Raw genomic sequence first — 144,179 nt, 5'->3', positions numbered from 1 at the left:
ACGTTGTATCAACGCCCAGTCTCTCAGGATCCTAGGCCAGTGGTCTCATCACCTGCTTCGTGGCCCCCACCAGCATCACAAAATTGTACAGGAGAAAGGGGCTGACTATCAACGTCAGGGCTGTCTACCAACTTCATTCTTACCATCCGAAAACTCCATGCAGCTGATTAGTGTTTGCAAATGGCAAAACCCTACATTAGAAGCTACAAAGACACTTCCTTCAAGCCCGCCGTGTCTCGGCGTTTTTGTTACATCTGAGTTCAGTTGCTTAAGTCCTGAGCTGTGTGTGTTCGTACGCACGGGATCTCAGCGTTTGAGATGCTGAGACAAGGAAACTGCAAGTTTAAGGCCAGTCTGGGCTGCTAAGTGAAAACCTGTCTAAGGAGGAAAAAGTTCAAGTTTCTAGAACTATCTGTCCCTGACACACTTGACTTGCTACAGGTCTACCAGGATAGTTCTTCTTTGCTAATCTAGATCCCTCATGCCTCCTCCCAACCTCTGTTCTTTAAGTAAGCCTGCCACAGCCCCCATTACTGCGTATGCCCAGTTTAGAAAGCTTGGGTGTCAGTGTTGCTGTTGTCATCATTGTTGTTGTTATTTGGGTTTTTTTTTTTCCTGTTGGCTTTCTCAGCTGTGGTCTAAGGCACAGGGGCAGAAACCAGAAACCTTACATTTAATACCTATGTGTGGCATTGTATTGATCAGTGTTGGATAATACTTTTTTAAACCAATAGTTTTTAAGTTTTATTTTGATTACATGTATTTACTATATGTTGGGAGGGGGAGAACACAAGCATGTCAGGACAACTTGCAGGAATCAACTCTCTTCTTATGCCATGTGGGCCGTATAGACCTCTGCCTGCTGGTCCATCTGGATAACCGAGGGTGTTTTTAAAAATCTCCAAGCTCAATAAAGAGAACAGTTAGAAGAGCTATACAGCAGACTTTTGTTAGTCGGTGTTTCTAGATTGCTCCTGTTCATAAACAGAGCAAAGTAAAGAAGAGATAAGCAAAGAACATCAATCTGGAATCAAAAGACTATATCCTACATCTATGCCGTTCAGAAATATGGCTTCGTTACTGGAGTTGTGGTTATTTTCAGTTCTGGGAATTGAATCTGTGCATATCAGTGAGCACTGAAGCTCTGAGTTATAGTACCAGCCCTGGATATGGGTCTTAGTGTGTGTTTTCCCTCTTGTTAGGTAGATGACAAGACTCTTGGTATTATTAGAATTGCAAACTATCTTTCTGGTGCAAATTACAAAGTCTCCCCTTTTTCTGACTAAGAGCAAGGAATATACTGGCTAGAAGCAGGTTTCGTAAGAGTTGCATACCAATCAATACACAGATGGTCCTGTATGATACCTCTCCACCTACCAAAATCATGACTTGCACCACCTAAAATGCAGGTACTATGTCAAATTTCTTACTACCCAGTTCTAAATAAAAGGAAGCCTACCTTTAGTAAAGAGAAAGTGGACATAATACATCTTTTTCATATGTCTTTATCTTTTCATAATAGCCAATTTGTCTAACATTACCTCACTGCCATCCATCCTCTCCCAACAGTGAAGCAGAAATTTTTATCATTACCAATGGGAATAGAACTCCAGCAAGCAAAGTTTGTGCAGACACGGTAATGAAGCACAGTGGTCCCCGCTACCCCAGTGACTTCTAATAGAGAATAGCGATATGAACGCGTCAGAGAGACATGCTACAGCGGGGTTGACTATTACCTTATCAGGAATAGGACACAGAAAATCAGTGACCATCTTTTCTTTGTTTTATTCCCTCTGGGTTCCTTTAAGCATGACTCATTCACGCTCAGTTCAAGATGAGACACATAGTAGCCTCAGGGAGCTAGTTAGAGAGCCAACTGAGGATCCTGGATCCTCCTCATCCACCCCGGTTTAACCAGGCACTACTACATTTAGGTATCGTTTTACCCATCACTGCAACGAGGATTTGTGTATCTTAGATTGCAACCGCTGCAAACAAGAAAAGAAGACATTTGGTGTGACACCAATACCATATTTTGCCTGCATCCACTAGAGGACTGAAGATTTCTGCATTTAGGGTGTCCTGCTTTGCTTGTTTGGTTGGCTGGCTATATTTTGTTGTTGCCATTGTTGTCATCCTTCCTCCTCCTCCTCCCCCTCATTCATCTTCTTCGTCAACTGTCTTAGTTAGGGTTTTACTGCTGTGAACAGAGACTATGACAAAGGCAACCCTTATAAAGACAACATTTAATTGGGGCTGGCTTACAGGTTCAGAAGTTCAATCCATTATCATCAGGGCTGAAACATGGCAGCATCCAGGCAGGCATTGTGCAAGAGGAGATAGAGTTCTACATCTTCATCTGAAGGTGACTTGCCAAAAACTGGCTTCCAGGCAGCTAGGAGTAGGGTCTTAAAGCCTACACCCACAGCGACACTCGTACTCCAACAAGGCTACACCTCCTAATAGTGACGCTCCCTGGCCCAAGCATATACAAACCATCACATCTACTTGACACAAATTAGAGTTATCTGGGGAGAGGAACTTCGAATGGGAAAAAAATGTCCCCATCATATTGGGGGCCTGTAGGCAAGTTTGTAGGGAATTTTCTTGATTTGGTTGATGTGGTGTCACCCCTGGAAAAGTGATCCTGGATTGTGTAAGGAAGCAAATTAAAAACACTAGAAGAAGGGAGTAAGCATTAGTCTTTCAAGGCGTCAGCATCAATTCTCAAGTCCAGATTCCTGCCTTAAGTTTCTGCCGTGACTTCCCTTAGTGATGGAGTGTTTACCTGGAAGTGGAAGCTAAATAAACCCTCCCCCCACCACGCTGCCTGCAGTTGTGATTTTATCACAGGAATAGAAACGTAACTAAGAAATAGGGTATTTACCTCTTTCCATATGACTGCAAATGGGGTGATCTTAATATTGTCTACATCTTCACCCAGGGCCTTACTCCTCAAAAGAAATTTAAGTAGCAATATGTGCGTGGTTTCATGCGTTCTATATAAGAGACTTTCAGTGTGCCTTTCTGCACAGAGGATGGGTCAATTCATGGAACTACTGATTTGCAGGAGTTTAGACATATGTATCAATTATTTTCTCCTTGGAAAGCAACAGGTTCACACTGGAGTGGGAAGGGGTGTGAAAGCTGACAGACACAGGAAGCTCCCACCTCCCAGGAAACTTTAGAGAGGACATGGACAGACAGTAAGGCTAATAAATAATGCGGGGGGGGGGGTGTTCAGAATCTAAGTATCTGGCATTGCAATGGCTGAAATGGCACCAAATTTGGAACTTTACATGCTAGCAATACTCCTAAAGTATTTTTTTATTCTTCAAGAGTAAAACATACTTGCCAAGGATTAAAAACAGAAATATTTAACTTGGGAAAGATTGTATTCTTTTTGCTATTCCCTACATAGACATACTAAGGTCTATTTTCAAATTTAGTTTGGTTTTGATATCGATGATGTCTTAGTTAGCAAGAAAAAAAACTAGCCCACAGACAGAAGGCCAAGAGAAGCCCACTGAGGTGAAACCATGATCCCTCTTACCATCAGATACCAGGATCCTGCAGCAAGTCTTGGGGGAACAAGGACCTGCTTATCCAAAAGAATTATCAAAGCCATGTCCCTGATATCTCTCAGTACCTTAGATCCTAGATGAGCCATGTCTGTGGTCCTACCACAGAGACCTATGAACAACTGTTGATCTTCACTAAACAGCAGGAGGCCTTGCTGGGAGAGGTGAGGCATTAGAAAAAGCCACTTGGAATGCTGGGAATCCTCAGGTGCACCTCAGCCTGATTACAAATCTTGACTTCAGTCCTAGCTCTGAAAGATACCAGATACAGAGGGAGAGAGGGGGGACAAAACTGAGAAAAACACTTAGTTTCTGCCATTCTGGAGATAAAGAATGAGACATGTAACAGATGGGGTGGTGTGGGGCAAAGGGTTTAATAAGCTTCACTATTGGATTAGGTATTCATTTGATTTAAGCTGGCCCGTGTGGGGGCAGAAACAGAAGGAGACCACGCTCCTCTGACTCCTCGTGCTACAGGGTGCACAGCACTATCATGTGGACAAAACTGATGGAGCCTTACGTGCACATGCTGGGGAAAGAAGCACTCAGCTGTGAGGGCTGTGACTGCACCAGACACAAAGTCAGGGCCAAAGAAAGAACAGCTCAACGACAGTACAAATGTGATATTGCAAAGTTTAAAAAAGATCCTGGCCTACCAAAGAAACAATCAGAGAGTAAAGAGACAGCTGATAAAACGGAAGATGACCCCTGCCAATATTCATTTGACAGTGGAGTCATATCTAAAATATATAAAGAATTAAACAATGAACAAAAGAGTAAATAATATACTCAACAAACAGAATGGAAAATGAATGAATGCTTTTTCAAATGAGGTATAAACGGCCAATAAATACAAAAAGGAAGTCCAACATCCATAACCACCAGGGAAATGCAAATCAAAATGACACTGCAATTCCATTTTTTCCTTTACTGAAAATAGGTTTTTTTTTCCTCATATAATATATCCAGATTAGGGTTCCCCTCCCTCTACTCTCCCCAGTTCTTCCCCAACTCCCCTCCTACCCAGATCCATCTGCTTCCTCTCCCTTTCTCTCATTAAAAAGCAAACGTGCTTCAAAGGGATAATAATACAATATAATAAAATAAAATAATAAAACAAAAACTAAAACATCCGAATAGGACAAAACAAATAGTAGGAAAAGAGCCCAAGAAAAGGCACAAGAAAGAGATAAGGCACAGAGACCCATTCCTTTGCACACTCAGGAACCCTACCAAAGCACTAAGCTGGAAGCCATACTATATACACAAAGAACCTACAGGGCTAAAAAGGGGGAAAATGTAAAATGTAAATAAAAAGCGTTAAAAGTGCTAACAGGTTCCACTGAGTTTGTTTTCGGTTACATCAACTGCTGTGCAAGCTGCCTCCTCCCCTTAAGAGTCGTTTGTTTCCCCAGAGAGGCTCCCTTGGAGGAAAGCAAATCTTCACTGCAGGTCAGTATCGATTGGACAGAGCTTCTGTGTTAGGGATGGAGGCACGAGTTCACTTCTGCTGTCGGCTCTAGGGCCCCATCTGGTGCAGGTCTGTGCAGACCTGTGCTTGCTGCTTCAGTGTCTGTGAGCTCCTTTGAGCATTCTTCATGCTGATTTAGAGGCCTTGATTTCATGGTGTACTCTCTTCCCTCTGACTCTTGCATTCACCTCCTCTTCTTCAGGGTTTCTGAGCCCTGGCGGAGGGATTTGATGGAAATGTCTCGTTTAAGACTGAGTGTCCCAAGTGTTCTTGCGTGTTGTCTGGCTGTAGGTCTGATATAGGTTTAATCTATAACCATATGTCCAGATATGCCTGATAGACTCACGACTTGGAATCAGCATTAGTAAGGGGCACTCCTCCCCTTACTAAAGCATGTCAATTTGGATGGCGTGTTATACCTTTCCATAGGTGTAACCGTCACCTACTATCTGATTAGGGCAAATGCAATTGAACACCTGTACTTTTCCATTACTCCTTACGCTCAGGTCACCTTTTCTTTCTGTTCTCTTTTCCATCTCTGTTTCCCATGTCTCCCTAATTTCCTCTACCCGTATTTCCCCCATAAGGGCCTTTCTCTGTCTCTCAGGGAAAAGAATGCAAATCAACTTTCAAGTCATTCAGAGTCTCAGAGGGAAAGACTTCCAAGACCGCCATTCCTGGACCGCCATTCCTGGCACCAGCACTGTTTGACATCTTACAGCGTATGACTTCATCTAGCACACTATTAAGCTGACAGAGGGGCCACTCTCCTTTCCAAGTTACCGAAGGCCCCTCCTAAGAATGATAGCAAAGAGAACAAAGAACTCCCCATCCTGCTACAAATGAATTAGTAACAGGTAACTTGAGTGAAGCTTCTGCATGCAGGCAAGGAGATGGAGTACCAGCTCGAAGAGCCTTTCCTACCTGCCAGAAAGAAGAGGCTAACGTGCTTACGGAAGCAGTCGGATCTAGTCTCCAGACTTTTATCTGTTTCCATTTATTTACCTCAGAGTTTACAGCAGCAGGATTCAAGGACAAATTCTCTGTTGCTCATGGCAAATCATCATTCACTCCAGGAAGCCAAAATAAAAGAAAACAGGGAGCAAGAAATGAATGGTAGTAAGAACCAAATGCATTACCAAGCTAGGATGTTTTACATTATATTTTTTACGTAAAATGTTTAACTTTTCTCCCAGAACAGGAGTAGTACTTTGTCTGGTTTGTAACTTAACCCTCTGGCTTCATTGCTAATAAGGAAATTAATTGTAGCCCTGTGATTTCTTCCTTCATAAAAGCAAGAGACTCTAGTCACATCAGATGCAGAACCAACTGGGAATCTTAAGAAGATAATTCAACTGCATATGGTAGAACTCTGATGACACGGACTGAAACCCTCCTCTGACTATTCCTTTGTAGCCTTCAACAAACCTCTTAGAGCTTCAGGCTCCTGTCTGTGGAGACAGGGGTTCCTTTGCTATGGCGCCTCCAATCACTGGTTCTCTTCATGTAGGGTCATTCGGTCAAGAAATTGTTCTTCCTTCCATCTTCTTCCACCAGGAAAGACGGTTCATTCCCATCTCCTGTACCCCGTACTAGCCATGGTCTAACGCCTCGGAGATGGTTAATCTTGGTTGTCAACTTGATGGAATTCAGACTCACCCTAGAAACAAACCTCTTGACATGTGAGTGAGGGATTAACTCCCCTACCCAGCAACTCCACCCTCCCCACCAAATGAATGCAAAAAGAGAAGGAAGCTAAGTGCCTGCTCAGTGACTCACTGCATTGAGGTTGGGTTGCCATGGCTTCCACACCACGATGGATTGAACCCTCAGACTGGGGACCAAAATAAACCCTTCCTGACGTAGCTGGTTTTACTGGGTGTTTTGTCCTAACAGCATAATAGACTAATAAAATCTATGCTGGAAGCAGCTGAGATCTAGATGCACACTCTTGCTCCTTCCATTTTGCCTTGAATCAGATATGCTGCATGACATATATTCTTAATGGTGGCTTCTATAATGATTTTTGCTTATAGCTCACAGATATCCCTTGGCTATGAGCTCTCATCACAGATACCTCAGACAAAAGAATCCATTTTAAACTATAAAACAGAGCATGAATACCAAACTTATCATAATTGAACACTCCGTGTCTACCACTGAGAAGCTAATTATCCACACTTCATGGTTCTTCTGAGGTAGCATGTGGATCCAACCTATACCTTCAGCCTCAGGGGATTCAATCATTTCAATCCCTGCTCCTCCTTGGCCAGAAACAACACATCATTCCACTTGCCTAGAAAGATACCAATATTCCCTGACTTGCCACCAAAATTCACTGACTCAAATCTGACTCCAAGACATGGCTGTTCATTTAAAAGAGACTTAAGAAACTCATATGTCTGTCTTTCATTAGTAAGGGAAGATCTTCTTCAGAGACCCTTAAACCTGATCTACAAATGGTGGTCACAATTTGTTCATCGTTAATACTCTGCTCTTGTAAGATGAAAATCTTCTTACATGATCAGTGGTATGTTAAATACCACTTTGAGATTTTTTTTGAAAGTTTTCATAAAAGTCCCATCCCCACTGGCCAACTCATGGGATTGCCTACACCATAAAAAAAAAAAAAAGTGCATAAAAAAACACAGTGTGTTATCAGAGCGCTGTTTCTCCCTGTGGGAGAAAGGATGCCTCAGGAAGGAGTCAACTGCAGAAGCTTTCTGAATGATAGTTAAGGATTGTTGTGAGCAGTTGATAAAATGATAGAGATTTTTAAAAAGGAAGAAATGATTAAAAAGAGAAAGAAGTAGAAACACTGTGAGTGGGATGAAAATGAAACAATGTAATTCTCCAGGCTCTGGATTTTCATCATGAAAACCTTATTTTCTGGTGGATCTCAAGTCCTTTTCTATCTACAACACCAGAGTCCACCTATAAACTTCCCTACACTACTCTCAAATGCAGCAGACATACAAACACACCCCTGTTCCCTTCCTCTTCTGTGTAACTCCTGCATTCCCCATGGTACCAATATCATTCATATACCTGTGTTTAATGTCTGCAATCTGGGTAGAAATGGTGCCTCAGACTCAGGCAATTTGGTAAATTCCATGATGTCCAACAGAGAAGTTCATCAAAAGCCTCCCTGCTTCTAAACCTAAAATCCTAACAGGTGAACTCATCAGCCTCAACCCTCAGGCATAAGACAAATTCCTCATGGTGTCTGAATCTTATTACCTGCATGATCAATTTGGGAACAGTGTTATCAAAAGGGGGCTTCTGTAGAAAAAGAGGATTGACTGACAGCCAAATCTATTCAAGGAAAGTTTGAAAGTATCACTACTAAAAATGGTTCCTTTATGACTTAGCTAAACAAGGAGGCTTACACTTTACCTGTCAGCTCCATATTGTATTATGAAAGAAGCCCAGCCTCTGATGTTTCTTCTAGCAACCAACAGAACGGCATGTCTTGGTACCAGGCCCTCACCTTCTCTTCAGCCAACCCACTGAGATCCCCAGTACAGGACTCAACAGCATCCTCTCTGTAAAGATGTCAAAGAGGATGCTAACAACATGACTGTCTTACTGGAGATGTGGGCAAACCTGGAAAGAGACTGTAGATGTGTTCTAGTAGGACTACCCCAGTTTTAGTACAGGTTGGATTTCAGATCCCATACATAATACACAGCCACAGATTGCCCCACCCTTCTGTCAGAGGCTATAAATAACCTAGACTATAGACTGTCTGTCCCCAAAGCAGTCCTCACTTGGCCTTCTGTGTTGGGACATTAATCAATACCAGACAAGGCAAGAAGAGAGGGTATTAGGAAGAACAAAGATGGAGAGAACCCAGTGTCCTTGGCAAGACTCACATTACTATGCTCACAACATCCTGTCTTCTTTACAGACAGGACAGCTCCTGAGATCCAACAAACTCCTATCACCAGTTTCAATCACCACCATCTATCTCTTAAAGGAAAAATCAAGAACAACTTGGGCTTGTTTGCCCTGGTTTTATTGTGAAATCCAACAGTGACATGGGCAGAACAATAAAGTCATCACTAAAGATATCAAAATGAATAAGGAAAAACTCTCAAATCGGGATAGATGATTCCTAAAAGAAGAATGGGGCCATACCCTGAAAACCCAGAGAGACAAGAGGAAACTCCACAGTCCTGACATCAAGATTACTACATCCTGACCCTAAGCAAGGTATTCACAAATGCAGGATCTAAATATATAACCTATCACAAAGGGCATGGGTCCTACCACCTTTGTATCAGGCACTGAGAGAGCTGAGCCTTCTGGGAATTGGGATACAGACCACCACTGCAAGAAGAGTAAGGGAAGAGTGTGGGGAAGGGGAGTATCTCTCAAAGCAGAAAGAAAAGAGCTGGAGAGTAGGTCAGCACTGAAGAGTACTGGCTGCTATTCCAAAGGACCCCAGTTCAGTCCCTAGCACTCAAGTGGTGGCTCACAACCATATGTAACTCTGGTTCCAGAGGATTCAACGCCTTCTGCTGGCATCTGGAGGCACTGCACATAACATAGTGCAGATATACACACAGACAGAACATTCATACACTTAAAGTAAAAAAAAAATTAAATCTCAAAAAAATAAAAATTAATGGAAATAACAGTCCAAAAATAACGTTTGTATTTGTAGGACTCTTACAAAGATAAATGAAGGAGTAAACGTGTCCTTTGAAAAGTAAAACAAAAACAAATGCAATTTAAGAACTAGAAAACTTCATAGATAAGAAAGAACGCACGCATAGGCCAATTCATCTTTCATCCTTGATCCAAGAAGATGTAATTGTGACCCACAATTAGCCAAGGTGCTGAGGATAAGATACGTAAGAATTGCAGGTCCTAAAGGGATCTCATACACCTCAACCCCGTCCTGAGGCTCAGGGATGATTGTTGAAGAGGGGGCAGAAAAACTGTAAGAGCCAGAAATAGTGGGTAGCTACGAGGAAACTCATTATGATCTGGATACATCAGGGCAGCCGCACAGATGGACTCAAAGCAGATGCAAGAGTGTGTACAAGACCTGTGCAGGCCCAAGCCAGAGCAAAGTCCAACAAGGACAGAAGAGGTGGGCACACTCCCACCCCAAGCCAGGGAGTTATTGACAACCTACAGATGCTGGGATAGAAAGATGGTTTTCTCTATGAGTGTAGTCTCTAGTACAGACAGCACAATTTTATCTTTAAGGATTTTTTAAGGTGGGTAGAGAACGGGGTGATCAAAATCCTTAAAGATTTAATTTTTGGAAAAAAAAAAAAAGAGTTTACCTCCAGCTACACACACTCAAAAAAGTGTTGAAAACCGCTAAGAACAAGCAAACATAAAAGCCAGTTCGGTGACATGAAAAATATATTGAGAAGTTTCAAAATACATCCAATCAATCCTATAAAAATAGAGTTAATGGAAAAGAAACAATACTTGAAGGGGGCTTAGGTAATAATTTTAAGAACTGGAAAAACATGAGTTCAAAATTTGAAGACACATCCTGGTGAAGAATCAATAAAAATAAATCCATAAACACAGTGTGGTTAAACTACGGAGCATTGTAAAAGCTACTAGATAGAAAAGACAGATTCAGCCAAGGAAAAGACTTAGGCTAACAATAGATTTAACATTAGTAACAATCGATTTTAAGAGAAAGTGTCGCAATATTGCCCCCGTACTTAGAGGAAAATTTAGCCACGAGAATTCCATACTGTCCTCCCTACTTAACTGATGGGTGAACCTGCCACAGATTCTCATTTGGGGAAAAAATATGGAGAGCATCCTTCACAATGGTGTTAGTGAGGCCGAAGTCTAGGTACTTGGCTTTAGGAACAAAGGCTTCAGGGGGGGAAAAAAAAGCACAGAAAATACATAATGTGTTTATTTCACATTCATAACAATTTTATGAGTTTCTTTAGTTAGAAGAAAGCCACATGCTACTATAATAAAGATACATGGTATATTTCTTCTGGGAAAAGAGGAAGGAAGTGATTCTTTTCTTACCTGTGAAAGAAGAGATGTATTAAATAAACATAGGCTTACAGAACTTTCAATACACAACTAAATATGTTAGAACTGTAAGGGCAGCTACTAAAATGAGACAATGTGAATGTATGTTCCAAGTCAACAGAGAGAATACAAAGAAATGGGAGAGGATCAGGCCCACAGAAGACGGGAGTGGAGAAAAGGGACAGGAAGAGCAAGGAGGCAGGGAGGAGGATGACAGGAGACAGTGGGACTGCTGTGGTGGACGAAGCTCCATGTCTTCCAAAGATTTCTTCCAGTCACTGAGGAAGTGCTGCTAGGATGTGGCTGCAGGACTGTGTCCCAGACTCATCCTGCATGCAGGACAATGAGACCAGGTCTCATCAGAGAGAACGTGAGCAAAAAGTGTATAAACACAAAAGAACATACCTCTCTCAGCACCTCGTGGAACGTTCTCCAAAATGACCACGTACTCAGACACAAAGCAAGTCTCGAAAGATAAACTGAAAATTTTTGATAAATAGAAAACTGAAATAACACCCCGCATCCGATCTGACCACAGATAAAGCAGGATCAACAACAGAGACAACAAAAGCTTATGAACTGCGGATCCCGGCCCGCAGCAGCTCTCTGCTCCCAAACCCCGTGGGAGAGAGACCTCACCGCCTGGTCAGGTGGGCACTCCTGAGGCTGCAGAGCGGAAGAGACCACCAACACTGCCCACCCCTGCCCACATCCCTGGCCCAAGAGGAAACTGTATAAGGCCTCTGGGTTCCCGTAGGGGAGGGCACAGGAGCGGCAGGACCCCTGCGCCTGAAACACCGCCGGAACCTGAAGGAAACAGACCGGATAAACAGTTCTCTGCACCCAAATCCCATGGGAGGGAGAGCTAAACCTTCAGAGAGGCAGACACGCCTGGGAAACCAGAAGAGACGGCACTCTGCACACATCTCTGACGCCAGAGGAAAACACCCCACGAGCAAACTTGAGCCTCGGGACCACAGGTAAGACCAACTTTTCTGCTGCAAGTGACCTGCCTGGTGAACTCCAGACACAGGCCCACAGGAATAGCTGAAGACCTGTAGATAGGAAAAACTACACGCCCGAAAGCAGAACACTCTGTCCCCATAATTGGCTGAAAGAAAACAGGAAAACAGGTCTACAGCACTCCTGACACACAGGCTTATAGGACAGTCTAGCCACTGTCAGAAATAGCAGAACAAAGTAACACTAGAGATAATCTGATGGCGAGAGGCAAGCGCAGGAATCCAAGCAACACAAACCAAGACTACATGGCATCATCGGAGCCCAATTCTCCCACCAAAGAAAACACGGAATATCCAAACACACCAGAAAATCAAGATCTAGTTTCAAAATCATATTTGATCATGACGCTGGAGGACTTCAAGAAAGACATGAAGAACTCCCTTAGAGAACAAGTAGAAGCCTACAGAGAGGAATCGAAAAAATCCCTGAAAGAATTCCAGGAAAACACAATCAAACAGTTGAAGGAATTAAAAATGGAAATAGAAGCAATCAAGAAAGAACACATGGAAACAACCCTGGATATAGAAAACCAAAAGAAGAGACAAGGAGCTGTAGATACAAGCTTCACCAACAGAATACAAGAGATGGAAGAGAGAATCTCAGGAGCAGAAGATTCCATAGAAATCATTGACTCAACTGTCAAAGATAATGTAAAGCGGAAAAGGCTACTGGTCCAAAACATACAGGAAATCCAGGACTCAATGAGAAGATCAAACCTAAGGATAATAGGCATAGAAGAGAGTGAAGACTCCCAGCTCAAAGGACCAGTAAATATCTTCAACAAAATCATAGAAGAAAACTTCCCTAACCTAAAAAAAGAGATACCCATAGACATACAAGAAGCCTACAGAACTCCAAATAGATTGGACCAGAAAAGAAACACCTCCCGTCACATAATTGTCAAAACACCAAACGCACAAAATAAAGAAAGAATATTAAAAGCAGTAAGGGAAAAAGGTCAAGTAACATATAAAGGGAGACCTATCAGAATCACACCAGACTTCTCGCCAGAAACTATGAAGGCCAGAAGATCCTGGACTGATGTTATACAGACCCTAAGAGAACACAAATGCCAGCCCAGGTTACTGTATCCAGCAAAACTCTCAATTAACATTGATGGAGAAACCAAGATATTCCATGACAAAACCAAATTTACACAATATCTTTCCACAAATCCAGCACTACAAAGGATAATAAATGGTAAAGCCCAACATAAGGAGGCAAGCTATACCCTAGAAGAAGCAAGAAACTAATCGTCTTGGCAACAAAACAAAGAGAATGAAAGCACACAAACATAACCTCACATCCAAATATGAATATAACGGGAAGCAATAATCACTATTCCTTAATATCTCTCAATATCAATGGCCTCAACTCCCCAATAAAAAGACATAGATTAACAAACTGGATACACAACGAGGACCCTGCATTCTGCTGCCTACAGGAAACACACCTCAGAGACAAAGACAGACACTACCTCAGAGTGAAAGGCTGGAAAACAACTTTCCAAGCAAATGGTCAGAAGAAGCAAGCTGGAGTAGCCATTCTAATATCAAATAAAATCAATTTCCAACTAAAAGTCATCAAAAAAGATAAGGAAGGACACTTCATATTCATCAAAGGAAAAATCCACCAAGATGAACTGTCAATCCTAAATCTCTATGCCCCAAATACAAGGGCACCTACATACGTAAAAGAAACCTTACTAAAGCTCAAAGCACACATTGCACCTCACACAATAATAGTGGGAGATTTCAACACACCACTCTCATCAATGGACAGATCATGGAAACAGAAATTAAACAGAGACGTAGACAGACTAAGAGAAGTCATGAGCCAAATGGACTTAACAGATATTTATAGAACATTCTATCCTAAAGCAAAAGGATGTACCTTCTTCTCAGCTCCTCATGGTACTTTCTCCAAAATTGACCTTATAATTGGTCAAAAAACGGGCCTCAACAGGTACAGAAAGATAGAAATAATCCCATGCATGCTATCAGACCACCACGGCCTGAAACTGGTCTTCAATAACAATAAGGGAAGAATGCCCACATATACATGGAAATTGAACAATGCTCTACTCAGTGATAACCTGGTCAAGGAAGAAATAAAGAAAGAAATTAAAGACTTTTTAGAATTTAATGAAAATGAAGGTACAACATACCCAAACTTATGGGACACAATGAAAGCTGTGCTAAGAGGAAAACTCACAGCGCTGAGTGCCTGCAGAAAGAAACAGGAGAGAATATGTCAGCAGCTTGACAGCACACCTAAAAGCTCTATAGAAGCAAATACACCCAGGAGGAGTAGAAGGCAGGAAATAATCAAACTCAGAGCGGAAATCAACCAAGTAGAAACAAAAAGGACCATAGAAAGAATCAACAGAACCAAAAGTTGGTTCTTTGAGAAAATCAACAAGAGAGATAAACCCTTAGCCAGACTAACGAGAGGACACAGAGAGTGTGTCCAAATTAACAAAATCAGAAATGAAAAGGGAGACATAACTACAGATTCAGAGGAAATTCAAAAAATCATCAGATCTTACTATAAAAGCCTATATTCAACAAAACTTGAAAATCTTCAGGAAATGGACAATTTCCTAGACAGATACCAGGTACCGAAGTTAAATCAGGAACAGATAAACCAGTTAAACAACCCCATAACTCCTAAGGAAATAGAAGCAGTCATTAAAGGTCTCCCAACCAAAAAGAGCCCAGGTCCAGACGGGTTTAGTGCAGAATTCTATCAGACCTTCATAGAAGACCTCATACCAATACTATCCAAACTATTCCACAAAATTGAAACAGATGGATCACTACCGAATACCTTCTATGAAGCCACAATTACTCTTATACCTAAACCACACAAAGACCCAACAAAGAAAGAGAACTTCAGACCAATTTCCCTTATGAATATCGACGCAAAAATACTCAATAAAATTCTGGCAAACCGAATCCAAGAGCACATCAAAACAATCATCCACCATGATCAAGTAGGCTTCATCCCAGGCATGCAGGGATGGTTTAATATACGGAAAACCATCAACGTGATCCATTATATAAACAAACTGAAAGAACAAAACCACATGATCATTTCATTAGATGCTGAGAAAGCATTTGACAAAATTCAACACCCCTTCATGATAAAAGTCCTGGAAAGAATTGGAATTCAAGGTCCATACCTAAACATAGTAAAAGCCATATACAGCAAACCAGTTGCTAACATTAAACTAAATGGAGAGAAACTTGAAGCAATCCCACTAAAATCAGGGACTAGACAAGGCTGCCCACTCTTTCCCTACTTATTCCATATAGTTCTTGAAGTTCTAGCCAGAGCAATCAGACAACAAAAGGAGGTCAAGGGGATACAGATCGGAAAAGAAGAAGTCAAAATATCACTATTTGCAGATGATATGCTAGTATATTTAAGTGATCCCAAAAGTTCCACCAGAGAACTACTAAAGCTGATAAACAACTTCAGCAAAGTGGCTGGGTATAAAATTAACTCAAATAAATCAGTAGCTTTCCTCTACACAAAAGAGAAACAAGCCGAGAAAGAAATTAGGGAAACGGGCTGGAGAGATGGCTCAGTGGTTAAGAGCACTGACTGTTCTTCCCGAGGTCCTGAGTTCAAATCCCAGCAACCACATGGTGGCTCACAACCATCTGTAATGAGATCTGATGCCCTCTTCTGGTGTGTCTGAAGGCAGCTACAGTGTACTCATATATAATAAATAAATAAAATATTAAAAAAAAAGAAAGAAAGAAATTAGGGAAAGGACACCCTTCATAATAGACCCAAATAATATAAAGTACCTCGGTGTGACTTTAACCAAGCAAGTAAAAGATTTGTACAATAAGAACTTCAAGACTCTGAGGAAAGAAATTGAGGAAGACCTCAGAAGATGGAAAGATCTCCCATGCTCATGGATTGGCAGGATTAATATGGTAAAAATGGCCATTTTAACAAAAGCAATCTACAGATTCAATGCAATCCCCATCAAAATACCAATCCAATTCTTCAAAGAGTTAGACAGAACAATTTGCAAATTCATCTGGAATAACAAAAAACCCAGGATAGCTAAAACTATCCTCAACAATAAAAGGACTTCAGGGGGAATCACTATCCCTGAACTCAAGCAGTATTACAGAGCAATAGTGATAAAAACTGCATGGTATTGGTACAGAGACAGACAGATAGACCAATGGAACAGAATTGAAGACCCAGAAATGAACCCACACACCTATGGGCACTTGATTTTTGACAAAGGAGCCAAAACCATCCAATGGAAAAAAGATAGCATTTTCAGCAAATGGTGCTGGTTCAACTGGAGGGCAACATGTAGAAGAATGCAGATCGATCCATGCTTATCACCCTGTACAAAGCTTAAGTCCAAGTGGATCAAGGACCTCCACATCAAACCAGACACACTCAAACTAATAGAAGAAAAGCTAGGGAAGCATCTGGAACACATGGGCACTGGAAAAAATTTCCTGAACAAAACACCAATGGCTTATGCTCTAAGATCAAGAATCGACAAATGGGATCTCATAAAACTGCAAAGCTTCTGTAAGGCAAAGGACACTGTGGTTAGGACAAAAGAGCAACCAACAGTTTGGGAAAAGATTTTTACCAATCCTTCAACAGATAGAGGCCTTATGTCCAAAATATACAAAGAACTCAAAAGTTAGACCGCAGGGAGACAAATAACCCTATTAAAAAATGGGGTTCAGAGCTAAACAAAGAATTCACAGCTGAGGAATGCCGAATGGCTGAGAAACACCTAAAGAAATGTTCAACATCTTTAGTCATAAGGGAAATGCAAATCAAAACAACCCTGAGATTTCACCTCACACCAGTGAGAATGGCTAAGATCAAAAACTCAGGTGACAGCAGATGCTGGCGAGGATGCGGAGAAAGAGGAACATTCCTCCATTGTTGGTGGGATTGCAGACTGGTACAATCATTCTGGAAATCAGTCTGGAGGTTCCTCAGAAAATTGGACATTGAACTGCCTAAGGATCCAGCTATACCTCTCTTGGGCATATACCCAAAAGATGCCCCAACATATAAAAAAGACACGTGCTCCACTATGTTCATCGAAGCCTTATTTATAATAGCCAGAAGTTGGAAAGAACCCAGATGCCCTTCAACAGAGGAATGGATACAGAAAATGTGGTACATCTACACAATGGAATATTACTCAGCTATCAAAAACAATGACTTTATGAAATTCGTAGGCAAATGGTTGGAACTGGAAAATATCATCTTGAGTGAGGTAACCCAATCACAGAAAAACACACATGGTATGCACTCATTGATAAGTGGCTAGTAGCCCAAATGCTTGAATTACCCTAGATGCACAGAACACATGAAACTCAAGATGGATGATCAGAATGTGAGTGCTTCACTCCTTCTTTAAAAGGGGAACAAGAATACCCTTGGCAGGGAAGAGAGAGGCAAAGATTAAAACAGACACAGAAGGAACACCCATTCAGAGCCTGCCCCACATGTGGCCCATACATATACAGTCATCCAATTAGACAAGAAGGATGAAGCAAAAGAAGTGCAGGCCGACAGGAGCCGGATGTAGATCGCTCCTGAGAGACACAGCCAGAATACTGCAAATACAGAGGCGAATGCCAGCAGCAAACCACTGAACTGAGAATAGGACCCCCGTTGAAGGAATCAGAGAAAGAACTAGAAGAGGTTGAAGGGGCTCGAGACCCCATATGAATAACAATGCCAAGCAACCAGAGCTTCCAGGGACTAAGCCACTACCTAAAGACTATACATGGACTGACCCTGGACTCTGACCCCATAGGTAGCAATGAATATCCTAGTAAGAGCAGCAGTGGAAGGGGAAGCCCTGGGTCCTGCTAAGACTGAACCCCCAGTGAACTAGATTGTTTGGGGGGAGGGCGGCAATGGGGGGAGGATGGGGAGGGGAGCACCCATAAAGAAGGGGAGGGAGGAGGGGATGTTTGCCCGGAAATCGGGAAAGGGAATAACACTCGAAATGTATACAAGAAATACTCAAATTAATAAAAAAAAAAACTTATGAACTTATGGATACTGGACAACTCACTACTGAGTGAAAATGGGGGCAAGATAGAAATTAAGAAAAAATGAAAGACTTCAGGACTTTATAGAAGTGAATGAGAAGGAAGTCATAAACATACTCAAAGAAGGCCCTCTAAATCGACATGACTGATATGATATGCCTATCAACTCGGAAACTAAGGCACCATGCTCAGGGCCTGCATGGTCTGAACCAGTTTGGGTCCTTGAGCTGAAAATAGACTTAAGCCCCCATCCCTAAGCCAGAAACTACCCAACTGAGAACCACTTGCAAATAAAAGTTGAGTTTATTCCAAGGGAGTCTCACTGGAGAAACAAAGGACTCTCAAGGGTAGGCCACACGAGTGGCAGTAGAGAGCCAAGAGAAAATGAACTTCTCACATCTCTGGAGGTTTCTCGTCTCACTATATTGTCAGAACTATTTCTTTTATTTTAATTTTATCTTATTATTTTTAACTTTTATTTTTTATCCTCTCTTTACAGATACTTTGTGTGTGTATATATATATATATGTATATATATATAATGGTTTCTTGTTTAGTTTTTAATGGAATTTCCAACTACATGAACAAGTGAGATTGTTTCTCATTTGTGCCTTCTCTTGGGCTCTTTTCCTTCTATTTGCTTTATCCAATTCTGATGTATTCATTTTTTATCATATCATATGTTATATATTATACTATACTATACTATTACATTATTCTGTCTTAGAAGACTGTATGTTTTCTAATAATGTCTTAGGGTTTTACTGCTGTGAACAGATACCAAGACCAAGGCAACTCTTATAAAGGACATTTAACTGGGGCTGGCTTACAAGTTCAGATGTTCAGTCTATTATCATTATGGTGGGACCAGGGCAACATTGGGCAGGAATGGTGCAGGAGGAGCTGAGAGCTCTACATCTTCATCTTGAGGCTGCTAGGAGAAACCTGACTTCCAGGCAGCTAGGACAAGGGTATTAAAATCCACACCCACAGTGGCACACCTACTCCAACAAGGCCACACCTCTAAATAATGCTATTCCCTGGGCCAAGAATACACATCCATCACATTCCACTCTGGCCCCCATAGGCTTGTTCAAATATATGAATCTATGGGGGCCATACCTAAACAGAGCATAATGCCAAAAACATGTAGTCCAACTTCAAAAGTCCCCATAGTCTGTAGCAGTCTCAACAATGTTAAAAGTCTAAAGTTCAAGGTCTCTTCTAAGATTCATCCAATCACTTAACTGTAATCCCCAAAGCAAGACAGGAAACCAGCTGGGCAAACTCCAAACTCTGCATCTCCAATTCTGGTGTCAAAGTGGTCTTCAGATCTCCAACTCCTTTTTCATATTTGTTGATGGCAACAAAATTCTTTCTCCTGGGATGGTTCCACTCCCCGTTAGCAGCTTTCCTCAGCAGATAGCCACAGCTCTGGCATTTTGAACATCTTGAGGTCTCCAAGGCAACTTCAATGTTACAGCTTCGTGTTTCAATGTCTGGGATCTACACATGATCTTCTGGACTCCTCCAAAGGGCTGGTGTCACTCCTCCAGCTCTGCCCTCTGTAGCTCAGGTTGATCCACCCCACTGCTGCTGCTGTTCTTGGTGATCATCCCATGCCACTGGCATCTCCAATACATTGGGGTCTTCGGCTGCAGCTAGGCGTCATCAATAGCCTCTCATAGGCTCTCTTCTCTCATCAAATCCTTTGCATGACCCCTTCAGTCCTGGGCGTTCCGTTGCAACAGAGGCTGTACCTTCACCAATGGCCTTCCATGACCTCTCACAGCGCCCAGCCTCCACTGCTCTTCATGACCCCTTCATGCCTTCAAAACCAGCACCACCTGGGTGACTCTTACGCATTACCAAGTACAGCTGCAGCATGAGGTACAACCTTGGCTATCTCTGGAACACAGCTTCTTTGTGCTCTCAGAAAACACTTCTCAGAAGATTTCACCTCAGTGATGCTGGTCTCTTCTTAATCCCCACTAATTTCTTAGCTCCAGCTGACCAGCATCAATTATCCTAGTAGTCTCCTTCTCTTCTTGACTCTAAAGCCAGAGCCACATGGCCAAAGCTGCTGAGTTCTGCTGCTTCCTGGGGGACAACATGGCCCCTTGTTCTATTACATTATCACTAGCTTTCGGTTTTCTACCTCCTTCACTGCCTAAGCTTAGCTGTCCTGGAACTTGCTCTGAAGACTGACTTTGAACTTACGCCTGTCTCCTAAGTGCTGGGAATAAAGGTGTGTACTGCCATGCCTTATCCTAAAACTTGCTTTGTCCCAGGCTGACCTTGAACTCAGAGATCTGCTTGCCTCAGTCTCCTGGAATCAAAGGCGTGTACTGCCACACCTGGTCCTAAACTTAGCTGGGTGAAATCTTTGTCTCAAGGTCACCACTCCCTTAATTCAACTTAATATCCTTGAACACAGGATTCGGCTCCATTTCCCTTCCCAGTGTTCCTCACATATTTTATATTTTTCCTTTCTAAGCTTGCTATGCTTGTTCAAAACACTTTTCATGAGACTTAACCAGAGAACAAAGTTTCTGCTGCGCTTTTTTTGAGATTTCCTTTGTCAATGCAGTTAATATAAATATCTTTACCTTAGCCTCAGGTAGACTCTTCAGAGAAGGGAAGAAAGCAGCTACATTCTTCAGCAAAAATATCACAAAAAAGTATCATAGTCTCTAGGCCCCACACTGAGATTCTTTTCCACTGAACCCTCCTGGGCCATGTCTGCACAGTTCAAATCAATCTCAGCAACCAAGCCTTTCATATTCTTACTAGGACAGCCCATCAAGCCCCACTTACAGCAGTTCACTGCTTTTCAAATACAAATCCCCCAAATCCACATTCTTCAAGACAAAAGCCTGGTCAGACCTATCACAGCAATACCCCAGTCTCTGGTACCAACTTCTGTCTTAGTTAGGGCTTTACTGCTGTGAACAGATACCAAGACCAAGGCAACTCTTATAAGGACAGCATTTAATTGGGGCTGTCTTACAGGTTCAGAGGTTCAGTCCATTATCATCATGGTGGGACCGTGGCAGCATCCAGTCAGGCATGGCACAGGCAGAGTTGAGAGCTCTATATGTTTATCTGGAGGCTGCTAGGAGAAATCTGACGTCCAGGCAGCTAAGACAAGGGTATTAAAGGCTAACACAGTGGCACACCTACTCCAACAAGGCCACACTCCAAATAATCCCTGAACCAAGCATATATAAACCATCACAAATAAGATTTAGGAATGGACTTGATCTAGATGGGGGAGGAGGTGGAGGGGATACCATAACCAGGATTATTATATGAGGCAAAAAAGATGATAAAGAATACTTTCAAAACTAGAACAACTTTTGAAATTTCCTACATCCTTATTTTTAAGCATGTGCTGGGCAGTTTTATGTCAATTTGACATAAGCTAGAGTTATCTGAGAGGAGGGAGCTTCATTGAAAAAAAAAATGTCTAAGATGGGGACCTAGGCAAACCTGTGGGGCTTTTTCTTAATTAGAGATTGGTGGGGGAGGGCTCTGTCTATTGTGGGTAATGCCACCCCTGGGCTAGTGGTCCTGCGTTCTATAACAAAACAGGTTGAGCAAGTCATGGTGTGCAAGCCTATAAGCAGCACCCTTCCATGGCCTCTGCCATCAGCTCCTGCCGCCTCATTCCTGCCCTGCTTGAGTTCCTGCCCTCAATGCTTTTGATGATTTTTAAATGAAACTGTGAATGAAGTAAAGCTTTCCTCTCCGAGTTGCTTTTCATCATGATGTTTCATCAGAGATAGTAACCCTAAATAAGACAAAGGGATTGTAGGAGTGTTTTACTTACATACCTTACAAACTGAGAAGAAACCTTAAATTAGGAGAGTTAGAACCTAAATAATTAGAACCATCTTAAATCAATGTATATGGGATCCCTTTAATTTTAGAATATTTCAGTCTAAATTAGTAGCATTGCCTGGATTTAGGAAAGTATTACATATTCACTAAGAGGCAAATAAATACCTTTCTGAAAGATAAAATGCAGATACAAAGCCCCCAAATTGTAAAGATGAAGGATAAACAGACAGGTCCCCAAACTTACCAACTCTGTACCTCATATCTGGTATGAAAGCCCCTTGTTAGTGAGCACAGCATTCCTGTCTGGGTCTAAAGAAGATAAAGTCATAAAAAGATAAGTTTTTCTGGAGGTTTTCACCCAACAGAGACTGTATCTCTAAAAGTAGTTATAGAGTATGGTCAATATACCTTAACACCAAATTCCCAACCACTGCTGTCAAAGGTTAGCACTGAATCATCCGTGGCAAGACAAAGAAACTATAAAATTAACAGAGAGTGTTTAATAAGAAAATGCCATCAAATTTCTATTGTCATTTATAAATGAAGAAAAATGTATCTGAGCTTTAATTAGACCATAAACTGTACTTTCCCAGATTATAAATATACTCAGCTTTGTTAGGAGAGTCTGCTGGGAAACTCAGTGGAAGAACCCCAAACTTATATAAAACCATTTTTTAAATTAAAACCACACCTCTTCTGTGGATTAAAAAGAGGAACATGTATCAGAGATTTTTAGGTAATGTATTAATCAATACAGATATATGATACAGCCAATTCAAAGGAGAACTTTTTAAATTGTGTAGAATAGAGGAATGTTGGGATGGCGGTGCAAATGGAAGCCAAACTGGCTTCCTACCAAGGGTCCAGGTCAGCATCTGGACTCTGGAACAAAGACTACTTTGCACTGCTCATTTACCTACAACTTACATAGTTGTAAGACAGCTTCTGTAGACTCAGACTTAGATATTAGACTCCAGACAATGACCCTTTACGCCCACACATTTTTCATACACCTATCCTTTAAAACAAGACCGAAGGGGGAAATGAGTTTATCCACAGGTTAACTCGTAGCAACTACAAGAAATTTAGGACGTTCATCTGACAGCTTCCCCCATCCCTCTGGCACGTTCAATGAAACACTCACTACGAATTAAGTGCTTACCGTGAGAAAACGCTGTGCACAATAAGGATGTCACAAAGTGTCAAAGCAAGAACACAGCTCTCACCTCAAGGGTAGTAAGAGACATTCTAGAGACAAATATGAGTGGCATGACCTAGAAACCCAGATTCAGGTCACCTCAATTCTCATGTTCCAAAATGCTCATAGTTTTATCGAGTTTTAACACTAACAGATTTTTTTTAAAGCCACAAGTCAAGGCATTTAAAAACCTTTTTTACTTATTTATTTTTTACTTTTGTGTACGTTCACAATATGTGTTGCCACCACATAGTACTGGGAGTTGAACTCAGGTCTTCTGCACGGACCTCAAGTGCTTGGAACTGCTCAGCCATCCCTCTGGACCCTAAAATATCTTTTAAAACACAGATCACTGCGGGGAGATATTCTGTATCATTCTTTGAATGACTAGAGTAGATCAAACCTCTAGACGCTGTCAGAAATTGAGTCCGGGATCTATTGCTAGGCAAGTTTAGAAAGTGTTAATCTAGCATGCTTTCGTTTATGGAGTTAGACGCCAGAAATGAAACAGACTGTACATCTCTTAAAAATAGTACATCTCTTAAAAGCTTATAGTTCTTTCCGAAAGTCCCGCAGGACTGCTGGGTTTGTCCTGAATGTAGCCGTAAAGTGGGAGGGGAGAGGGAAAGGCAGAGGAGTGGTAGAGAATTCAAGATGGGAGGGGGGTTGGGGGTGGGGGGGGATGAGGACAAACGCAAGGTTGACAGTTCAAAGGGAGAACTCCAAGTATTCAAAGAGATCTCCCAGAAACCCAAGTGCTGCTCAGGACGACTAAATCAGGACCTTCACAGGAAGGTTCCTACATTGGTACTTTGTAGGTTGTTGTAATGGTGGCAACCTGGAATCCAGGTTGAGCACCTCAGTCTCCTAGCTTGAGCTCATCCATGTGAGAGGAGATGAAACACGTCACAGATGAGGTGGTTTCAAATGACTCAGCTCTTCCTGCTAAGGAGGATGTAAAGATTTGGGTTGAGTCTCTTCTAAGTGAGAGCAAAATTCCTGAACAGGAAATAACTTGTGATGGATGTTAGATTTTTGTTGTCATTGCTTTTAAAGGTGTCAGATCACAGGATGTTCCTTTTCTGTGACTAAAAAGAACAACAGCAGAGTTGATTTTCTACCAATCAGTGTGTACTATCCTTCTATGTCGGAGGGACAACTCAGAAGTATGTTTGGGAAATGATAGCTTTAACTCTTTTTCCTTGTAACCTACTGAAAACAGTATTGACTTAATGATACTCAGTGGTGGAAAGGAAAGAGAAATGGAGTTGGCCTCGAACACTGATAGGGTCGGCACCAATACTGTTCAGAGGAGCTTAGTCTCAGTTCCCTTTCTCTGAAAAAAAAAACTCATTATAGCTAAAAAGTCGTTGATTTTAAGATGTACTACAGTTTGACAAAATTATCCAATAAGTAGTTTTAAGTAGCTATTTTTGAATAAAACCACAGAATTACTGTTAATGCAAACAAGGGTTATTATGACAATAATATTTACTAACAATAAAGTCCAAATGTTCCAGAATTCAAAAATAAATTTTTCCTTATTAAAAAAAAATCTAATCTGAGGAAATCCTTCAAATAAATATCTCCTAAAGCTAAGTTGTTAACCATGCCTATTAAATTTATCATTCTCACAAAAGCAAATCTTAATTCAAGGCTCGAAAACTTTAAATGATACCTACTTACTGTAAACTGTCCTAAATGACTCTTAGAAGATATAATAAAAAAACTATTTTTCCATAAAAAAAACTGGATGATTACATATACTTTGGGGTAAAAGAACAGGCTTTTTAAAATTAAACTATTAATGTGGGATCTTAAATATATTTCGAGTTCAGCAGAAGAGGAAAGTGTCTTAATATTGCAAATGTGTAGTGTTAAGACATGAACATAACTTATGACAAAAGCATAAGACTGAGTAAACATGTTCAACATGTTCAGTCATGTATGCAGTGTGAACGGGAGGAAAACAGGATGGGAAACAAGAAATAGGAAAACACTATAAGAAAAACAGGAGTCTGTGGAAAAACAAAGGCAGCTAGCTGTGTAACAGAAATAGCAAGTAAGAAGATGTTAAGTTTGAATAATCCTGGTAGATTCACTTAACAGATGGACCTTTCAATAACTGTATAGATTGACTGTGGTGGTGTGAATAAAAATGCCCCCCATAGGTCCATAGAGAGTGGCTTTATTATGAGATGTGGCCTTGTAGGAGAATATATGTCACAGGGGTAGGTTTAGAGGTCTCAGAAGCTCAAGCCAGGCTTACTGGTTCACCGTCTCTTCCTGATGCTTGTGGATCAAGATGTAGAACTCTCAGCTCTTCTCCAGCCCCAAGTCTGCCTGGATGCTGCCATGATTCCCATCATGACAAAAATGGACTAAACCTCTGAAACTGTAAGCCAGCCCCAATTAAAATGTTTTCCTTTATAACAGTTGCAGTGGTCATGGTGTCTCTTCACAGCAATAAAACCCTAAGACACTGACCGGAAACAGAAAATATCCAGACAAGATTCATGCCAAAAGAGGGAGAGGAAGAGAAACTGCTTCTGTGTATCCACTGGATTCTTCAAAATTCTACACTGCAGTCGGACAACAACCCTAGAAACCAGGGCTCAGAACTAGCACTGCAGGGCTCAGAACCATTCCACAGTGAGAGAACAGACACCTTCAGTCTTGCTGAAAGAAGGTGATTTGTGAGGTCAAACTTTGGGAAGCACCTGGTTAAGGAATCCGATGATCCAGAGACTCAGAATCAATGCTCCTTTCTTTATGTCTTTGCCTTCTTTCTCTTAATTCTCTAGCAAGAAGCACAGAAGTTGGCCACCAGAGACTACTCTTACTAACTCATGAACCAAGGGTTAAATACCAGAACGATGTTCATTAGTGTTGTCTAAAACCATTGGGTGGAAGATTTGTAAAAGCTTTATAATGGAGGCGTCAGGGTGCTGACCCCATTAGACTTCATATGTCAATACTGCATTCTCCTGATGAGGTACAATATCAAGTACATGCCCTGCCATCATTATTGCATACAAATTTTTTAGGTCAAAAATCTCAGCCTCTGTGTAACTGCACGTTTTCAAGAAACAGGGCAAATAAGGAAATGGATCAACACAAAGGACCAAATCTGTAACAACACACTATCTAAGACATACCTGAACAAGGTATCTTATTTCTTCAGGAAATCAACAGCCTGAAGAGAAACGAATAATGATCGTTGGAGAATAAAAACCAAAGCATATCGCCATCAAATGTGATATGAGATTAAGTTAACCCTTTATGACAATTTCTAAGATGGCATCTTTGAAATCAGGTAAATTTGAGAGCGAGCTGAGTATTAGGCGATATAAAAAGTAATATTTACTAATAGTGGGGTAATTGGGGATTTTTGTTTGTTTGTTCCCTAGTTTCTGTTTCCAATGTGCCTATCCTGGAACTTTTAGTGGCGAAACCACCTACTCTAGAGCCTTGCAGTGTGAAGCCTACCGGCTCACAGACGTAGGGAGGCTCCACAGCCCGCAGTCCCGGCATGCCATGCAGGAAGAGAGCACAGAACTCACTCCCCTCCCTAGGCCTCTGGAGGAGGAATCTTACCCGACATACACCGGGCTTATTTGCATATCCCCAGAGGTAAACTACAGGGACCCACGGTGCCGCGCGATCCCCACTCAGTAGCGGGGTTTATGAGCCTATTCCCGTGTAAAACCTTTTCTGTAGTTCCTGAATGTATGGGAAAATTAGAACGCGAACATGAAAATCACCCTAAGTTAAATGTTCTGCAAAATTAGGCCCCTATATAGTTAGCGCCTAGAAAGTATGACCGTGCTCGCTTCGGCAGCACATATACTAAAATTGGAACGATACAGAGAAGATTAGCATGGCCCCTGCGCAAGGATGACACGCAAATTCGTGAAGCGTTCCATATTTTGCAATCTCGACTTCTATTTCTCTGCAGTATTAAATAAAGTTCTCCCAATATTGAGACTCTGGTTTTTAATGCTGGCGATATTGTATATATATTTATAAGATGGAGTTGCACAATACTAAACCCGAAGCACCCCGGGAATTCTATTTTTCACTTAGCAGACTCCTGGTTTATGAATTGATTGATGGTTCTTTTTTTTTTTTTTTAATTTACATTGATGAATTTTCCCTCATAGGGAAGCAACGGGAGTGTCGCTAATTCATTCTCTCTCGGCTTGTAGACCCAAGTGTGTGTAACAGCTAAAACACAGCCTGCCGTTAGGATCTGTCTCCCAAGGCGCCTCTCTGCATGTCGCCTCGAAAACACACTGGCCGATGCTGCATTACACAAATCTGATAACAGCAGATTTTAGTTGATGGAAACAAGCACTAGGGGCCAAATACAATAATAAATTAGGGTAGGCATCTAACAGTGACGTGCTGTGTCAACTTGGAGATGCTGCTGTCTGCGCGGGAGAAGTCAAATGTTGATGCTGGTCGGAATTTTGTCAAGAAACCTGTTTGTAAAATGAGCAAAGCTGCACCAAAATATGGAACGCTTCACGAATTTGCGTGTCATCCTTGCGCAGGGGCCATGCTAATCTTCTCTGTATCGTTCCAATTTTAGTATATGTGCTGCCGAAGCGAGCACGACTGGGACTCCTGGCTGCAGATTATATAAGGGCCAATACCTGCTTACGTTTTTTACTTAGGGTGATTTCCATGCACATGTTCCCGAGCTTCCCCGTCCACCCGAGAACAAGAAGTAAGTTTTCTCATAGTAATTGTATAGCTAGGTTTGTGAACCCCGCTGCTGAGCGGGGATCGCTCTGGCAGTGTGGCTCCGTGTGGCTTACCTCTGAGATATGCAAATAAGCGCCCGGTGCACGTCGGGTAAAAGCCCTTCTCTGGAGGCCTGGGAAGCAGAGTTCTCTAAGCAGTCCGCTATCCCGGCGCACTGAGAGGCTCTCCTTTTTTCCGACATCTGTGGGGAGCTTGGGAAATGTGTGGTAGCTAAGTCACCAGGGCCCCGAATCGATCACCTACTACTCCCTCCCACACACACTAAAATATGGAACTTGTTACCTATTCCACTGCGACGTAGGAGCGCAGTGCCTGTAGAAGTGTGCCCAACCCGCCAGGTGATCCCTCCCCAGCACAGACCGGCTCGGTCCCAGAACTATCGGCCCCGTACTCTTGGTGCGTAGCCAAGGCTCGGTGAGCACCTCGAGAGTGTGGGGTGCAGTCTATTACCAGCAGGCGCTGGCGGCGCCTGGACCCGAGGAGTTAGACTGGGCGGCCACGCCCTTCGGTGGCCAGTCGCAGGTAGTGCTATCCCGTGCACATTTTGCGCAGGCGCCGTTAGGTGCAGGACCAGGCTCTGGGACCAGGGGCCGCACCCCTTCACAGGTGCCTGGCAGGCGCTAGCGCGTTGCCTGGTAACCAAACATCCGGAACACAGATGGAAGGGCGGAAGCCCACCTCCTTGGCCTGAGAGGGGAATTTGAGGATTTACAGCGCTCACTTTGGAGTAGACAGCAGAGTCACCCTTGTACTTCCTTTTCTTTTCCTGCATATCAAATGGCGAGTTAGCCCTGTTACAGTACAAATGTGTAAAACCTGCCTACTTGGAGGAAATATTTGTTGTGATTTTAAATAACAGCAAAGCCTTTACTGTTCAAGTCATAGCTCTGTGGGCTGTAAAATGAGGGACGAAGGTCAGAAACTCTGCTAGTTTGGTGTGGTTTCAGTATTTCTCAGAGCGAAGTGAAAAATTAACTTGAGATAGATATTATAGAAGAAAACATAGGAAACTTTTTTTCAATCTTGGGGTGAACAAAGAGTTCTAAGATAGAATACAGAAAGTAGATACTCTGAAAAACTTGTCAAACTGGTCTTTATCATACCGTAAATCCATGTTCAACACAGAGTCAAACTGTACTACAAGCCAAAAACTGAAGGAAATAATCAGAATTCATCACCAGAAATGTATCAAGAATAAATCAAGATGGGGCTGGGAAAAAAAGGCTCAGCAGTTAAGAGCACTGGTTGCTTTTCCAGAGGACCCAGGCTCATTCACAGCAATCACAAGACAGCTCACAGATGGTTATCTGAAACCCCAGTTCCAGGGGATTGACCACCTCTACTGATTTCTGAAGGCACCAGGCACATTGCAGAACACAGACATGCAGGCAAAACACTCATATGTGTAAAATAAAATAAATCTAAAATATGTTAGATAACAAGTAGAGAGATGCTTTTAAATTTCAACATTAAAAATATATCAGAGAATGGGGAAAGGGTTTAGATAAACACCTCACAAAAATATAACAAATGAAAATCAGAATAAAAGAAAAGGTGAAGATGAAAAAAGGTATTAGAAATGCCTCACACGCAAATGGAAACAAATTCAACACCGTTAATCATCAGAAAATTGCTACTGTCCACTGAATATCATTTCACAGTACTAAAATGGCAAAACTAAGACTAAACAAACTCAGGCAACCCTGCAGGGTAGCAGGAGCTCCTAGGTGACACTGTCAGTGGGGGAGAGAGGGGGAGTAGTACATTTTTTAAAAACTGTTTAGCTTTTCCTGTGAAAAGAGTCATGCTAATTATCACCTTGGCATAGTCAGGAGTCACTGGAAGGTGAGCGTCTGATAGTCCTGTGGGGAATTATCTTGATATTAGTTGTGATATATATTGATGTGACACCCATTTTAATTGTGGGTGCAAGCATTCTCTGGGCAAATAGAGAAAAGTGAATGGAGCACTAGCAAACCAGACCTCACCCTCTCCCCTCATTGTGGATGTCATGTGACCAGCTACTTCAAGTTCCTGCCGCCCAGACTTCCTTCTATGATCAACTGTACCTTGGACTGTAAACGTAAATGGCTCTTGAAATTACGTTTGCCAGAGTATTTTATCACAGCAATAAACACACACACACACACACACACACACACACACACACACACACACCCCAAAAAACAAAACTGGGAAGTCTTACAGAGGGAAGCACTTTGGGACTCACCAGTTTATACATACAGGAGAGATTAAGACAAGTGCACAGATTTGTTCGCCTGGGGAAAGCGGGATTGTGACATACTGATCCAATGGAATGCTATCCTTCCATCGGAAGAAGCACGCTGCTGATGTGCACAGAATGAATGTACTTCACGGGTGTGCTGCACACAGGGAGGCAATTGGGAGAGGTTTGCGTCATGAGTCTGTTTACGAAAGTCTTTGCACAGTGCCAGTGAGATGACTCATCGAGTAAAGGTGCTTACTTGCCACTGACCTGACAACCTGAACTCTCTCTGGGACTTTCTCACAAGGTACATGCATTCCCCAAATCCCACATACATACATACATACATACATACATACATACATACATACATACATGCAATTAAGAAAGGTTTAAGGCTCCCAGGACTCAGCGGGGATGACCTTAGCCAAATGCCCAACAGTGGGGAGATGTACCCTGAAGACAACCTCCAATAATTAGTCAGGGCCTCTGTGGAATTATGGGTTCAACAACCCACCTTCAAGATTTTTAACCCAGAATTGTTCCTGTCTAAAAGAAATGCAGGGACATAATGGAGCAGAGACTGAAGGAAAGCCCAACTTAGGATCCATCCCATGATGGCTCCTAACACTGACACTATTACTGATGCTATGTTGTGCTTGCAGAGAGGAGTATAGCATGGCTGTCCTCTGAGAGGCTCTACCAGCAACTGACTGAGACAGATGCAGATACTCACAGTCAAACAGTAGACTGAGGTTGGGGACATCTATGGTGGAAGAGTTAGTGGAAGGATTGAAGGAGCTGAAGGGGATGGCAACCATATAGGAAAAACAAGTGTCAACTAATCTGGAACCCTGGGAGCTCTCAAAGACTAAGCTGTCAGCGAGGGTGCTGAGGGTACCTGGAAGAGAATGGGGGACAAGAGACGAGAAGAAGGATGCCAGGACAAGAGTCTGATCAAGGCAACAATTTTATTTTTTCCCAAGGCTGAATTTATACCATAACAGGGGTAACGGGTGGGGGGGGGGAGTATGAAACATGTCCATAGGCCAAGGACACAGTATTCATGTGGTCAGCTGATGTCAACTGGATGTCAGAAAGGTCACAGGTTTATCATATCTATTAGTGAGCAGGATGTTAGTTTCTCAGAAAGGTTACAGGTCATCACATTGGGCATCTTGATGTCAGATGTGTTTCTCAGCAAGGTCACAACTTTATCATATCATTATTCAGCCTGACCACCAAATTTATATTAGTCTTCTGCAGCTGGCTGGGGATTTTCCATGAACCCAGTCATACTTAACTCTAACCATAATATTAACATCAATAATGGAGGGTTTCAAGGGCATTGCTCCCAACACTAAACCACCAACCAAACAGCATACACTGGCTGGTCTGAGGCCCCTAGCACATATGTAGCCAAGGACTGCCTTGTCTGGCCTCAGTGGGAGAGGATGAGCCTAATCCTATACAGACTTGATGCCCTAGGAAGGAGAGATACTGGGGTGGGGTGAGGGGCACCCTCTCATAGGCAAAGGGAGGGGATGGGGTAGGGGAGTAAAGAACTCTGTCAAGGGGGGAATGGGGGCAACATTTGAGATGTAAATACATAAAATAATTAATAATAATAAATTTTTAAGCTAGTTGTGCTAAAGTCTATGCAGAAGCAAAACTAACATAATTGGAATAGAAGTTGAAATATCAATGGTTAAAGGGAGAAATGGTATCTAGACTACAAGGTATTCTAGGGAAGGGAACTTTCTGATGTAAAGTCCTTCATGTCAGTCAGCACATAGTGTATTCACCTTTCAGAGCATTTCAGCTACATACTTGAAATCTAAATCTGAAAAGAAAAATTGCCACTTACACTGCAGCAATACTAAGCTTAAATAAAGAAAACTATTGGGATTGCCGATGTCTATGACCAAGGGGTTCATTGCGCTAAACAGTAAAACCCTGGTTTCTGGAACTTTATCTGTATCCTTTTGCTACATATGTATTGATTCCTCACAGCTGGTAGACATCATGACTGGGGCAGTTTCAGTCTAGTTGAGTTGAAAACTATGTAACATTGTGATGCTGTTAACTGAATACTTTCCAAGTGATACTATTGTAGTTACAAAGTTCTCAATGTTCTGGCCCCAGTGTAGAGCAATGATCCAGTCCCTCAACCTCTTGCTTCACGGAGTTCTCCTGTGTACAAGAGATAAAATCAATGAGAAAGTATGCAGATGAACAGTAGGTAACTTCAGTTGACTGTTAATACAGTGAGGGTAAAACATTTAGAGAATGAAATATGAGACCATGTTTTACTCATTGCTGAGACCATGTGTGTGAGTCGCATGTGTTTGCATGTCAAATTATCCTCTGCTCAGCTCCCTCGTGAGGACAAAATCAACCTCTTTTAGCCTCATTGTACAGTGAAAATCCCTTTTGAAACATGAAAACACGAAGCCACGTTTCACTTGTGCACACTATTCCCTCACACAGTTTCTTGGAGAGGACAGACGGACAGTTCATCAGCTCATTAAACAACATTTATAAGTGCAGGAGTGTGTGTTTAAAGAGAAGCACCTGGCATGGCACAGAGCCGCTTCCAATTGACTGGAGCTCCCAGTTCTCCTCACAGCTTAAACATCTAAGGAGTTACCTAGTCAAGAACTCAGGAATTTCTATATCTCCAAGCTCAAAGGTCCCTGTAAAATTAAGACAACATACCAATCCCATTTGTCACATCAGGCATAGTACAGGTCAGAAATGTTCGTGCTTTAAAACTCTGGTGAGCTCTTAGGACACCAGAATGGTTTCTGTCATCCAGTTGATCCCACGATCACAATTGTTGAGCATTTATCATTTACTGTTATGACAGTATTGCTGCTTTTAATCTCTTTGCCTATTTTGGTTCTTATCCATAAAGAGACAGAGGATTCAGCTCCTTCAAGTTCTAGCTTTGTTTGACACCAGCAAAAAGCCTGAGAGTAGTAGTGATCTCACTTAGGATCACAACTCTTGTTCAAACTCAGTTTTGTTTTCATTCAAAGCTAGCCACTATGCGCACTTAAACAGGTGAGATTATCCCTGTACTTACAGCTTCTACTGTGAGCTTTGTACTATCCTGAAAAATACTGCTTTCCCTCAGAGAACTCAGGAAGGACAGCTAGTGCACTAATTACCATTAGTCGTTGCCTATTAGGAAGCCGAGACCTGCAGAGGACAAACACGATCTGCCAAATGGCTTACTCATTGTAAGAATGGAATTTAAACCAGGAAATGAGAGTTAACCTTTCTGGGTTCATCATTTAACATCTCCTCTCCAAGCAATCCACAGGGGAGAGAAACCTGTGCAGATGAAAAGCTGTACTTGTGTTCATTTGCCTTAAGGGAACGGTGAGAGTGGTGATGGTAACTCTTGAGAAACCTAGAAACGAGAATGTAAATGAAGGCAAGGAAAGAACAGGAGGCAGCAGCCTCTGCATTCTTGATACTTGGACAGAGCAGAAGCTGGAGGTCAAAAGATTGTTATATAAATACTAATAGTTAATTTTAAAAAAGTGGACAGGGTAAGTTATACAGGCAGAAGAGGAGGAGAAAGAGGACTCTCTGTTCCATATTCTAAAAGACAAGATTAGTTAAGTATCTCCTGGGCTGGAGATCAGGGTCCAAAAGCCTGCCTAGGATGCGGGAGGCCTTGTTTTCAGTCCTCAGTACTACAAACTACAAAGGTAGACAAACAAAACCATCTTTTCTGTAGATTACATGATTCTTAATCTGTAGGGCTGCTAGAAACACAAGCTGGACATATCAGAATTTGAGTCTTCGCTCTGCCGTTAAATGGTGCTATCTAGAGTCCTTTGTACTTGTTCTCTGTGCCTTAAGAATAAACCTCCTTCTGTTATCATAAGATTAAAAGGTAAAATGGCACACTCAGTGTGGCTGGATCACAAAAGATCCTCAAAAATCCTGCTGTTTCATTTTCTCTTCTTCCTGTATGGTTCTTACCACAAAGCGCTTTGTATAACTAGTTACCTGGGTGTGTCTTATCTTTTCCACCCACTAGACCTTGACCTCTGTCATGATGAAGGTGGTAGCTTACTCACGTCTGTTTCCCAGCAAGCACTCAGTATTTTAATAAATAAAGCCATCCCCAATTACCCAGTGATCTCCCTCTTGATGGGGTGGACACTTTTTTTTTTAAGTTGTCTTTCTAGACCATTTGACTAAATCAGTAGCCTTTCTACTTCAGACAGGCAATCTTCTGAGGGTCGACTGGGCTGTTTTCACCATTCGTCTGAGGCTTATTTCTGTCCTGTTTAGCTTATTTCCTGCATGTTCATCCTCTCTCAAGCAGTGAGGCTTTCTTCCTCTCATCACCAGCACACCCATGATCTGCAGTGGCAGGTCCCTAGCATGGCTGTCTCCGTGTGCTATCCAGTCACATGCCACATAACACTTCCAAGAGAGTCCCCACACACAGCAATGGTCCTATAAGATTATAATCTGCCTGGACCAGGAACAGATAGTTGAAGAGAAGACAAGAAAAGGGGGAAAGGGGAAAATTAAAAGTAACCCTAAGATAATTCACAGTTGACAGGGTTAGAAGAAGCTTTAGCAAACTTCAATGAACCCTTTCAAAAGTGAAAATGGGGCTGGCAAGGATGGCCCAGTGGGGAAAGAAGCTTGCTACCAGTCCTAAGTGCTGCCAACCCTGCCCACCTGGGTTTAAACCCCTCACTGGGGGAAGGAAAAGACTAACTCCCACGAGTTGCCAACTGACCTCCGAATGCTTATTCATGAACAACACACACACGCACACATGCACACACGCACACACACACACACACACACATACAAATGAAAATGTAAATTTGTAAAAATGTAGAAAATATGGAGCCAATCCTAAAACTTGTCATTAATAGAACACTCACGTACACTGCCTACTTAGAAACAAACCTAAAATAAAAAGAAATTGGAAAACCTGGAAACCCCACAGAAGACACATGTCTGAGTGGCACCTACTCACAGAATGCCCCAGGAGCTTCCTTCAGGGACTGTTGCAGAAAGAAGATCTTGTTCTCCAGGAAATGACAGCTCCATCTGTGTTACTGCCTGAACCTTCCAATCAGACAAAATGTGAATGTGGAAGCCAGTGATACAGACTATTCCAATCTTACATAAGCCAAGTTTGTGTGTTTGTGTCTTTTTAAAAAAAAATAGGATTTTTAAAATTATAACAGAAAAAAATGTCTAAAGAGTCATGACATAGTCAATGAAAAATATTCTGTACCCAATACCGGATGCGTATGCTTTGGGACGCACTATTTATTTATGTGTATTAATATGCAGATCTGTGTGTTTATATACACACAGTACAAACCTGTGTGCCCCGGCGCCCACAGAGGACACCAGCGACGCACATATTCTAAGCCAAGCATCTTCCAAAAGAGTCCAAAGTTTTTAAAAGTACAATAAAGCTAAAAGTAAAAACAAAAGTTATAAAAGGAGCTTAGAGCAATGGCTGAGCAGTTGAGAGTGTCCTGTCCTTGCAGAGGACCTGAGTTGGGGATCCAACAGCCTCTCCTGGCGACCCCAGGTGCCTGCACTTGTGTACACAGACCCACCCATACACACAAGTAATTTAAATATTTTTAAAATATTTTTTAATTAAAAAAGTAAAAATTGATTTACTGTTGAGGGAAAAATATGATTAAATGTGGTGTAGCCTAGATGATAAAGTTGACATTAGTACACAGTGATAATGTCTTCAACCTTCACATCCATCCTCACCTGCTCAGTGACCCGGGTAGAAAAACTCAGAATCCTACAAAGTCCGTTAATGGAAAGCACCCACCACAGGTAAGATATCCACACGCACAGGTACTTAGCATCGTGTATACGGCTTACCTATGGCGTTCAGAAACAGAGCGTGCAGGGTAGATTTGTAGCACAGTCGGCTGCACACTGTAGCCCAGGTGTTTAGAACTCTGCCCCGTCCAGGTGTACCCGTACGCACACACTACAGTGTGTGGTCACAAAGTCATGATTGTCTTGGTTCTAAAAGAAATCCTTGTTTTGTTGGACAGGTGTGCACAAATGTGTCTTCTATCTAATTCCAATTGACTTTGTACAATCACAAAAACTGTCAGAATCTGTCAGAGTGTAACAAACACACGCTATCTGGTCTAGATATGTGTCTTCACAATGAAATGCTGCAACACATCAGAATCGCGAAAACAAAATACCAATCGAAAGAGGCCAAACAGATATATTTATTTTGTTGAGTAGTCTGTTTTATTTTTGTGAATTCTCAAAAAAGGGGAGAGGTTTTACTCAGGATGGTCATCATCTTTGAAGAAGAAAGATGAAAATTTTCAAGACAGAGAGACTGTGTACACACTCAGTGCTGACGCCTGGGTGCTGTTCACACAGGCACATTCGTTTCTCAATAAAGACACCACATCTCACATGTGTACCCTCACACACGCTGTACTTGAGTAAATGATTCGTTTAAAAAAAAATAACAGCAATATATTTTGTAATAAACACCTCATCTTGGAGCCCTTTTCATCTACATAAACATTTCATATTTTACTTCATTCCCATTTTCAGTAACCTCGCTACTCGTTTTCCTGGCTGGAAGTCTGAGGTTAGAAGCTGAACACTGTTTGTCCCTTGGTTCCCTGAAAATCCTCACAATACTTCACATACAGTAGGCACTCAATAAATACTATGTTGAAATGAAAAAATAGAGTCTATTAAAAAAGCTTTATAAGAAAATTTAAGCAGACATTTCAAAACAATTACTTCTGACTTACCTTATCCTACCAACCTTACTCTCTTTGTCATGTATTTATGATAAATGTGAATATTTATTGAAATAAGTTAAAAAAAAAACTGTGAGAATTCCCGTACTGATGCTCTAGAAAATAATTAATATGGGTATGGGTTATCTGTGTAAAGAAGCCAAAGGCAGCAGTAAGGTAATATTTTAATTATCAACATACAAACTGGCATCCAGCTGCTCTACCAAGGAACAGAGTCTGCTCCTTGGATTAAGTGTCCTCTCTCCTTCAGTCACATACGAGTTTCTGTCCACTCAGAGACTCCTGGGTACATCTGCTTTAGGCTCTTTGTTGAATAAGTGTAGAAGTGTGTTGGGCCCACCTGTCTTTCTCCTGCAGAGACCTGTGAAGAATAGCTTTGGTAACCATAGGCCATGGATAAGGTTAGAAGCTTCTGCAGACAGGAACATATGGATTTTCTCTTAAAACTAACAATGCTAACCAACTGACCAAATAGAGTTTTGTTAAACATTTTACTGATGACAGCTTTTTGTGCGCCAGCCTTCAGAACGCTGCTTCTCCACAGGACTTTGGATCAGAGGCTCTTCTCTGACCTTTCATATAACCCCGAACAAACCCTTTCATAGCTCAGTAAGACTGAGCTGAGACCATCTCTGCAATGTGCTGCCTCTTAAAACTTGAGGGCCTTGAGGACCTGGTCTTCTTTTTAAAAAACAAAACAAAACAAATTCTAGCATATTACCTAGAATAAAGTTAACACTGAAATAAAATTACATATTTGAAAAAAGCAATTAATTATAGACTCAGGCCATCATATTCCTAGTTAAACAAGGCTCTGTGCCTGAAGATGAACTATGAGTACACAGACCTAAATTTGTGGTGAATTAAATTGGGCATCGCGGAAGCAGAAGTCTCAATTTTGCTTTTAGTAATATGAAAATAAGATGCCCCAAGAAATTCTATCAGAGAGAGAGAGGGAGAGAGAGACAGAGACAGAGAGAGAGACAGAGAGACAGAGAGAGAGACAGAGAGACAGAGACAGAGACAGAGACAGACAGACAGACAGACAGACAGCATTATTCTAAAATCTCTGTAAAGAAACAGCTGATAAATGACAAGAAAATCACCTCCACAGAGCTAATGCACACTAGGCATGATAGTAGCATGAGACAGTCTTTGGAAGTCTAGACCTGTTGGTTTTAACTGAGAGCATATGCGAGTTAGGAGGGAAAACCTGGACTGGGAGAGCCAAGTGATATAATATGTGACTGTAAGTTGGGGTTCTAAAGGCACTCTTCTAATTGGAGGATGCACTTAGGGGAAACTCCTGCCATACAGTAGCATGCTGATCTCAGTCTTACTTAGAATAAAGTTGGGAAATTTTTCTCACAAGATGGTGTGTACAGAAAATGCCCACCATAGCATTCTCTCTTCTGGGTGTTTGCAGCCTGGAGACTTCTCTCCTACAGAGACTACTTCTATCAAGGTTAGCTGAGCCTGCCTCCATGATCCAGCTTCTATACCATAAACTGTATGTTCCCCTGTAAGTAACAACCCCAACTTCCTGTTCAACTGTGTGTAGCAAGTAAACAGACCTTCCAGGGTGCTTCATCAAAGAGCCTGGTCCACCTGACCTCAACTCTTCTGTCTTTTCTTCATTCCCGTGCCGCCCCAGCTAGGTCCAGTTCTTGGAGCTGAGCAAGAACTCAACATGATGCTTAAAAGTCAAGGAAAAACCAAAAACAGCAACAGGGACATGCTCAAGGAGTGAAGGAGACACTAAAAAACAATGATCAGAAAAATAGAATCAGAGCTAATATAGAAACAAAAAGTGTAACTAGGATTAAAAAGTCAAAGACCAAACTGAATGTCAGATTACTCATAAAAAAAGAATTTCTAAAATGGAAAATAAAATCATGGAAAACACATATTATAGCATGATGTTATTTAAAATCTGGATGGAGGCAAGACAGAACAAGTGAAAACGTCCACAATGCACTTTTCCCAAATGTAGATATGTTACTCTGCTAAGACTATCACAACAAAACACCAAAGACTTGTGTCTTTTGACAAATTTATTTTTTCTTTGTTCTGCAAATTAGATGGCCAAGATTAGGGTTCTGCCCTAGACTAGTTCGTCTTCTTCTGGCTTGTAGACAAGTGTCTTCTGTCTGTGTCTCCAAACAGCCTTTCCTCTGTCATGTGGAGGGTGGTAGGTGCAGAGACAGTACTCTGGTCTCCTGTGAGGACACTAGACGTACTGAACGATGCCCTTCCATATGTCCTCATTTGCCCTTAATTAACTACCAAAGGTCTGCATCGCCAAATACAGTTGCACTGGGATTAGGGCTTTAACACCTGAATGTTGGTGGGACACAATTCTGTTCATAACAACAGGCAAGGCTAACAGGATGGACCATAGTTAAGGACATAATAACCAAGAACAAGTTCTAGTTAACTTTAAAATTCAAGGCAAAATAAATCAAAAGAAATACAAGCTTAGATTTGTGGCACTGCAATAACAGTATATCAAAGATGAAAGTAAGATTAAGGTCAGATGAAGGGACAGATTATCTACAAAAGAACCACTATTAGACTGATAGCCAACTTGGCACACTTACGTAAAAGACAATGAAATGGTGTCTTATGTCAACTTAAATCTTAAATCAAAAAAAGTGTCACAGATTACATACTAATAGTAGTGTAATAAGTTACTGGACACAGCGCCCAGAATCAGAAACCTTACTTTCCTTCCAGCTTCCAGGGGCAATACACTGAGCAATACATGAATTCTCTATGAACAATATTCCAGCACATTTCAGAGGAGTGATGCCAGAGACTATGATCTCTAAAACTAACTAAATTAGTAAACATACAAAAATAAGGACTTTTCTGTGCCCAAAATATAGTAGAACATTTCTTACAAGACATCAAAACTAATCATTTCAAAATGATTTAAAACAGTCATATTTTATGGAATACCGTAACATGTCAAAGAGAGGCATTGCTTGGTGTTTATTTTTTCCTCTTGCTTTTTTGTTTTAAGACAATTTCTCACTGTTTTCCTGGCTAGCCTTGAACAGGGTTCAAAACAATGCTCCTGCCTCAGTCTTCAGAGAAGCTTGGAACTAAATCTGCCTCCTGACACAGCAGGAAACTCACAACTGTAAAGGAGAAACAGGTGGGTATGACAATAATATCCTGAAATCTCAGCACCACCACACAGAAGGGTGCAGGGTATAGATACAGAGGGAAACTTTGTCTCAAAGGGGGAGAAGGAAAAAAATCAACAAAAGTGGTCAACACTCCACAAAATAAAAAGAAAAAATATATCAATATTTAGAATGTAAAGAAAGGTATCACAGAGCCACAATTAAAAGGATAATAAAAGCACTGAAAAATTTTGTCAATAAACATAAAAACTTTAAAAATGAAAGGAACAATTTAGGGGAAAATATTAGCAATTGAAGCAGATTTATGTGTCACTAGTGTGAGGTAAAGTGGAAAATCATTCAAAATTTTCAGCCACACCAAAAATTTCCTTACCTCAGAAATTTGTTTGAATTACTTTCTGATCAGTCCCAGGTTTCCCACTGAGCATGTAAGGATATGGTGGAACATACAATACCGGCTGAGGATAGGTATCGGATAAAATACCGGATATCGGCCCCTGCCTGGTGGAAAGCTGTACACATCGTGGAATTATATTGGAGTCTTAGGAGAGCACCTCCACTGTTTATTTTATTTGTGCAGAAACTCAGAATTCCAGCCTTGACTCTGGAGTTAGACAGCTTGATCAGAACTCGGGGAATATCAGCTTGTAGGTTCACCTGCTGCTTGCCCAGTGCAGTAGGAATTCATAATATTATGGGGATTTTCACAGGACTCAAGGTTCTAGCCACCTCTCCTCAATCAACACGTCAAATAACAGAAGTGGAAGAGACGGTGTTAGAACATGGGACTCGAAGTCAAAGAAACAAAGACCCCATCATGTGGGTGTCTAAGATCGGATTGCTCATAGATGTGGTAAGCTTAGCTCAAAAAGTCATTGTCATATAATAAAAACTAAGTTCCCGTCTCTGCCCCTTTTCCTTGATGGCGAAGACATGTGGTCATAAAAGAGAACATCCTGCTTTTTAACTGGGTATAGAACATGAAAACAGAAGACAGCGTAGGCATCAGCAGAGAGACAGACTGGCCAGATCCCAAGTAGCTGTCCTAGCAGCAGTATCCTATTCCTGTAGACACACGTCCTATTCCTGTAGACACACGAATACACACTCTTATGAACTGACTGGTTTTATACCTACTTAGTGGGAAATGTAGCTTAAGCAACTACCTATGCTGTGTTACTGTGTGCATGGCATGTGCGAGACTGGGTCACAGTTAGAGTACTTCTTAGTCTGGGTCTTGATCGTATAAAGACGAAGGCTGCTGCTTTATGCAACTTGTGTGAGAGAGTTCCTTCAGTTGTTCTATAACTTGGATGCCTACACTATACACCTCATACATCACCCCAGATAATAAAGGCTTATCCGTGGTCTAGTGTGCAAGCTGCTTTTGAAGGACTCAGAATATGCTATGTAAGAAAAAATACTTACCAAAGCGACACATGGCAGCGTCCTTATCCTCTGATGCACTTCCCAACATTCTACAAACCCTGATTTCTGATGCTTCATGGTGGCGATGCAATCATTTTCAAGGTGAGACACTCGCTAATCTGATGAGCATGTTGGTTAAACGGTCAAACCTCTGGAATTAGATGCCTCATTGGTAAAACAAAGAGGATTTCCATGATTTCTTCTCTCTCCATAATACGACCTCCATACTTCTCTGTTGTGAGCAGCCTTGGTCCTCACAATGGGACAACAGGGATTGGTGCTGGGCAGAGCAACGCGGTGGTTTGAATATGCTTGTCCCCGAGGGAGTGGGACTGTTGGGAGGTGTGGCCTTGTTAGAGGAAGTGTGTCACCGTGGGGATGGGCGTTGAGATCTCCTCTGAGCTGCTTGCAGGACAGTCTTTGGCGTTTGGATCAAGATGGAGGAACTTGGGGCTGGACAGATGGTTCAGTGGTTAAGAGCACTGACTGCTCTTCCAGAGGTCCTGAGTTCAAATCCCAGCAACCACATGGTGGCTCACAACCATCTGCAATGGGATCTGTTGCCTTCTCCTAGTGTGTCTGAAGAGACCTACAGTGTACTCATATGTATTAAATAAATTTTAAAAAATGGAGGAACTCTCAACTCCATGACTGCCTAGACACTGCCTTGCTTCCTGAGTTGAATCTCTGAAACTGTAAGCTACCCCCACTGAAAAGATTGCCTTGGTCATGTCATGGTGTCTGTTCAAAGCAATGGAAACCCTAACTAGATATTCCCAGATCTGCTTCACTAGTTAGTGCTCATCACTCCTTGTTATTCCAGAGAAATCCATGGTTTTCTCATGACAAGGATAATATAAGTTCTGAGTGACTACTGCTCAATACGGGAGAGCGTTGATTTATACATACCATAAAACACCATTGCATGATGATACTCATAAATATACTTGTTTGATTAGAATTATTCTAGACTGGCAAAATGAAAATAAAAGTGTTAGGTGGAAAGATTTGAAATATCTTTTTGCAAGGGATTATGGATGCTAGAAAATGGTAAAAACAAAGATGAAAACCTGCCAAGCCTTTAGTGTGGCTCTTATTAGAAAGAAAGCATATGGTTTAAAGAGAACATGCCTTACGGTTTCTTACAAGATCGAGAATTCATTCTGATGTGCAACAGATCATTGTGATTGATAGAATGGGCTTTTGAACTGTTCTTGTGAGTGTGTTAGTATCCAGAATTTATTGCCTGAGATAGGGTTTCAGCTTCCACCACTGAACAGGCATACTCAGCTCTGGGTATACTCAGAAGGAGCTGCCTTAGCACTTGCTAATGTGAAGTAAACCTAAGGCCAGGTCACTAGGCTTCTCCTGCGTGTTGTTTTGCCTGCCACTGAAGGATGGACGAATTGTGGAATCACACAATGAATGCAGTAATTCTGAATTGAGACAGTTTAAAAAGTTGTTCTGACCAAAAATTTCTACAGTTTCTAATAGAGCCATGTGTAGCTATTGGAATAGTTCTAGGAACAAAACTGTGGTGTTTCATTTTCTTCATTTCTTGCTCTATTATCTTATTTTTGGGGCCTACCCTAGCTTCAATAATACTCCGAGGGTACTTGAACCACGCTCCTGAATCTCGGCCCCACAGCTATCCTTCGTGGAGGTTTATATCCTCCTCGGTCAACACACAAGTCACAGCACTCTCCAAGTATGTATCACAAAGGATTTCTCTATGTTTACTGTGGGCATTAGTGTTTGCCCAACTCATCTCAGGTTCCATAGCTAAGGACTACCCTGCTCAACTCTTGGTTGGATGTTTACCCACTAGAATGACCCACTGTTCTGATTTTCAATGGACTGAAGAGCTTCTTTGGTTGCAAAACATTCAATGCTAAAATCAAAAGCCCAGAATAAATCAAGAAAAGGTTGCTGTATTTTCTTTTAGGTTTCCATGCACTATCATTTCAGAACTTCTTCTTGTGCCTCATTCTGATGTTAAAGGCAATAGAAAATATTAATGATCTACTTTATTACCTAAATATGTATATAGGAAATCATATTTTCTGGGAAAAAACCCTTAGGCTCACATATAAAATATTTGGTCTTAATGGAACATTGGAAATTCAGAGTAAGTGAATAAGTCTGACTCCATAGATATTAGCCTTTTTAAGTGAAAGTCAGACTATTAACCTGAATGAGGTCGCTTCCATCTCTATCTCAGTAACCACCGTGCTCACAAATTCTCATGCCACTTGGATGATTGACAGGTTGGACAGTGATAACTAAATCATACACCCTATTTGCCTCATGTTGATTCTTTCTATAGATATTACTAAATAACAATAAAAACATCTTATATGCATTCCCATATGTTCATGTCTATGCTTCCAACTAGCCCTCCTGATGTTCCAGTCTGCTTTCTTGAGGTCCCTGACTAGCTAGTCAGGCTACTTACTACTGCACTTAAGTTGGTGAATATTGCACACTCAAGCTACTCAAGTGTTCCGTTTCTATGAGCATTCTCCCTTTCCACTTAAAAATTTTTTATTAATTCTTGAAGAATTTCATACGATGTTTTTTTTAAAATCATATTTACTTCCCCCTCTCCAAACCACCCTTTCCACCCTCACCTCCCTATGCACCGAGCTTAGACTTTTCTTCTTCCCCATTCTCCATGAAGTACTGTCGTCATTACACAGCTAGTCTTGTGGGTATACCTAGGAGTGTGGACAACCTACCAGGGGACACATCATTAAAGAAAACAGATCCCTCCTCTCTAGCGGATATCAAATGTCAGTAGTTCCTCAGCAAGTGGTGGGATTCCATGACCACCTCCTATCTCCATGTTAGTATTCTTCTGTCTTGAACTTATTCTTCAACTTATTCTTGTGAATGTTGTCACAGTCACTGAATTCATGTGTCTAGAAAACAATGTTTTCTTGAAATTACCCACTGCCTCTGGCTCTTACCACCCCCTCCTCATGCATCCTTAAAAATCTCTGAGTTGGGGAAGGATATAATAGGTATGTTCCATTTAGGGCTAAGCACTCCAGAGTTTCTTATTCTGTGCATATTGACCAGTTGATGGTCTCTGCTACCTACCATCTACTGCAGAGAAGATTCTATAATGAAGGTTAAAAGATGCATTGCTCTCTGGGTAGAGCAATAACTGAATACAGATAGTTTTAAATAGAAATTTAGCAGAATAATAGTAGTAGGACTTCCCTAGGTCCTATGACCTATCTAGTTACAGGTCCTGTTAACATTGCTACATAAGGGTTTCATCTCATGGAGAAGGCCTTTGATCCACTCAGTAAGTGGCTGGTTACTCCAATAACATTTATACCATTATTGAACTATTCATTACTGTAATTTTTTTTTGAGATTATGATACAATTATAATCAAATCTCCTTTCCCTCTCCTCCCCAAACTCTCCCATATACCTCTTCTTGCTCTTTTAATTTTATGGTCTGCTTTGCTTTGATCATTGTCACATACTTATATGTATATGTGTGTGTGTGTGTGTGTGTGTGTGTGTGTGTGTGTGTGTGTGTTATTTGTAAATATAACCTGTTCAATCCATATAATCCGCTTGTGTGTTTTCAAGGCTGGCTATTTAGTATTGGATAACCAATTGGTATGTCCTTCCCCGGAGAAGACGATTTCTCCTGCTCTCAGCATTCCTCAGCTGCCTATAGGTTTGTTTTGTTTTGTTTTGTTTTGTTTTTTGTTTTGATAGGATTGAGGCTTCATGGTTTTTCTCCCATCCACTTTGGCATATCTGTTGGTGTTGGCATTGTTCAGCTCATGTTTAGGCTGTCATGTTGGTGAGACTTTACTAGGAGACAAAATCTCACAGCAAATTCTGTGATCCTTTGGCACTTACAACCTTTCTACTCCCTCTTTGGCAATATTTTGGGAGTTTTCGGTGTGGGACCGGTTTTGTAAATGTATCCATTGGGACTGGGCTCCACAACTCTGCATTTTAATTGGTTGTGATCTCCATGTGTTACAAAAATCAGTTTCCTTGAGGGAAACATCCATCTGCAGGAGTAGCTAATCCTCAGGCAGGAGGTCGGTTAGAGCTCAAGGGCCTTTGGGGCCAACGCCTGAAGTGTATAGTGTCTTCAGTGCCTTCCACCTCTAGGGAAGATGTAAATAGTTAACAGTATAATTACTTATGCCTCTTCTCAGACATCTGTGCTGTTACTTTACCCTCTTCCCTCCTCCTTATCTCCATCCCTCCTTAATTAGACCCCCTTCTTTCCTAATCAATCCCCAGTCAGATAATTTGTATCCCACTATTCCCCTCCCTATTGTTTTCCTAACCCCTATTCTAGCAATAGTCCCTTTTTACTTCCTGGTTTCTGCTCTTACTTCAAGAAAGCTCACACCTGAAGATTTTGGAGCTAGGATCTGCTAATGAGAGAAACCATGGGACCTTTGTCATTCTGGGTCTGATTAACTTCACTCTAGTTTCATATACTTACCTGCTAAATTCTGATGAGTACTATTCCAGAGTGTATAATGTACAGTATCTTCACTATCCATTCGTCAGTTCAAGTACATTTAGGCCTTTTCCATTTCCTAGCTCTTGAGAATAGAGTAGCAATGAACAAGGCTGAACAAGTATCTGTAGAGTGGGATGCTGCGTAGGATGTGCCAAGGAATGGTGTAATCAGGTCATATGGTATCTTTATTTTTAGCTTTAGAAAAAAATTACGCACACTTATTACCATATTGGCTGTACCAGTTAGCCATCCTACCAACAGTGAAGGATTCCCTTTCTCCCACATCCCATACAGTATTTGTTCTCAGTTGTTCTGTTGATCTGTGCCATTCTGACTTGGGTAAGATAAAACTTCAAAGTTGTTTCGATTTGTATTTCCTTAATTGATATGAACAATGAACATTCTTTTGAAATATCACTTAGCTGTTTTTCTTTTCTTCTCTTGAGAGCTCTCTGTTTAGGTCCTAGGCCCATTTTTCAAAAGGGTCACATTTTATAAAACATTGCTTTTTGAGTTCTTTATATATTTTGGAAATTAATCCTCTGTCAAATGTACAGTTGGTAAAGATTCTCTCCCATTCTATGGGCTTCCTTTTCACTCAGATGTTTCTTTAGCTGTGCAGAAGAAGCTTTTTAGATTTATTTATTTATTTATTTATTTATTTATTTATTTATTTATTTATTTATTTATTTAATGTATGTGAGTACACTGTAGCTATCCTCAGACACACCAGAAGAGGGCATTGGATCCCATTACAGATGGTTGTGAGCCACCATGTGGTTGCTGGGAATTGAACTCAGGACCTCTGGAAGAGCAGTCAGTGCTCTTGTCCACTGAGCCATCTCTCCAGGCTGCTTTTTAGTTTTATGAAGCCCCGCTGGTCTACTGTCCTTAATTCCTGAGTAAATTGAAACTTTTTCTGGAAGTTCTTTTCTACACTTCTATCATATAGAATGCTGCCTATCTTTTTTTTTTCTGTCAGTTTCAGGTTTCACATTTAAATTTGAAATCCATTTGGAGTTAGTTTTTGTGCAAGGTGATAGACATGGGTCCAATTCCACTTTGTGTTTTTGGCATCTTTTGGCTGAAATTACATATACTTATGTTTGGTCTTTGATTTGTTCCATTGGTCTACATGTCTGTTTTTGTGCCACTATTGTATTGTTTTTATTACTATGCCTTTGTAAGATATTTAAGAACTCCCTCTTAGAAATATCTTAGAAATTCCTCTTGCATTGTACTTTTTGCTCAGGGCTGTTGGGCATTCTGGAATCTTTTGTGATTACTTATGAATTTTAGTATAGTTTTCCCCCTATTTCTGTGAAGAATAAGATGGGAATTTTGATTGGGATTGCATTTAATCTGTAAATAGCTTTTTGTTAAATGGTAATTTTCACAATATTAATTCTATCAATCCACAAGCATGACATATCTTCCCAGTTTCTAATGTCTTCCTATATCACTTTCTTCAGAGGTTTAAAGTTTTTATTGTAGAGGTCTGTTACACCTTTGGTTACATTCCTGGAGATAATTTATTTTCTTTCAGACTATTATGAATGGGAATGTGCCCACAATTTCCTTCTTTGTATGTTTGCTGTTGCTTTATAGATAAGCTAATGATTTCTGCAAGTTCATTCTGTATCCTGCCACATTACTGAATTTGCTTTTTGTGTCTAGTTTTCTGGTAGAATTGTGGAGAGCTCTAATTTATAGTAGTACCATGTCATCTATAGGGATAGTTCTTTTCATATTTGTATCCTTTCATTTCCTTCACTTGTCTTATTGCTCTAGCTAGTACTTCAAGCACAATATTAAAAAGGAGTGGCTAGAGAGGACATTCCGATCCTGTTTCTGACTTCAACAAGAATGCTTCAAGCTTTTCACTATTTCAGATTTTGTTAATTGTGGATTTTTCCTACATACCTTTCATTATATTGAGATATGTTCCTTCTTTCCCTACATTTTTCTAGAACTTTTATCATGAAGATGTGCTGGATGTTGTTAAAGGAGTTTTGGGCATTTATTGAAATGATGTGATTTTTGCCTTTAAGTCCATTTATGTTGTTTATTTTATATAATTAACCTGTATATGTTGAACCATACCTGAAATCCAAGCATAAAGTCAACTTGGTCATGGTGAACAATCGTGTGTGTGTGTGTGTGTGTGTGTGTGTGTGTGTGTGTGTCTACCCACTGAGCTACCTCCCCAGCTGTATGGCATGGAATTTTACTGGTTTTGATGTGCATTTCCCTGATATTCAATGATATTAATAATATTAATGTATGGTTTCTTTTGAGAGATACCTGTATAGATCATTTGCATATGATGAAGATATTTTATTGAGCACTTTTGAGTCTGTTCATCAGGGATATTGGCTGGTACGGTTTTTGTTGTTGTATCTTTATCTAGTTTTATTATTAGAGAGATTCTGGCTTTGTAAGAGAAGTTTGGGAGGTTATCAGTTCTTTCTCTTTTCTCTTTCTTCTTGAGGATTGGCTGTGTATCTTCCTTGGAAGCCTGGTAGAATTCCATTGTGAGTCCATCTAGTCTTGGACTTTTCTTAGCATGAAAGTTATTATTATTATTATCATTATTGCAATCTCATTTGTCATGGGTTTGTTTTTTACTTCTCTCTTTAACTTTGGTAAGTGGAATTTAGAAATTTATCTATTTCTTATTGTTTTGCAGTTTAATGGAGTACAGATTTTAAAAATATCCCCTTATGATATTCTAAATTTCTTTGGTGTGTTTCCCTACTCATTATGACTCTGTGCATTTGGTATCCTTTCTTTTGGTTAGTTGAGTCAAGGATCTCTTGAACTTACTTATCTTCTTAAAGAACCAGCTCCTAGATGTGTTGTTAGTATTGCTTCTATTATTTCTGCTGACTCTATCTTGCCTTTGATGAAGTTTGAGGTTGAAAGTTTTGAGTTGCATCATTAAGTTGTTTATTTGTGCCCTTTTTGGTTTTTAAATGTAGGCACACAGATCTATAATTTTTCTACTATGACTGCTTTCAGTGTGCTCCAGTGTTCTTATTGTATTTTCATCTAGTTCCAAGACATTTTATTTCTTGATTTCTTCTTTGAAACATATACTATTCAGTAATGAGTTGTTTAATCTCCATGAGTTTGTGTATTTACTAGACATTTGCTTGCTTCCAATTTTAAGTTTTATTGCTTCGTGGTTAGATAGGATGCATGGAATGGATTCCTACCTTTCTGAATCTGTAAAAATAAAGAAAGTGTCACAGCATGTGGTGTATTTTAGAATAGTCTTTGTGTATTGATTAGTAGAATTTGTATTCTTTAGTGTTTGGATAAAATATTTAGGAGATCTGTTTATTCCATTAGACATAGTATGTCAATTAATTCTGATGTTTCTGTTCAGATGACCTGTGTATTGAGAAAAGCAGGTTACTGAAAGCACTATAAATGTCTATAAATCCAGTAGATTTTTAAAAGTGAAATTGAGCACACCAGTTGTGTGCATATTAGATGAGGATAATAAAATTTGTTTGGGTAACTGTTCCTTTGATTAGATAAGATGTCCCTCCTTTAGTTTTAGTTTCGGATGTTGAGATAATAATGCCTACTTGCTTTCTTGTTCCATTTATTGGAATAATTTTCTCTATCCCTTTACTTTAAGATTGTACCTATCTTTAAACCTGTTTTTCTGGTAGACAACAGATATTTCTTGATCGATTCAGGTAACCTTAGTTTTGGTTAGTGATAAAGTCATTGATATTATTGTTGAAATCTGTTGATAGGTGGACAGTACTATTGATTTCTGGTGTTGTGTTCAGTGACACTTTAATAATTATGTTTTATTTCTTTCCATTGTTTCTGCTATGATCATTCCTCTCTTCAATTTGAAATTTTTTTCTATGTTTTTTTTTCTCTTTATTAACTTGAGTATCTTATTTACATTTCAATTGTTATTCCCTTTCCCGGTTTCTGGGCCAACATCCCCCAAAACCCTCCCCCTCTATATGGGTGTTCCCTTCCCCATCCTCCCCCCATTACCGCCCTCCCCCCAACAATCTAGTTCACTGGGGGTTCAGTCTTAGCAGGACCAAGGGCTTCCCCTTACACTGGTGCTCTTACTAGGCTATTCATTGCTACCTATGAGGTTGGAGCCCAGGGTAGTGGTTTAGTCCCTGAAAGCTCTGGTTGCTTGGCATTTCAACTTGAAATATTAGTTTCCTTTAGTTTGATGTTTAGGTTCTTTCTATCATAGTTTTTCTTTCTCCTTCAAGTATGGGAGGTATGTTTTTACTGGGTATATTACTCTAAGCTAGCCATCACAGCATTTTAAGACTTAGAAATGCATTGCTCCAGGTTTTCCAAGTTTCCATCAAGAAATGTCGTTCTGATGAGTTTTCCTTTGTGATTTCTTTCCTTGCAGCTTTCAATACACTTTTTTTCTTATCTGTATTTAACGTTTTAACTATCCTGTGGAGATTCCCCCCCCCCCCCCCGGAATTGTATAGCTGGTGTTTCATGTGCTTCTTGTATTTGTTTTGGGTATCATTCCTTAATTTGGAGGAAGTTTTCTATTACCTTGTTATCTTTCTTATCTGTATTTAACATTTTAACTATCCAGTGGAGATTTCTTTTTTCTTGGAATTGTCTAGCTGGTGTTTCATGTGCTTCTTGTATTTGTTTTGTGTATCCTTCCTTAATTTGGAGGAAGTTTTCTATTACCTTGTTAAAAGTCTGGTCTGTGTCACTGACTTAGGATTCTTCTTCCTAGACTCTGGAGGAGGTAGATCTGGCTGTGTGAGAGGTTGGACGCAGCACAGAAGGGACATGTGTGGTGGTAGGTAGAGCAGATACTGTCTTGGAATCTAGAACTAGCCAGCCAGTCTGGGCAAGGGCCAGACCGAGTGTGGGACCAGAGTAGAATCTGTCGAGTTGAGAAGAAGCTTATTCCTATTTAAGACCATCTTTTTGGTTTTTTTTTTTTTTCTTTATATGATCACTCAGGTGTAACTACAAGAGGAATGACAGATGAGACAAAGTTCACAATACTGACAGATCCTATGGATAGAGACACACGCTGCACAGGGAAAAACATCAGGATGGCCAGGAGGCAAAATAACAGGAGCAAGGGGAAAGCATTAGGCCAATGCTTATATTGGTGTATAGGGAAACACATGACAAAGCACAGTTTAGTTAGCACTTCATGCAACTTTGGAGGCCTCTAAGCTACTTTTCAGGTAACTGGGCCCTCGAGTGATGATGGCATATATTGTCTACTACACTGATATATTCAAACAGAGGCATTATGCCTCTGGATTAGTTTGGATTATCAAAGACATGTTTCTAGTTTATAAATCACTTTTTAAATTTTCCATTTGATTATACGGGGCCTTTCACACTACCATAGGTATATGTTGAGGGATGGAAAATGGATAACCAGGGGAGGTAAACGACACAAGTGGTTTGTGCGTGCTACTGAATTGTGCTCAGGTGCAAACCCAGATGGACTATCCTTATTTTACAATGGATTGCTGATCAGCCTGGCTATCTGTATGCACTGAAGTCCATAAAACTGCCATCTTATTGGCAGTTTGACCTGCATTGTTGTCAGGCATTTCTGTGTTAAGAAACATGCAGCTGTTTTTCAGATAATTTGGCCTTGTTTCAGAAGCTTATTACATGCTTCTAAGGGGCGTTTCATAAATTCATTACATCTTCCTTGCTACTTACCTCTCCAATATGGTCACCTATATGGTACAGGTCAAGAAAGAGGTGTTTGCACACAAACTTGTGTTTTCTGAACAGTTTTTCCTTGACTGTTTTGGGTTTGGCAGCCTCCTCTTTGTGAGAATGTTATATCAGAATTCAAAGTAGATAAATACTAGCTTCAACCATGATTAGGTTTGCTCAGTGTTTAAGAGCACTGATTGCTATTCCAGAGGTCCTGAGTTTAATTCCCAGCAACCATATGGTAGCTCAGAACCATCTATAATGGGATGCCCCCTCTTCTGGTGTGTCTGAAGACAGCCACAGTGTACTCATATACATAAAGAACACTAGAAGTCTGAAGCCATGTTGGATCTCTGCTCTTGGAGTAGATAAGAGTGCTTACGGCATTAACTCTGGAAAAGGCCAGGGATGTTGTTAGAGATCTTACAATATACAAGGTAGCTCTCTATACATATAACTATCTGGTCCAAATGCCAACAATGCCAAAGCTGAGAGGCCCTCATGTACAATATTTTATCTTCAAAGGCTATAAAAAGTCCAACAGATGCTGTACTGTGATTGTCTGTAGTAGGAGACAAAAGATGAAGCACATTTCAAAAGACTTGTTCTTCCTAATTATTCCCTCTTCCTGGTAATTTACAACTGCATTATCCTGCTAAAGTGAACCTTGTAGGATTGAATGTCCTGCATATCCATTGATGTGATTTTTTTTCTTTTGCCTGAAAACAGTGTGGCAACACCAGCTGATCGTATTTGTACACTTACATAAACATTTAACACTTTTTACATCTACTGACATAACCACATACTTTTTATTCTGTATTGTAGTTTTTTTCAAAATTAACTTTTAACTATAAATTTCATTACAAATGGTTAAGGTATTTGCATTTATTTGTGAACATGATTGGCTACAAGTATATTCTTGTTGAGTTTTGTCAATAAGTTTATATGGGTCTGATTATCTAGTAAAGAGTTTATTCTCTAAAGATTTAGTAAAACTCACTTGTAAAGCCATATGATTGCATGTAAACTTGGAATTACAAGTACAATTTAATGTGGCTCATTTTCCCTCAGAGTAACTTCTAAAAGTCCTTTTATGTACTTCAGATCATGTAAAGAAGCACTCTGAACCTCTTAAAAATACATTGATACAGAAAGCCTATTTAATCCACAAGGAATATGAACTTTATGTATGTAGGTGTGTGCATGATGGCATGTGGGTGGAGGCCAGATGATACTTGTGGTAGTTTTCTCCTTGTATAAAATGAGTTCTAGGTTCTAACTTATTAGACTTGACAACAAGCTATTCTATTAGCAGAGCCTACTCACTGACCAAAAACGATTGTATTTGAAGCACCGCTTTGTGTTGGACATTAAATTCTAAATAATTTTGTTCTTATATTTTGGCCTTTTGACTGAGCAAGGAAGCATGTTTATCCAGTTCTAATTTCACTTCCAGTCAACTGTTGATTACAGAAGATGCTTGCATTCACATAGAGTAATATTCTTAGAACAAGAAAGTAGAGACATACACAGCTGAATTCCAAGAACCATGATCTCTGACGATTACTTTGGAGGCTGGTTATAAGAGGTTTGATTTGTAGTTAATATTTTCATTCAGTATCTAAGTTTTTCTTCAACATGGAATTCTGGGTAAAGGCTTTTTAATAGTCAATTCATTCATTGTGCAAGAGTGAATTCTCTGATCTGTCATCAAGTTTATTTTGTTAAGACCAGAGGATATAGTTGTGAAGAAGATATAAGATCTTCTGGTGACTTTTCCCTCTACAGTCAATATAATTTTTCTATTGATTAGAAATGCCAAAGCACAACTTGTTTTCTATGAGTACACTTAGTTTTCTCCATTCTGAACTGTCTCTTCCATGTGATTTCCCACAAGAATGTAAGTATTCTCTAGTGAGTGTGGCACATATGCTGGAGACAACTCATTAACTGCCACATATCTATGCAATCTGATGATTCTCAAAAAAATCTGCTAAAGTGTAATATTTACTGTTCTCATGATTAGCAAAACTATATAACTAATGTCCTCAAAAGTCACCCTTCAGAATATAAATAAGATCCTTCACATACAACTCTCCTTATTTATTTCCTACAACTAAGAAAGACAATTTCCTTTGCAAGAAAATGATAAGAGGATAAGTATCACTGTCACTTGTAAAATTTTACTTCAATCTGTATTATAAATTAATAAATTACATACAGATACAGGAATAGATGGGAGGCTTTAATTTTACTAACAATCTATGCCAGTGATCAGCCAACTAAATTCTACTAGTCTAATAATTTAGTTAGAACACTCATATTCATGTCTATTTTATTAATAGCTACTTACAGACTAGAGGATTAAAAATAAGTAGTACAATAGTGATCAGTTGGCCTGGAAACTTTAATATATTATCTGACTTCTAAAAAAGAAAAATTGTTAATTCCTGATCTATACCACGAAAATAGTAATTTAAAGGTAACCCAACAGTTACTTTATAACTGAAGTACTATATAAAACAATTTGTATTTTATAAGTACACTGCTAGAAAGTCTCACAATATTCTAACTAAAAAATATTCCACAAGCATGTATGACTGCCACAATCTAGAAGAGAAAAATTTAAGAACCAGGGAAGATACAGCTGTTTTTCTTTTTTTATATTGTCTTGTTCTTAATAATTCCATCTACAAAGTCCATTAACTTGGACTCCTGCACAAATAATGACAGTAACACATACTGTTTCTGACCCTAGCTATCATTTCTTCAATACCTACGTTTATCTGGACAAAATGAAACAAGAAAAAACATAAAACTGACAAAGTATTCTAGACTTAGACAATATTGATCAAAGCATTCACAATTCAAGTACATAAGAAAACGATCTAGTGAGGAAATACAGATCTTAAATTAAAAAGATTTGGTGAATCAGTTGGTAAATCTGTATTGCTTATGTTGAAATAAAACAATATAAATTTGAAAATGTTATGATAGGAGAGGCCATTACAAAATAACTCACTACTTTACTATTTCAAGAAAACTGAACATAAAATCTGCACTAAAACAAGTTTAGTTTTACAACCATAGATTCTTTGACAGCTACTTACAGTTGTATATATGAAATAAACCAATATGGCTACTTCTAAACTCTTCATAAAAACTGATTTTACACCATTCAACTAAGATGGAAATATGAAATTCTGTGGTTCCTTTTCTCCATCCTCCAGGAAAGGTAATAATACAATATATATAATCATGTATATAGGATGATAATGAGAGTCAAATAAATAGTCAAGATTTCCCCGAGTTCATTAAAATTATATTGTAACTGTTTTATAAAAACCAGGGTACTTGTATCACAGCAAATCACTGGATGTAACCAGACAGGTGCTATAATAAATGGTTTTGGTATACTTTTCCTTTTTCAATCTGTGTGAGTAGATATGTGCATGCGAATGCAGTGGCCTGGAGACCTGAAGATGTTAGGTCCTCTCACAGCAGCTTGTGAAGAGCCTTATCTGAGTGCTGGGAACGGAATCCGTGTCCTCTGGAAAAGCAGTTAAGTGTTCTAACCACAGAGCCATCTCACCAGCCCCAAGAAAATGGTTTTAAAGAATGGTATCTTCCTTAATGAAATACTATTTTTTACTTTCAAGTATTTGGTAACTGGAAAAGCCTAAGAATTCAAATCCGAGATATGCATAAATATTTAACTCACCAGACCCACACATAATAGCATAGTCATTAAGTTGGGTTCATCTTATTTTCCAAGCCATGAAGAAAAAGCAAAAACATTTTTCAATATTAATAGCTCTACTGTAACTAGGTTTAAAAATATTTCCAGTGATTTGAAAGAATATCTCTCAAAATCCAGATTCACATACACTTGTTTAATTTGTACATTTTATTTTGTTTACTTGACTATTTTTTAAACCTTTTTAAAAGGCAGGTTCTAATGTGCTGCAGGTTGAATCAAACTCACATGTAGTCAAGGACGACTCTGACCTTTGATTTTTCTGCCTCTGTCTCCTATGTGCTAAGATCATCTATAGGTGCCACCAGGCTTGGTTTATGTAGTGCTGGGAGAGGGCTGAATCCAGGGTTTCATGAAAGCTAGGCAAACACTCTACCAACTGAACTATACATCCCTAGTCACTTTTAAAAGCTTATATTCACATATACTCAGAATGAGATTTTCATCTCCTTTCATTATATAAGTAAAGTTCAATAATAAAACCATCCAGTAAAATCTTAATTATATTAATATAAAACTTTAAATGTTCTTATTTTACCTAAAATTGGCTAATTTTTATCAACAAAATAGTAAATACAGGCAAACTTTAAAATTGCCCTGTTTCTTAATATGCAAAGCATTCAGTACATCAGAAAGCTTTATTGATACTTAAATTATGGCAGCATCATCTGGGTAAAGCATAAAATTATATTAACTATAAAGAGAAACTTACTACTTTTGACATTTTAAAGTCGTGTACACACACACACACACACACACACACACACACACACACGCATGCACGCACCCACCCCTCCATTGACAAATAGCATCATAATTATTACTCCATAATAGACCCTTTGTTTATATCTACGAGATATTAGAAAGTAGATTTCAGTACCTCAAAAAACAAACAAAACCCACCATTATGGTTAATGGTTAACTAAACCATTAACCAACCAACCAAAAAGTTTTTAATATTTACATATAGTATAGGAAAAAAAGTCTGCTCTTTTGGGTAAGTTAGATTGCTGTTATCTACGGTATTTACACTGTAAATTTTAAGAAGTGGGGGGAAGTACTATTAAAATATCACTTTAAACACTGAGATTGTGTCTGGAATTTTGTTAAGATATCTGTATACCTTGATAAGTGCATAACAAACAGAATTTGACTTCTAAAAAAATCTACTAAAAAATGCCTGAAACAGAGACCCCTTTATACTTCTTTATATTATCTAAACACGGTTGAGCCTGATATTGGAATAATAAGCACTGATCTTTAAAATGAAACAATGGCAACATGTATAGATGGAATTTTTTTAATATTGTGAATGTCAATGTTGACCCATTATTGTAAGATTATCTACCATTATTATAAGATTATCTACTATTCTTTAAATCCATTTAGTCTCATATACACATGTGTGTATGTGTGTGTCCCTAAACAGTGCAATGTTCCAGTAACTTACAAGCAACAAATGATTTAATTATGTTAATCACTTTTTAGAATTACTGTTCTAATATTTAAAAATATACCTATACCCTTGTCCAAAAACAAACACAAGTCAGTGTAACAGACTGAGCTTTAAACCATACTTTAATTTTCAATATCTGTAACCTAGTAGTAAAATGAACCAGATGTAGAATATTTAAGTGACTCACTATGTAGTGTGTCAAATCAATGATAGAATGCATAGAAAAGTAAGAGATCAGTTTGGAAGAGGTGTAAGGTGGTTAATGTAGAAACTTATAAATGCTAATTTTAATAACAAAAATAGTTTTAAATGTAAATGAATGTTAAATTAACACATTATAAAAGATAATAGCTTAAATAAACTGGGACTCACATATTACAATAGTAAAGTTAGGACAGAAGGAACCAAAGATATGAACAGTTCTGAAAATTCTCTCGTAAGCCTACTTCCAATAGAAATAGTCAGGCTTTTATCCTGTACATAGTCGATGCTTTGTCTATACCATTTATAGTAGAAAAATAAATTCTTTAGCAACCTAGAAACAGTTTATAAAACTCTTAAAGTTTAATTTTCTTTGCCAGACATGCCAATGTTAAACTGACAGCTATAAATTAAAGCTATATAGACAATAGGTATAAGTAATATAGAACAAGTTAAGAATACTACATTTACCGGATATTTTCTTTTTAAAAATTACTGTACTTTCTTAATTTCCTGTGTGCTTTGCAATAGGAATAATAGGGACTTTGTTCTCTTAGAAAAGATAATAACACAAATAAGGTAATTTATAATATACATGTACTTCAACAGTAGCCTGGTTCATGTTGACATCTTAGTTGAAATTGGAAGTACAATATCTAAGATCTAACAATTGAGAAAGAATATTTTAAGACAAAATGGAACAAATCAAACTCTTAGGAGCCTTGAATCTCAAAATCATCAATTTACTATAATACAAATAAGGAAACCTTAAAATTGAAATATAAAGATTACAACATTGACCAAAGAATTTCTTTACTACACAAAATATGACCCAGCAGTAAAAAGCAAACCACTTCTCCAGTAAAACAAATGGTATGGGTTTGGTAATAAAATAATTTTGAATATAACCCAACTAAATTTACCTATCACCCAGTCAGAAAGGTTTATCATAATTTAGTGTTCTGGTTGTATCTTCACTAACAAAATATTTAACCCCTAAAGCAGCAGTCATTTATAGCAACTCTGGTACCAATAGCAAAAGGGACGTGGGGTGGGGTGGGGTGGGGTGGGGTGGGGGTGGGAGGACTGGTTTAAAAAATGGTGCAAAAGCCATTCTGGATTCTAGAACAACACACCACAGAAAGAGTCTGAATACAAGTTTGTGATTTTATATATATATACACACTCCAAGGAGTCTGTCAGTACCCAAAGTATTTTTATTGCTGTATTAGCAATGGAATTTTTTGGGATATATTCTCAAGGGCCACATAAAAATAGATTCAAGGAACAGATTAAATTGAAATCCTAGATTAAATGTTTGGTTTAAAGAACTTTCTACAACAAACTTCATGTTTATGTATGAAAAGTTATATAACCTTATATGAAAATGTCATGAAGTAGTTTTCTACACTATACTAAATGTATTCCCCAAGAGGGAAAAATTAAAATATCTAAAATATATTAGATTAAGATTATAAGACCATCATAGATCTTTTAAACATGCATCTGTTTACAGAATTAACCATGTATACAAAATGTATCTTTCATTATAGATCATAAAGAAATGAGTTTGTGACAACTATTCTTTACATCACATTATCAACTCACTTTAACCACAGGTGTGTCCTTGGTGTGTGAGTAAAAGAAACAGGTCCACTCACTCCTCATCAAGTCACCCACAGATTTACTTAGAAGATGAAGGTGCAGAAATGTGAAACATATTACATGTACTTTTTTTCTTTCTTTCAAACATCCCAAGCATGGCATAGTAACCTGAAATTAAAAAATACTTAACTGGGCTTTAGTTATCTATACAGACTGCTGGAATTAGGTCCCCAAATTAGCAATCAAATAACAAAACCAGCCATAAAGCAGGCTGAAAGCATTAAACATTTCATATATGAGTTTTTAAATCATTTAATTTCTATAGAAAAATTGTATTCACAATATAATGTGACAGAAATTGCCACAGGAATGATATACTGATTGCAATAAGGTTGCATGCAGCAGCAGCTTTGCATTTTTATAACTATTTTTTGTTTATAAAAATTAAACCTCTCCGGTCATGCTTATCACATGTTTTTTAGATTCGTAATGTAACTGAATAGGGAATACCATATAGTTCAAAGAGAAAATGTCTCATCATTTTCATGTGGATTATCTGTATGAAACATGAAATACACTACTAACCCCTGAAACATGCATGTCTAGATTTGTTTTTGTCCAATTTCAGGCCATCTGCAATCACATTCTATTTAAATAATACCAAGAGGATCTGTCTGCAACTGTGGTTGAATTAGCTGAGGTTGCAAGGGTGGTGGCAATTGAAGTGGTACCATTGACTCCACCAATTGTCCTGGATTTGAAGTTGGTGGAGCAGCCACAGTATTTGCAGTTTCTACAATTTCTCCATTGTAAAAGAAAAACTGGCACTGTTGAATAAATGTTTCAACGACAGATTGATGGATTTTAGTGGTAGACAGAAACTCCCGATTTTCAAAGTCAGGTCTCATCAAAGTTGGCCAAAAACAGATGGATAAGTTGTCTGCTGTCATTAGGTTGATTTTATTTTGCTGACTAACCCTGAAATTATAAAATGGGAGAAAAAAAGAAATCAGAAATCATCGCAATTACAGATTCTCAAAGCTAGTTTTCCATTCATGCTAATTTTACCTCCCAATTAATTTTTTTTCTTAGCATGCTACATTCAACTATATTCTAATACAAGAGAGCAATCAATACATAGTTCTTGTGAGAATGCCAGATAGTCTATAAGATGTTGCTAGTATCCTAAGTCTTAAAGCTTTACAAATAGAGGTCTTTTCAATTAAAAAAAAAAAAAACCTTTTCCTCTAGGTTGAGAAGGCCAAATGACAAACATGTGTATCTAAGCTTTTAGACTACTCTGGGAAATAAATCAAGGTGTGTCATCTCTTTTAAACCAACTCTGGAAAACCTAGCATAACCTATCCAGCCAAGAATATTTTTAACTTTTAAGAAAGTTAGCTCCTAGTAGACTATGAACAATCTTTTAAAACAGTAAGCATTTTGTACACTATTAAAATTAAAATTTTATATTTAAGACAACACTCAATAAATTCTACTTTAAGATTTCTCATGATTCAACAGAAATTAACAAATGGTCACAGAGTATAAAATGACTTTTCCCCAGTCCTTTAAGTATGTGAGCAAGCACTATCACTAAGTAAGCAAGACATGTGAGACGCTAACCTTAAGACGTAAACTATGAATTATTACATCACGAGATAGAATTTATTCAATTCTCTTATTTTGTACATATAAAGAAATAGTTCACACTGGGTATAGTAGTATACATCTATAATCCAAGTTATCAGGAGGCTGAAGCAGTAGGATAGTGGACTCCAGGGCAGCCTGAGCTACAGAAGGAAAGGCAGAAAGAACTGTCCAGATAGCACATAGCAGGAAAATCTTTAAAACTTGGGGGGGGGGGGGCACATACAAGGCATAGGAAATTCCCAGACACAGGAATCTAAAGTAAAATATGTAGCCAAACACTGTGTTCTAATTATAAGAGACTCAACTGAAACAAGTCAGAATAAAGCCAATCATTTCTTAATAAGTAGTAGGCAGTTAGTATGTACGGTGTGGTATTTCTATGTAGCAGTCAAGTGCTAGGCTCTGGGATGACCTACAAAGTTAAGGATACAGTATGAAGTCTAACTGAAGATACTGTTATCAGAAATTTGGTTGACCAGGGAAAGCTTCATGGACAAGGTAAAGTTTAAGGAAGGGAAAGTGAATTATAACAGTGAATTATAACATTTATTAGAACCTTCTGGAGGGCTTTTTGAATATAAACTGCTGGTGGCTATTTAATGTTTGTGATTTATTGAGTCTTTGGTAAGGCTGAATAACATAGATTCCTCATAAATTCTCAGATGGCCTATTTTGGGTACCATACTCTCAAACTACTAGTAGCATGTTAAGATGTGCCACAAAATGATACTCCTGGGTAACTGCTGTTATTAATAGTTGTTAGTTAACTGTTGTTTATGAGAAAAGGGAAGAAGGTGTAACCACTTAGTACAACTAGTGTTAATTATTTTAGAGTCTATAGTACAGAGATAAAGGACTATTTTAAACACTGAAAAATCTTTGGGGCTAGAGAGATGGCTCAGCAGTTAAGAATACTTGTTGCTCTTGTAGAGAACCGGAGTTCACATCCCATCACCCACACTGTGATCTATTAACTATCTGGAACTCTAGATCCAGGGCAACTGATGCCCACTTAGGACCACCACAGGTATCAGGAACACAGGTGGCACACAGATGTATATATAAGCAAAGCATACAAAATAAAAACATCTTTATGCAAAAACGTTTTACAATCACCTTGCCATCAGAACTAAGTGAGGGTAAAAGTAGAAGTTGGCAAAGAACAACTGTTAACACTAGTAGTTCCTGAATGAGAAATAGTGAGTAAAGTTGTGGTAAGGGACAGAAAGTGGAAAAATAATTAAGAAAAAAATAGACTTGATATTTAGTGGACATGAACAGTGGAAGAATAAAATCAAAGAATCATACTACATTATAACTACAATCTTGTCAACCTATCAAAAAACACGTGTTTGTCTTTCTCCTAGAAATCTAGCTCCATGAAGGCTTTGACAATTTTATTCACTGTTATATGTCCTCACTACTTGTGAGAACATGCAGCATTAAAAAAAAAAAGTTCACCAAGTTACAGTCTAGCTCCTAGCTAGCTAGCTTCAGCTGTCAAAGTGACTTCAGGATATCCTCAAACAGATCTGTCTGTGGGTATGTGTGTAGGCTATTTTCTTGCCAAAAGATTCATGTGGTAGGGCCTAGCTCACTCACTGTGCATGTGCTAGGCAAAGAGTGCTGGGCTGTATATAAAAGTTAGTTGAGCAGGAGTTAGAGAGCAAGCCAGTAACAGCATTCCCCTATAGATTCTGCCTGAGCTCCTGTCTGGCATTTACCTTCAATAATGTGGGATACATAAGTCAAAAAACCCTTTCTTTCTCTAAGTTGCTTGTGGCCATGGGATTTATCACAGTAATTCAAAAGAAAACTAGATCAGCATAGCAGAGTGTTTCTTTTAACTGAAGTCTGAATAGCTTATGCTCTATTTTCCAATAAAGAATGCAAATCATATAATGTTTTTTTTTTTCATTAAAGAGTGTGGTCTTCTAGCATAAAAGCATAGAATATAGAGCGAAAAATTTTATATATTCTGAAACAAACTTTTTTGTGATTATACAGACTAAAGCTAATCAATGAGTCCTAATGTGAAAAGCACTGCCTGGTATAACCTGGCATTGCTCCTCCATCTTTTTACTTTTCCTGTTCTTATTTTTGTCAGTCCAAATAAGCTGCCTTCTCTTTGTGTTCTTCATGCATCAAACATGCTTTTAGCTATGCTGTTTATTTTTGTACATAGCCAAAAACAGATCTAGAATACAGGAAGGTAAGCCAGTATTGTGACTCTGAATATACTCTGCCCTGTCATCTTTTCATAATCCTTTAAATAAAATCCAATTTTTAATTCAGCCTGGTATGTTCACAAAGTGTCACTCACTGGTCTCTATATTAAGGTCTACAGTTTCCATATACCTTGTTAACAAAATACCAACCATTACTATATTATTATTAGTTTGACATTTTTAAAAAATGGGACTTGGAAGGATTATGAAGATAGTATAATTTTATATATCACACTGATAGCAACAATAAAACTTTAAAAGAACAGATGGATTTTATGATTATTGCAGTCTATTTTCTTGTGGTAGGGATCATACTCAGGGCATCTCAAAATTTAGGCAAGTACTCCACCATTGAGCCACATAACTCGGTAGAACCCTAAATTGCCACTAAAGATTTTCTGAATAAAATTTTGGTAAAAGTTTATTTTTACTTATTTATACAAACAAACAAACAAAAAACAACCCACAAATAATTATAAAACCCTACCCAAAACAAAACCCAAAGCACCCATTCAGTCTTCAGAACAACTTCATGAAGTACTATTTTTCTCATTTTTATAACTGAGCAATGGGTAATTTGCCTACAGTTATGACTATAATCATATTGCAAACTGACACTTATTTGACTACATTGTCTGAGCTAGTCTTAATAGTCAATACTACACTGCCTCTCGATGTAAATTCCAACTGTAACATATCTATAGAGTTATGAATACAGGAATTAGTTTCCTGTTTTTGGTAACAAGACAGTTTGTGATAAAACTTCCCCATATAAAATACACAAAATACACAACACATTATAGCAGACAGGGTGAAGTGAACCACGCCAGAGTTACATTCTACTTATGATTTCCCTCATTAAACCTCAATTTCTCCAACTCCAAATAGGTTGATTTAGTTTATTTGGCTATTGTCATTTTCCAGCTAAAATTCTAAGACTGTACACAAGAGAACTACTAAAGAAAAATTGTGAAAAAAATTACATTGTTGGGCTGAGTATATAGGACGGTGGTAGAGTGCTTGCCTAGCATATGGAAAGCCCTGGGTTTAATTCCTAGCACAACAACTAAACAGACACAGAAACAAACACTGATCATATGTTGAAAATAGTAATATATATATATATGTATGTATGTACATATATATATATATGTGTGTATATATATGATCATGTAGACAGTTATTACAAAGAACCCAAATACAACTGTGTGCTCAGTCTGCATTCCCTTTAACAGAAGTTACAATTATCCAGCTTACAGAGGTCACAGGTTTGAAACACCAAGAGCATTTTACTTGCAAGTACCTGTTTAGATGTGTTATCACATATCTGAATACATCATAGTTTACAGGATGAAATTTCTTAACAATTTCTTTCAAGGCATGAAGGCGTTCTGTTTTATCTGGGATTTCTGTAAGAGAAATATTTTGGGGTAAAATTAATAAACTTTCAAATATCTGATACAAATATCCAGTTAATATGTACTATAAAAATTAAGACTGTTTGAAGTATATTATATTTATATATAACTAGATACTTATTTAAAATTACTTAATTATTTATAAGGATGTTAATCTCTTTAAGATTCCTGACAGATGGTAAGAATTTCAGGCTTTAAGGGCACAACTACTCAGTCCTACAGCTGAACAACAAAAGCAGTCAGTTACAGACAACATGTAATAAATGAATAATGGGTATCTTCCAAGATATTCTGAAACATAAATTTTTTTTATTTTAATGTGTCAAGTTTTTCTTCTCATAAAAGATAAAAGACGGGGTTGGGGATTTAGCTCAGTGGTAGAGCGCTTGCCTAGGAAGCGCAAGGCCCTGGGTTCGGTCCCCAGCTCTGAAAAAAAGAACCAAAAAAAAAAAAAAGTTAAAAGACTTCCAAAACCAGTGAAGTCACAATATATCCCCGAAGCCAGTTGTCCAGTTTACTTACTTGTAATATCCTCTACCAAAGTATTTCCTTTACAGGTAGCATACACATTTAATATAGTTATTTTACAAGTTTATGCAATTTATAAAACAGGACAACTAGAATACAGTACTGCAACAAATGAGAAATAAAGAGATTGATTTTCTGTTCTCTTGCCTTCACATCATGGTCGAGCTATCAAGTAGTAAAGATTCACAGGTTTGTGACCAAGAAATAACATATGAGAATATGTATATTGTGACAAGTTTTAAAAAATTGTTAACTTTTAAAAAAGAGATTTTATCTTTATTTTCTGTAATTTGTGTGTATGTCTTTGTAGGGAGGGGTGTGTTACACAAGTGTGGGTCCCCTAGAAGCACAGAGGTTGGTGGACCACTTGGAACCGGAGTTACAGCTGCTGTGAGCTGACTGGCAGAGGAGCTGGAAACCAAACTCAGGTCTCCACAGGAGCAGGGAGTGAGTGCTCTTAACTGCTGAGCCATTTCTCTAGCCCCCTTTTAAAATTTATTTTTCCTTTATACACTTCACTAGTTTTTGTGTGTAGAGGTGGGAGAGGTGAAAGGCATGTGCCACAGTGTGTGTAATAGAGGTCACAGGATGACTTGTTGGAGCTGTCTCTCCTTTTACCATGTGCGTTTGGGGCTTGAACTCAAAGACTGTCAGGCGTGGTGGCGCGTACCTTTACCTATGGGGACATCTCGCTGGCTCAAAACTGTATTTTAATTAAAAACAAAACAAAACAAAACCTGAGAACTTTTAAAATAAAAGTAATCTCATTTAAAAGAACCCGAAGACATATTAAAAGGAAAAACCTAGAAATTACATTAATTTTATCCACCAATGCAAATTAAGAACTAGGTTTCTTGATGCCAAAATACTTTAGATTCCATTTTCTAGATAGATAATGTTATGCTAGAAATATTGAGTGACTGATGTCAAACTAGGAATACACTTTGAAGTACTGTATCTTTCTGCCATACTTCCCCACACCCTAAATTACTTAGTAATTTAAAAAATTCTCATCTAGGCAAATTTAAATTATCTAGCAAGCAAGCATGAAGACCTAAGTTCAGACTCCACCACCCATGTAAAATGCTGGAGCAAGGATAGCTCCTTGTAACCCTAGGACTGTGAGGAAAAGAGGAAGAGACAGGAGGATCCTAGTGCTTACTGGCTGCCAACCAGCACCATGGTAGGAGTGTGAAGGAGAGAGAGAGAGACAAGGAGAGGGAGAGCAGACCTGTCTTGGAACAAGGTGGACAGTAATAAAAGAGGACACCCAGCACCCTCTTCTGGTCTCAGTGCACACCCCCTCTGCCCCTCATTATCTGTGAGAGTAGCTAAAAACAAAATCCCTAAGGTCACTCATGGGGACCGATTCTATTTTAAATTTGGTGGATACCTTTAAGACATAATTTCTAATAAAATGAATTTCTAACTATAAATTCAAGTGCATAGATGATTCTGGCAAGCAATATTTAAAACACCATCATCACTCTTCCTCACCTCTCGCTCTGGCAAAAAAAAAAAAAAAAAAAAAAAAAAAAGTTTATGCTTACTTGCTGCTTCCAATAGCTCTGGGTGGAGTGAGTATGGAATCAAAGGATCTGGCAGATCAGCAAAGAAAGCTTTGAGAGCTCCAGCTACAGCATTTACTGTCACTTCCATTGATGCTAGATTGATATTATGATCTATAAGACAAAAATCAAAACTTAATTGAGAGAATGAAATTTTAACTTATTACTGGTTAATGGTAAACTGAATGGGTACTTACTACCAAAAGACATTTTTTCATTAATTACCTTCCTCACAGGCCAGCAAACTACAAAGATCAGGAAGAGGCAACCCCATGCAGAAAGTATTTTATCAACAAACTCCGTATCGTACACACCAGCATATAGTGCATTAAAGAATTTTAATACTGCTTTCCTAGTTTCCTGTTTATACAGATTATTTAAAAGACCATAACAAAACAAACAATAGAGATTATAAATCTCGACTCTAACTTGGACCTTTAAATTCTACTTTGTAATGTTTTAAATGAATAGGTTAAATAATTATCTTATCAGTAAAGGGCTAATTTAAAGAACAAGAAAGAACATACTAAAGGTATATCATAAGGTTTATTTGATATTAACAAGTCAAATCCCTAAGACGTATAGACAATCATTACTTGTAATTTATAGCATGCTTCATTTGAGCTTTTTTATGATCACTTAAAGAAAACATGACCAATTTACATTTCTTACTGGTTAAGCATTATCGCATTAGCCTCATATTTATTCTTTCATCTCTACTGTGTGATAAAAAAATGAGATCTAGAAAGATTAACTTGCCTGAAGCAGACAGTTAAGTGGCAAGATTAAAAAAATAAAACCACTAAATTGAATTTAAGAGCCCCAACTATTATATTACTCTGTCTTCCTCACTTTTCGTGGAATTGTAAGAACTGCATATTATAAAACAGTTTTTTCTGATATTTCTTAAAAATACAGAGTATTTTTGGCAACATGGCATACTTTTTTTTAACCATGTATATACCACTCAGTAAGTGATGTTTTGCCATTTTAACAAACATACCTCATCACAATAGTCAACATTCATAGACACATGAGTGTTCCCCTCCTCCCTTTAAAATTATAAATAGTGCAACAAGTACCTTTAACAAGCTCATGCAAAGGCTTTTGGAATGCAAATTCCTTGAAGTAGAATTTCCAAAACAAAGAAATTTGAATTTTAACACTCACAAACTCCCTCTCAAAATGTACCCACAGCAGGTATACAAATTGTGTTTGCCTACATTACCAACAATCTTTCTCACTGATAATAAATACAATCTTAAAATAGAAGTCTGTCATTGTAAGGAACTGAGTATATTTTCAAATATATACTAATAGTTTAATCTGTATGGTAAGTCCATACTTTCTTGAAGATTTTGTTTTTATGCTCTCATGGAACATTTTTACATTTTTTAGGTAGCCTTGATTGATACTCATTTATGCTTCCTAGGTTCCTTAGCAAATTTAGGTCTTTTCCAGTCAAAGGCTATAAAAATATTCACTTACTTCCTCTATTAATTTTCATTTTTTAGTTTTATCTTTGTTCACACATGGAGTTCACTCACTTTTGAATTTGCTCCTAAAGATTATTCTATGACATTAAAAAAGCACTTTTACATAGTACTGTTTTTTATATATAATTACCTCAAAATATTTGCTTTACCTGGATCCCTTTCTTGTCTTCAAGCCTTCACACATCAAAATATAGATAGAATACTGAACTTTCTTTACACAACTGTTTCAACTGTCTCAAATATTTTATTCTAAAATGCACTTTAAGTTTGATTATTTCCCATTTTCTCTTATATTTGCCTAGTATCAACCTTCCTAAGAAGACTAAAAGAATCAACATTTGCTGCCCCCTCCCCATCCACTTCCCCTCTTAAAATACAATTTCACGGGGCTGGGGATTTAGCTCAGTGGTAGAGCGCTTACCTAGGAAGCGCAAGGCCCTGGGTTCGGTCCCTAGCTCCGAAAAAAAGAACCAAAAAAAAAAAAAAAAATACAATTTCACTATGCAGCCTTAGCTGTCATGAAACTCATAGAGATCCTCCTGCCTCTGCCTCCTCAGTGCTGGGAATAACGTTATGCACCAACCATGCTAGGCTTAGTATTTCTTGTTTGTGCTTAGACAGACCCTTCCCAGTTCTATACTTTTTACTGTGGCAATTACTATATATTTAATATTTCTAATTACACTTTTAAATGCTTTCCTCTCCATATCCATTTCTGTAAGTTTTAAATAAAAACAGCAACTTTGCTACTGCAGAATTCTAACACAGAAAACAGAAAGACAATAATTTTACTTTGCAATTATATTACCTTGATCAAACTGCTTTTGAATGTTGTCTTGATCCGTTTTATTTCCACTAACACGGTATAGTCCTTCGGTACATAATCCTAAGAAATTAAAACATATTTTATAAACACATATATCTGTACTGAAGAAGATGCATACTTCTATAACTTTAGCGACTAGTCAAACTGTGACTACAGTTTATAGAAATATTAGAAAATTGATGTCTAGTATCATTCCTGAAGTAATACGTCAGGACCTTTGCACAGGACAACGTACTATATTTTTCCATTTGCCTGGTTAAAAGTATTTCATGCTTTACAAAGTATTATACTGGGGAAAATTTTCAACTCTCAGAAATCTGTGAAGATAAAATGAACAAAAATTTATGCTCAGAAAAATTATGAGCACAGGGTCATAGCTATAAAACTATGAGTTATCACTGACACAACCAACATGAATTAGTCTCATAAATACTCAGGTTATGTGAAAGAAACCAGGTTATGTCTGATGTGGTGGTATATGTCTATAATCATAGCCCTTGGGGAACTGAGGCAGAATGATCATGAGGTTAAGGCCAATCTGGGTTCAATAGCAAAAGCCTGTCTCAAAAAATAAAGAAGTAAAAATAAAAGAAGGAAGGAAAGAAGCCAGAAACAAAATATATTTAACTTATATGACATCCTAAAGCAAGGAATTCTTACCTAAAATACAGGTAAACATTTGTCAAAAGCAACTTTCTGGTGACTAGAAAATCCGGAAAGGACAAAAAAGGTGATGTAGATATTATATCTTGACAGGTATTTGTCAAGATGCATATACAAACGTACGTGTAAAATCAATGTACCCTTTTCTAAAAGAACCAAAAGCAAATACTTAGCAATCTACAATCAGGGGTTGGGGAGACGGCTCGATGGATAAAGTGCTTGCACTGCAATCCTGAGGATCGAAGTTGGCAGCCACCTATAACCTACCATTCTTGAAGCAGAACTGGGATTTCTAGGGCATGCTGGCTAGAGAGATTAGATAGAATTGGCAAGGTCTGGATTTAGTGAAAGACCCTACTTCAATAAGAAGAGAGTAACTGAGGACAACACTAGATATTAACTTTGGGACCCTACATTCACACAACACACAGGTGAGCTGTAGAACATATGAACACACACACAAACGTATCCACAACCAGATGTGATTAGCATCAATCATTTGGGTAGAGACTAGTTGAACATAAAAGAACTAGTTTCCCTATTGAAATACCACATGTGGATGTAGTGTTAGTGCTTGTCATCCTCAAGGTGCTTCACAGCACGGAGTGGTTTTCTCAGGGGAGACACTGCATTTTATGGACTACTTGGCAATGCCTAGAAATATTTTTAGATGTGAGAACTGGAGAAAGGAGTATATTAGTTCTTTTATTATTGCTATGACAAAATACCCAATAGAAACAACTTAAGGAAAATGGTTTTTACTTGTGGTTCACAGTTTGAGGTTAAGGTCCATCAAGATAAGCAAGTCACGTGAGCAGGAACAGAAGGCAGCTAGCTGACTACATACATTATATCTAATGTTAGGAAGTTGGAGGTGGGGGAGGGGCTGGAAGCTAATGCAAAGCTCATTTTCTTTTTACTCCTCTCTAGCCTACGGAATGGTTTCCATCCAGTTTAGGGTAATCCAGAATTTTCGTCATCTCCTAGGTGAATACAGATTAAATCAAGTTGACAATATTAACTATCAAGGGGACCTACTGAAGTTATAACAGTAACAAAACATAAAACAACAAAAAAATATATAGTTAAGGTCATAAGCCATAAGTGTTTCAGCTTTGATTTATAATTTCTCTTTTTGTTGTGGTTATTATACCACAAATACATCAATTTATATCAACAGACACACAATTTGCAAAGATATAATTTGTGGCAAAAAATAGTTTGAAACAGTTAAACTGAATTAAAACATGACCATTAAAAAGTTTAATATATGCTGCTCAGTGTAGGGGTAGTGGCGTATACTTTTAATCCCAACACTTGGGAGGCAGAGGCAGGTGGCCTACATAGTGAGTTCTAGGACAGCCAGAACTACAAGATGAAACCTTGTCTCTAAAAACACCAAGAAAGTTAAGATGATAGTTATAACCCCCTAGTAACAATTAAAAAGCTAACTTAGACTCTCCTTTTTTCCTCTTAATTGATTAAAAAGAAAAAAAATGCAGCCTCTAAGATACTATCACAGGATCAATGGCAAAAATATGAATGTAAAGAGATGGAAGGTTCATCAAGTGACTATGGTATTCAGCTACTTAAAGGGCTGAGGAAGGAAGAACAGGTGAACTCAGGAGATCATGATTATACATCAAGACCAATCAGGATTTACTCAAGAATAACAAAATTCAACCCACCAAAAAAAAAAAAAAATCAATTAATTAATGTAATAATAGACTGCAGGAGAAAAATCTAACTTAGTGTCTTAATTCATACAGAAAAAGAATCTGACCAAATTTAGCACCTTCTATAATAAAGTATTAATAAAAGAAAAATACGACTAACATCTAAGAACTTTAGAATATAATCAACAGACCAAGCCCAAGACTTCTGAAGTATAAAGCTTAAACACTATAGTCTACTTAGTGAAATCTGGAAAAAGAATTTAGTATTTAAAAAGAAAAGGCACTTGGAATCCTAAACAATCAGAGAACCTTGCTCTAACTCTAGTCAATCGCAAATAGTAAGCAAAGAAATAATAAAGCAAAAACATCAATTCACAGAGTCAAACACATCAGAAATCAGCAGCCGTCAAAGTCAAGAAATCCTGACATAATTTAATTCTAGTCCTAAAAGTAATAGCCAACAAAGATGCCTAGCAAAGCTATCTCTTAAAGTTGATAAATAAGGACATTTGAAACTAAGGCATATCAAGAACACCAAGCCAGTACCACCTGGATACTTAAATACTATAGACTAAGAAGTCTTGATCATAAGCACATAAGAAAAATAAATTTCCCAAGAAGAATTCATCATATTCAACACTGAACAAGAAAACCTTTAATACTCATCAGGAGAAATCAATGACTAATCAATAATCTAATCATATAGAAAAGTAATTCCACCCTCCACTTTAGTGGGTTATATAAAGGATGTGTGCTGTACTGAGGTTACAGCTCAGTGGTTAGAACCTGCTCAGCACATACAATGCTCTGAGTTTTATCCCTTGCTTCACTTAACGGGGAAAAGGAGCAAACTTAGAATGAGCCCCATGCCTAAAGGCAAAAATAAAGGTCCAGTAAGATGGCTCAGAGGGTAAAGGCATTTTTTGCTTGAGCGTGCGCGCGCGCAAACGCGCACACGCGCACACACACACACACACACACACACACACACACACACACACACAAGTACAAAAGGAATAACACAAAATGACTCTGCCTATCACGCATGCACAAGACCCTGGAGTTGATTCCTTTAATGGGGTAGGGTAACACATGCATAAACCTAGTAGTCAGAGGTAGATGCAGGAGGATGGGAAGTTGAGTGTTATCTTCAGCTATAGAGTGAGTGTGAGGCCAGCCTTGGCCCAGTCTCTCTCTCCCTTATCCTCTAAGAGGTGGAGAGTCTGGAGAGATGGCTTAGCTGTTAAAGCTCTTGCAGAAAACCTGAGTTCAGCACCTATGTTGGATAGATGACATGTGGGGAGAAAGAATGAAACTGCTGGTGAGAATGAAACTTGTGTAGTAGCCACTATGGAAACCAATATGAAGGTTTTTCAGAAAACTAAATATGACATATCTATACTACGCTTGCTTATATACTCAAAAGGCTACTAACACTGTACAGAAACATCACACACCCGTTTATTGGTGCACTACTGACAAGAGCCAGGAAATAGACATCTATCATTAGATGAACAAATACAGAAACTGTGGTACATACACGTATACAACGGTATTCAGTCACAAAGAAAAATGAAGTCATTTGCAGGGAATTGGAATGACAAAATACTCTGACTCAGAAAACATTTTCTCTTTTCTGTTCAACATACAGACTGAAAATTACATACACACATAACATATATACATAGTAAAAGGAAAGCATCAAGTACTAGGGTATAGAACGTCAGTACTATGTGCAAACTTTTTTTTGTTTTTGTTTTTTGTTTTGTTTTTGTTTTGAGACACGGTTTTACTATGGACCCCTGGTTGGCCTGAACTCATTATGTAAACCAAGCTGGTCTCAAATTCACCAGCTGTGCCCTCCCAAATGGTGGAATTAAAGTGAAATCACACATGGGCCCCATACACAATATTTTAAGAATCAAAATAAAAAAACTAGATAATGAATAATACAAATGCGATGTAATAGACTTTAATATGATATATAGAAAACTGATATAAAAGTAGCAAAAACAGGATTACCTGTTAACAGTATGGGCACAATAGAGAAGTCAGATCAAGAGAGGGACAAGAAAGAAAAGGGGGTGGGAAATGAGTTAAAATTGCTCAAGTATGTGTTGTCCATGTATGAAAATGGCCTTATGTAAGCCAGTATTTTCTTTTTAAGTCAGATTAACTTGGACAACTGGGAAAATGCAACTGCTATTGTTACAAACAAGTAGAAACAGAAGGTATTCTGAGGAAGATGGATGAATTACATCTTAATTTTGACAAGTACAAGCCATCTCATTTTAACCAGAAATGTTCAATAGGCAGCTCAGAATATATTAACATATTAAAGTACAAAAAGAAAGATCTGGAAGGGAATTCTATAAATGGGATGGCCCTGGCCCATACACAGGTATCAATCAGGTATACATAATAGGCATCATAAATGTAATGACTATAAATTACTCAAGCTAGGAAAATGTACTTTAGTAAAGGCAAAAGAAACAAATGTGTAGAAATGTTTTTACTTAAAACAGGATTTAATGTTTCTTAATCAAATGCTTACTAATGTGTTATGTAAAAAATTCATGTGCTACTAGTTCAAGAGGCTATCTATTCTATATGTCAGAACAATGACTGAAATAAATGTTTGCCTAATTTTTAATGGTATTAGTAATGAAATTTCACTGTGAGATTTCTCATATACTAAAAGCTAATAGTGACAAAGTTAATATTAATGGAAGAATTCTTAGCAGTAGTATGTGACAGTTCTAGAAAAAAAAAATGTTACATGAGTAACATACAAAGGCAGTGCTTTCCCAGTTTATCAAATACAAGTTTCTTCTGTTAATGCCACCGGACCAGGAGTGCATGCAATTTTTTTTTTTAACTTTCCTGAACTAAAATGAATACCTACTTTTTGAAAAAAGAAATTAAAAGCCATTTTAACTGATCTCTATTAAAAGTAACAATGGTTTCCCAACACTTGTTATTTCCACTACATATAATAATTTAAAAATTCACAAAGCATATATTATATACATTATTTTCATTTCATCTTAAAAACAAAACAAAACAACCTGGGACCCTGAGTTCCACAACTCGTGGTGGTGGAAGTCTTGAACCCAAGGAAGAGATCTGTGTTTCTCTCAACTTTGGTCAGAGAAGCTTCTGTGTGCAGCCCATACTTGTTAATACAGACACTCATAGCTGGTCAAATGCTGAGTGTAAGTAACCCAGTGCTCATCCACACCAACCTTCTCTACCCAAGGCTCAGGGAACATCACAGTACAAGACGAAGAAAGAACTTAAGAGTCGGTAGATTGGGGGAAAGGGGGTTGAGGGGAGAGGAGCTATGAAAAGCTGACTCCTAGACACGGATGCTGAATACATCAACTCGCCGTAGCTGTATTTACTGCATATGAACAAGCCAATCAGAATTCCAGCACGCAGGAAGGGGGGAGGGTATAGGTGTGTGCACGCGGGAGGGACTCCAGCTGCGTACATAGCTAATGGCAAGTGAGAGGAAAGTCACTCTGATTTGGGTATTTGCTCTGGTCTCATGTCTCAGCATTTGGTTCCAAAACCCACATCAATATGGGAAGCACTAATTGGACTTAGGTAGTTATTTAATAACAATAAAAATAAACATAAAAAGTTGGAGGACAGGGCAGGGGTCACTAATGGGAGTTTGGAGAAAGGTAATGGAACACAGGTTTAGATTCCTCATGGCAGAGATGGCATGACATGGTGGCAAAGTAGCACTTATGTCTTTTCTTACCTTTTGGAACTCTGAAAAACATAACACCTGCAACTGTTAAATTCAAGTGACAGTAACTACAACTTTTGTCTGACAATTATCTGATAGTGAGTTGAGGCTATTTAAAGAATAGAATTCTAAATGAAATAGTTCTTTAATGACTGTTAGCCCTACAAAAAAAGTTCCAGTAAATAATAGTTAGAATTTCATCACAAATTAGACAAATTCTATAAACAAAAACATTCTATAAACAAAACAAAACAAAAACAAATGCAAAATAAAACAAACAAAAGCATGAAAACATAGACATAGGTAAGAAGCTATTTTAAAGAAGCAAAAAGTATTCCAAAACCAATAATGGAGGATCCACGAATGAGTCCTGGTTAGTCTTGTTATGTTTTTCAGAGTTCCAAAAGCTAAGAAAAGACATAAATGCTACTTTGCCACCATGTCATGCCATCTCTGCCATGAGGAATCTAAACCTGTGTTCCTTAAGTTAATTTTGGGGGGGGGGGTGTTACAACAATAGAAAAGTATGTAAGGCTAACCCATAAACCTCAAAAGATGACTCTGATTACTGCATATAATGAATCAAGATAAGGTCCTATTAGCTGAAGTTGGGTGAATTTTTAATAACTCAACGTGACTGATACCAACATCAAAAGAGAAAATAGACCAGTGAGATGGTTCAGTGGCTAAAGATGCTTCAGGCCAAGCCTAAGTTCCATCTCAGACACATAGTGGATGGAGAGGACTGACTCCCTCAACTCATCTTCTGACTTTCACATGAGCGTATGCGCGCGCGCGCGTATACACACACACACACACACACACACACACACACCCAGGAAATAAATAAAAGGAATTATTTTTAAATAAGTAAAAAGAAAAAACACACACCCAGTGAAAATGTCAAAGACAAAGACTGAAGTGACACATCTGTAAGATGAGGGATTATAACAAGTCAAGAGCAAAGGAGAATTCTACCTAGATTTTCAGACAGAGCATTAGTCTTGCTGATGTTGTAATTTCAGAATTCTAGTCTTCAGAGTTGACAAAATAACTAGTTTTATTCTAGGCAGTTTCTAAAAGTCTTATGGCAGCCTCAGGAAACACAGAAAAGTTTCCTTAACAGGGTAAGTAGTATTTATGAGAAAACCACCTTGATATCCCAATGATAAAAAAACTGTCTATCCCTCAGATAAGAAATACAACAAAGGTACTGTTTTCACGCTCTGATTCACCAATGCATTAGAAATTCAATAAAAAGAAACAAAGCCATATAAAATATAAAGAAGTAAAACTATACCTACTAGAATACACACCAAAAACAAACAGAGTTAATGAAATTCAGCCAAATTACAGGATCAAAATTTAAAACACTGTATATGGCAAATATTTCACCAAAAAATCCAGTAGTTAAATAAATGAAAAGAAAAATCCAAAACACAAAAAAAATCAAACCAAGCATTTGTGAATTAAAAAATAACAGTCTATGGCAATACTATCAAAATAATCTAGGCAAAATGTAACCCATATTAAAAAAAATAATAGTAATAATTAAGGCACAAAAGCAAACAGAACAATAGTATTAGTTAGCTATGATGTAAACAGCATTGACCTTTAATACATTGTTGGTAAGATGCAGAACAGTATCCACTATGGGAAATAGTCTGACAGTACCATAACAAAATTAGTTACTAGATGACACAGCAATTCCATTCTTCTAGGAACATACTGAAATAATAGAAAACAGTTGAAGTAATCTTTCTATATGAATGATTACAGTAGGACTATTCACAATAGCCAAGAGGTAGAAGCAACCTGAATGTGTCTACCAAATAAAGGAGACAAAATCTGGGAATCTCATTGATACATGCTACAACACAGGTGAATCGCAAAAATAAGTTAAGTCAAAGAAACTAGACAAAATCTCCATAATTACATGCCTAAACTTAAATAATATATCTAGAATAAATAAATAAATCTAGTGGGACAGAAAGCATACTGGTAAGCTGAAGAAAGTGGGAAACTCTTAAGCATGAGGTGTTCTTTAGCGCTATAAAAGTGTTCTGGAACAAGATGAGGAGTGGCCTACAACACTAAGTGCAATACACATTCCTGGGTTGTACATTTTAATATGGTTAGTTTTAAGTTCATAAATTTTACCTTAATATATTGTATAAAAAGTTATTTGATGTTGATAATTATGATTCCTTATTTTCTTCTGCTAGTTTTAGAGCCTTTCTTTTGCATAATCTGTCTACATTTTGAACTTTTCTTCTTACTCTAAATGTTGATCCTGAATCTACTAAGATAAAGTTACATTAATATTTATATATTGACAATTACCAAAATACTTTCCTAAGCTCTGCAGACACATATCCAATAGATGCAGCATGTACAAACCATTTTGAAACTGTTTAATATGTTTTACTGTGATTCTATTTGCATTAATATAGACATTACTTCTACCATGAAGGATTAACTGCATGAAAATTGACCTCCCACAGCAAACAGTTAAAAAGAGGGGGAAAAAACTCAACATTTTATAAGAAGTACTAAATACCCAGCTCAAAACTGCTTTTCCCTATGGAAAAGATAAACTATCTGAATGCTCCAATTTAGTGCCTCCTTCAGTGAAAGGAGGTGGAAACCTGAGAGCCGTGACAATCTAGCAGATACAGATAAGAAGTCAGAAAGACTGATGCCTAATCTGTGGGCCATAGCACCAGAAGTAGAGATACACAGTCAAGAGCCTCATACATGTACAGAAAATTCTCTACAAACCAGTAGAATAGTCCATATCTATGACAAGTTCCTATAGCAAGAAACTGAAAGTTATTCAGAAAATATCTTTTAATACGTAGTGAGTTGAGTAAGATCTCCTTGCTACAATAAATAATTCTATGTATCAGACCAAACAATAATCTGCATCCTTAACATTTTAGCAAATTTAATCCAGCAATATATAAAACATATAAACATTAAGAACCAGTGGTATCTACCCCAGGAAGTCAAGGCTAGCTTACTTGAAAACCAACCAATAAAATTTACTACTTGAAACTGAGTTAAAAAAGTGTTATGATTTCTCTCAAGATGCAGACAAACTTTGTCATAAAATTAACATCCATCCAGCCTGAAGGGTTTTCGTCAAAACTGAACTCTGCAGAGATGACAGAAGATCTACGAGGATGTGATCTCCTTCATACAGAACATCCTCATGTACAAGGCCCTGATGCAAGTCTGTTCATTTATCTTAAAGAAACAGAAAACTTGGAGTCATGTGTGGATGTAGGATATGAAGAATCTAGTTATAGTTTGTCTTACTTGCTAGTGAACTGAACCAAAGTAACTAGAAGTATGTGTATTAACAGTTCAAGGTCAGCCTAGAATACAAGGAATTCCTTCCCGAAACAAACAACAAATAAGTCGGATTCACAAGATCTAAATATATTACTATAGAAAATGAGAAATCATTAACTCCAAAGCAGAGAGCTAACATTAGAAAAATCTTGTTTTTCCTGTCTTAAAGTCAAACAAGAAATTTGTCTAAAACTCACTTAAGTGCTTGGTGAAGGAAAGATTAAATGCGCAGATCAAACGTTGACTCTGTGTTAACTATAAGAATATATATTTGGTTATATATATGTAAATATAAATTTATATTATGCTGGTAAATAACAGTATTTTGCTATATTGTACCCCTTAGTAAATCCAAAAGTCACCATTCCCCATCAAGTACATACCAGTTTGTAAAGAAGTAAGCTGATAACTCATCTAAAGGGTAAGGCATCCATGAGCAAAACTGAGCATGATTATTTAGATAAGACATGAATGGCTATAGTAGTTTTTAAAAAACAAAACAAAACAACAACAAAAAACCCAATCCTTATATATAACTAAAAGTGTTGCAAGTAAATAAGGCTAAAACTGATAAAGCTTATGCCTTTATTTTTTTTTTTATAATTGTAGTTCACCCAGTCACTCAGGCTCATGGTTAACTTGAGTTCTTTTAAAATATGCTTAATAGCCAGGCATGTTGGCAAATGCCTTTAATCCCAGAACTCAGGAGGTAGATAAGAGACAGGAGAATCCCTGAGAGGAGAAAGTTCCATAACTACAAACTGTGAGGTATATACACATTCCTTATAAACATAATTCAAACCACATAAAATGACATCAAGCTATAACTACTGAATCAATAAATCGTAACACCACACAGAATGAACTGCCATTTACAAATGTATAATTATGGCTTTAACTTCTAAAGAAAATTATTCATGTGTAGAGTAAGTAACATAAATAGTATCAGGTTTAAAATAGTAAAAAGTATTTAATTATTGACTCAAATCATAGTAGCAATCTCTTAATATGATAAAGTTATTATAAATTCCAGAATTAAGTAAGTTTAACACCTTAACTTTCAACATAGTTATGTTCAAGAAAAGATCTTCAAAATCACTACTGATTAACAATGAAAAGTTTGAGTATGAGATAGCTACCTCAGAGAGACTAAGATGACACTAATGGGAACACTAAGCACAAATACAGTTTAACATATCACATTTAACAAACTATTATTATAGCAAAAATGAAAATACATATCAAGTCTCATGTATTGATTCTTCTAGCCTACCTGTGTCTTCAATAAATTCCACACATTTCTCAACAAATAGTGGTATAGGCTTCTCAGCTGTAACCAGATCCTGGAGGGGCATCCCAAAGTAATTACTTTCCCAATTTCTACGTGTTGGTGGGTTGAAGGTCTTAGTTTTCTTTTTCTGCTACAAGAAAACATATTCAAATTAAAACTATTAATGTTTATCTTCTCCAGATTATTACCAAACAATGTAAATAAATACTTTGGATCAAAAAGAAGTATTTAAAAGCTACATCCAATCCAAATGCCTCCTAATATTGTCCCTGGTAAACTCTGCTAGATAAAAACTGAACAATGGAGACAGAAATGGACAGGGAGGGGGACAAGAAGCTGACTATAGGAAAATGATCTCTTTGGAAAGAAAGTCTAGAAGTTAGAAAAATTAAATAACAAGAGATTGGGAAAAAGTTTCTCAATGTTAACATAAAGGACTAACAAAAATACCAAATGTCCTTCCTCATTTTATATGTGATCTATCAACTTTGAGGTAAATTGTAGCTTTATATAAACTTTTATTTGTAAGAACAAATTATTCTTGACTGATTATAAATGAAGTTATCTGACTCTATAAACTTTTAATTGTCACCACCAGCTGCCTTCTTTCACATTTTTTTTACAATTTATTCCTTTACATTTTTAACATCTAGACATTTAATTGTCTAAAGAAACATATAAAACATCTTCAGAAAAGAAAAATAATTAAACAAGAGTTTTCAAAATCTAGTATCAGAAAGAAAATGTATTCTTCACTAGAAAGTAAACATCTCAAAAATATACTAAACACTGTCTGAAATGCAACTATTCCGGGGATTCTAAATCAACCTTTCTGGATTAGATGTTATCTCTGCAGATGATTCTGCAGCAAACACCGAGCTGGGGATCTCTGAAGGACAGAAGGATGAAGTTTTCAAACTTAAAAAGTTAGAGTACTTGACACCCCAGATTCTTTCAGCCTAACTTCATCTACAATTTTTTATTCTCCCTGATAAAGCAAACCGAACAACCAGAAAAAACAAAAAAACAAAAAACTAGTAACACCCCTTCCCCTCTGCACACAGCCGTACTCATTTAGTCCATTAGTACTGTTGCTGACATACAAATAGGAGGAAAGTGAAAGGAGCAGCAAGAGAGGAAGCACAGACACCATCATCATACCTTATGCCCCGAATAACTCTCGTTTTCCCCATTCTTTCTACAGGAACCTTGGTTTAGTCTCTAGGCTGGATATCTTGAACAATTTCAGGTTCTTTCACACAGCAAACTACCAGAGCTCATAAAAATCTAACTTTCAAATCCTCAGTCACTACCACTTTCTGGTAAGAAAGGCTATGCACCTCTTATAAGGCTATAGTGACTATTTTCAAGTCACTAGAGTGTTTTGGAGCAAAATCTAACTTGCCTATAATTTTATTCTCCAAATGACCATCACCAAAACAGCTATGTGCAAGGAAGTAGAAGAGACTGTAACTTAAAAGGTAGACAGAGGTAAAGTGGCTAAGTTCTTTTTTCTTGGAAGAAGTGTGGTGTTTTTCAAGCTACAAACTAATACGTGTATTAGAATTTGAATGGAAAAGAAAATCTGAAGCAAAACTGACTTTTGTCTGTTTATAGGAATAATGAGAATTGCCAAAAAACCATGCAACTTAATCAACATTAATGCCTAGAGTCTAATAGCATGAATAGAAAAGAAGAAGTGAAGAGTTCTTAGTCTGCAACATCAAAAAGTTATTATTTTTTTAAGATTAAGAAAGATATCTGGAACCGGACAGATGACTCAGTGGTTAAGAGAATACACTGCTCCTGCAAAGGACCTGGCCTTCATAGATACCTGTACTCATATGCATATACCTATATGCGTGAATAGACATGGGACACAAACACACATACATATAATTAATTTTTTTTTAAAGTCAACTGTCTAGTTAAGCCTTAATTGTTGTAATTCACTCTTAAGAAATACTACTTTTAAGTCCATTTGGCTCATGACTTCTCTTAGTCTGTCAACCATTCTGGAAATCAGTCTGAAGGATCCTCAGAAAACTGGACATTGAACTGCATGAGGATCCAGCTATACCTCTCTTGGGCATATACCCAAAAGATGCCCCAACATATAAAAAAGACACGTGCTCCACTATGTTCATTGCAGCCTTATTTATAATAGCCAGAAGCTGGAAAGAACCCAGATGCCCTTCAACAGAGGAATGGATACAGAAAATGTGGTACATCTACACAATGGAATATTACTTAGCTATCAAAAACAACGACTTTATGAAATTCGTAGGCAAATGGTTGGAACTGGAAAACATCATCCTGAGTGAGCTAACCCAATCACAGAAAGACATACATGGTATGCACTCATTGATAAGTGGCTATTAGCCCAAATGCTTGAATTACCCTAGATGCCTAGAACAAATGAAACTCAAGACGGATGATCAAAATGTGAATGCTTCACTCCTTCTTTAAAAGGGGAACAAGAATACCCTTGGCAGGGAAGAGGGAGGCAAAGATTAAAACAGAGACTGAAGGAACACCCATTCAGAGCCTGCCCCACATGTGGCCCATACATATACAGCCACCCAATTAGACAAGATGGATGAAGCAAAGAAGTGCAGACCGACAGGAGCCGGATGTAGATCGCTCCTGAGAGACACAGCCAGAATACAGCAAATACAGAGGCGAATGCCAGCAGCAAACCACTGAACTGAGAATAGGACCCCCGTTGAAGGAATCAGAGAAAGAACTGGAAGAGCTTGAAGGGGCTCGAGACCCCATATGTACAACAATGCCAAGCAACCAGAGCTTCCAGGGACTAAGCCACTACCTAAAGACTATACATGGACTGACCCTGGACTCTGACCCCATAGGTAGCAATGAATATCCTAGTAAGAGCACCAGTGGAAGGGGAAGCCCTGGGTCCCGCTAAGACTGAACCCCCAGTGAACTAGACTGTTGGGGGGAGGGCGGCAATGGGGGGAGGGTTGGGAGGGGAACACCCATATGGAAGGGGACGGGGGAGGGGGATGTTTGCCCGGATACCGGGAAAGGGAATAACACTCGAAATGTATATAAGAAATACTCAAGTTAATAAAAAAAAAAAAAAAAAAAAAAAAAAGAAATACTACTTTTATTACTGGCCTTTCAAAGCCAATTTAAACTCTGAGATGACTGAAATACTTGCAATCCCAATTGAGGACAGGAGAGGAAAAAAAAAAAAGATTTCACTTTGTCTTAGAATGCCTAAATATTTCACTAAATTTGGTGGTTAATAAAAGGAAACAGGCCAGGTATGATGGTGCACACCTTTAATACCAGCACTCAGGAGGCATAGGCCAGCCTGGTTCTACAAAGTGAATCCAGTACATTCAGGGCTCTGTTATCCAGAGACCCTGTCTTGAAAAAACTTAATATACAAGCAAATTAATAAACTTACAAGCAAATAAATGGAAGTAAAATAATGTAGATTGCCTAGCACAAGCCCAAAGGTATACTGCAGGGCCAAAAGTTAATTTTGAAATTTAAGCAGATTTGATGTTAGTAATCTAATACAATAAACAGGCAGTCTTATAGGAAGGACATTTTAAACATTTTAAAAGGCACAATTTAATACAGGTTTGCTCTAATATCATTATATGGGGAGGAGGTTAACCTATGTGACCAGTAACTTTTCTAGTGATGCCACAAAAGAAGTTTACATGCTGCAAACTTGGGGCAGGGCATATGGGTATACAGCTGTGACCTTAGCACTTGTGAGGCTAAGGCAGGACTGTTGGTAGTTCAAAGTCAGTCTGGTGTCACAAAATGAATTCAACATAGAGTTTGTAGAGAAACTGTTTTTAAAAAAGAAAAAGGAAAGATGAAAAGTTTTAGATCAGATATATCTTTCAAATGAGTTAAAATGCATAAAATTCTTTGTTGTTATTGTTCTATAATTTATAGTTCTTAGCCAACAGAATCAATCCAGGGAGTTCTTCAAAAATTTAAGAGTTTGTAGGATTTCACTTTGTAGCCCAGGGCTGTTCTCAAAAAATGTTTCCTCTACCTCCCAGGATTTACATGCCTGACAAATGGAGGATTTTTAAGCTCTCCACATACTATTAAATCTCTCTGTCAGAGCTACTGATCTGTATATAGCCATTAATTCATACTAATTCAACATAATTTTTAAAAAGCAAGAATATATTTTATAGTTTTTAAAAACAAACATTTAGTGAGAAATGGATTCTCCCATTAGAAACAACTGTGCCAATGAAAAACAAGATCTGATTTGCAATAGTCCAATCCTGCCTCCCTGCCTTCCTATTTACCTACCTATTTATCTATATCTGGTTCTGAGACAGGGTTTCTCTGTGTAGCCTTAGCTTTCCTGGGACTCTGTAGACCAGGCTGACCTCAAACTCAGAGGTCTGCCTGCCTGTCTCCAGAGTACTGGGATTAAAGGTGTGTGCCATTACCATCCTGCTTCCATTTTAAAAGCAAATCTGTGTTTGCAAAAACATACTCACAATAAAACAAATATTCTATTTGCAAATAATGTGAACTAGGCTACCAATTAAGTGTACAGCAGATAGTTTAAAGTCTCAGTGTGAACAGGACCAAGAAGAGAAAGTTTTCTTCTCCCACTTACTGCAATGATATCAGCAACATATAATAAATAATATTAAAACCATATAAACAACAAACTGAAAAAAACTTAAGCCCAGCAAAGACAGTTAACTAGGCTTTCAAAGACCGTAAAGTAAGAAAATCTGTATCTCTTAGACACTGTCTTTTTAGATAATGATCAAATAAGGAATAAGGTAATGAAGAAACTTAGACAATTTTTTGGCAGCAGCAAAAAATAAAGAACTCACTATGACAAAAACACTAGAATAAAATATTAAGGACCATCAGAGCTCTACCTTTTTACCAAATACTCCTATTACATATACCCAAATACATGGGTTTGGTAGCAATTTAAAAAAAAAAATCATGTATGTGTACTCTATTTACATTCTCTCCATGTTTTCCCTCCAGTTTCTTCTCTAGAAACATGTCCCCTACTCTCAAATTCATGGCCCTTCTTTCTTTAATTATTACTGTTATACACATGCATATATATACACACAAATTAATATATAACTAACAACCTTCTGAGTCTTTTTAGTTTGGTTCATATGTGTGTATTTTTAGGGCTGACCATTTAGTATTAGATAACCAATTAGGAGGTTCTTCCCTGGGGAAGATTGACTTTCCCTCTCAGTCACTGCCTGTAGCTCTTTATATAGAAGCAGGGTTTACTCTCAGGTTTTTTTCCTTTTAAAAAAGACCCTTTTCTTATTAGTTGCTGCTCTAAGATACTGGGCAGACTTTTTTTATGCAGACATCATCCATGCAAGCCAACTTTCCTGCCACTCACAGGTCAAATTTGTCCCCATGTATCTAAATATCTAATACTAATTGGCTAGTTTTCAGTTCTCATTTTCCTTGACACCTCTCAACAGTCCTTTTAGGGGACTTCTCGACCACTCCAATCTTGTGTCATGGCTTTCTTTTCAGTGTACTCTGTAATAATGGTATGAATGACTGATTATCTTCTCCATCTAAACTCACCCTCTTGGTAATACCATCTCAATACTCCAATTCACCTTTCTCTGAACTTTACGGTAATATAAAATAAATTTATTCCAAAGTCTAAGACTTTTTAACATGTCCAAAATTCCTGATGTTTTCCATAAAATAAACTGTATCTATAGATGTCATTGGTTGGTAATTCCATCATTTCAAGTTGCTCAAGCTAAACATACTGAAGTCATCTGTTGAGAAATTCTGTCCTCTGGGCATGGTATCTATCTTTGATTACCCACAAAAGACTTCTGTAACATTGACCCTGTTAGCATTCTCTTGTGGAAGGGGTAGGCTTATGAAGTGGCCACAAGACAGCCCTACAAAGGACTTAACAACCCAAAACAGCTCATCTCACCTTCAGGATATGTAAGTAGCTAACAGTTCTGGGATTTAGGGGGATTCTGATGGTGTAGCTGCCTATGCTTCCACAAGTAACTCCCCACCCCATCTGTGCTCCTGTAAGTAAACCCAATTAAGCTCATTAGCTCACAAAGCTACTAATGGGTGGAAGCATTTCTTTGGGGTACTCTCTGTGCCATATCTGGGATTTGTTCATGTCTCCCCAGGAAAAACATTTCAACATAATCCTTGATGTCTCTTTTTCTCCCACACCTTCTAGTTGCTAAGCAAATGTACAGAAATGCATGTGATTTTTTTTCTAACCTCCTTTACAGTTACCTACTTGAGTTTACAAAGCTACCATCATATCATGTATTTGGATTTCTATGAGTGCTTCTACTGCAATTCCCTATATGGCTAAGCAACCAGAATATGTTAGATCCCCAACTAATGGCCTTGCAAGGTCATATATTCCATCCCTATATATACATACATTTCCTTTTGACCTCACTCTCCACTATTTTCATGATTTATTCCTTCCAGCTACATGACTTCTTTGCTATTTATTTTAACATGTCAACAATGCTCTTACATTGGCTGTTCCCTTTGTATCCCCACTCTAAGTCAGACAATTCACTGACAAGAGTGTAAATGGGAAAAATGAATATAAAATAATTCTACAGCCAGCTTAGCACGGTGACTGATGCTCATAAATCCCAGCATGTGGCAGCTAGGGTGAGAGAAAAGATCCAAGTTCAAAGGCAGCTTGGACTAAAGAACTTGACTCAATAAATCAATCTCCTTAAAAATTATAAACATATATTTAAAATATCAATACAAGAATTTTATCATAGGTTATTTTTAGATAAAAAACTAAGAACAAACACTGTACAGCTAAACATATTTTTAAAGCAATCAAAGTTATGTTATTAAATAAAAAACAGGCCTGGGGAGAGGATTTAATGGGTACCTGCGTGGGTTCCTTGGAAGCCAGGTAAAAAGCTGTATGCAGTAGCATGCATCTGTAAATCTGAGCACTTACACTGTGAGATGGGTGGGAGAGACAGAAGGACTCAGCGAGAAGCTTAAGGGCCGGATAGCCTGAGTACCAGAGAAGTAGAACAAGAGACCCTGTCTCAACAAGATAGAAAGTAGGGACCAAGTTTGCAAAGTTGTCCTTTGATATGATATTCACCCATATATGCTATGGCATTCACACTCACATATAAAAATATTAAAGACAAAATATTAATTCCTAATTTTCATGGAAAACTATTAAAATTTTGTTTAAAAAGGACTAAGCAAAAACAACTCAACCTCCTGTAAAAGGAGGAATATGATAAGAAGTAAGAGATGGATCAGTGGGGTATGGTTCTTGCCACCCAATTTGATCCCAGGTCACTCTCGGGGGCCCATATGGTGGAAGGAGAGAACTAGCTCCTGCGGGTTGTGTTCTGAGTTCTATACATATGCATGCCATATATACGCCCACATGCATACATACAAAAATTAAAATGTTATAAAAACCTTTTAAAATAGGACATAATCCATATACACACATATAGAGTATTAAGATATACTGGTGGCCGAGTTAAAAATAATCTGATTGGGGAACAATAACTTAAAGTTAAAAATAAGAAGCATGTGGCTAACTCTTTTATCTATCTTTCTCCGTGTGCCCCCACCCCACCAAGGACTCATACAAAATAGAAAACAAGAAAAAAGGCAAACTAAAACATAAAAATAGGGTTAAGAACAGCTATTTTAAGTCACATAGATAAACTCAACTAACATTTAAATAAGAAAATCTAGACTTAAATCGATGGAGAACTTAAGAAATAAAAGGGTCTCATTGGCTAGACTGGACAAACCCTCAGTCAATATCACATTGAACAGAGATTTCCTTTAAGATCAGAAAAAAAAAAAAGGTTTCCATTCTTAGTCCTTATTCAACACACAAACAGAAACAAGGCAGAAATAAGCAGGCAAGGGGAAAAAAAAAAAGACACACAAGTAAGAAAGGAAGTAAATTTATCCTTGTTTGAAGATATGATATACAGAAAAACTAAGATGCCATCCAAAGACTATTCTAACTGGTGAACTACATAAAATTGCAGTATTAAAAAAAAAGAATATCAATGGCTCCTCAAACACTAACAAAATTTCTGAAGATAAATGATAAAAACAATTACATCAAAAAACTATAATAAAACAAAATACCTAAGATTAAATTTGAACAAGAAAATGAAAACCAACTAAAATAAAAACTACTAAACTCAAAAGAAAAAGAAATTGAAGGTACAAAAAGAGATTTTACAGGTTTCTGGGTTGGAAAAATTATCAAAATGCTTACGATATAAAAAGGGATCTATATTTAGTTCAGCCTCCATCAAAATTATCAGTGACCTTCATAGAACTAGAAAAATATCTAAAAAGCATAGAGAAGCACAAAACATCTCAACAGTCCAAGCTATCCTGATCCAAAAGAACAAAGCTGTAAGCATAATAATAACGTCTGAAGAGATAGTACAGAGCCACACACACACCACAGAAATATGCACAGCCACGGCATAAAACCGACAGGCCAATGGCACAGAACAGAGACCTCGGAAATAAGCACACATCCCTATGGCCTTCTACTTTCAATCAAAGTATAACAAATACACAACGGAGAAGGAACAAACTCTTCTGATATTTTCAGAAAACTGAAACTTGACCCTGTACAAAAATTCAAGAGAGATTAAAGACATAAATGTAGTAACTCTCAAAACCACAAGCAGTATATAAGAGTATTTGGGAAACAGTTTAAGACAATAGTATAGGCAATGGTTTTCCTAGGAAGGACCACAGAACACAGAACAAAAATGTGAAAGATGACAAACAGGATTACATTAATTTTTTAAGCCTTTACATAGAAAAGTAAGCGATGAATACAGAGAAGAGATATCCCTTCTTTTTTTTCCCCCACGTGGAGAGATTAATGAGAGAAGAGTAGAAGAGCTGAAAGGCGGCCATGGGCACGTGGACCGGGGTGGGGGGGTGGGGGGAAAGAGCAGGGAAGAACAAAGCTCAGGAGAGGTAAGACGAGATATCCTTTACAATGGCAAAATCTATCTGCCAACTACTCATCTCATAGAGGATTAATATCCAGTATGAATAAGGAACTCAAACTTACTTAAAAAAAAAAAAAGACAATCTAACTAAAATAGGCAAATGATCTATACAGGTATCTCTCAAAAGAAACCATACAATGGCCAAAAATGTAAGAAAAAAATGTTAGTATTAATATCATTGAATATCAGGGAAATGCACATCAAAACCAGTAAAATTCCATGCCATACAGCTGGGGAGGTAGCTCAGTGGGTAGACACGTAGACACACACACACACACACACACACACACACACAACACACACACACACACACACACACACACACACACACACACACACACACACACAGACACAGCATGAGGGAGTACTAGTCCTTATCCCTGGTATCCAGTTCTTCTGACCTCCACACATATGCCATATCCACACGATACATTTTTAAAGGGTCTAACTTGAAAAAAAAGTTGGAAGCTTTTTAACAGGCACATGCAGATTTGCTCTTTAAAAGCAACTGGATGAGCACCCACATATGTGTATGCTGGATGGATGCATTCATCCTAAAGCACATGTGTGGGTGTCTAAAGACAATTTGCCGTAGTTTTCTTTACCATATAGGTTCCAAATAGCAAACTTAAGTCATCTAGGATTGGCAGCAAGCACCATTACCTGCTGAGCCATCTTGCTGGCTGCTGGCTTGGTGTTTTTGTTTGTTTTGATTGGTTAATTTTTGGGTTTTTTTTGGGGGGGTGGGGCATGTTTTACAAATTAAATAAGAAAAATGTTAGATATGACCATATATGAAGCAACTTGAAAATCATTAAAGCATAATGGGAAGAAATAGACTTAAAATGTTGTTCTACTCAAAAGAGATATCTTTAAGTAAAAATAATGAAAGCCTTATCATGCAAAGACAATGCACAAGAATTTAATTTTCAGTCAACAAATAAATAACAACAGTGTGTTCAATCTTTTATTTCTTATCACAGGAATTTCACTGGATGACAACTGTTAAGAGATGGTAAAGTGACAACTGACTAAGGCTTTGGCACAGATAATTCCCAGGTTGAAGGCACATAGATTAGTTGTTTTAATTTCTTAGCCATTTGTGGTTAATAGTTTTCTGGAAAATGGTGTCAGTTACCAGGTTGTTGAGAACACTGAGATATTTGCTAACCTTGAGTTTTTAATCTTGATTTTTTTTTTTATTACCTTCTTCAGGCAGTCATTGACAAGGGCCAAAGAACTGTGGCTATGACTGCAATACATTTTTCTGTTCTGTGGCTACCTTTCCTTTCTGTTCTACATTGTCAGAAGCCTCCATCATTCTTCCCTGAACAGAACTGAGATATTTTGGTCTTACTCACATTATCTCTGCATGTAGCATTAAGAACCTTTCCCTGCATTAAGATTGCTGTTTGTCGGGTCTGGACTTCTAGAGCCTTTGTACCTCCACTCTCCATTCTTCAAATAATTCTGCAGGCAATTAGATGGAGGACATGGATAGCATTTATAATGGTTACAATTTTAATATATACTTCAAGTCTTAGAGCAGTATTCCTCCAGGCTCTATACCATGTCTTCCTCTTTTAACACCCAATTCCAGTTTCTTCATTTCTTACACTGAAGATGTGTTCTCTGGCAAGTCAGATGTCACAGCTATTGGTATCATTCTGGTATAAGACTACATCAATTTCTTATACTGAACCACTTTATTGTTTCTCAAACCTTCCTGCTGATAACCTTCTAGTCTTTGCTGTTGTGGCTTTTGCCAATGTGTTATTTCCTATCCCTCCCATCTGTCTACTGATGACTCTGGTGTTGGGCTTGGGAGCAATGGGAGGAGATGGTAAGTGGCTGCCATTAGACAAGCCTTATTTTTTTCAGGTTATGATCATAACCTGGGAAGCAAAGAGCTCTCAGGACATTGTGGAGTTAGTTCTCTGCTCCTGATGAGTTCTACAAATGTCAACTCCTCTACAACTTAACAGCTTCTTGTTGATGATGCATCATTTGTTGCATATATCATATATGGTAAAAAAAATAAATGAGAACTGTGCACTACTTTTTATTTTCATGTAAAATGGACTAAAGAAAGAAGTGCTTACTCAAATGGAGAAAGTATCTTCCCAAAGGCAACAGGAAGTGGCTAAGCCATTATTAGACTACTCTATAATTTATGCAGCAAGGATTGAATATTCTTTATATTTGCCTCTATCTTTCTTGATTGTCAATGGTGCCACAATCTGCTTGTGTGCATTGTGTTAATAAATCTGTTTTTCACAGATGTTATATTTAAATAATGTTCTTATAGATGTTATATATTTTAAACTACTATCTACATCTATTTTATTCATCTAACACATTCCTTTTTAATTATGTTCATATGCAATGCCCCCCCCAAATTTGTCACCAATCTTCTAAAATACATTCTATTTTCTCAATTCACTTATACATGGCTTCTCTTTCCGTTCTACTAAAATGGTATTACACAAAAAACAGCGCATTCTTTTCAAGTTCTCATCAACATTCTTTCTTAAACTTCCACCCTGAAAACTTGCTATTCAGCTTCCATAAAGGTCACTGCTCCTCTTCTGTTCCACTGCTTACAACTATTACTCCACATAACTCTACCGAGTTTTTCTCCTCTAGCTGTTTCATACCCTTAAGTGAATAATCTAATCCCTGTTTAAAGCCTTCTCTCTTAGTACCAGAGTTCATAAATCAAATCTTGAGACTGATTATGTCCACTTGAATGCTAACAGATATTTCAAACACAACATAAAAAGTAAGAATAAGTATCTACTGATTAAAACCATCCAGCTGCCAAAGAAGTGGTATAGCAGTGTCCTCAGGTAGTACTATATCCAATTTTCTGAGGAAATTTCAGACTGATTTCCAGAGTAGTTTTACCAGCTTGCAATCCCACCAACAATGGAGAAGTGTTCCTCTTTTTCCACATCCTCACCAGCATCTGTTGTCATCTGAGTTTTTAATTTTTTTAATCTTACACATTCTGACTGGCGTGAGGTGGAATCTCAGGATTTTTTTGATTTGCATTTCCCTGATGGCTAAGGATGTTGATATTCCTCAGTTGAGAATTCTTTGTTTAGCTCTGTACCCCATTTTTGAAAGGATTATTTGATTCTCTGGAGTCTAACTCCTTGAGTCAATCTTGAGTTTTCCCTTTCCCTTTTAATTCTTCCTAGTGAAGAATTAGAAGCATGTTAGTAACATTTTTCAAAGCACTATTTAGAATCTGGTAACCTTTCTCTCTCTTTTTAGTATATGTACTGAACAATAATCTAACACATAATGAATATTAGGAAACTAACAGAAAAAACTACAAGCAGTAATCCATAAGATCTTTACTATACAAAGTTCCTGAATAAAGTATTTTCGGTTTTATTTATCAGATATTTTCTTTTTAAGATTTATTTTTATTTTATGTGTATAAGTGATTTCCCTGAATGTATGTCCATGCATTATGCTCATTTTATGGGGAGACCAAAAGAGGGTGTAGATCCCCTTCAACTACCTAGAGTCTGTTGTTACCTGCCATGCTGAGAACCACACCCAGATCTTCTCCAATAGCACCAAGTGCTTTTAATGCTAAGCCATCTTTCCGATACCATCCCCCACCAACAATTTTACTTACCTAATTACACATTCTTCTGAGTGTTATAAATGCTTATTCCTAATTTTAAGAATCCCATCTGAATCATATCACAAAGTTGTTACTTGTAAGGTTAAAGGCCAATCCTATTATGAATGTATTTGGACACAACAGCATATTTAAAAAATGACTAATTTTCCTGTGTGTAGAGTTTCAAATTACTGTGAAGGACAGAAAATTTGAGGAATTTAATGTCCTCAAGAAATATCAGGATACATACAGTCCACAGGACTCAAAAAAGGCCCAAGTGAGGATGCCTCAATCCCACTTGGGAGGGAGAAGAAAGCAATCACAGGAGGGAAGAGGGAGGGATCTAGGTGGGAAAGGGGGCAGAGAGGGGAAGAGGGGAACATGATCAGGTAGGGGGAAAAGGACTGAAGTCCTGAGGACCAGCAGAAAGAATGCAAACAGGTAGGAGGTGGGAGAGGGGGGACCCTCCAGAATGTACTAGAGACCAGGGAGGTGAGAGACTCTCAGGATTCAAAGGAGGACCTTAGATGAAATGCCCTACAGTGGGAAAAGGGAACTTGTAGAGCCCATCTTCAACACAAAGGCAGGGCATCAAGTGAGGGTTGCCATCCCATAGTCAAAAATTCTGACCCATAATTGTTCCTGTCTGAAAGAATTCCAAGGACAAAACCAGAAAACAGCCTGAGAAATAGGAGATCCAGCAACACCCCAAAGTGGGATCCAGCTCAAGGGGAGGCCTCAAGGCCTGACACTATTACTGAGGCTATGGAGTACTCACAAAAAGGAACTTATCATGACTGCAACAAGCAGCAGAAAGAGTATGTCAAATGCAGATATTTACACTCAGCCAATGGTCACAGCTGGTGACCCCTGTGGTTGAATTAGGGAAAAGTTGAGGAGGAGGAGGGCAACCCTGTAGGAGGACCAGCAGTCTCAATTAACCTGGACCTCCACCCCCACCCCCACCCCAGGACCAACGAGATCTCTCAGACATTGGACCACCACCTAGGCAGCATACACCAGCTGATATGAGGCCTCCAACACAGAGGACTGCAGGGTCTGGGTTCAGTCAGAGAAGATGCACCTAGCCCTCAAGAGACTGGAAGCCCCAGGGAGTGGGGAGGTATGGTGGGGTGGCAGGTGGAGGTGTGGGGACATCCTCATAGAGACTTGGGGCAGGGGCACGGGGAGGTATGGGATATGGAACAGTCAGAGGGTGGACTGAGAGGGGAATAAAATCTGGAGTATAAAAAAAAGATTAAATAAAATTTAAAAAATATATCCAATCTATCATGAAGAAAAAAAAAAGGAAAACCCATACTTCAATACCAATTATTTAACGGTACATACAAAGCAGTTCATTAAATTTGAAAATGACAAAAGACAGAACTTTATATACAAGATAGGAGGTCAGAAATAATTCAGAAATCTAAGGATCTAGTTAGTCTGTAAGTCTTCTTGCCACTAAAAACTTGACTGCTTACTTGTAAAGATAAGGACAAGAACTTAGAAACTGCCATTTACTGTTTATTGTATATTAGACATTTGTAAACTGATGTGCACAATCTTAATCTTCACAACAGCACTGACGTAATTATTATATGTTGCACCTACTTTGATATTCTTAGAATTTAAAACTGTATACCAGTGAATGACAAAGGCAGAAAAGCAGAGTTCCTGCAAATAGCTTTAGGTACCTAACTGAGGAGTTTGAACTCCGTACACAAACCAACCACAAGTATGCTGTGGGAAAAGGGAACAGGTGTTTCCATTTTAGCATAATCCCTCAGAGTAATAGAGCAGTCTGAACTAATGCTAAATGGAATAGAGAAACTCAGAATAATTACATTGTAAATACTGGTGGTTATGTGGAAAAACTGGATAGACCATCGTTGACGGTGGGAGTTTAATGTTACACCCACTCAAGAAGACAGTAAGGTAGTTTCCTTACAAGACTAAATAAGAAATTATCATATGACCTAGCAATTGTACGTTTCTATTCTAGAAACACAAAAACTCATTATTTATTTAAGAAAAACTCAAACCAACTGTTCACAGAAAAGTATTCATATCTAAAACATAACCAACCCAGTGACCTTCAACAATATTAAAACTGGATATACTCATACTGTAGAATCCTACTCAGCAATAAGAATTTAAAAATGCAACGATTTAAATAAATCCAAAGGAAATTATGCTGGATGAAAAAAGTCCGTTCTAGAAAGTTACCTACTGTTCAATCTCATTCATAAATGTTTAAAGTGACAGAAATACACAAACAGAAAACAGGTTAGAAGGTGTAGGCAAGTTAGGAATGAGGAAAAGACAGGGAGGAGGAGGAGGAGGAAGAAGAGGAAGAAGAGGAGGTAGAGAAGGATATGGTTATAAAAGAACAATAGAAAGGCTGTCTGGTTATAAAGTTGTTTTTGCATCTTTACTGTACAAACCTGTGCATGTGAAAATTTTCATAACACACACATAAACAACCCAGAAATTAGAGAATTAAAAAGCAGACATTTAACTAATACCAATGTAGTGGTTGTGATATTGACTGACAAGGTTATACTCTTGTAGAAAACCTCAGATTTCTTTATCATGTCTTACAATGACATGAAAATCTACAATTATCACAATATAAAATATTTAATAAAAACATGGCAATAATACAAATAAGAAGTAATGAAATCCTTAACTAAGATCACAACAATAGAGTAGCAGTATGTGTTTGAGAGCAGACTGAAGAGCAGCTGAGGATGAGGAGTAGCAGTAGTTTGTAGCTCTGGTCCAGAGCAGCACTTGTATCAGCACTTTCCTAAAAACACAATCTTGCTCAATCATGAGGACAGAGAAGCAAATGCTATGACCTATGAGGAAAAACCTGCCTTTCTTACTGAACAGGTACAAACATGCCACAGACACCTGCCATCTTACAACTTTACTGGAACTTCCTTAAAGACTACAATCAGCTGTACCAATGATCCTCAAACTTTAGCATTGGAGCCATTTGGGCTGCATAATCCACAGTTGTGAGGAATGAATTTTGATATATCAGTAGCATCCTTGATTTATATTTATTATATGCTAGGGCAACAACACTCCAACCCAGTAGTAACAGCCAACCATTGTTTCATGGTCCCTAAAGAGCAGTAGTACATTGAGAACCATTGAAATAGGTTGGTGAAATAAAAAGTAAGGCATTAAGTCTGGTAACTGGGTGCAGAAAATATTCTTGAGAAGTCTGAGAATTTTAACTTAAAGAAAAAGGTCCTGAAGCCAGGTACCATGGTAAACCCAGCATCCACAAGACAAGGCAAGGCAAGGCAAGAAGATCATTTGAAGATCATTTGTCGGTTTGGGCAACATAAGGAGTCCCATTTAAAAAAAAAAAAAAAAAAAGCGGGGTTGGGGATTTAGCTCAGCGGAAGAGCGCTTGCCTAGCGAGCGCAAGGCCCTGGGTTCGGTCCCCAGCTGGGGGGGGGGGGGGCAGAGGTCCTGCCTGAGTAAAGATGAGAAACACTACGGCAGTGCATATAAAGATAAATGATAACCACCTTTAAAATGCTTACAGTGGAGAGAAAAATATCTAGCCATAATATTAAAAAAATGGGAAGGAAAAAACTACATGGGAAGGAAATACCTTATAAGAGATTAGTATAAGTCTTTTATGGAGTTTGGACTCTATGAAAATTTATTTAACTCCATTTAGAGTGTATATAAAACTTTTGGGTACTGGATGAGAGTTCAACTAGGCTTTGGAAAACAGGGATGTGTCCCTTTTAAAAGAACTGGTCACTTTTCAAGCTAACTGTAAGTGAAATGAGAAAATAACTGTAGATATAGGGTTCTTGAAGATTCAAATTAGACAGTTTCTGGCCTTAATTCAGAAAACTTCCTTCTATAAAATAGTATTTTTTGAAAAATGAACATCAACATCTATAATCCATCTGATATATTTTATTAATGCCATTAACAACTTAAATAATAAACTAAGAGTAACCTGGACAGGACACTGCCACAAAACCTTGTTCTAAGTCTATCAGTAAATTTTTTTAATCAGGGTTTTCCAAATAACTATATTTAAAAGAAATTAAGTTTTATATTATACATAGAATTTCATTCTCAAAACCACTGACATTCTTTTTCTCATTACCCATCAAATACTTTTTTTTTTTTTTTAGTAATGGACAGGAAAGATCATTTATTACCATAAAAGGTACAACTAAATGCAGCATCATTTACTAGGTGAGAAGTAATGTTCTAGAAAAATTCGGGGGTGATAATGAAATATAAATAACAACTACTCTCCATAGTGATAACTGTGTACTATGCCTAGTGATGACCTTACACCATGCATGCACTATTACTGACATATTGTACTTTTCCTCAGTAGATGCATGCAAAGTGAACAGACCTGCCTTGTCTCCATGCCTCCTCTTCTCTCCATCAGTTCTACTGTAACATCTCCGACTGTCATCACCTTGTAAGTGATAACACCATCTTACTTAGTTCTCACCATATGTGTCCCCCAAAATACTTAATAGAAAACTTTGTTACTTCATTTTTTTTATTAAAATCTTATAGTGCCTTTTGGTTTTGGAATACAGAAAGTCAAATAATCAAAGTATGCTACAAATTTGGGGTAGCCAAATACTTTTTTAAAATTTAAATTAACTCCAATGTTTGCCAACCAATGTATTAGTGAAGATAAAAAATTGAAAAAAAGAAAGAAAAATTTGAGTGCCCTCTTCCTCTCTCACATTTTATTAAGAGTTGTTAAGCTGGGGTCCACAGGTCTTTACAGAGTAAGTGAAACTATCAAAACTCTAGTTAGATTTTCTGTATGCATTTTCTTTCTTTTTTTTTTTTTCAGGAGAAACATTCGACTCTTTCTGCAGACACTTAAAGGCTAAAAAATTTCTAAAAAGTTCAAAACAATTATTTCATACGAAGCATAAAAAGTGTTCCTTATTTATAGTTGGATAACACTAAATAGAATCACAAGATCACTTTTTTTATACCCATTTTTGTGTTAAGGACTGAAGACATGAAAAATTACTTTTAGTTAAAAATCCTTTCTCTCTCCTACAGTCTGTTTTGTTCTGTTTTGAAATAAAGCCATGCTATGCAGACAAAGCTGACTCAAGTTCCTCCTGCACCAGCCTTTGGAGTGTGGAGAGCTCAGAGGCATACGGCACCATACTCAACTCTACTTTTCAAAGGCATACATTTATTTCTGTTTACTTGAAAATACCCGCATCATTATCAGCTGAGCCATCAAGAAAACACTATAGAGCTAGAAATCATAAAAATGCATGTTTTTCCATGATCAAACAGATCATTTACAACACACTAAAGTTAACAGTACGTAAACCAGAAATGCTATAAATTTACCTGTCTTCCAATAGGAAGTGTCCATCTATATATTAGAAAAAAGTATTCTGCATTATACAAGAACTTCCTTGATACATTATTATATTCTCAACAATTGTAACTAATCTGATGCAAAAATAAGCAACTTATTTTTGGGTCTTAGTAAAATGTGAATTAGAATATACTTTTAAAATTATGCATTTCAATCTATGTCTAAAAAGAAATAAATCAGTCAAATGTATAAGATAGAACAGAACAAGGAATGACAAATTGCAAAATATAAGGGGAAATAACTATATTATAATCTGAATGTATATAGTACCATAAACTGATGTGACCAACACTGAAACCAATCATAAGACTGCATGTCACTCATGTTGCCTAAGATGTTCTCAAACTACTAGGTCCAGGATACCCTGCCTCAGTCTCCCACGTAGCTAGGGCTATGGGCACATGCATGCCAACATGTATGACAATAAACCAAACTTAATTTTATGCAGAATTATAAACTCCACACACCTAACTAATGATTCAAAAGATCATTTTAGCCTATCAGTAAGAAAGTGATAGAAATAATAACCAAAGCCAGTGTTTTCTGGGTAAGACAAAGATATGGAAAATTCAAAAGTTCTGTTATACTTTGCTCAAAATATTAACTAAAATCAATTTTACTAGACTTGATTCCTTAAAAAACAGTCAAGGATTAGTTATATCTGTATTAGCTTCTAACAGTTGTCAGTCATATTGAGTATTCAGTAAAAACCTAATTGAATAAAATAAGTATCCTCTTCCAAAATAAACTGTAATTATTAAACGGATGCTTCTGTTTATATATAATTTTTTTCACTATGACAAAGACAAGGCCATTCATCTACACTGAATTCAACTACAATATACTGTTAAGCCAAAATTATGAATCATAAATATGGCATCAGTCTTCCTCATAGTAGACCCTGTAGTTTTCACCCTTTAGAAATTATTCAGTGCTCTGAGGATGAAAGCTCAGATACAAGTTCAGTAGTATATCTTTATTCCTCTGACTAGACTGATAATTGGCTAAGAGAAACAGAACTCAATTCAAAACAAAGAGACTAGAAATGATGTTAGTTGAAAGATTGATGAAAAAAGAACAAAAACTACTTTCTCACATTTTCCACACAAAAGTGACTCTCGGAATCTCTTAAAAGAGTAGACCAAATAACCACTAAATAACTGGTACCTTTTTTAACTGCTAATTTTAAGCAGTAAGTAGTCCCCCAAAATAGGCTATTTTTTTTAAAAAGAAACTTTCAAACAATTTAAATGTTCTGTTAAATGAAGTCCTGCAGTAAATTCAATCCCCAGCCCCATCAAAAATCAAAACAAAACACAAGAGATACATCCTCCGAGACCCTAATTTCTTTAACTGCTAAGAGATTAACTGATGTACACTAAATGGTACCTAAAAAAGAAAATTTACAAATTAAGTGAAAACAGAGGCTGCTAAAATGAGATTCCAGAAGTTAGCAAGAAAAGCAGGTGGCAGAACAGTAGAAAGACTGGCAGCTCTTAGTCTACCTGATATTCAACCAATCATGGGAGCATGCTCTGAAAAGCCCATATTAGAGGAACATGGGAGGGGCAAGTACTATCTATGTTCATGACTCATAACAAGTTACCTTGGCCTTTTTTGTACTCTGGGTGCCAGGTCAAGTGGAATATGTCATACTTCTCTGCTCCTTTGGATCTTCCCCGAGAACTATACGCTTTCCTTTAAAAGGAAAGGTCCAGGGGTTGGGGATTTAGCTCAGTGGTAGAGCGCTTGTAAGCAAGCACAAGGCCCTGGGTTCGGTCCCCAGCTCCGGGGAAGGAAAGGTCCATCCACATCCAAGTACCTCTGTAAAGTTCATTATGAAGAGGCACAAGAATCTGAAAACTAGCTTTTGCCCTTGAGACTGAGATTCATACCAGTAACAATGGCACTTTCTTATTAAAAAATTTTCAGACAGTATATAGTGATGTTTCCCTCTCTCATCTCTTCCCACATCTCTCCACCTCCTTACCCACTCAATTTCCTGTGCCTTCTCTCTTATCGAGACTTAAAACAAAACAAAAAAAAAAAATCAGTAAGACAGACAGACAGACAAGCAAACAAACAAGAATCATGGAGTTTGTTTTGTGTTAGCTAACTATCCTGGGCATGGGGCCTGCCCTTGAGTGTGGGTAACATACCAAGAGACACATGTATCAACTGCAAATAGTTTCTTGGCTAGAGCTGAAAGCCTGTCTACTTCACCCTCTCAGTGCTGGGACCCTATCTGGCTTGAACTTGTACAAGTTCAATACTTAAAGAAGACGTTTTAATAAAGATTTTTGAGGTTCTAAAGACATTTATTTCCATACCTAAGACTTCACTATATTCTAAAGCATGTACTTTTCCAAGTTCTCATCTATTCCTAAATTAGTAGTCTCTCCATGAAATTTTATTAAGCATTTTCTCCCTCTATGTACCAATACCATAATAATACTTTTTCTTCTTTAACTTAATTTATGGAGTTAATTACAGATATCAATTTTTTTTCTATATATGCAGTATAAATCCAAATAGGTTAAGATTTTCATTTTGAATGTTTTTTGCTCACAAGCAGGTCCCGAATCAATAATGTCAAAGCTAGCCAGGCAGAGTGAGACATGCCTTTAACCTCAATATTTGGGAGGTGGGGCTTAGAGGATTAAGAGTTCAGGACTAGCCTTTGCTAACAAAACCCTGTCACAAAACAAAAGTCAAATTTACAGTAAAGGGTCTGTGGACCTGATATTTATATTTAAGAATTTTAAATAAATTCTCGTGAATAAAACAGGCATGTATTATTTCTTTCTTATACCTTATCTGGTTATAAAATTATGAAATTAAGGACTAATATGAGAATGAATTGCAGAGTGTATTCCTGTGATTTTTATTCTGAAATAATTTGTATAACAACAGAATGACCTGTCTCATAAAATTATATGAAATAGGCATTTTGTTGGTGGGAAAATTTAACTGCTACCTTGCAATTAACTAAATGCTCTTTTAATTTAGGCAAATTATCAAATCATATATTTTATGTCTATTGTGTTTAAATTTTCAAAGTAGCATACACAAAACTGGCAGTACTCACCAGTATCTTTTATTTTCATGTACCTGTAATTATATATCCATTTCTGTTTTTAATTTTTAATATATTTTTATTAATTAATTGAACATTTTATACCTGTTTTGATCATATTCACCCATCCCATCGTTTTTATTCCTAAGTTTTATTTATGGCTTCTGCATTTTCCCAATCTTGCCAATTTTATTTATTTTCTAGTCTTTCCAAAGAATCAACTTTTAGTTCTTGATTTCCCATATGGCCTCTGAACCTGGATCACTTTATAACTGTATGTTTATTTATTTATCTTATAGATATGATTTATCTATATGATCCAAATCTCGTCCCTAACTACAACATGAATTATAACACATTCCAAATACCTTGAGTATACCTTATTTAAAATGTTTGGAACTAAATATGTTTAATCTCAATTTTCTTTCTCATTTTGTAGTATCTGCATAAGTAAAAGTTATCTTGAAGGAGAGACTCAAAGCTAAATATCAAATTCATTTATGTTTTGCATACATCTTAAAAACAGTCCAAAGGCAATTTTGTAATCCTGTGGTACACTGGCTCTGCCTAGCTCCAAACTAGCTCTATAGTTCAGTAAAAGCCCTTATAAATCTATATTAATATTTCAGTACTAATAATTAAGACAATTTCTATCATCTTTCACATTATGCAGCCAGTTTGATGCTTTTGAATAATTGAAAACTTTCCTCCATTTAAGTTTTTTCCTTAAAACACACCTAAAATAAAACCACTGATTTCCTTTTCTTTAAGTTTTGTGAATAGTACTCTACAGTGATCCTTTCCCACTATGCTCACTTAAAAAATGTTTATTTGGACTACAGTATCTCTCTCCAACAAACAACATATTCTAGGTACTTCTTCTAAATAAATGTCCCTTTTTTTTTTCTCACAGTACTGCTAGGTATGATAGAGCATTTGAGCCTGGATTCAAACCAGAGAAGGCTAGGTCTATAGATATCACACTGATAGTACCTGCTCTTGTCTGAAGTTGCATAACCTATATTTCTCTTTTGAAAAATAACAATCTAGAACCACTTATATAACTCCAAATTTTATAAACATGAAAATTTCAATAAAAGAATTTCTTAAATGTTTTTAAGAGTCCAAGCACACAAACCATGGACCTAATAATTAAAGCAATGATACATAAAAGTCTAACACATTTCTGAAAAGAATTCTGAAGATGGCTGAGAATGTGACTTTAATCAATTAGGAGTAAAATATAACTTAAAGCTAATTCAACACTAGTGTGAGTAAAAAAAAAAAAATGCTGACATCAAATAGAAGTACTTAGCAAATAACAAAAGTTAAAGGCAAAGTACCCCCCCCCCCCCCCCCCGAGCTGGGGACCGAACCCAGGGCCTTGCGCTTCCTAGGCAAGCCCTCTACCACTGAGCTAAATCCCCAACCCAAAGTACTCTTGTTCTATGCATCTAAGATGCTAGTGATTATAAACAGAACTATTACCTTATACACACTTAATTAAAACGAAAGAATGAAAATCCTACACCATTTCAATTATTACATGCTTTCAACTCTTGAATACATTCAGACTTGAGATTTGAAAGGAAAAAGAGGGCTTACAATCAAAGAACTAACTGGAGAGTTAAATCACCACATAGGAGAATGAAACTCATGAAGTAACATTCAATCCAAGTAGTTGTATGATTATTCAGTTGGTATGAAAAACATGTTAAAATTCCAGAACATATATATTTGGTATATTCTTACCCTGTGCTCAGAAGTAAGAATGTTACTTTAAAAAAAAATACAGGCTTTTTTGAATCTGATGATTACAAACATATTCTTAAGAATATGCCTAGAACCAGCTTTCATTTAAAAAAATGACTCATTCACTGTGCTGTCAAAATGAAAACCTTGGAAAACTAACCAGCCAGTTTTAATCAATTTGCCAGATGGAAAACAAAAACACTCAAACACCACTGTTATTAGAGATAATTTTGTATAGGGAATACATAATGAAGCACTTAAGAGAAAAGATTCCAGTACCTTCAGTTTAACCTCCAAATACTTAAACAAGCAAACAAACATAGCCATATTTCATGCCCAAGCAAGATGGGATGTAAACAACCAGAAAATCTGACGAACCTTGGAGTACAGCAACTTTTACTATTCCTGCAACTACTATTTCAGTGGAAGTTATACTAGAGGATGGAGAGTTGGATCAGTTGGTAAAATGCCTATTGCATAAGCCCACAGACTTGAATTCTGATCAGCATAAAAGCTGGCCAATATAGTGAGTATGTATTATCCCTGAAGCTCACTGGCTAACCAGCCTAGTCAATTGGTGAGTTCCAAGTTCAGTTAAGAGACCCTATATCAAAAAAGAGTGGGTCATCTTCCCCCTCCCCCTCTAAGATAGCAAAACAATTAAGATCTGTGAACCAAAACAGAAAAATAAACTCATATAAAAAAGGCAATACTGAAGTGGAAAGACTATATATATAGATTAGTAGTTCTCAATCTGAGGGTTGCAACCCCTTTAGGGGTCCAGTGAGCCTTTCACTGGGGTTGCATAGAAGATATCTTGCATATCAAACATTTACATTACAATTCATAACAATAGCAAAATTACAGTTATGAAGTAGCAACAAAATAATTTTACGGTTGGGGGTGGGGGGGTCAGCACAACATGAGGAACTATATGTTTTAGCATTAGGAAGGTTGAAAACCACTGTTACAGATGCTTGACATTTATGTAAGTTTGAAGGGGTATACTCCTGTAATTTCAGAAAGCTGAGACAGCAGCACAAGTTCGAAGCCAGCCTTGAGTACACAGTTCAAGACTAACCTGAGGGACATAAGATCTTATTTCAAAAACAAAACCTAAACAAACAAAAAAATCCATCTTAGAACTGTAGACAAGACTGATGATAAAAAGGTTGTATTTGTAAGATGCCAGAGATATTTACTGTTATATACTGATATACTGTTTACCTCATATGTCATGAGGTCCTAAGAATATATGTTACATGTCTAGGCTAGATGAAAAAAAGTTTAAATGTTTTGTCTACAGAATTAGGAAAATAAATATCATAGCTTAAACTTTTAAAACGTCTATCCATGTTAAAATGGGCAGTTTACTATGCACTGAAAATCTAACTACCTTTAATTGGGCCTGATAAATACCAACCAACTGTAGGAACTTCACATTAATAATTTATTAAAACCTAAAATTTAACTGATGTAACATTCAATACACTGGAATAAAAATATACTGAGTATTATCTTAATAACCATAAAATCCTTGATGAAGGCTTATGTGAAATCAAGTCAAATAGTAATAGAAGTTCCTAAAGTACTACTCTGAAAAAAAGATGTAGAAAGCATTAAATACAAATCTGATACCATTAGATTAAATTAAGTTATTGAAAATAGAAAGGACAAAATAAACATCCACTCATAATTTTCATGCTGAAGAATATAAACTCAGCCCTCTATTCCAAATAAAGCATCAAGAAATAAAATGCACTAAAACAAGAAAAACAAATCTGTCCCTATCATTTTTTTTTAGAATTTTAAAAAACTAAAGATACCAAATTTATTTAATGATCTTTTCTTAATGATCTTATAAGTTCTTATTAATGCCAAAACTTATTATCTTAAATATATATTTTTCCTTTTAAGGTAAAAGTGGGCACTTTAATAAATATAAACTTACCTTTTTATCTTCTTTTACTTTGTGGGGTTTCTTCTTTATCTTCTTATCATCTACCTCCTGGTCAGATGTGATTGCAGGATTATCAATACCACCTTTCCAAGTTTCAACAGGAGAAAGTAATGGATCTTCTTCACTTCCACGATGCCTTCCTTTTCTTTTTGTTTTAGAAGTAGGGAAAGCCTCATCATCGCTTGCATCTGAGTGTGTTCTTCTATAGTATGACTTGGCTTTACTAAACAGAGTTTTAGACTTATACTTGTATTTTGAAGGCCTACGTTCCCCATGACCTTTTGAGGTTCTATCAGAAAACCCATTTTCTTCATCTCCTTGAGTGTTATTTACAAATGAGTTTCGAATTTTAATAATTCGATTCTGACTATCATCTGGGACAACATAAATCTCATCAGGATAGCCCTTCTGCTTAAAAATTGTGTCAAGGGGTTCCGCATAGTTATCTGAGGAATCCATATCTTCAGGATGTGCCAAAGGCACCCGAGAAGTCTGTTTTCTTGGATTTTTACCAATACCAGCTTCAATCGTTTTTAATAGGTTTGGATCCAGTTTTTTCACATTTGTTTTAGGAACGACTGGTTTAGGTTTAATAGGTGGAGGCACTTTATGGTTACGCTCATGATCGTGACAATTTGGAGTGCTATGAACAGGATACTCATTTCCTTCCAAATCTAACCTGTATCTGGAACGGTCACTAGGTGTTGGAAGCAACTGTACATCATCCCCAATTGGACTATATGGAGGTGGTGCTTCTGTGTCATCATCTGAATCTGGGTAGTTGTTGTAGGGAAAGCAGTCTCTTGGAGACGGAAGAAAAACATCTTCACTTTGATGAGTGGATTCCCTTGTATTATCAGACAAATAGGAATTTTCTATCATATTTTTTTTCTCTAGAACGTCACTGAAAAACAAAGTAAAAACCTCAGTTTGCCTATGATACTGAGATAAAGAATATAATGCTGTAAATTTAGCAGTTATCTCAGTTGCAATGTGTTCTCCTTCAGTCATTAACTCCTTGATAGCTTCATTTTCAAAAAAATCAGCTTGACTGTCAGTAACTGCCACCAGTTGTACAGGAATGGTATCTTGAACTTCTGATAGAAATGCACGAAGCATTCCCATTGATGCTTTCCTTTTTGCAGAATAAACTAATATATACCCATGAACTAGTTCATCTTTTCTTACTCCAATTGAGGAGTGGTATGACAATATTGTGATCTGTATTCGCCTCCTTTTTTCACCAATAATTTTGTCAAGCATTAATGAATTATTCTGTCCAGCTTGAGCAGCACTGCAAGAATGAGAGTCAAGGAAAGGTGAAAGAATAATATCCACACTAAAAGGATCGCCACACATGGCACACATGACAATTCTCAAGTCAGCTTCTGACACATCCTTATTGATAGGAACTGGGCTCACCACATCTAAATTGTGTTTAACTGATTCTAATACTCCTCGTAGAGCTTGCTTTATTTGTGATTCATTGAATTTACGAGGATACGTACCAGCAGGTACGTCGACGAAAGGACACTGCAATTTATTGGCCAACTGTTGACCTTGATGCCTGAGAATTGGTAGATTTTTACTAATGGAATCTCTCTGATTAGCAAGAATTAATGTAAATGGAAGATTAGCCATATATTTATCTTTTCTGATCTGAGATGCTTCAGTTCTTATTTTTCCAATAAACTCCCCAATAAAACTCAGTGACTCGATGGAATTAAATACACAGAAGCACCCATGTGGTTTAAAGGCTGCAGTCCATAGCTGACTCAAAATGTAAGGCGATTTGGCATCAACAGGCCGAAGATCAAGTTCATAAATTTTTCCATCTAAGGCATACTCATCATCAGTGGATTGAGTCCTTATCTCATTTGCTAGTTCCTGGGCAAGGCCATCTTTCCCTAAAATGAAAAGATTAACTTTGTCTATATTGGTACTATCATGATACAAGCGTGAGCGGTTATGATCCGAATGTAATAGACTATTGGCAAGTAAGTTTTCCACTTTAATGTCTGTACAGTATTGGCCACTGAGGCATGTTTCTTTAGTGGGATGATAAACGAATCCTATGTGCTTAAGGAGAAGAGATTCTCTATCAGGTGCAAGTTTCTGTAAAGCTTTATATCTAGGTTCTTCACTTAGAACTGTATGAATTTCACTCATTTTATCAGAACTTGGTGTTGCATTAAGATCTAAATCATAAAAAAGTTCAGAATGCTCAAAAAGCATTTCCTGAAACTCTTCTTTGGCTTTTTCTACTATCTCTCGCTGATGTCTACCATATACTTCTTTGCTATCAGCCTCAGTGATGTATTTGAATGCTTCATCCTCCATGACAAAACACATAACTTCCTCCCACGGCTGCCCAGGTGAAATGAACTGAATTTTTTCTAAAGTCTTCTTGAATTTCTCCTTCATTTCTATTCTTCTTTTCTCTGATATCAGATGTTGTACATGGTTTTGATAGACCTTTTCTGCTTCTAAAGTGCTCAGAAGGTCGAATGGGATCCGTCTATCATTAATTTTGTCTATATGGTCAGTTTCATCCCAAGGTGTTTTTTCTAGCACCACAAAACATAACTGGAAATCTGCTCTCTTTTCCATTAACTTCAAAGCTTCCAACCAATTCAAATGTTCAATCTCTTCTAGATCTGGCAAGAGAGTATTAAAAGCCCTTGGTAAGGTACTTATATATTCTTCTCTCCTTTTTCTTATATGTTCCTGTTTGAGTTGCTCTATATGCTTTGAAAATGTATTTCTGGCCTTTCTTGTTCCCTCTAAGTTGATATATTCTTCATAATCAGGGTGGTTTTTTAATTTATTACTAACAGTTTTCCAAGTTGCATGATAATCTCTCACAGTCTGTACAAGTTTTTCAAACTTGTCTGTTGCTGTGACAACAAGTTGTCTCTGTGTTTTATAAGCATCCAGATAGGGAATAATTTTAGGTTTGCCACGAGTTTTATCCAACATTTGTACCAAAGCAGTGAAACATGTCTCAATGTTGACATTAAATCGTGCTGATGTTTCCACTACTAGAAGGTTCTTTTTGTTTGAAGCAAAGGCTTGAACTTCTCTAAGGTAATGATCCACACATTCATCACATTTAGTTGCTGCTATTATCACAGGCTTTTTGGATTTTGATAGCTGGACAAAAAGGTTATTCACAAATTTAAGTTGATCATCAAACTTCCTATTACATCCTTGACTCACATCAATACACAATAAAAATCCATCTACATTGAGTTTCCCTTCAGGCATCTGCTTCTGTTCAAAGTCTTGCTCCAAGCCTAGCTGATCGGTGCAAATGTACATCAGTTTTTCTGCTGACTGCAATTTAGAGGCAGCTGCACGTTTTATGTATGGTTGCAAATTTGTACTTCGATGAGGCAAGAAAGTCTGATCATCAATGAACTCTGTTTGTTCAATGACATGAATTTTGCATTCTACTCCATCTTCACCATTTTGTGTTATGTCACCCCAGTATAAAAAGTGATCATTGTTTACTACTCGTCCTCCAAAGTCAATGGTGCTAAGCACAGAAGTATGCTCTGGATAATATTCATCTGCTTTTGAACGTACAAATCTATTGCACAAACAAGATTTTCCAACTCCACAGTTTCCTTTGTCTTTTTCAGTCCCAGAGAGTCCAACCACACTGACAGTATAGGATGGGGGTCGAGGCTCTTTGTTCTTTGCCATCATAACTCTTTTCTCATGTCTTTACATTCATAAAGGTAACCATATATACTTTTCATTCTGAAAATAAAACCTTCTCAAAATACAGATCCTGAATTTCAGAATTATATTTGGTTCTTTGTAGTTCCCTCATCGCCAAAGAAAGGTCTTCTTCAAGATCATAGGGATCATCTTCCTAGAAAGGGAAAAAAATAAAAACTAACATGAGTTATGCATGTGGAAATATACAAAGTAAAAATGTCAATAACAAAGTATTATGTAAACTAATAATTCTAATAATGTTACATATATGTAAAGAAACCATATAAACAATTTATAATTGACTTTTATAAATGCACATGACCTCAAATTTTAAGGTAAATCTAACAATAAATGTTAAATATATAAACCTTACGGCTCGCAAGCATTAAAATGAATTCCCTAAAGCCTCTAGTAAACAAATGTGAGCTCTGCTTCCAATTATTCCTTTTTACAGATCTGAGAAAATAACTAATCTTTCCTACTCCTTTAATTTTCTTGCCTTCTGTAAGACTGTTAAGAATAACTAAAATGCACTGCTTTATCAACTAACTTTTAGCTTTTACTCAATTTTGTTTTATATTGACTGTGTCAGGGGTAGAATCAAGGGCTCCCTAGTGCTAGCATTCTATAAGCAAGCACTCTAAAACAGATGTATCTCCAGCCTCATGACGCAAAAAGCATAAAATAACTGGCTTTAGATAACAGAATTCCTCAAAACGTATTTCCCCAGGATTTTAGGAGTTTTGGTTGGTTGTTTGTTTTTGGTTTCAATACTTATGTGAAATTAGATACGATCCTCCCAAAATTGAGAGAGAAAAAAAAGGAGGAAAGGTAAAGGGTAGAAAGGAGTTAATACTATTGAAAACTTTTCACTAAACCCTAATCTCTATCAAAATGCTCACATCTTTAGTAATATCTATTATATATTCTTATCCAGATACAATGTAACTCATAAATGTAACTCTGGTCATTATGACTTACTAAGAATTTAGACTTGGGCTAAGGAATGCATGCAGCTTAGTGGTAAACAACTTGTCTAATAATTAACCAAAGCAATTTTGGTATTTTTTTAAGGGCGAAGAACAAAAATCTCTAAAAATTGTATGATCAAAACCCTGCTTTTCTACTATGTACATGTTATTTAAATTCATTTGAAATTCTCTTTCAAAAAGGATCAGTAGTAATATGTTACTAGGACAATCATATAGTTCCTTTCTTATGAAACTTTACTTTTATACACAGTAAATTCCCATAACATTTAGTCAACTTTTTTTCACTTATGATGAAAGCAAGAAATAGTAATAATGGTGGTATTAGTAGTAATGGCCTCCATGAAGTTACATGGTTTGGATCATTTTTAGATATTTAGCTTTTTTTTTTTTTTTTTCCGGAGCTGGGGACCGAACCCAGGGCCTTGCGCTTCCTAGGCAAGCGCTCTACCACTGAGCTAAATCCCCAACCCCCATATTTAGCTTTTAATAGCTCCCAATGAGGGCTCTCAATTCTTTAAGCTCATCTTAGAAGCTTAGGGTTTATATTAAGAAAGTTATGTCGAGTGTCAATTAACTTTATAGAAATTAATGATAATATAGATATTTGTGAAACTTTCCAAGACCTTTTTTAAAATAAACCCATTTCCAAGAACTAAATTTTCAAAAATTTACTAGGCCAGTCATACTCTGCATTATCTTTTAAATATAACATGAAGTGGCTCTCTACAAATTAAAAAGCTACACAAGAAATTTAGAAAAATGAAAAATAAATTCTTAGAAATTCAATTTAACCTACAACGTTTTTAGAGACTAGAATGCTACTGACTGGAGCCTGAGAAAAGTGTGAGGAGAGGGAATAATGAAGAGAGGATGGATAACAGTCACTGAAGTACAGTTGGACAGTAGAAATAACTTCTAATGTTCTACATCACTGCAGAATAATCAAATTGAAAACAAATATTTTAAATAACTAGTACAGAGGTATAAAGGCTAATTTTGGTTGTCTACTTGACACACCTGGAAAGGAGTGCCTTAACTACTGTGGGCAGTGCCATCCCTGGGCAGGTGGGCATGGGCTGTATAAAAGCAAGCCAGGGAAGGTCATTGGTGAAGGTACAGCCTGTTAAAGTAGACAGTCCAGCATATTGGAAATGCAAGGATCACAGAATGACTACCAAAGCCAGTCAGGTGCATAAATGGACTTAGCCTAAGACTAAGAGACAAGCTGCATGGGCTATGAATGGTGGAAATCAAGTTCTGGAGCTTTCCAAGCCCTTTGTAGCCCAGAAGATCATGAATGAGTCCCAGATGTTAAGACTCTGAGATTTTTGTTAATTTTGGTTTTGCTTTTATTTGACTATAACTGTGCCCAAGTTCTTCTTAAAAAAAAAAAAAAAACAAACAAAAAAACCTATCATTTATTTTAGATTTTATAGGAACCAATAGTCAAGAGACTTTGAATTTTTAAAGAGAACCTGGACTTTAAAACCTTTTAAAATTCATACTATGTTTTATATTGCAATATTATATTAGCACAAGACCCAGGGAGCAAAAAAGGGAAGGGTTACAGATTTTTCACAGTAATGTGTTTGTGTGTCAAGTTAACAAGGGGTAAATTAGTGATGGCTAATCTTGGTTGTTTGCTTGACATAACTAAGAAAGAACCCCAACTGAGGAACTACCTCTATTAGGCCAATGAGCATGAGCTGTATAAGAAAGGTAGCTGAGTAAGCCAGAGGAAATAAGCCTGTAAGTTTTCCTTCATGGTTCTTGCCTCTGCTCCTCTTGAATTCCTGCTCTGAATTCCTGAATAATGGACCAGGGACTAGAATGTATAGACAAATAAATCCTTCTCTTCAAGTTGGTTTTGGTCCACATCATCATTTTTGGTATACAGTATCAAAAAGCAAACTAATAGAAAAGATTCTGACCATTCCCAATGTGAAAAGGTGACTAAGGCTATAGAGATATGCCAATTTCCCTGATCCAATCACTCATTATGTGAATGCTACATCATATCCCATATACACAGAACTACTGTCAATTAAGAAATACAAATCTATAAACATTAAATAATAAAACTTTTGTCCCCTTTCATAAAACTGTTGCATCTATTAATAAAAAGTACGATTTTCAAATATTTACACCTTTAGTTTTGCTTTGTCCTTAATAGCCCTACCCTTAAATATGTATGTATATGTGACACATGCACACGCACCCACACACACAGCACACACAGACTCAAAACTTACCAGTTCTTGACATCTTTACTACTATAAATGGATTCTAGTCACCATCATGTTTGATAAATGATTCTAATTTCATTTCCTTGCATAATTCTTGCTCCCTTTGTCTGGCCTTTTGGTATCAGCCAGGTTCTTATTAAACTTTCCAGTACTTCTAAAAGGAAAAGCCACTACAATCCCTGCCTACTTACTACAATGTTCTCATACATCTCTGAGCTACTTTCCCAAAGTCTCATTCTGTTTCAGTGAGACTGAGGCACACAACATGCTTAACACATTCCTGTCTTTGTACTTTCCCCAGTATTTCCAAAGCTACTGCATAATTAGCGTAAGTATTGTATGTCATTAACTCTACTCCTCTCCCATTTCACTGCAGATTTAAGAGCCAAAAAGGTACAAATCTATGTCCATCACATTAGTATAACCCAGAAGCCTAAGTACTTCACAAAACAAAGTTACAAGTCTAAGTATTAAGCTGAAAACTTTCCAAAAATGAAGGTATTTGAATCAAAGTAAATTATGATGCATAATAATGTATTTAGCCAGAATAAGCATATATTTTTATTTATAAATTAGTTAAAACTAATTTTTAAAAGAGAGACATAGGGACTAGACAGATGGTTCAGCACTATACTTGCTGCTCTTTTGGAGATTTGAGTTCCACTCCCAGTATCCACATGGCAGCCTACAACCAGCCACCTAATTCTGAGTTCCAACATCCTCTTCTGGTCTCCACAGCAATGCATGCACACGGTACACATACAAACATGCAGGCAAAGCACTTATACACATAAAATGAAAAATAAATTTAAAAATCGAAAAATAAGGAATATAGCTCTAAATATAACTGTCTTTAAGTATCTTTTTTACAAGTCACAGTATTTATTATAGGAAATTAAATTCTAAGACCTGATTATATACAGAAATAACTTTATAATTACTTGCTCAATTTTAAATACCCCTATGTAATCAAACATTCCCAAAGACAGATCTAACACAAAGATCATCCTATATTCAAAAAGCTAAAGTAAACTTATCCAGAATAACCTAAGGAAAAAAAAAAACTACATATTAAAAAATTAGTGTAAACCTGAAATATTATTCCTGTTAATTTTGCTAATTCTTGATGACAGATTTATCAATGTTATAAGCAAAAACAGGTAACATTTTAGCATATTAAGGTAGCTAAGTAATTCAACAATGTAATAATGAAAATCAATCACAACATTTTGATTTTTAAAATTTTAACCTTTGAACCAAGATTTCTGCCACAAAAGCACACAATCTTTAGATGCAATGTAGCTGTAAAAAGTCACTTTTATGAATTGGTCTTTAGATTAGACTATTTAAATCTTTAAAAATTATGTAGTGACTAACCTGAAAATTCTAGAATTTTCTATTTTTACCCAATCTCCTAGCTCCCAGATTACCTTACACACAGGGAACAAACTAATTTTTAGCAAGTTATAAATGAATCAATCTCCGGGTTCAGTGCACACAACTCTAAAACCATTATATAACCCTGATGCCACATTTGTTGGCACAACTAATAAAAACCCACATACTGCTATAAACCTAAAAAGTCTAATTAAAATCGTCTAATCTGAAACACCCAGCATCTTCCTAAGCCCTATAGTTTGATCGCTTACATACACTATAGACTGATAAACAGTAAAGTATTTCTAGGAGGTAGACCAAGCAGTAACTCTGGATTTTCTAACACTATTCAATAAAAGTAATTCTTTTATCCATTTCTATCTTTTGATATTTCAAATTGCTGGGGGTGGATAATTGATGAAAGTCATCTTTAAATCAGCTAAACTATTTCCAAACAGAGTAACTGCAGATCTTATTACTTAATCTACATCTTTCACATCATCTTTGGGAATATGAGAAAGCTATCCCAAATTTATATTAGGCTATTTCCTTATTCAGTAGTGGAAATCAATGTATCAAGGGTCATGTCATTTCTATCAACTTAAGAGAACGACCTACCTGTATGCCTATGTTTAGCCACTACTACCTGCTGAACCTTATGGCAGAGACTTAGAAAATCTAAAGGCACTGTAAGGAAGGCCACTGAAGACAGTACTATGAATATGCTCACCCTCTTTGAAAACTAAGAAGTGGGAGAGGGAATACTTTTTAATTACTTTCTACATTTGTAAAGCTACACAGAAAAGGACCCATCATTTTCATTATATGAATTATTGTATGCAAGGTTTTCCAATGTTTTAAACTTATACTCATTTTGTATGTATGTGGGCATATACACCACAGGTGTATATATAGATCAGAAGAAAACTTGCAGGCATCAGTTCTTTTTACACCATGATAACTCAGGTCATCAGGCTTGACAACAAGCATCTTATAAACACTGAGCCATCTCAGAGGTCCTAGGTTCCACAACTTTCTTTTTAAAAATGGGAATAGGAGCAAGGCAAATAATCACAGGAAGTTTTAAAACACTGGACATTTAAAAAAGGATATCAAGAGGCTAAAAAGGCATTTTCCACACTATAAATATATTCATATATATACATACACCTGTATAAATAAATAAATAAATAAACAAACAAACACTTTGCTGGTCAAGGTGACCCATGCCTGTGAGTCCATCATCTGGGAAGATAAGGGAGAAGGCACATCCAGTATTGTCTATATTGTAAGTTCTGGATCAGCCTGGACTAAAAGTAAGAGCCTGCCTTAGTAAGTCTGAAAAATAAACAAACATGATGATTTGTGCCTGTAATCACAACACAATCACAGAAAGCAAAGGCAGGAAGATCAGAAATTCAAGGTTAATTTGTTGTTTGGTTAAACGGCAACTTGGAAGCCAGCCTGGTATACATGAGATTTGTCTTTAAAACAAAAACTCCACACCACCACCAACCCCAACTCATCTTTATAGTACCATAGCTAAAGAGATAAAAGCAATGTGATATGTATCATGGAGTTTAAAAATGCAGTTATGAATTCAAATAAATGAAATACAAGTTACGAGCTATACTAGACCAAGGTTTGGAAAACTTTTTTCTATAATGGGTTGGATATACTATCTATTGTCTGTTATATTACTTGACTTGAGAACAAAATGATCTTGATATATTATAATAAAACTTCATTTAGACACACAGATATTTGAATTTCATATTGTTAATATATTTTAAAATATTATTCTGACAACTTTGACAGCTATTTCACAATATAAAAGGGTATTATAGAGAAATAAATGGTCAAAGGCCATAGTTTACAAACATTAGATGATTTTTTGTATGTTATGTATTTAAGTATTGTTTACGTGTATATATGTGTACTGCACGTGTACTTGGTGTCTGTGGAAGCCCCAAAATCAGGTGTAAGCAGCCATGTACTGTGCTGGGAATCAAACCCAGGTCCTCTACAAGAGAAGCCAGTGTTCTTCTCTTCTCCACTGTGCCACTTTTCCAGTCCTGAGATGAAGAATTTTGTGAACAAAAAATATTTGATAGGGTTTGGTTTCCAAAGATAAGTCATTCCAGATGTGTGACTAATGAAGAGAGTGTATTGAGCACAGCAACCATATTGGAAAGTAGAAGAATATGCTTAGATTTAAAATATATCCTATAAAAGAACAAACAGGAGGTAGAGCTTGTAAAAGAAAACTGAAGAGTCTAAAAGTAGAATACAAGACTGAAAGTGGTGACCCCATCACAAAGCCTACAAAAGTGAACACTGTATGCTAAGCACCTGAACTAAAAGAACAATGCTAGACAGAGAACTTAGTGACTGGCACGTATGTCTAATATGAAATAAATGAGTCGATGTTTCTCAATGAAAAGCTAATCAGTTTTAGCAACAGATGGTGATATCACCTGAGTCTCTAGTGTTATCGCCAAAGACACAAAACTTGGTAATAAAATGAGGTAAGGTCAAGATGAGTAACAAGAACATAAAGTTCAGAAAATTTTAAGGCCATTGAGTATTCCTAGAAATATCTGAAGAATCCCACACACCAGTTACATTAAATGGTTAGCACTCAAAAAGTGTTACCTTGGCTTTGAAATGGAAAACATAAAAATAATCACAGAGCTTTTCATCAGTAAAAAGACATACTCAACAAGAAAATGGACAAACCACACCAAACCAGAAGCCAAGAACTATAGTCTATCTCTCCAGAGCTGTTTAATGTCCAATACAGTGAGAATAGACAGTTTATTTCTCCATTATCTTTATTTACCCTTGCATTTGTATTAATATTTCAACTTACTCATAAGGTAAAAACTGATGTTTTTAGACTTTTATCTTGCATTTCTTCTCACTTGCCAATCTGCCAATCTGGCTTAGAGTTTCCCATACACTTTTGGTCCATAGACATTACTACTTCAACATCTTTTTTCTCCCCCTCATTATCTTAACTACTTTCAAAAAGAATCTCCTTTATAGAAATTTCTTTATATCACATTGTATGTATTTTGTTTTGTTTTACTTATTTCATGTGTACAAGTTCTTTGCCTGCATATTATGTCTGTGTACTGTGTGAATTCAATGTCCATGGAGACCATAAAAGGTCATTAGGTTCCCCTAGAACTGGAGTTAGAGTTCCACATGAGTACTTGGACTAGAACCTGGATCCTCAAGAGTAGTAGTCAGCACTCTTACTGCAGAGCTCCATCTCCAGCCCTTTATAGCAAATTTTAAATCAGTAATGTACTATCCTATAGCCAAATTTACCTGTTCTGTATTAGCCTCACATTTAACTATATATACATTGTTCCACGTCTCAAATTCTCTCTCAAAATCTAAGTTCTAGGGATAGAGACATGGCTCAAGAGTTAAGAGCCTCTTGCAGAGGCTGGGAGTACCATTCTAGCTCCAGGATACCCTCTTCTGGCCTCCAAGGGTACCTACATGCACATGAGAATATACAGACATGCCTGTTGGGTGTGGGGGTCTCAGTTTTAAAACAAAGAACTATTAGCTCTGATAGGAGTCAATGCTATAGTTCATACATACTTTCTTGTACTGCTCACAGTGATTAGATATTAAATAAAATAAATCTGCTAAGGATAATAAGATTAATCAGAAGTTAAGGGGAAAAGTAAAACCAATGTTTGTGATTAACTCTGCATGATAAAAAGCTTGAGAAAAATCTTAGTGACAAATCTTAAGTCATATTTTAACCATGAAATAAGTTACACATAACTTTTCCTAAGTACTATCTCTAATTCTAAGGAAAAGTTGAAAAGTTATTGTTTTATAGCACAGCCCAGTGGAGATTGCTTACAGAACACTAGGGGGTATAAAACAACAACAACAACAAAACCCCTTAAAAACCTCAAACTGTTTTCTGAGAGGGGGAGGGGGAGGTAGAGAAGAAGGGGAAGAGGGGGCAAGGGGGGGAGGGAGGGAGGGAGGGAGAAAGAGAGAGAGAGAGCGAGCACAAGCGCTCACGCACCAGCTAGCTGTTTTTTTTCCTGGACCTCTCAGCACCTTTATCTACTTAGTCGGTTACAGTTACTACCTCTCATACTGAAGTCTGAACTTACCGTCTAACCTCTAATCCATCTCTTTATCCCCATAGTATGGTATTAAGTGCTAAATAAAAATAATCAAATTAATAAATAATACATCAGAGACTTTAATACTTTTTAATGCAGACTTTCATAGGTTAAAAACAGAAATTGCCTTGGTTTGGAGAGGGTGACTTATCAGAGGAAGTCTCATGGCATCTAGAAGAAGACTCCTAGGATCTAAGGAGCAGGGCTTGAAACTCAATTAAAGAATGTATTTAAATTCTTACGTCTGATTTTTGTTTTAATTCTAATGTGTCATTTTAGTTTGTTTGTAGTACTAGGGAATATGTAAGGGTCCTGTAGTATACACATGCTAGATAAGTATTGTACACCAACCCAACACACTAACATTTTCCCCTAGTTTGATAAAATCAACAAAACTTTGCATTAAATGGCTCATTACAGAAATTGCCAAATGGATGATATATGACTTTATTAAAATTTCTTCAGTATTCTTTTAGACACATTTCTTTCTTGTTCTTAATAATTAGTAGAGACATGAAGTAACACTACAGGATGCTTCTTGAATGAATCAACCACAGTGCTTTCTTGATTTGCAAAGACAATAACTATGGATCCAAATATACAGTGGGAAAGTTTAGTACTGTATTCATGAAACATACTTTTGTTCTACCAACAAGTAAGAGCAATTGCCTAGTATGCTCAAGGGCCAGGTTCAATTCTACAACAGCTGTGTGTGTGTGTGTGTGTGTGTGTGTGTCAGGAGGAGGGGTACAAAACTATTATTCAAAGCTAAACTATAACTCCCAATACTCCCCAAAAGGTAAATATAGCATTTTATTTCATATAAAACTTTAACTTTCAAGGTCAAAAATGTTATCACCAAAAAGTGTGTTAAATCTGCCTTTCTATAAAAGAGACAAGGCAAAAATAGTCAATGTAAATACCATATAAGAGAATTAAGATACTAATTAAAATACTGGATCAATTTTGAAAGAGACTAGAGATGTAGCTTGGTGGTAGAGCACCATGCAACATCCTGTTCAATGTCTAGCACATAAGAAGAAAACATCTAATCACCTATATAGTTTAAATGGACAAAGATTAAAAAAAAACCAGTAAGCTCAATTCTGTGACAGAATTTTTTCTATCCATGAGTAACAAGCCCAGTGCTCTTAATAATCAATGTACAAAAAGTGGTAAAATTAGGCATGCTGATCTGAGTTAAAGAATGTAGCTAAAGAAGACAACCAGATCAATAGTTATCTAATTGTCTTTACTGTTGGATTCTTCTTTAAATCAATCAGATTAATAGCTGTAATTCTTTAAGCTAAGTAAGCACGTATCCCTCACCTTTAAATCCACAATTTATATACACTTCCAATGCCTTATCAGGCTTTTGTGACCCACAGTTACAATTTTCTTCCTCTGCTCTATAGTCTATAGATAGGAAAAATATAGTTTAATTACAAAGGATTTAAAAAAAGGTACAAAATGAGAAATTTAAAATTAAGACAAAATTTTTCTGGAAGCTGCAGTTACCTTATACTATTAGTCTTAGTATGTAAAAATTCTGAAAAGGAGTAGCATACAAAAAAACTGGAATCGACAGTAAAATATTTCCAAATACATTTTGGTAAAGTCCGTATTTAAACCAAAGTATTTTTCGGGAATAGTCACATCTGGATGTAATGGATGCCGGAAGAACTGTCTTAGAGATTAAGAGAACTCTTCCATGAAGTGAGTGGTCTCCTCATGCCAGTAAACAACTCCTAACATCCTGTTCAAAGTGGATATTGGTTTTGAATTTAAGTAGAAAGGGCAACCCCCACCTCACACACCTGCCGAAGGCAACACGCACAAACACTAGTAAACAGAGAGGCATTTCATGGTTTCATACTTGAACATTTATAAAAATGTCCTTGGTTTCTACCTTCACAAAAGAAACACTGTAAACTGATGACATATAAGGTTAGATGGATGAGGAAACTCACTCATCTCACTATCTTGGTTTTGATTTAGTACATTTTACTTATTATTTACTAAGCACTGGCCCAAACTGGATTCCCATCATATTTTGTAAAAGTATGAACTCCTTCCCTGCTACTTTCTCGGAATTTTATTAGTCGTTCTAATAGTTTGTCCTTACTTTCTAGCACCCTTCAGCCTCAGCTTGCACCTCACTTGCATTTCCAATAACGCTGGAGAGGGAGGGTGTGAGGGAGTGTATTTATGTGTGGATAAGTGCACGCGCGCTCCCGAGCTGCTCCCCACCCCCACCCCGATACTTTTCTTTACTGGGAACCGAGGGAAATTTTAGAGGTTATTCCAGCCAAAACTCGGGATCAAAGCCCCGGCCCAGTAAGCAGTCAAACGACAGGAAGGAGTCTGTGTTTGGGTTGCGCAGTGCAACTTCTCACTCCCTTACCCCAAGCTTTAGCAGATGGGAATGTGGTGGTGAGCCTAGGGAGGAGTCGAGGAGATAAGAAAAAAGTGAAAGGGCCGATCCCCCGGAAAGGCGGTTAAGTTTGCAGCCGAGGTCCTGTTCCTGCGGATCTGCGCCCACCGCGCTCCCCCTTCCAGGTGGAACTCGTTAACAGCGGCAGCCCAGCCAGCCGACCCCGCCACCTTCCTTCCCCGCGCACCCTCCAAGCCCCGGACAAGTGAAGGTGGCGCGGAGAGAGGACGCCTGGCGGGGCCGGCACGAGCTCGGCTACCAGCAGGCCTCTGCCGCCCCCGGCCCGATCACCTGTGGAGAAAGCGGCCCCTCTCCGGCCTCTCTGCCCTTCAGCCGACCGTATCCTCGCGGCCCGGCCTGCGAGGACCCAGCCGCCCGGCCCCAGCCCCAGCCCCTTCAACTGGTTACAACCGGCGGCGGCGACCGAGGGTCCCTGGCGGGAGGGAAGCGGCAGGCCCCGCGCAGCCGGCTCTCGGAGGTCCTACCTAACAACGCCGGTCTCCTCCGTCGCCTCCTCAACGGCAGCGGCCGCGGTGGTGGCGGCGGCAGCGACATTCCTGGGGAGCGCTCCCGCCGCCGCCGCCTCCTCCACTCTCGGCTCGCCTCTCGCTGCCGGCGCGCTCCCCGCGCCCTCGCCGACACACACGCCCCGAAAGCCCGAGCCCCGCGGCTCGCGCTGCCCGGTAACCCGCCCGCCTGCCGGCAGCGGTAACCCCGACCCTCCCCCCTTCCCCCGCGCCCGCCGTCGCGCTGGGCTCAGTAATGGCGGCCACTCGGGCTCCTCGCGCTGACGGATCTCTCCCTCTCTCCCGAACTTTACCTCAGCATCTCTCCCGGCGCGCACCGCCGGAACGCACGCGCGCGCGCGAAGCCACACACCCGGCCGGGGGCGGCGCGGGCAGCACGGGGGCGCGCGTGCGTGCCCGCGCCGCCCGCCCCATAATTCCCCCGCCCCGCGGCGCTCACCTCCAGACGCCTCCCGAGCCGCGCTCCCGGTTCGGCCCCGCCCCTGCCCTCGTCTCCCGGGAGCCGAGGAGGCGCGAGCTGCCGCGCCGGAGGGAGGGGGCGCGCGAGCGCGCAGGGCCGCGTCCCCGCTCGGGGCCCGCTCTCCATTGGCTTCTGCCCCTCCCCCTATCTCCGCCTCTCCCACCCATTGGCTCCCGCTCCTACTCCCTTCCTTCTCACCTTTTCCCTGTTACCCATTGGCGTGAGTGTTTTTCCTCAGCTCTCCCCTTTCTCCGTGTTCCGCTCCTCCTCCGTCCCATCCTCCACGCTTTAGGCGCCTCACGCCGGGCTTGGTCGCCGAGCCTCCCCTGCCTTCTCCCTTGCTTTCCTTCGGTATTTGGCGGTAATCCGGAGTCCTGCAAAGGAACTCGGTGCTGTGTTAGCCGTTGCAAGGCATGGCATGGGCGCCGAACGCTCCTCCATAAATCCCTCTAAGCCTTGGAGCCTAAGGTCTCTGGGCACTGAAGAATGCAAAGAGAAGAATGTGCCTGAGCTCCGTCGCAGAGACTTGCCTCTGTGTGTTGTGTGTGCACCGCCAGCCCTGCCTGGTAATCGCTTACCGACCACAGACATCACCGGCCCGGGACCTGGAGCCACTCTCAGCCAGAAGCCTGAGCTAGTCGAGGGCAAGAGGAGTCCTTTCCCCGTGGGCACGACACAGACGCAGGCCCTTGATCCTAGCCATTCTTAGGGAAGTTGAGCCAGACCCCAAGACTTAGATGGTTTAGGGTGGCCCCAAGGGCTCACCATCAATTCAACTCTCCGCTTCCCGACTTTCATGATACTGCATTCGGTCTTTTTTGAGACTGTTAGAAATTACGCAAGTTTGGGAGTACGTCGAGCTTTCCATGTATTATTCATCTGTGCATTGACACGAAAAGGCAGAGAGAATTTGAACGAAGGAAATCATGGCCTTTAAGCTCCGAAGAAACTATTTGTGACTTTCCCAAGGTCACCCTAATTTTGAACGAAGATGTTAGAAGGAGAAAAAATAAATCTGCTCCAATTCATTGGTTTATGTAAAGCAACTTGAAGGGAGTATTTCTCTTTGGGGCAAGATTCATTTCCTGTACTGAAAATAGTTTGTCATCAGTAAATACACAAAAGTGCTTTAAAATTCAAATTACTCTTATGCTACATAAGGTACCGAAGTTAGCCAAGGTTGCTTTTTAGTGTTATAATGGCGTAGCTGCTGCCATCCAGAAGTAAATTCACGCTGTCAGGAAAGAAAACAAAAACTGCCTGTTGGTACAAATTTGTTAGAACATATTTGTCAGTAAATCTGTCACAATATTCCAGCAGAAGATCTGTTCGTTTGTTCCTTCCCTGTGTCCCTCCACTGTTCATATTCCTCAGAGGTAAACTTAAAATAGTTTAAAACCAGGAAAGACATTTCTAATTGCTGTGTTATTCTGTCCTTGATTTTAAAGAGGCACGACTAGAATCCTCGATTCCACCCATTGCTGCATCAGAGGCTGTGCTCTAAGGACACTTACAAACTAAGGCAAGGGAGAAAACCGAGGAGCATTGCAATGAAAGTGACACAGAGAAGTCAGAAGGGAAGAGAAGAAAGTTAGGAAGAGGAAGCATGAATCCCCTACATAGGCTTGAACAGAATGTGGTTTTGTGTATTTTTTATCTTTGTACTAAAAGCCCTTAAGCGATGCCTGGAGCCAACTAAAAACCATAACCTGAATTGAATAAAATGTTAAGTACTAAGATAATTTTGGAATTATTTTCTAAACAACCAGAAAATCTTTAACAATGGGTACTTAGCTACATATGTGAAGTCAAGTAAATCAGGGCTCATAAAAGAAATATTAGCATAAGGCATAGTTTTCAGATACAGGATATGAAACCAGGTGCAAAACGACTTGAAATTTCTTTGCTCTTAATAAAGGACCCTCCCCCAATTTTATCATGGTTTTCAAGCAGTAATTTTCATAGCCAGCATTCTTTTTAGTCCTGCATCATCTATCTTGAATTATAAGACTCGGAAATGTAAAAATTTGCTTATTATTAATAGTAATCTACTTACTAGGGCAGATAAGCCACCACTGCTGTTTTTATATTACTTATTTCTCTTTTAAAAACAAAGCATGGTGTTCTGTAGCCATAGAAATCTTAAAATGGGGATTAGAAGCCAACATTCTGTGATTGATAATGTCTATATATTTGTAGATAAAAAGCACTAAAGAATGAGTGTAGGGGTGCCATCTCTTAAACATGAATAGGAACAGTGCTTTCAGAGACAAAACTCACCTTCCCAACCCCCAAAAAAATACTTTGAGAAAAAAAATGAGGAAATTGTTCTTTAAGCTTATTCATGGTGCTATATGGGAGCTGGAATAAATATTATCCAGCCTTCTCACATCTATTACTATTCTTACCTGGAGTAAAAAAATTAAATAGTTCATCTGCTTTACTGGATAACTAAAATCACCCAGAACACATTGTTTTTCATTTACTTTGAAAAAAAAAAGGGGGAGAAGGAGAGAACAAATAACACATCAGTCAGCCATTTTAGGGCTTTAATTTAAACATGTCTCTACAAATTTCTAGTTCTCCAACATAGCCTAACAGCATTAATTTGCATGGTCAGTTTAGACCAAAAGATAAGACAGTCATAAAAAATGTTACAATTCTACCCTCTGTTGGAAATGCTTGAACTATGATATACTCACGGAGATTTACCCTACAGAAGCAGTTACACCCCCTGCTGGAAATCTCTGATCATAACAGTGTTGTCTTTGGGAGCCTCAACTATGAACACGTAAAAAGTCAACCATAAGATACTCCTCTTGACAAGTGAAATCAATATTTTTGTCCATCTGACACAAGAAGGGTTTTCAATCTCAGAATATTGTCTTAATTACAGACACAAAGGAGATGGAGAGATAATGCTACAATGACTGTACTGAAAAGCACATGCAAGACCGTTGTCTGTTTCCCTATGGTATTCTTAACTTCTGAGACAGAATCCCAGTGAGGAGATGGAAATGGGTTAAGACTGCCACCATGGGAAGGCATGGGGAGATGGGACTTTACTCCTGCAGGTGGGCAAATGAAGGTATACAGACAGCCCCAAGCTATCGGCTGAGTTAAGATGCTTAGGGTTTCCTCGTTTTTTCGACATGAGAGGGTACTAATTACGTCTTGGCTATCATCATGGAAAATATTTTGACAAGAGTTAAGGTGATCGTGAGTACAGGAATGAAAGAGAAGGAGGGGAATGTGTTGACCTTCCTGGCATTTCACACCACCAAGCCATGTTCTGTCGACTCTCCGGAACTGTGTGTTCAGAATGAAATCTCAAAGATGCTATCAGAGTCTATCTTCAAAATGTCATTTTCCTGACCCTCTAGTCTTAGGACGTTACTGAAATTGTCAAAGTAGCACTCTGCTATAAACCAATCACTGTTTGACAGAGTTTATTTGTAATGCAGGCTTCTCTTAGAGTAATGACAATTCACTCAGGTCCCAACCAGCACAAATACTTTAATTAGACAAAATAAAAAGGTCTTCAAGTTATTTCCTCTCACAAAAGGGGGTATTGTTAGGCCATCTGGACCCTCCGTTGAGCTTTTATGAAAGATCGCAGCTTGAATTTAATCAACCCCAATAAGGTTAACCCCATAAAGCTGAACTATAATTGAAAGGGTGACTAGATGAAGGATTCAGACCCTCTCTTAGATTGTTACCGTGCTAGCCCCAAGCCTTTGACGTCAGAGGTAGACACCTGAGTTGCTGGACTGTCTGATCACGTGTGCATTGTTTTAATTTTTGCGGATTCTCTCATTCCTGGTGTGGAGCAGATTTAGACTGTGAGTTCTTCTGGATGGAAATGATGAATGTTGAGTTTGGCTCTATGCAATGACAGAACACATGACTGTTTGTCAAGAGCTTAGCAACTGTTTGCTGATATGGAACACTCTAAGTTTTATGTCTTTCTGGGGTTGGTTCCTAGCCGAAGGATTTAGATTATGCTTTTGAAGTGCCAGCTGAGATAATCACCTTAAGAGGGAGGAAAAGGCCTATAAGAGTTGATTTAGCTGTCCTTCCCCATGTACAGCCCATGTGCCTCCATGTAACATCTCTCTAGTAAGTGAGTATGAGTCACTAGCAGCAAACCGTGCATCTGAGACACCAGAGGACATTCGCAAGAACTGGTGCTGCATAAGCGTGTCCTGCAATCAGCAAGGCAGCTGATCACTCTGCAATTAAGTCTGTCAGTTCTCCTTCTTATAAGCTGCAGTCGATGATAAATATTTGAGTTGCCGGTCCATGCTTATGCATTTTCCTGAGGGGGAAAAAAGAAACCAAAATAGTATAGTTCTTCTAGCTCAACTATTATGTACTTCTAGATACTTTTTCTGGAGTTTTATTACGTAACATCCTAGGTTAGCCCTGAACACTCGCCCTCCTGAATGCCGGTAGACAGTAAGGAGTAATAATCAAATTCTTCTTGTAATTTGGCTTTCCATCTGTGCGTGGCACAGCCCAGAACAGGGCTTTGTTTCTAGCTCTTGTTCTTATAGGAATGACTGTTGAATAATCACTTTTCTTTATAAAAGTATTTGCATTATTAACTCTGAGATCTTATTAGCACGGCAAAATAAAAGTGATAATGAGAAAAATTGATGAAGCATTTTATCTACTCCACCTTCAGTAATTTGATTATTAAGGTTAAATTTAAATGGAGCCCATTTTACCATCATCAGTTATTATTATTATTATTATTATTATTATTATTATTATTATTATTATTATTTTCTGCAGTGCTAAGGATGGATCCCAGGGACAACCAATGCTGGGTCAGCACTCTATCATTGATCTACACTAAGCCTTGTAAAGAAATAGCTCAAATTATATTTTGGAAGTTTATATTCACTGAGAAAAGTAACCACTGTATTGTATGCGGCGTGAAGTCTGACTGAAAAGCACTAATGCCACAATGGTTTGTGCAAAAAGAAAATGTTCACAAGCAAAATGGCAGCATCATTGACCAGGATGTTAATATTTAACCTAGACGGTGGAATTGTAGCTAATACTGACTTCCTTCTTTTCTCCATTTGTCTTTTTTCTTTTTATCCGTTTACTCCTCCTCTAGGTGTCCCTTCCACTTTTCCGTCTTTTAGCTTTTTGCTTTTCGGTCTGTCTGTCTGTCTGTCACAGGCTGGCCACTTTAGGCATTGTCTGATTCCACTTATGGTCACTTCTGACAAAACAAAACAACCTCTGTAAGCACATTATTGGCACGTGTTGATTCTAGATCATACTGCTTTGATGGCGTTTTAAAGTTCTTATAGACCAAAATATGCCAACAAAAGAACATGCATTTATTCTATTTGATGACTCTGTTTTTAAATTCTTAAATCTACCAATCAACAGTATTACCCAAGGTGGCAGATGTGGCCCAGCTGGTAGAGTGCTCATGTCGCATGCCTAAGGCTCCATCCCTAGCTCCTCATAAACCAGGTGTGGCTTTCCGCGTCTGAGACCCCAGCACCAACATTGGGGTCCTTGGGTTCCATCCTCAGCACTGCAGAAAAATTATAATGATGTTATTAATAAAAATGGACTCCATTTAAATTTAATCTTGTAATAATTTGACTTATTTAACTTAAGGTGGAGTACACGAGATTCCCTATAATTTTTTTACATTAGCACAGACAAGAGGATCAGGAGTTCAAGGTTATCCTCAGCTACACTTCGAGTTTAAGGCTGGGCTACATGAGACCCCGTTTCAAAAAGAGTATCACCCATGTCGACGATGGTCTCATGGAACATCTACTAAATAGTCTAATTGTTCGATTTCACAAATTCTGATAAAGGAAGTAGATCCTTCCATGGGTTCCCGTCTAACTTTCTAAATGAAAGTTTTATGATAGAATATATTTCATTTAGACAGTCTCCTGAGCATAATACCAGTTTGAGAAGGAAACACAGTGATCTCACTACAGTGCAAAACAATTAGTGTAAACTGGTCAGTCTGCTGTGAAAGACCACTGAACTGTAAACAGAAGACCAGGATTTCATCTCAGGTTCTGTCTACTGCTAAGGTTTTCAAAGGTCTTTGTGCTTATCTAGGAAACGGTCCTTTCTCCACTTGGGTGTTAGCCGATGAGGCTGTTAAGCACAGTGAACCTGGGGAGCGGCACCCCTGCTTCCTGGTTTATATTAACGTGGCCCTCACCTACAACCGCCACCACACCCAGGACAAAGCGGCTGTTCTGGCTTTCAATTCTGCTTCAGTTTTGTTCTTACTGCCTCCCTCTCCACACAGATTAAAAACTAACCAAACAAAGTATACCCCCCCCCCCCAAAAAAAACCCTGACCTTCATTCCGAGTAAATTTATATGAGTCTGTAATCCCAGGGAAGGGCTGATTGCTACAAATTCAAAGCCAGTCTGGGCTACAGAGTGAGTTCCAGGTCACCCTGGACTACTTGGGTAAAACCCTATCTCCAAGACAACCCCCGTTCCTGAACTCCCCCATGTCCTTAGGTTTGGCTTTCTCGGCCTTTTTGAACAAACTTTCCCCATTCAAGTTGCGAGATCTACTGATTTGTTTCTTCTTTCCCTAACCTTGTATTTCTTAGGACCACAAGCCTTTAAGCTCCCCACATTCACTCATTACCCTGCCTTCCAACAGGATGGCCGAGAGGCCCATTCAGGGCCTCAGTCGCCATGGTTAGTATCCTATTCGGGCCTCACTTCCATGTTTGCCCACTTACGATCAGTTTGGTTCCCATCCGTAGCTCCAGGTAACCACTAACATACTTTCTCCCCACATCCTTGCTTTTTCTGGACATTTCATCTGAGTGGAACGGTACCAAAAGTGATCTTAAGGACCTGTCACCTCCTTAGCTCGATACTTTTGAGAGCCATTCTTACTTTTAGCATGTTTCAGTAGTTCCTTTTTACTACCGAGTAGCATTCCACTGCACGAGCAAACTCCACTTTTTCTCTCCATTCACCAGCTAACATTTAGTTAGTTCCCACCATTTACCCTTTATGAGCAATGCTACTATGAGTAATAATACAAACAATTGTATGGCCACATATTTTATTTTATCTTGAATGGACAGAATTGCTAGGTTTTATGGTAAGCCTTAATGTTTAACCTTACACGAAAATCCAAAACGTTTTATATTTCTACCAACACACATATAAACGATATATTTGTCTCACGCCCTGGTCAACACTTGTTATTTTCTGGCTTTTATTACAGACATTTTAATTGGTAGAAAGTAGCATTTCATTACTGGACATAGTATTTCATTATTGTTTGGACGTGTGTGTTTCTGTACGATAAGTGATGCTGAGTATCTTTCAATGTGCTTAGTTTTCACTGGTATCTCTTTGGCAGATTTCTCAGAATTTTGCCACGTCAAACTAAATTGTCTTATGATCGAGACAAATTCTTTTTTTTTTTTTTTTTTTTTTTTTTGGTTCTTCTTTTCGGAGCTGGGGACCGAACCCAGGGCCTTGCGCTTCCTAGGCAAGCGCTCTACCACTGAGCTAAATCTCCAACTTTGGAGCTTAAATTCTTATGCTGAATTTTCATAATGAATCTGTAAGTTTTTTCTCAGTGCTGTGGTAAATGTTCCTGTTTTCCCCGCCGTGCTTCCTTCCTATGGTTCACTCCCGTGCGTATGCTTGCACATCTTGAATTCTTCCCAAAATTCAAAGTTTGTGAAAGACATCACCGAAAGAAACCTCTGGCTCCAGGGCACCCTTAGAGCCAGGGTTCTTCCACAGTGCTTGGTTAGCTAGTCTTTCTTTCGTTACTCTTCCGGCTGCTACAGAACAGCTGCGTGTTAGTCAGTCTGGCTTTTTTATGTATCTGTTGGTAGAAATTGTATAATCATCCTGCCAGGAAATCTAGGTAAAGAACTAACATCTGTGAGCTATGCTTACTCTTAGAGTCCTCATCTCAACAACATAAGCCTCGAGCAGGACTTTTTTTTTTTTTTTTTTATTAACTTGAGTATTTCTTATATACATTTCGAGTGTTATTCCCTTTCCCGGTATCCGGGCAAACATCCCTCTCCCCCCTCCCCTTCCTTATGGGTGTTCCCCTCCCAACCCTCCCCCCATTGCCGCCCTCCCCCCACCAGTCTAGTTCACTGGGGGTTCAGTCTTAGCAGGACCCAGGGCTTCCCCTTCCACTGGTGCTCTTACTAGGATATTCATTGCTACCTATGAGGTCAGTGTCCAGGGTCAGTCCATGTATAGTCTTTAGGTAGTGGCTTAGTCCCTGGAAGCTCTGGTTGCTTGGCATTGTTGTACATATGGGGTCTCGAGCCCCTTCAAGTTCTTCTAGTTCTTTCTCTGATTCCTTCAACGGGGGTCCTATTCTCAGTTCAGTGGTTTGCTGCTGGCATTCGCCTCTGTGTTTGCTGTATTCTGGCTGTGTCTCTCAGGAGCGATCTACATCCGGCTCCTGTCGGCCTGCACTTCTTTGCTTCATCCATCTTGTCTAATTGGGTGGCTGTATATGTATGGGCCACATGTGGGGCAGGCTCTGAATGGGTGTTCCTTCTGTGTCTGTTTTAATCTTTGCCTCTCTATTCCCTGCCAAGGGTATTCTTGTTCCCCTTTTAAAGAAGGAGTGAAGCATTCACATTTTGATCATCCGTCTTGAGTTTCAATTGTTCTAGGCATCTAGGGTAATTCAAGCATTTGGGCTAATAGCCACTTATCAATGAGTGCATACCATGTGTGTTTTTCTGTGATTGGGTTACCTCACTCAGGATGATATTTTCCAGTTCCAACCATTTGCCTACGAATTTCATAAAGTCATTGTTTTTGATAGCTGAGTAATATTCCATTGTGTAGATGTACCACATTTTCTGTATCCATTCCTCTGTTGAAGGGCATCTGGGTTCTTTCCAGCTTCTGGCTATTATAAATAAGGCTGCGATGAACATAGTGGAGCACGTGTCTTTTTTATATGTTGGGGCATCTTTTGGGTATATGCCCAAGAGAGGTATAGCTGGATCCTCAGGCAGTTCAATGTCCAATTTTCTGAGGAACCTCCAGACTGATTTCCAGAATGGTTGTACTAGTCTGCAATCCCACCAACAATGGAGGAGTGTTCCTCTTTCTCCGCATCCTCACCAGCATCTGCTGTCACCTGAGTTTTTGATCTTAGCCATTCTCACTGGTGTGAGGTGAAATCTCAGGGTTGTTTTGATTTGCATTTCCCTTATGACTAAAGATGTTGAACATTTCTTTAGGTGTTTCTCAGCCATTTGGCATTCCTCAGCTGTGAATTCTTTGTTTAGCTCTGAACCCCATTTTTTAATAGGGTTATTTGTCTCCTTGCGGTCTAACTTCTTGAGTTCTTTGTATATTTTGGATATAAGGCCTCTATCTGTTGTATGATTGGTAAAGATCTTTTCCCAATCTGTTGGTTGCCGTTTTGTCCTAACCACAGTGTCCTTTGCCTTACAGAAGCTTTGCAGTTTTATGAGATCCCATTTGTCGATTCTTGATCTTAGAGCATAAGCCATTGGTGTTTTGTTCAGGAAATTTTTTCCAGTGCCCATGTGTTCCAGATGCTTCCCTAGTTTTTCTTCTATTAGTTTGAGTGTATCTGATTTGATGTGGAGGTCCTTGATCCACTTGGACTTAAGCTTTGTACAGGGTGATAAGCATGGATTGATCTGCATTCTTCTACATGTTGACCTCCAGTTGAACCAGCACCATTTGCTGAAAATGCTATCTTTTTTCCATTGGATGGTTTTGGCTCCTTTGTCAAAAATCAGGTGACCATAGGTGTGTGGGTTCATTTCTGGGTCTTCAATTCTGTTCCATTGGTCTATCTGTCTGTCTCTGTACCAATACCATGCAGTTTTTATCACTATTGCTCTGTAATACTGCTTGAGTTCAGGGATAGTGATTCCCCCTGAAGTCCTTTTATTGTTGAGGATAGTTTTAGCTATCCTGGGTTTTTTGTTATTCCAGATGAATTTGCAAATTGTTCTGTCTAACTCTTTGAAGAAATGAATTGGTATTTTGATGGGGATTGCATTGAATCTGTAGATCGCTTTTGGTAGGATGGCCATTTTTACTATATTAATCCTGCCAATCCATGAGCATGGGAGATCTTTCCATCTTCTGAGGTCTTCTTCAATTTCTTTCTTCAGTGTCTTGAAGTTCTTATTGTACAGATCTTTTACTTGCTTGGTTAAAGTCACACCGAGGTACTTTATATTATTTGGGTCTATTATGAAGGGTGTCATTTCCCTAATTTCTTTCTCGGCTTGTTTCTCTTTTGTGTAGAGGAAGGCTACTGATTTATTTGAGTTAATTTTATACCCAGCCACTTTGCTGAAGTTGTTTATCAGCTTTAGTAGTTCTCTGGTGGAACTTTTGGGATCACTTAAATATACTAGCATATCATCTGCAAATAGTGATATTTTGACTTCTTCTTTTCCTATCTGTATCCCCTTGACCTCCTTTTGTTGTCTGATTGCTCTGGCTAGAACTTCAAGAACTATATTGAATAAGTAGGGAGAGAGTGGGCAGCCTTGTCTAGTCCCTGATTTTAGTGGGATTACTTCAAGTTTCTCTCCATTTAGTTTAATGTTAGCAACTGGTTTGCTGTATATGGCTTTTACTATGTTTAGGTATGGGCCTTGAATTCCTATTCTTTCCAGGACTTTTATCATGAAGGGGTGTTGAATTTTGTCAAATGCTTTCTCAGCATCTAATGAAATGATCATGTGGTTTTGTTCTTTCAGTTTGTTTATATAATGGATCACGTTGATGGTTTTCCGTATATTAAACCATCCCTGCATGCCTGGGATGAAGCCTACTTGATCATGGTGGATGATTGTTTTGATGTGCTCTTGGATTCGGTTTGCCAGAATTTTATTGAGTATTTTTGCGTCGATATTCATAAGGGAAATTGGTCTGAAGTTCTCTTTCTTTGTTGTGTCTTTGTGTGGTTTAGGTATAAACGTAATTGTGGCTTCATAGAAGGAATTCGGTAGTGCTCCATCTGTTTCAATTTTGTGGAATAGTTTGGATAGTATTGGTATGAGGTCTTCTATGAAGGTCTGATAGAATTCTGCACTAAACCCGTCTGGACCTGGTGGAGCAGGACTTTTGAGGCACAGTGATCCAAAGCAAGCGAGTCCAAGTACAAGGGAGTCTCTTTGCTGTCTGGTGCGTTATTAGTGCCTGTGCCTGTGGAAAATGCTTGACTCTTAAGCCAAGGACACTTTTAGAGTGGTTCAAAGTCAGTTTTCCAGTTGCTAGTGCCATTTTGTGATGTGTTATTATTGTTGTTTTTTTGTTTGTTGTTGTTATTATTATTGTTGTTTGTTTGTTTGTTGTTGTTGATGATGATGATGATGATTTACAGGGCAAGGCAACTTCTTAGCTCCAAAGAATTCACATGTCACAGTGATTTAGAGATGAAAAAGAAAAGAGGTTACTGCAGTTTGACCCTTCGCTTCTGATTTACTGAGTGTGCATCTTCAGGATGGCCTGTGGGGTCCTGTTATTTTGGTACCCATCCCAAGTGTCACTTTGATTGTAATAAAAGAGTTCTGGTTTTGACAGTGTCCTGTGTATCTGCCTCATACTGGGAAGGGCTGCTGACAATCCTTGTAGTTTTACATAAGCGTGAAACCCTCAACTCTCCCCACCCTGTCATCAGTCAGCTCAAGGTGCAACACTGGATGCTGCCACAGGCCCCCTTTAGGTAAACACTCTTAGGGAAATCATCACAGTAAAAGGGATTTGCCAAAGTTTTCTCACCAGATGCCTGTAGTTTAGAACCCAGCTTCCTAAACTGTGCGCCCCAACCCCAAATGAAGTTACAAAATTTAATGTTAGAGTTGTGAAAACTTGGCAGCTGCAGTGTAAACGTTTCTGAATATACAATGACCAAAATAATTAATTCAAAATCAAACGTCTAGCCTACGGAAGCCGTGTGTGGCTGTGTCTGCCGATTCTGCCCTACATGATTTCCCTGCAGCCCTGGTTCTAAGTCACGACCTGAACACTTCACACACTGCACGTTCTCATGCCATATAATGTTGCCTGAATTCTCTCCACTCAAACTCACTCCATAGCGTGTCACGAATTGCAGTGTTTTCATTGTGTTCAATGAGGTTTTCTGCTTTTATAGAAATGTAATTTTGTTAGAGAAAACGAAGACTTTGAATGCTTTCCAACCATCATTCCTCACTCATCAGATGAGTGTGTCTTTGGATTATATTGTGTTATGTTGAATTTTGAGATTGCCATTTGAGTTCTATAAAAAGATCATTAAGTTAATTTTTGGCTTAAGAATAAGACAGAATTTCTACCAATACACTATTTTTTAACGAATGACTATCAATAAATGTTTGGTTCACACACTTGTTTTACAAACCTATATACTCAAGCTATAAGAAATTCTCTCAGGCAAAAGGGGTTGCCAATCAAAGGAGGTCCTGAAGCCTTAGCTCAGAATATCAGACTGCCCTGGAAATACACTGCAACGTTGAAAGGGAAATGTCCTTTGAGAATGTTAGGAATATACAGCAATCAGATACTTCATGAATGTTGACATTCTAGACCAATGGTTCTCAGCCTTCCTAATGCTACAGCCCGTTAATACAGTTTCTCATGTTGTGATAAAGCTATTTGTGTTGCTACCTCATAACTGAATGTTGCCACTGCTATGGGTTGTAATGTAAATATCTGGATATCTGCTAGGTGAACCCTAAGGGCCATAACCCACAGGTTGAAACCTACTGATTTATAGATTCAGAAACTCTACCCAACTCTACCTTAATTCTACCAAACGGATTCACATATTACTTAGTGTTTGGTGTGTTTGTGTGTATGTGTGTGTTGTTTGAGTTGTCTATTTGATGTGTATGTGAGCATTTTGCCTGCATGTATGTGCACTATGTGTGTACCTGATACACTTGGAAATCAGAAAAGGCTATTGGGGACCCTGGAACTGGAGTTAAGGATGGTTGTGTACCATCATGTGTGTGCTGGGAATTGAACACGGTCCTCTGTAACACAGGTAGCTGCTTTAGCCTCTGTGCCATCTCTCCAGCACTGTGGTTTTTTGTTTTTGTTTAATTTTGTTGAGAATTCTGTGTTTTCACATTTTCATTTTTGTTGTGTGTTTGTTGTGAGACAGAGCACTGTTCTGTAGCTGAGGGTGACTTGGACCTCCTGTTTAGGCTCCCGAGTGTTGGGACTATAAGCTCCATCATACATCCAGCATGCTGCGAGCTCTTACTATTTTTTTTTTTTTTACATTTCTTTTTTTTTTTTTTTTTATTAACTTGAGTATTTCTTATATACATTTCGAGTGTTATTCCCTTTCCCGGTTTCCGGGCAAACATCCCCCTCCCTCCTCCCCTTCCTTATGGGTGTTCCCCTCCCAACCCTCCCCCCATTGCCGCCCTCCCCCCACCAGTCTAGTTCACTGGGGGTTCAGTCTTAGCAGGACCCAGGGCTTCCCCTTCCACTGGTGCTCTTACTAGGATATTCATTGCTACCTATGAGGTCAGAGTCCAGGGTCAGTCCATGTATACTCTTTAGGTAGTGGCTTCGTCCCTGGAAGCTCTGGTTGCTTGGCACTGTTGTACTTTTGGGGTCTCGAGCCCCTTCAAGCTCTTCCAGTTCTTTCTCTGATTCCTTCAACAGGGGACCTATTCTCAGTTCAGTGGTTTGCTGCTGGCATTCGCCTCTGTATTTGCTGTATTCTGGCTGTGTCTCTCAGGAGCGATCTACATCCGGCTCCTGTCGGTCTGCACTTCTTTGCTTCATCCATCTTGTCTAATTGGGTGGCTGTATATGTATGGGCCACATGTGGGGCAGGCTCTGAATGGGTGTTCCTTCTGTGTCTGTTTTAATCTTTGCCTCTCCCTTCCCTGCCAAGGGTATTCTTTTTCCTCATTTAAAGAAGGAGTGAAGCATTCACATTTTGATCATCCGTCTTGAGTTTCGTTTGTTCTAGGGATCTAGGGTAATTCAAGCATTTGGGCTAATAGCCACTTATCAATGAGTGCATACCATGTATGTCTTTCTGTGATTGGGTTAGCTCACTCAGGATGATATTTTCCAGTTCCAACCATTTGCCTATGAATTTCATAAAGTCGTTGTTTTTGATAGCTGAGTAATATTCCATTGTGTAGATGTACCACATTTTCTGTATCCATTCCTCTGTTGAAGGGCATCTGGGTTCTTTCCAGCTTCTGGCTATTATAAATAAGGCTGCGATGAACATAGTGGAGCACGTGTCTCTTTTATATGTTGAGGCATCTTTTGGGTATATGCCCAAGAGAGGTATAGCTGGATCCTCAGGCAGTTCAATGTCCAATTTTCTGAGGAACCTCCAGACTGATTTCCAGAATGGTTGTACCAGTCTGCAATCCCACCAACAATGGGGGAGTGTTCCTCTTTCTCCACATCCTCGCCAGCATCTGCTGTCACCTGAGTTTTTGATCTTAGCCATTCTCACTGGTGTGAGGTGAAATCTCAGGGTTGTTTTGATTTGCATTTCCCTTATGACTAAAGATGTTGAACATTTCTTTAGGTGTTTCTCAGCCATTCGGCATTCCTCAGCTGTGAATTCTTTGTTTAGCTTTGAACCCCATTTTTTAATAGGGTTATTTGTTTCCCTGCGGTCTAACTTCTTGAGTTCTTTGTATATTTTGGATATAAGGCCTCTATCTGTTGTAGGATTGGTAAAGATCTTTTCCCAATCTGTTGGTTGCCGTTTTGTCCTAACCACAGTGTCCTTTGCCTTACAGAAGCTTTGCAGTTTTATGAGATCCCATTTGTCGATTCTTGATCTTAGAGCATAAGCCATTGGTGTTTTGTTCAGGAAATTTTTTCCAGTGCCCATGTGTTCCAGATGCTTCCCTAGTTTTTCTTCTATTAGTTTGAGTGTGTCTGGTTTGATGTGGAGGTCCTTGATCCACTTGGACTTAAGCTTTGTACAGGGTGATAAGCATGGATTGATCTGCATTCTTCTACATGTTGACCTCCAGTTGAACCAGCACCATTTGCTGAATATGCTATCTTTTTTCCATTGGATGGTTTTGGCTCCTTTGTCAAAAATCAAGTGACCATAGGTGTGTGGGTTCATTTCTGGGTCTTCAATTCTATTCCATTGGTCTATCTGTCTGTCTCTGTACCAATACCATGCAGTTTTTATCACTATTGCTCTGTAATACTGCTTGAGTTCAGGGATAGTGATTCCCCCTGAAGTCCTTTTATTGTTGAGGATAGCTTTAGCTATCCTGGGTTTTTTGTTATTCCAGATGAATTTGCAAATTGTTCTGTCTAACTCTTTGAAGAATTGGATTGGTATTTTGATGGGGATTGCATTGAATCTGTAGATTGCTTTTGGTAAAATGGCCATTTTTACTATATTAATCCTGCCAATCCATGAGCATGGGAGATCTTTCCATCTTCTGAGGTCTTCTTCAATTTCTCTCCTCAGTGTCTTGAAGTTCTTATTGTACAGATCTTTTACTTGCTTGGTTAAAGTCACACCGAGGTACTTTATATTATTTGGGTCTATTATGAAGGGTGTCATTTCCCTAATTTCTTTCTCGGCTTGTTTCTCTTTTGTATAGAGGAAGGCAACTGATTTATTTGAGTTAATTTTATACCCAGCCACTTTGCTGAAGTTGTTTATCAGCTTTAGTAGTTCTCTGGTGGAACTTTCGGGATCACTTAAATATACAATCATGTCATCTGCAAATAGTGATATTTTGACCTCTTCTTTTCCGATCTGTATCCCCTTGATCTCCTTTTGTTGTCTGATTGCTCTGGCTAGAACTTCAAGAACTATATTGAATAAGTAGGGAGAGAGTGGGCAGCCTTGTCTAGTCCCTGATTTTAGTGGGATTGCTTCAAGTTTCTCTCCATTTAGTTTAATGTTAGCAACTGGTTTGCTGTATATGGCTTTTACTATGTTTAGGTATGGGCCTTGAATTCCTATTCTTTCCAGGACTTTTATCATGAAGGGGTGTTGAATTTTGTCAAATGCTTTCTCAGCATCTAATGAAATGATCATGTGGTTTTGTTCTTTCAGTTTGTTTATATAATGGATCACGTTGATGGTTTTCCGTATATTAAACCATCCCTGCATGCCTGGGATGAAGCCTACTTGATCATGGTGGATGATTGTTTTGATGTGCTCTTGAATTCGGTTTGCCAGAATTTTATTGAGTATTTTTGCGTCGATATTCATAAGGGAAATTGGTCTGAAGTTCTCTTTCTTTGTTGTGTCTTTGTGTGGTTTAGGTATAAGAGTAATTGTGGCTTCGTAGAAGGAATTCGGTAGGGCTCCATCTGTTTCAATTTTGTGGAATAGTTTGGATAATATTGGTATGAGGTCTTCTATGAAGGTTTGATAGAATTCTGCACTAAACCCGTCTGGACCTGGGCTCTTTTTGGTTGGGAGACCTTTAATGACTGCTTCTATTTCCTTAGGAGTTATGGGGTTGTTTAACTGGTTTATCTGTTCCTGATTTAACTTCGATACCTGGTATCTGTCTAGGAAATTGTCCATTTCCTGAAGATTTTCAAATTTTATTGAATATAGGTTTTTATAGTAAGATCTGATGATTTTTTGAATTTCCTCTGAATCTGTAGTTATGTCTCCCTTTTCATTTCTGATTTTGTTAATTTGGACGCACTCTCTGTGTCCTCTCGTTAGTCTGGCTAAGGGTTTATCTATTTTGTTGATTTTCTCAAAGAACCAACTTTTGGTTCTGTTGATTCTTTCTATGGTCCTTTTTGTTTCTACTTGGTTGATTTCAGCTCTGAGTTTGATTATTTCCTGCCTTCTACTCCTCCTGGGTGTATTTGCTTCTTTTTGTTCTAGAGCTTTTAGGTGTGCTGTCAAGCTGCTGACATATGCTCTTTCCTGTTTCTTTCTGCAGGCACTCAGCGCTATGAGTTTTCCTCTTAGCACAGCTTTCATTGTGTCCCATAAGTTTGGGTATGTTGTATCTTCATTTTCATTAAATTCTAAAAAGTTTTTAATTTCTTTCTTTATTTCTTCCTTGACCAGGTTATCATTGAGTAGAGCATTGTTCAATTTCCACGTATATGTGGGCATTCTTCCCTTACTGTTATTGAAGACCAGTTTTAGGCCGTGGTGGTCCGATAGCACGCATGGGATTATTTCTATCTTTCTGTACCTGTTGAGGCCCGTTTTTTGACCAATTATATGGTCAATTTTGGAGAAAGTACCATGAGGAGCTGAGAAGAAGGTATATCCTTTTGCTTTAGGATAGAATGTTCTATAAATATCCGTTAAGTCCATTTGGCTCATGACTTCTCTTAGTCTGTCGACATCACTGTTTAATTTCTGTTTCCATGATCTGTCCATTGATGAGAGTGGGGTGTTGAAATCTCCCACATTATTGTGTGAGGTGCAATGTGTGTTTTGAGCTTTAGTAAGGTTTCTTTTACGTATGTAGGTGCCCTTGTATTTGGGGCATAGATATTTAGGATTGAGAGTTCATCTTGGTGGATTTTTCCTTTGATGAATATGAAGTGTCCTTCCTTATCTTTTTTGATGACTTTTAGTTGGAAATTGATTTTATTTGATATTAGAATGGCTACTCCAGCTTGCTTCTTCTGACCATTTGCTTGGAAAGTTGTTTTCCAGCCTTTCACTCTGAGGTAGTGTCTGTCTTTGTCTCTGAGGTGTGTTTCCTGTAGGCAGCAGAATGCAGGGTCCTCGTTGCGTATCCAGTTTGTTAATCTATGTCTTTTTATTGGGGAGTTGAGGCCATTGATATTGAGAGATATTAAGGAATAGTGATTATTGTTTCCCTTTATATTCATATTTGGATGTGAGGTTATGTTTGTGTGCTTTCATTCTGTTTGTTTTGTTGCCAAGACGATTAGTTTCTTGGTTCTTCTAGGGTATAGCTTGCCTCCTTATGTTGGGCTTTACCATTTATTATCCTTTGTAGTGCTGGATTTGTAGAAAGATATTGTGTAAATTTGGTTTTGTCATGGAATATCTTGGTTTCTCCATCAATGTTAATTGAGAGTTTTGCTGGATACAGTAAACTGGGCTGGCATTTGTGTTCTCTTAGGGTCTGTATGACATCAGTCCAGGATCTTCTGGCCTTCATAGTTTCTGGCGAGAAGTCTGGTGTGATTCTGATAGGTCTGCCTTTATATGTTACTTGACCTTTTTCCCTTACTGCTTTTAATATTCTTTCTTTATTTTGTGCGTTTGGTGTTTTGACAATTATGTGACGGGAGGTGTTTCTTTTCTGGTCCAATCTATTTGGAGTTCTGTAGGCTTCTTGTATGTCTATGGGTATCTCTTTTTTTAGGTTAGGGAAGTTTTCTTCTATGATTTTGTTGAAGATATTTACTGGTCCTTTGAGCTGGGAGTCTTCACTCTCTTCTATGCCTATTATCCTTAGGTTTGATCTTCTCATTGAGTCCTGGATTTCCTGTATGTTTTGGACCAGTAGCTTTTTCCGCTTTACATTATCTTTGACAGTTGAGTCAATGATTTCTATGGAATCTTCTGCTCCTGAGATTCTCTCTTCCATCTCTTGTATTCTGTTGGTGAAGCTTGTATCTACAGCTCCTTGTCTCTTCTTTTGGTTTTCTATATCCAGGGTTGTTTCCATGTGTTCTTTCTTGATTGCTTCTATTTCCATTTTTAATTCCTTCAACTGTTTGATTGTGTTTTCCTGGAATTCTTTCAGGGATTTTTGTGTCTCCTCTCTATGGGCTTCTACTTGTTTATTTATGTTTTCCTGGAATTCTTTCAGGGATTTTTGCGATTCTTTCAGGCATTTTTGCGATTCCTCTCTGTAGGCTTCTACTTGTTCTCTAAGGGAGTTCTTCATGTCTTTCTTGAAGTCCTACAGCATCATGATCAAAAATGATTTTGGAACTAGATCTTGCTTTTCTGGTGTGTTTGGATATTCCATGTTTGTTTTGATGGGAGAATTGGGCTCCGATGATGGCATGTAGTCTTGGTTTCTGTTGCTTGGGTTCCTGCGCTTGCCTCTCGCCATCAGATTATCTCTAGTGTTACTTTGTTCTGCTATTTCTGACAGTGGCTAGACTGTCCTATAAGCCTGTGTGTCAGGAGTGCTGTAGACCTGTTTTCCTCTCTTTCAGTCAGTTATGGGGACAGAGTGTTCTGCTTTCGGGCGTGTAGTTTTTCCTCTCTACAGGTCTTCAGCTGTTCCTGTGGGCCTGTGTCTTGAGTTCACCAGGCAGCTTTCTTGCAGGAGAAAATTTGGTCTTACCTGTGGTCCTGAGGCTCAAGTTCGCTCGTGGGGTGCTGCCCACGGGCTCTCTGCAGCGGCAGCAACCAGGAAGACCTGTGCCGCCCCTTCCGGGAGCTTCAGTGCACCAGGGTTCCAGATGGTCTTTGGCTTTTTCCTCTGGCGTCCGAGATGTGTGTGCAGGGAGCAGTCTCTTCTGGTTTCCCAGGCTTGTCTGCCTCTCTGAAGGTTTAGCTCTCCCTCCCACGGGATTTGGGTGCAGAGAACTGTTTATCAGGTCTGTTTCTATCAGGTTCCGGCGGTGTCTCAGGCAGGGGTCCTGCCGCTCCTGGGCCCTCCCCCACGGGAGCCCAGAGGCCTTATACAGTTTCCTCTTGGGCCAAGGATGTGGGCAGGGGTGAGCAGTGTTGGTGGTCTCTTCCGCTCTGCAGCCTCAGGAGTGCCCACCTGACCAGGCGGTTGGGTCTCTCTCTCACCGGGTCTGGGAGCAGAGAGCTGCTGCGGGCCGGGATCCGCGGGTGTGGGACTTCCGGTAAACACAGAACGTGCCCGGTCCTAGAGAAATTCTGCTTCCGTGTGTCCCAAGCTCACCAGGCAGCTTTCTTGCAGCAGAAAAGTTGGTCTTACCTGTGGTCCCGAGGCTCAAGTTCGCCTGTGGGGTGCTGCCCACGGGCTCTCTGCAGCGGCAGCAACCAGGAAGCGAGCTCTTACTATTTAAAGGTGAAATGTATTATTTATAAGCTGGATACAGGGCAATGATTTCTAGTTTACCTTTAATTACTAGACTAATGTTCCACTTAGAATTTCATATATTCTGAAAATTCAATTATGACTTTAATTTGTATAAAATATGAATAATTAAATAACCTGGAAGAAAAGGAAAAGAAGCTTTAACAGTGGCCATATCTGGGTCTAAAATGATGTGCTCACATTATGTGCCTTATATATTGGCATTGCATATCCTTAAACTTCCTTAGTCTTGAAAACAACAGGAGATAGTTTGTAACCCTGCACATGCTAACCACATCAGTCTACCTAAACATTCTTTAAAATATATTTACTGCGACAGTATAACCAACACTGGTTTCGCGGTTTTGGATAAACTTTTCTTTGAAGCACTACTCTGAGTCATCCTCTCACTGAAGAGCCATCAATTCAAACCACTGAGTGCCAGTCTGTGATTCCCCCATCATAGGAAAGGAAAGGCATGAATCCTGCCGGCGACGTGTTCATTTTTCTGGTTTTAGAACTAGTACGATGTAGGGCTATAGATTATGGCTTTTGGTGAGGAACAAATAGATCTTTCAACTTCTGTCACACTATAATGGCTTCATCACTCATGGTTTCTCGTTTTAAATACAATAGATGCAGTAAGATCTTTTGGAGACTGAAAAATGTGGAGGATGATAATTCCTCTTCCAGGGAACTGACCGCTGATTTACTCAAATAACTTGTGTGCCGAGGGTGCCTTCGGAGCGCACAGTGTGAATGTCAAAGGCCCTCTGAATGAACCCTGTTGTTTCCCTCTCCTATTGTCAGACGCGTAGTCTCGCGGTTTTGAGTTTTGGCAGTCCTCAGGTTAAGGCCATGCCACCAAGTGGAATAGAGGCCACTCTGAGACTGAGTGAGCTCTTGTTTTAACTGGCATATAACTGTTTTTATTTGGGTTTCTGTGGAATTTGGAAGCCTGCAACTCATCCAGAATAAGGGCATTCCACGAATTCCATTTCATAAAAGCCGTGGCTCTTTCATACCCTGCTTCAATTTCCTTCAATGCAACTAAACTTTCAGCAGACATTCCAGGAAGATGATGGAGGCAGGAGCTTTAAGGTAGGCATTACACAGAATTCTTACCCAGTACATCCTCCTGCCTGTGTTGATAGCATTAGCTGCAGAATTATAGCAACAAGGACAGTAACAAAATATATTTAAACAGTTAAAATGTCACTTCTATTAGAGGAATTCACAAAATCCCAGAATTAAAAAAATGAATTTATATGTATCAAATGATAGAATACACATAAGACTCATGCTTCCTCGGCAACATGTGCCTTCTCGCATTATTTAAATGAAAACCAGGTTTTGTACACAGTCAAATTCTTTAGCTTAAAAAAAAGTTCATTTTTTTTAAAGCAAAAATTTAGTTGGAACTCAAAAGCTTTAGTTGTTGCTGTAGCCTTTATTTTTCTTTCATGAAATAGAGTCTCCTGTAGCCCAGGCTGTGCTCCGACTTCTTGTGATTTAGGGTATCCTGAGCTCTGATCCTCTGCCTGGACATGGCAAGTGCTGGGATTACAAGTTTGTGCCACCAGGCCCAGTGGAACAGAAATATTCTCCACATGTGGGGTCTGTCTGTCTCCCCCTCCATCTGTCTGTCTCTCTGTGTGTCTGTCTGTCTCTGTCTCTGTGTCTCTGTCCCTCCCCCTCCCCTCCCCCTCCCCTCCCCTCCCCCTCTTCCTAAGTAGTCCTGGTTGGCCGGAAACTCACCCAGTTTTAGTTTAGCTTTGCCTGCCTCAGCCTCCTACAGGCTGGGATTACAGGCTTGTGCCAACACACCCAGCCCCAAGGTTACTCTTTTGATTGGAGATAAGGACAGATCCTGGATGAACATCCAACCTATAGGGAAAATGAGACTTTCAGTTGCTTCGTTGATAAGCAGTGAGGGTTGTGTTCTGACATCCTTCTTCAGGCTTCTGAGGAGAAGGGAGCCTCCTTAACCTATTCTGTCACACACATCCTTAACTCCGTGAGATGGACAGCAGGTTGATTTGTGCTGTCGTCTCCTCGCTGGGTGTAATTTAATAGAAATGGCTAAGAGTGTACCAATCTGAGCTGAGGTGACTGCGATGTTTCTGCTCGCAGTTTACTCAAACCTATGAGGGACACAGCGTGGAATCCACCAGAGATGAGCTTCCACCGCCATAAGGCAGAAGAGAAGGAGGATCCTGACTGGGCTGAATCTTAAGATTCCACTGGGTCTTGTGGGCCTCTGTTGAGCCATTTAAACACCAAGGGGACTGGTGACATTGAGCTTCTTCACACTTTGCTGACGAGGTACATCCTCTTTTGAAAAATTTGTCCAACTTATCGAGTAGATCTTCTTTGTTATTGAGTTGAGCTCCTTACTCCTTCTGGACTCCACCAGTGTATTCTCCCGTCCTCACTCTGCTGTTTCCTCTGATACCCTAAACACTTTTAGTTTGATACAACCCACAAGAGTTTAAGATCTTACGGATACATTCCTAGCCCATTCTGAGGATGCACATGACCACCCCGTTTTGCCAGCACCATTTATGAGGAGACTGGTCTTTCTTAGGTGCATGGTTGTGGCACCTTTATTGCAGGCCAGCGTTTGTGGGTTTCTCTCCAGGCCCTCTACTCTGCTCCTGTGATCTGTGGTATCTGTTTTGATGCCCATACCATGCCACTTGGATCGCTACAGCTTTGTAGTGTATGTGGGGTTAGGCAGTACCATGCCTTCCCTTCGCTCTTTATGATCAGAATAACTTTGGATTTGTTCCTCCACATAAACTGTAGGACATGCAAGTCAGCGAGACACCACTTTATGCCTGTTAGAAAGACTCCCCTCCCCCAAAGCCACAAGTGTTGTCAAGGATGCAGAGGAGGGGGCGGTGCTGACACATCCTGGTAGCAATGTGAATTAGAGCACCCACATGGAAACAGTATGAAAGTTCTTCAGAAAACAGCCCTAGAATACACAACATGACTACTAGTTATAAACCCAAAGGCAATGAAATAAACCTGTTGAGGAGACACCCCTATATTTATGTTTATTGCAACATTAGTCACAGTAGCCAAAAAAATAGAAACAGCCTAAACAACACTTCTGTCAAGGGCAAAAATCTCCATTAATGGAAGAGTCTAGGCGTTATCATGTGCCTCTAACCCAGGGTTGTCACCTGCCCAGCGAACCTGCATGGTATCCAGTGCTCTGGAACCAGTACAGTGTAAATACAGCACCAGAGTGACACACACAGTTCGCTTGGATGACTTATCTCATATAAGCCATTTTTTGCACCCACACAACCCATCTCTGTTCCCATAATTGATTATAATATAATGTGAATTCATGAGAGGTGAAATCCCTTTCCCATACCCACAGTTTTTGGAACTGCTCAATGTTTTTTCATAAACAGTGCCATAGTTCCCTACGTTGTCATATTCACTTCACAAATGCAAGGTTTCCTTGGGTTGCACTCTGGGTTTAGTGTCCAGATACTGATTGGTAGGCATGTTCAAGGTTCTTAGTGGGAATCAGTCCTCAGAGGGCCGTGACCCCTTTAACTGTGTTAGAAGAAACAAGTCGGGGTGATCATCCTGACTGTTCTGTAGCTAACAGTGTCATCTAAAGACTAAGGACACTGGACTTGCTGCTTTCCACAGTTTCTCTGAGCTTTGGAGCATCTCTGAGGACATTGAGTCCTTTATTTATACACAGCTGAACTTAAATGTCAAATGTGTGACAATATTAATCTGCCTTTCCTGTTAGAAAAGGTGCTCTTATCAAGAATTTGTCTACTGGAGGCCAGCTTGGCCTACATAGTGAGACTTTGCCTTAAAACCAACCAAAAAGACAAGAGGAAATTACCTTCATGCTTACTCTTGTGTAGGGGTAGGGGAATGAGCATGCGTGGTGGGGGGCAGGGCCTCTGAGGTTAAGATACAACCGTTCTCTACTTTACGTTTTGAGACCGTGTATCCCACTGAACCTAGAGCTCACTGACT

At 38.5% G+C, this 144,179-nt stretch overlaps 2 protein-coding genes and 2 non-coding genes across 9 annotated transcripts; 1 reads left to right on the top strand and 3 right to left on the bottom strand.

Annotated features, from left to right (window-relative positions):
- Positions 1-4,510: 4,510 nt before the first annotated feature.
- On the bottom strand, positions 4,511-41,687 carry LOC148005239 (uncharacterized). The gene is made up of 5 exons (XM_087554994.1): positions 41,610-41,687; positions 28,432-28,601; positions 28,035-28,172; positions 22,258-22,322; positions 4,511-6,712 (listed from the first exon to the last, which is right to left on the bottom strand). The coding sequence occupies exons 1-4, from the start codon at positions 41,685-41,687 to the stop codon at positions 22,295-22,297; spliced, it is 414 nt and encodes a 137-aa protein (XP_087411120.1). The 3' UTR covers positions 4,511-6,712; positions 22,258-22,294.
- Positions 27,037-27,143, top strand: LOC120093279 (U6 spliceosomal RNA). The gene has a single exon (XR_015623617.1). It is a non-coding gene; the product is annotated as a U6 spliceosomal RNA (small nuclear RNA).
- Positions 27,723-27,829, bottom strand: Rnu6-8 (RNA, U6 small nuclear 8). The gene has a single exon (XR_015623609.1). It is a non-coding gene; the product is annotated as a U6 spliceosomal RNA (small nuclear RNA).
- Positions 41,688-56,882: 15,195 nt separating the features above from the next.
- Positions 56,883-120,240, bottom strand: Arhgap5 (Rho GTPase activating protein 5). Of its 6 annotated transcripts, none has more exons than XM_087552658.1 (7): positions 120,136-120,240; positions 104,223-108,111; positions 79,302-79,449; positions 68,558-68,635; positions 66,236-66,367; positions 64,043-64,148; positions 56,883-59,836 (listed from the first exon to the last, which is right to left on the bottom strand). In XM_087552658.1, the coding sequence occupies exons 2-7, from the start codon at positions 107,940-107,942 to the stop codon at positions 59,509-59,511; spliced, it is 4,512 nt and encodes a 1,503-aa protein (XP_087408784.1). In that variant the 5' UTR covers positions 107,943-108,111; positions 120,136-120,240; the 3' UTR covers positions 56,883-59,508.
- Positions 120,241-144,179: the final 23,939 nt, after the last annotated feature.

This window comes from Rattus norvegicus, chromosome 6 (assembly GCF_021556685.1).
Source record: "Rattus norvegicus strain SHRSP/BbbUtx chromosome 6, alternate assembly SHRSP_T2T, whole genome shotgun sequence".
Lineage (NCBI taxonomy): Eukaryota > Metazoa > Chordata > Mammalia > Rodentia > Muridae > Rattus > Rattus norvegicus.
The sequence above is the reverse complement of the archived record's forward strand: the minus strand, read 5'-3'. Positions and strand labels throughout refer to the sequence as shown.

Coding starts and splice junctions, on each gene's coding strand:
- LOC148005239 (XM_087554994.1), bottom strand. CDS start 41,687: ATGAAGCATCAGAAATCAGGGTTTGTAGAATGTTGGGAAGTGCATCAG. Junction 28,173..28,431: donor GGCGCCGCCAGCGCCTGCTG/GTAATAGACTGC, acceptor ACATTTCCCAAG/CTCCCCACAGATGTCGGAAA. Junction 22,323..28,034: donor CTTATTTGCATATCTCAGAG/GTAAGCCACACG, acceptor TATCTTCTTTAG/ACCCAGACAGGAATGCTGTG.
- Arhgap5 (XM_087552658.1), bottom strand. CDS start 107,942: ATGATGGCAAAGAACAAAGAGCCTCGACCCCCATCCTATACTGTCAGT. Junction 79,450..104,222: donor AAGTAAAAGAAGATAAAAAG/GTAAGTTTATAT, acceptor GTTTTCTTGTAG/CAGAAAAAGAAAACTAAGAC. Junction 59,837..64,042: donor GTGATAACACATCTAAACAG/GTACTTGCAAGT, acceptor TTATAATTTCAG/GGTTAGTCAGCAAAATAAAA.